The sequence below is a fragment of the Tasmannia lanceolata genome, unplaced genomic scaffold (genome assembly GCF_043159265.1).
Source record: "Tasmannia lanceolata isolate RefF3 unplaced genomic scaffold, GAP_Taslan_0.1 ptg000013l, whole genome shotgun sequence".
Taxonomy (NCBI): domain Eukaryota; kingdom Viridiplantae; phylum Streptophyta; class Magnoliopsida; order Canellales; family Winteraceae; genus Tasmannia; species Tasmannia lanceolata.
This window is the reverse complement of record NW_027518690.1, coordinates 12,551,359-12,678,638: the sequence shown is the minus strand read 5'-3', so window position 1 is coordinate 12,678,638 and position 127,280 is coordinate 12,551,359. Positions and strand designations below refer to the sequence as shown.

The 127,280-nt window shown below is 37.6% G+C and overlaps 6 protein-coding genes and 1 non-coding gene across 11 annotated transcripts; 2 read left to right on the top strand and 5 right to left on the bottom strand.

Moving 5' to 3' along the window:
* The first annotated feature begins 12,376 nt into the window (after positions 1-12,376).
* LOC143889819 (uncharacterized) lies at positions 12,377-23,654 on the top strand. 2 transcript variants are annotated; one of them, XM_077394181.1, is made up of 5 exons: positions 12,377-12,423; positions 13,217-13,533; positions 14,167-14,245; positions 20,909-21,039; positions 23,242-23,654. In XM_077394181.1, the coding sequence occupies exons 2-5, from the start codon at positions 13,258-13,260 to the stop codon at positions 23,476-23,478; spliced, it is 723 nt and encodes a 240-aa protein (XP_077250296.1). In that variant the 5' UTR covers positions 12,377-12,423; positions 13,217-13,257; the 3' UTR covers positions 23,479-23,654. The 2 variants fall into 2 exon arrangements, with proteins under 2 accessions (XP_077250296.1, XP_077250295.1); XM_077394180.1 differs by having other exon boundaries at positions 12,379-12,521.
* A 12,024-nt stretch (positions 23,655-35,678) lies between these two features.
* LOC143889818 (RAN GTPase-activating protein 2-like) lies at positions 35,679-39,103 on the bottom strand. Its single transcript, XM_077394179.1, has 2 exons — positions 38,952-39,103; positions 35,679-37,532 (listed from the first exon to the last, which is right to left on the bottom strand). Exon 2 carries the CDS (start codon positions 37,516-37,518, stop codon positions 35,902-35,904), a length of 1,617 nt encoding a protein of 538 aa, XP_077250294.1. The 5' UTR covers positions 37,519-37,532; positions 38,952-39,103; the 3' UTR covers positions 35,679-35,901.
* Positions 39,104-45,666: 6,563 nt separating this feature from the next.
* Positions 45,667-51,222, top strand: LOC143889817 (violaxanthin de-epoxidase, chloroplastic-like). 2 transcript variants are annotated; one of them, XM_077394177.1, is made up of 6 exons: positions 45,667-45,822; positions 46,900-47,195; positions 47,284-47,456; positions 48,659-48,755; positions 48,978-49,369; positions 50,568-51,222. In XM_077394177.1, exons 2-6 carry the CDS (start codon positions 46,929-46,931, stop codon positions 51,058-51,060), a joined length of 1,422 nt encoding a protein of 473 aa, XP_077250292.1. In that variant the 5' UTR covers positions 45,667-45,822; positions 46,900-46,928; the 3' UTR covers positions 51,061-51,222. The 2 variants fall into 2 exon arrangements, with proteins under 2 accessions (XP_077250292.1, XP_077250293.1); XM_077394178.1 differs by having other exon boundaries at positions 45,673-45,826.
* On the bottom strand, positions 48,810-48,916 carry LOC143891502 (U6 spliceosomal RNA). Its single transcript, XR_013255380.1, has one exon. It is a non-coding gene; the product is annotated as a U6 spliceosomal RNA (small nuclear RNA).
* A 1,113-nt stretch (positions 51,223-52,335) lies between the features above and the next one.
* Positions 52,336-59,188, bottom strand: LOC143889816 (RPM1-interacting protein 4-like). The gene is made up of 4 exons (XM_077394176.1): positions 58,983-59,188; positions 53,676-54,269; positions 52,774-52,971; positions 52,336-52,696 (listed from the first exon to the last, which is right to left on the bottom strand). The coding sequence occupies exons 1-4, from the start codon at positions 58,986-58,988 to the stop codon at positions 52,664-52,666; spliced, it is 831 nt and encodes a 276-aa protein (XP_077250291.1). The 5' UTR covers positions 58,989-59,188; the 3' UTR covers positions 52,336-52,663.
* Positions 59,189-63,982: 4,794 nt separating this feature from the next.
* On the bottom strand, positions 63,983-102,218 carry LOC143889815 (S-adenosyl-L-methionine-dependent methyltransferases superfamily protein). 2 transcript variants are annotated; one of them, XM_077394174.1, is made up of 16 exons: positions 101,788-102,217; positions 98,959-99,060; positions 98,753-98,819; positions 98,324-98,505; positions 97,629-97,889; positions 97,468-97,551; positions 96,694-96,741; positions 96,526-96,590; positions 89,662-89,710; positions 84,109-84,385; positions 69,515-69,636; positions 66,530-66,610; positions 66,374-66,448; positions 64,913-65,118; positions 64,668-64,818; positions 63,983-64,418 (listed from the first exon to the last, which is right to left on the bottom strand). In XM_077394174.1, the coding sequence occupies exons 1-16, from the start codon at positions 102,151-102,153 to the stop codon at positions 64,221-64,223; spliced, it is 2,334 nt and encodes a 777-aa protein (XP_077250289.1). In that variant the 5' UTR covers positions 102,154-102,217; the 3' UTR covers positions 63,983-64,220. The 2 variants fall into 2 exon arrangements, with proteins under 2 accessions (XP_077250289.1, XP_077250290.1); XM_077394175.1 differs by lacking the exon at positions 98,959-99,060 and having other exon boundaries at positions 101,788-102,218.
* A 4,377-nt stretch (positions 102,219-106,595) lies between these two features.
* Positions 106,596-126,756, bottom strand: LOC143889814 (GPI transamidase component PIG-S-like protein). 2 transcript variants are annotated; one of them, XM_077394173.1, is made up of 12 exons: positions 125,796-126,748; positions 123,193-123,277; positions 122,958-123,047; positions 120,763-120,836; positions 114,671-114,755; positions 114,488-114,577; positions 112,481-112,611; positions 110,551-110,632; positions 110,400-110,447; positions 108,290-108,362; positions 108,106-108,209; positions 106,596-107,043 (listed from the first exon to the last, which is right to left on the bottom strand). In XM_077394173.1, exons 1-12 carry the CDS (start codon positions 126,695-126,697, stop codon positions 106,930-106,932), a joined length of 1,878 nt encoding a protein of 625 aa, XP_077250288.1. In that variant the 5' UTR covers positions 126,698-126,748; the 3' UTR covers positions 106,596-106,929. The 2 variants fall into 2 exon arrangements, 1 of the variants encoding a protein (XP_077250288.1); XR_013254947.1 differs by lacking the exons at positions 106,596-107,043; positions 108,106-108,209 and having other exon boundaries at positions 110,551-110,660; positions 125,796-126,756.
* Between the last annotated feature and the right edge of the window lie 524 nt (positions 126,757-127,280).

Below are 127,280 nucleotides of genomic sequence, written 5' to 3'. Positions count from 1 at the left end.
GATCCAAACCGTTCATTAGTTTGCCGTACTCTAAAAATCATTTCGATAGGATGATCCTGACCTCCTATTCATGGAATGATCCAAACCGTTTGTTTTACCTAGCAAAATCATTCAATGATGTGCAGTGGTTAGGCTCTGAAATGATTTACAAGGTACAGATCATACTGTGAAGGGAGCCCACTGTACTTTTTGAAAAATACTGGACTGCACGGGCATGCACCATATGATATCTCTCGATAGTATGGTGTGGGGACCACTTGATAGGATGATCCAAACCATTGATTTGTTTTGAAAGCTCTACCTCAAAAATCATTTCAGATGGATGATCCTAACCATCTCTAGAGATCGGAGGTTTAGATCATGCTGTGAAGATGATTTATGGGGCACAACCTATTTGCATTGGGTCCAAACAAATTAACGGTTTGGATCATTGAATGTAGTGGCTCCATACTTTTTTAAATATAGGTGTGAACACTCTATCTATAATCCTAACCATCTCTACAGATTGGAGGTTTAGATCAACCGAGTTTTTATATGGTGTAAGCCCTTATAGTCCCGTATTATTCAAAAAGTACTATACGAACCCCACTATAGGATGATCCAAACCGTCCATGTGATGGGCCATAACGTAAATAGGTTGTGCCAAAAAAATCATTTCTATAGGATGATACCAACCCTCCGATCTATAGAGAACTGCATATTATGGAAACCTCTATCATTCGAGTGGCTAGGATCTTCCTATAGAAAAGATCAAAAACAAAACAAAACAAAAAAAAGGGGGAAAGAATACAGTGAGAGAGGAAGAAAGAGAGAGGCTGGGGCACAACATCCTTGTTCTTGGCCGGGAACCCATCTTGCTACTTTGTCTTCAACCACAGCCGAGAGGTATGCTTATTTTGGATTTTCTTGAAATTCCTTGATCAATAACTACCCTCAATTCCATGGCAACTTCTTCATCAAACCTTTTTGGAAGCCATGGAATTGCATCCCCAACCTTGTATACAATGGAACCCTCTTTGTTTATTTCTTTAAAACCCATTCCATTTCCAAGATTTCTTCCATGCCCAATCTCACGTTCCAACACCTGCAAAACCCTCACCTGTGTTAAAAGAAATATAGGGATTCTGTAATCATAAGAAGCAAGATACAAAAAGGGGAAAATAAATAAAGTAATATATATATATATATATATATATATATACTTATGCACTCGTTTTACCCTTGAGACACCCCTTCTACTTTATTCGTCTTTTCTAAAGACATGCGTCTGAGGTTGTTCCAGCATATTTTCTTATATTTTATAGTCACAAATGAAACATATATAAGGAACTTTTAAATTTCCCAAAAAATTATTATAAGAGACTAACAGTTAGAAGCCTATTTGAGAGGTAAACTGTAAATATGATTTTTTTTCTCTATAGCTACTAATAAGAGATAGCAGCATTTGAGTACGTAGTAGTAATTTGATTAGTTCCTAAATAGATGACTTTAATAGTTAGACATTTGAACAATTAAAGTTTTTCCCAAAGGTTGTAATGCACGATTTTATCAGTTCCTAATAGATCCTACAAAATGATTTTTCTTTTATAATTTTCAATCTATCAGTTCTATGCTATTAGCCCTTTTAGTACAATTTTGTGTACGGTTAGTATCTCATCAGTGATGCATATAGTATTTTTTTAAATAATTGACCTACATGCCTTGCTTATATAATCTACAAAAATCAAAACAGTAAGTTTCCAAATAAATCCTATTTTGAGTGTATCATCTAATTTTGTGAGTGCCCCAATTATTTTTTTACCAAGTAGTTATACTCATTAAGATAAGATTAAATGACTTCCGTACAGATTTCCACATAAATGTCTTCGTACACATTATTTTATTTCGTCAGTGTTCCAAAGAGATGCTCTCATATATTCCACGTCCTTGGTACTAAAGATCAAATAAATTTTATGACAATCTTCTTGAACAATAAAAAAATTCACCTATTAGCATATACACTTAAGGTTCTAAAGTAATGGTAAGGTCTAATTCACCTTAATCAAAATTTTAAGCTTATGACAAACTTAGCGTATGATTCTTTGCTTTCATGCCTACTACTTCATTCTCCCACTTAAGGAGGTCCATTTTAATCTCTCACCCATCTCCAGGTTTAAAACGGCAGGTGACAGCTAGACCTTGCTTTGTAATGGTTTCCAATATAGCTTGTCATATGCAATGTAGTTCTATTTATAAAATTTTGTCTTATTGATACCTGCTTAGCTTAATTATACTTGCTTACCTGGAATGAAATGAAATGAAAAATAAATTGTTCTAAACCTTATGCGAAAGAATGCAGGAAAGAAGACAAAGGTAATGTACTTTAAAATCCCTAATTGCATATCATACATGGGGGAAAGTGAAGGGGAAATTAAGGGTGTGGTGGTATCATCCTGGGACCTAAGGTTCAAAGGCCAACGCGAGAAGTGTGTACAGCCTTTCGTTGGCAAACCATCCAAAGGGATAGTATCCCCGAAACGGCTCGGCATTAAATGCGAGACCGAAATCCGAGTTCATAACGCCACTACCTTTGGACAGGGGTAGTGGGTAGTCGTGCGGCAAGGACACCGGCAAAAAGGAGAAAATCAGAAAAGAACTGATAGCAAAGTAAACTGGGGAAAAGCCGGATGTACCTGGGGAATGTGCTGTCTCAATTTACATAATCGTTGCATACATAGTATAAACTTGAATCATTGTCACTCATTTTTATTATATTGCCATGGATAGTGTAATTCATTTTCAGTCGTTATTATTGTTTCTAGATATTGCTAAGGATTTGGATTATATTGTATGCACTTTTTATATTGTCTCTCTTACTCTGCTCGGTCTCTGGAGGACCCTGCTCTAACGTTGTTTTCTCCACCACAGGGGTTGAGGCGTTAGATGGCGGAGCGTTTGCAAACAAAGAAACCATGGGATAAGGGATCGTGTGATCGGAGAGTTCGCTTCATGGATTATTGTGCTATGACGTCTTGCGTCATTTTCTATTTTTATTTTGTCGGGACTTTCTTTAGTTTGAACTTTAGTGCTTAAAACTTTACTTTTCATTTGGAGTATGAGTATTGAAAGAACCTATTGTTATGGTAGACTTATTTAATTTGGAATAAGATTTTTGTCGTGGTTGTTGATTATCAAAAAAATAAAAAATATTTCCTTGATTTTTGCATTGTTCTTTTGCTCGTAGCGACTTGAGGGAATCGGGTCGTTACAGTTGTGGTATCAAAGCTCTGGATTTTTGTGAAAGACCTGGACTACGTGAGTGTGGGTAGGTTATAGGATTGGGGTAGACAATTAAGACTTGACGACCAAAATATATGCACTCTGATTTCTATACCTTAAAGGGAAGACACAGTACTAAATTTTAATACTACTCAATCAATGGCAAACAAAGTCTTCTAGTAGTATGATACTTCCTAGCAATAAAAAGATTATGTTATTGATATATATACATATGACTATGTATTGTTCATTTTGCAGATGTATCAGAGGAGGGGAGCTGCTAACTAAGCTAATGTCCCTAATAATGATGGACATGAAGCAGCTCAGCCAAGTGCGCATGGCCAGGATGGATCTGACCCAGCTCAACCCCAAAATCAAGATGGTCTGCAAATGCTGGCAGAGATTCTTAGACAAAATCAGGTAGCTAATCAGACCGCCCTTCAGGCCATCGCATCCAATCTCGGGGCTTGTCAGGAGTCGAGGCCTCGTGAGGATGCCCCTCAGGTACACCGTCAGTTCCGAGACTACCATCCATCTGAGTTTACTGGTTCAGGTGACCCCTTAGCGGCAGATCATTGGCTTACAGAGGTAGAGGGGATCTTTGCCGTGATGGAGTGCACTAGCGTTCAGAAGATTCGTCTTGCTTCCTTCCTACTGTAGGGAGAGGCGGGTGTCTGGTGGTGGACTGTGGTTCAGAACTATCCCGCAATCTTGTCTGGAACTTGGGGACAGTTCAAGTCCCGCTTCAATGAGCAGTTCTTTCCGGAGCGCATAAAAGATCAGTTCGCGGGTCAGTTCGCAGAACTAAAGCAGGGGGCATTGACTGTGGCTCAGTATGGAGCCAAGTTCAGAGAGCTGTCACGTTTTGCACCTGGATATGCAGCTACGGAGGCAGATCGGGTTCGAAAATTTGTTAGCGGTCTTTGCCCTTCCATTAAGGTGAGTCTCGTTAACCTTGGTACTAGGACCTTGGCAGAGGCCTGTGAGAAGGCCGAAGTGGCAGAAGACTGCGAGAAATCAATGCAAGCAGCTAGATCTCAATCAATTGTTAGCAAGAATCAGGGACCTCCACTCAAAAAGCAGAGAACAGAGGTGGTTCGCAATCCAAGACCTTGTGCCCTCTTTGCGGAAAATTCCATTCAGGCCAGTGCTGGAAATCAATGAATGTCTGTTTCAATTGTGGGGATCCGAACCATAAGCAGAGGGATTGCCCTAAGAAGAAGCGTCAGCAGTATGCCAGGCAGCCATATCAGCAGCAGGCTCCTCCTAGACCTCCATCCCAGCCGCAGCAGCAAAATCAGTGGAGGGGAAACCCAAATCACATACCGGTTCAAGGAAGAAAGGCACCCCCAGCTCCTATCAATCGGGTCTTTGCCTTGAGTCAGAGCGACGCTGAAGCATCTGATGCAGTTATCGAAGGTCAGCTTCTCGTTAATGGTATATATGTTCATGTCTTATTTGATTCTGGCTCTACATTATCATTTATATCACCTGATTTTGTTCGAGAACTAGCTTTATCTCCTGTACCATTACTACATCCGTTGAGAGTGGTCACACCAGTAGGCGATGTGGTAGTTACTGACATGATATGTAAGGGCTGTATAATTAAAATTGGGGACCGTGCGCTTTTGGGAGACCTTGTATTGTTGAATATGAATGACTTCAAGGTCATCTTAGGCATGGACTGGTTGGTGTCTTACCATGCCAGTGTGGATTGTTTACATAAGGTGGTGGTGTTCGGAATACCCGGAGAGGAAGAGTTCATGTTTGAAGGTGTGAAGCGCCCTGGCAAAATCAAAATTTTTGCTGCATTAAGGGCCCAGAAAATGCTAAGTAGAGGTCGTGAAGGTTTCTTGGCGTATGTGAAGAAAGAGGATGATGGTGTAGGGTTACCAGCAGCTGATATTTCCGTGGTGAGTGAATTTCTTGATGTTTTTCCAGAGGATCTCACGGAGTTGCCTCCCCACAGGGAGATCGACTTTACCATTGACCTCGAGCCAGGGACCTTACCAATTTCCAAAGCACCTTATCGGATGGCCCCTGCCGAGTTGAAAGAATTGAATGAGCAGTTGTCTGACTTGCTTGAGAAAGGATTCATCAGGCCAAGTTCTTCGCCGTGGGGTGCTCCTGCTTTATTTGTTTAAAAGAAGGATGGCAACCTCCTTTTGTGCATCGATTGTCGGCGACTGAATAAGGTTACTGTAAAAAATCGTTATCCTTTGCCTAGGATCGACGATCTTTTTCGATCAGTTGCAGGGAGCTTGTCACTTTTCTATGATTGACCTCAGATCAGGGTATCATCAGCTGCGTGTCAGAGATGAGGACATATCCAAGACATCTTTCAAGACCCGATACGGTCATTTTGAATTCGTGGTGATGCCATTTGGGCTGACTAATGCTCCAGCCATCTTTATGGATGTAATGAACAGGATCTTCAAACCCTTCTCAGATCAGTTCATTGTAGTATTTATTGATGATATACTTATTTATTCTAAGTCCAAGGAAGATCATGCAGAGCATCTGAGGACAGCACTTGAAACTTTGAGGCAGAATCATTTGGTTGCCAAGTTTTCCAAGTGCGAGTTTTGGTTAGAGAGCATGACATTCTTAGGTCACGTGGTCTCTAGGGAGGACATCTCAGTTGACCCAGTTAAAGTAGAGGCAGTGTTGCAATGGAAACAACCTTCTAACGTAACCGAGGTCAGGAGTTTCTTGGGGCTAGCCGGTTATTACCAAAAATTTGTTGAGGGGTTTTCTACATTGGCTGGTCCTCTGACCAAGTTGACTAGAAAGAATGTCAAGTTTATTTGGGCGGAGGAGTGTGAGCTCAGTTTCCAGGAATTGAAGAAGAGGTTGACTTTCTTCGCCTGTACTTGTCCTCCCTTCTGAAGGAGGGGATTTTGTTATTTATAGCGATGCTTCCATAAATGGGTTAGGTTGTGTACTTATGCAGGATGGGAAGGTGGTTGCATATGGCTCACGGCAGTTAAAGCGGCATGAGGTGAACTACCCCACCCATGACTTAGAATTGGCAGCTGTGGTTTTTGCGCTCAGGATCTGGCGTCATTATTTGTATGGTGTGAAGTTTGAGGTTTTTACGGACCACAAAAGCCTCAAATACCTGTTTGATCAGAAAGAATTAAATATGCGCCAGAGGAGGTGGCTTGAGTTCTTAAAGGACTACGATTTTACATTGAGCTACCATCCGGGTAAAGCCAATGTGGTTGCCGATGCTCCCAGTAGGCAAGGAGGTGCTAGACTTGCATGCTTGATGAGGGAAGAGTGGAAACTCCTTGAGCAGTTTAGAGATTTGACTTTGGATGTTTGTAAAGTGGGTGAAAAATCAGTCTTAGCAAATTTTTGAGTTCAGTCGGACTTTTTGGAGTCGATAAAGGCGGCTCAAGCAGATGATGTAGAGTTGGTCGGGTTGAAGAAAGAGGTAGATTCCAGACCAGACTTTTCAATTGGGGCAGACGGTTACTTGTACTTTAAAGGCAGGATATGTGTACCAGCTAAAGAAGATCTCAGAAGGAGTATCTTGGATGAGGCCCATAAGTCTCGCTATACCATTCACCAGGGTAGCACCAAGATGTATCATGATTTGAAAAGAAACTTCTGGTGGAGCGGAATGAAAAGAGAAGTGGCTAGCTATGTTTCGAAATGCTTGACTTGTCAGAAAATAAAGATTGAGCATCAGAAACCTGGAGGCACTCTAGAACCTTTAGAGATACCCATGTGGAAGTGGGATAGCATTTCTATGGACTTCATCATGGGTTTGCCCAAAACCAAGAACGGTTGTGATAGCATCTGGGTGATTGTTGATCGTCTCACCAAGTTTGCACATTTTATTGCCATGAAAAAGACTTGGACTTTGAACAAGTTGGCTGAGGTGTATGTGGCACTAATTATCAGATTGCATGAAGTACCTGCTTCTATAGTATCAGACAGGGACATCAGGTTCACTTATGGGTTTTGGCGTGGGTTGCAAGAGGCTTTGGGATCGAAGCTAAATTTTAGTACCGCCTATCATCCTCAGACGGATGGTCAGACCGAGAGGGTTAACCAGATTGTGGAGGACCTATTGAGAGCCTGTATTCTCGATTTTGGGGGAGACTGGGAGCGACACTTGCCCCTAGTCGAATTTGCATATAATAACAGCTATCAGCAGAGTATTCAGATGGCTCCCTTCGAGGCTCTTTATGGTCGTGCTTGCAGATCCCCGTTGTGCTGGGTTGAAGTAGGTGAGAGGCAGTTGCTTGGGCCGAAATTAGTGGAAGAAACTTCTGAGAAAGTAACCTTGATCAGAGAGAGGTTAAAGGCAGCTTAGAGTAGGCAGAAGAGCTATGCCAATCAACGGCGTAGAGAGCTCGAGTTCACTGAGGGAGATAAGGTGTTTGTTAAAATCTCGCCTTTCAAAGAGGTTATGCAGTTCGGCAGGAAGGGTAAGTTGAGCCCTCGTTACATCGGGCCTTATCTCATCTCTAAGCGAGTTGGATCTCGAGCTTATGAGTTGGAATTACCTCCAAACCTTGATCGGATGCATAACGTATTTCATGTATCCATGCTCCGTCTATATCATCCCGACTCTTCGCATGTGCTAGAGGAGGACGAGGTGGAGCTTCAGGGTGATTGATCCGTTTCGGAAGGGCCCGTGCGCATTCTTGAGCGCAAGGAAAGAGTTTTGCGGAACAAGTTGATTCCCCTTGTCAGAGTACTTTGGCGTCACCATGGCGTCGAGGAGGCTACTTGGGAGCGAGAATCCGATATCCAGAAAATTTTTCCAGAGTTATTTGGAGGTACGCCTTTAGTTATTTAGTGATACCGTTTATGTTTGAAATCATTGCTAGGCAGTACCATATCAAGATTTGTTGTGTAACCCTTGATGTAATTACCCTTATCGAAGAATTGAGAGAGGAATTTTGGGGACGAAATTCTTTTAAGGGGGGTAGAATGCAACGACTACCCTCGTTCACCTATAAAGTTATTTTTTTAAAACTGTAAATTCTAGACTATTGAATCAAAATTTAGGGTCGAGATTATCGATCTGCCTTGGATCGATTCTCGAGAGTGATTGTTTCGTCCTTCCTTGATTATCTTGGATCAAACGATTTGAGAATCAAGGGCCCTAATTTAATTCAATAAATACATGAAATGGCTAGTAATTATAGGATTTTCCTTGAAAATTATTTTACATGGGAAAACAACTTAGAAGTGGAGAATAAATAGCAAGTGGAGAGTCCCACGTTTTCCCTCTTGTGGGAAAATGTGTGCACTTTCCTTAAGGAGTGTGGACTCACTTGAAGATCCTTTTTAAAATCCAATGTTTTAGTATGTCTTGCTGTTAAATTGACCTAACATTCAAAAGCCATTCAATATGCATAATTAGGGTAAGTGATTAGGGTCATATGATGGCTAAGTTATGAAGGTTAGTAAGGTTGAAAAGGAAAAACAGTTGGAAATTTTGGGGAGGGAAATCACGATCCTTAAAATTGAGAGAAGAGTGGGCAAAACTCAAGATTTCTATGTGGAACGTATATTTTGTGGGACTCCTTGCTTTGAAACCTAAAAATCCCACCAAATTAACTACACTACCTTATTGTTAAGATAAAAAACAAAACAAAACAAAAAAAAGGGGGAAAGAATACAGTGAGAGAGGAAGAAAGAGAGAGGCTCGGGCACAACATCCTTGTTCTTGGCCGGGAACCCATCTTGCTACTTTGTCTTCAACCACAGCCGAGAGGTATGCTTATTTTGGATTTTCTTGAAATTCCTTGATCAATAACTACCCTCAATTCCATGGCAACTTCTTCATCAAACCTTTTTGGAAGCCATGGAATTGCATCCCCAACCTTGTATACAATGGAACCCTCTTTGTTTATTTCTTTAAAACCCATTCCATTTCCAAGATTTCTTCCATGCCCAATCTCACGTTCCAACACCTGCAAAACCCTCACCTGTGTTAAAAGAAATATAGGGATTCTGTAATCATAAGAAGCAAGATACAAAAAGGGAAAAATAAATAAAGTAATATATATATATATATATATATATATATATACTTATGCACTCGTTTTACCCTTGAGACACCCCTTCTACTTTATTCGTCTTTTCTAAAGACATGTGTCTGAGGTTGTTCCAGCATATTTTCTTATATTTTATAGTCACAAATGAAACATATATAAGGAACTTTTAAATTTCCCAAAAAATTATTATAAGGAACTTTTAAATTTCCTAAAAAATTATTATAAGAGACTTTAACAGTTAGAAGCCTATTTGAGAGGTAAACTGTAAATATGATTTTTTTCCCTATAGCTACTAATAAGGGATAGCAGCATTTGAGTACGTAGTAGTAATTGAATTAGTTCCTAATTAGATAACTTTAACAGTTAGATATTTGAACAATTAAAGTTTTTCCCAAAGGTTGTAATGCACGATTTTATCAGTTCCTAATAGATCCTACAAAATGATTTTTCTTTTATAATTTTCAATCTATCAGTTCTATGCTATTAGCCCTTTTAGTACAATTTTGTGTATGGCTAGTATCTCATCAATGATGCATATAGTATTTTTTTAAATAATTGACCTACATGCCTTGCTTCTAATCTACAAAAATCAAAACAGTAAGTTTCCAAATAAATCCTATTTTGAGTGTATCATCTAATTTTGTGAGTGCCCCAATTATTTTTTTACCAAGTAGTTATACTCATTAAGATAAGATTAAATGGCTTCCGTACAGATTTCCACATAAATGTCTTCGTACACATTATTTTATTTCGTCAGTGTTCCAAAGAGATGCTCTCATATATTCCACGTCCTTGGTACTAAAGATCAAATAAATTTTATGACAAAATCTTCTTGAACAATAAAAAAATTCACCTATTAGCATATACACTTAAGGTTCTAAAGTAATGGTAATGTCTAATTCACCTTAATCAAAATTTTAAGCTTATGACAAACTTAGCGTATGATTCTTTGCTTTCATGTTTACTACTTCCTTCTCCCACTTAAAGAAGTCCATTTTAATCTCTCACCCATCTCCAGGTTTAAAACGGCAGGTGACAGCTAGACCTTGCTTTGTAATGGTTTCCAATATAACTTGTCATATGCAATGTAGTTCTATTTATAAAATTTTGTCTTAATGATAGCTGCTTAGCTTAATTGCACTTGCTTACTTGGAATGAAATGAAATGAAAAATAAATTGTTCTAAACCTTATGCGAAAGAATGCAGGAAAGAAGACAAAGGTAATGTAATTTAAAATCCCTAATTGCATATCATACATGGGGGAGAGTAAAGGGGAAATTAAGGGTGTGGTGGTATCATCCTGGGACCTAAGGTCCAAAGGCCAACGCGAGAAGCGTGTACAACCTTACGTTGGCAAACCATCCAAAGGGATAGTATCCCCGAAACGGCTCGGCGTTAAATGCGAGACCGAAATCCGATTCCATAACGCCACTACCTTTGGACAGGGGCAGTGGGTAGTCGTGCGGCAAGGACACCGGCAAAAAGGAGAAAGTCAGAAAAGAACTGACAGCAAAGTAAACTGGGAAAAAGCCGGATGTACCTGGGGAATGTGCTGTCTCAATTTACATAATCGTTGCATACATAGTATAAACTTGAATAATTGTCACTCATTTTTATTATATTGCCATAGATAGTGTAATTCATTTTCAGTCGTTATTAATTTTTCTAGATATTGCTAAGGATTTGGATTATATTGTATGCACTTTTTATATTGTCTCTCTTACTCTGCTCGATCTCTGGAGGACCCTGCTCTAACGTTGTTTTCTCAACCACAGGGGTTGAGGCGTTAGATGGCGGAGCGTTTGCAAATGAAGAAACCATGGGATAAGAGATCGTGTGATCGGAGAGTTCGCTTTATGTATTATTGCGCTATGACGTCTTGCGTCATTTTCTATTTTTATTTTGTCAGGACTTTCTTTAGTTTGAACTTTAGTGATTAAAACTTTACTTTTCACTTGGAGTATGAGTGTTGAAAGAACCTATTGTTATGGTAGACTTATTTAATTTGGAATAAGATTTTTGTCGTGGTTGTTGATTATAAAAAATAAAAAATAAAAAAATTCCATGATTTTTACGTTGTTCTTTTGCTCGTAGCGACTTGACGGAATCGGGTCGTTACACTAACTTTTAGGATTGAGTTCTACCCGGGTCCATACACAAATGGCCCAATGGACCATCTGCATCCAAACTTTAACCGTAGGGGTGCAACTTGGGTCGGGCTCCAACGGGCTCAACCTGATTTTTGCTCGGGTTAGGTGCAACTTGGGGTCGCCATAGTTTCTTCTTCAAGTTTCTCTTTTGGGAATTGATATATCCGCCCCCTTTTTTTACTTGGGACAGCCAGCTCCAATGTATCAATGACTGCAATTGGTACTTCACGTGGGAAGGATCCAACGGGCCTGATTGCCACACCCACTAGAGCTGGCTGTCCCACGTAAAGAGAAGGGGCGAATTTATCACTTCCCTTGTCTTTTCTTTTCTTCTCTTTTCTTTTCACCCAGTGTGGAATGCAACTAAATGGAAGGTTGGGAAAGATACTTAAGCTAAGATCTATCTACGTCATAGACCAATAAAATGAACGGTTTAGATATCCTAAACAGATGTGTCCCAGTGTGTCCCTCGTTATCATGTTTTATTAGCCCCTTTCTGCCATGTCCACCCCCTCGAGTGTAGTTATGACTTATTAATCATCTGACACTACAAGGTGGTGGATCGGGGAAGAAAGGGGGCCGAATATATCACCTTTTAATAGAGCCCCACGTATCTATAAAATATCTCCGTAGTCCGTGCTCCTATGTCCTAACCTCAAAAAAAGAGAAATGATAGAATGAAAGTCACCTTTTCAAAAATCAGCTTCAAGAGCGCCACTACTAAGCTGATTTCTTAAAAGCAACTCAGTTTCCACTTTTTTAGACGCCATCCCAATGCACTTTTCAGAAATCAGCCAATAGAGGCGCCCTTCATTCTATCATTCCTCCAAAAAAAATAAAAAATTCCAGGCCCTAACGCAAAGCGAACACGTAAGCCCTTCCCCACGTGTGCCACACACGTACACAATTAGAACAAAAACACAACCCAACCCCCGCCCCTCTCTCTCTCTCTGTCTATTTAAATCCGAGTTCAGATGGAAAAGGACGGGAAAGTATTATCTTTCCTTACTCATCACCTTTCTCTCATTTTCCATTTCCTCTTTTCTCCACAGAAACCTTTCTCTCCAAAACCCTAACCCTCTTTTATCACGTACGATTTTTATCCCTTTCTATTTATATCTTTTTTATTCAATTTTTTCAAAAAACTTTCTTTTTTGTTGATTGTAAAACTTATTTCCAAATCGCATTCATATCTCTTCCTAGTCGATCGAAGACCTAATTCTAGGGTTTCTTTTCTTCTTATTTTCCTTTGATATGATCATTTTATTTGAAATTTTTCTTTCTTTTACTTTTGATCAGGTTTTTTTTTTTTTTTTTTTTTCCCAATTTCTATAATTTTTTCCTAATCTCGGTTGAGGAATACTAAGTACATATTGTAAATAAATCTTTTCTCCTTGTTTGGATTGTAGGAAAAACCTTTCTGATGGAAAAGTTTTTTATGAGATTTTTTTTTCTTTTCTTTTCATGATTTAGAGGGAAATTATTTTTATTATGGTTAATTTAGAAGGATACTATGATAAATTGAAGGTCTCTCCTGCTCAAAATTGAATTGGACTGGTTCAAGTTATCTCCTTTAATGTGTTAAAAAAAGTAGTAAATTTTAGAAATATTTTCCTTTCTAAACTTTTCCAGAAAAATCTCTGTTATGGCTTATTAAGATTTTTTTGGATTTCTGTATATTACTGTATGAATTTTGAAGTTGTTTCATAGCATTGCATATGGATTAGGTTTAGAAACCTAGATCAATTTGTTGTTTACTAGAGTTTGTTTACATTTAATGTTTAGGGCTTTGGGGCTTCAAAATCAAGAACAACAACTTGTAAAAGATGAGCACACGAGGTTCGAAGCGACCTCTGAAAGCTTATGTGAGAGATCATAGGCGGAGGAAGATGGTACTTGATTTGGACCTCAATGACACTCCTCCAGGTGAAAATAGGGCTGAGGAGGTTGCCACAATCTTTGGTGGTGATTCTCCGGTCGAACAAGTTAGCGGACTGGGAGGGGCTTTACCCGTTGTTGATGGCAGGATTCCTACCGTGCCAATTGATGTTGAGGCCATAGATGATGAGGTTGTGATCTCCTCCCCGACACGCTTCTTAGAGGTGCGTGTGAGACTAGGCTTTCTCTTATCTGTTATGTTTATTTATTTATGCTTCTTTTTATGTTTGTTATTATGTCTTTACTCATGTTGTGATTAATCATCCCATATGGGTGATTTGGCTTTTTGTTATTATGTCTTTACTCATGCTTTGATCAATCATCCCATATGGGTGATATGGGTTTTACCTTTATTGGATGACTATTGATTAATCTAGAGTTCACTGTTAGACTTGGCTATCTCTCATCTTTATTTATTTACTCCTTTTTTATGTTTGTTATTATGTCTTTACTCATCATGTGATCAATCATCCCATAGGTGATATGGGTTTCACCTTTATTGGAGGAGTCTTGATTAATCTAGAGTTCACTGTCCTTAGTGGTACACCAGAATGGGCTTTCTCTTATTTTTATTTATTAACTCATTTTTTATGTTTGTTATTATGTCGTTACTCATGTCGTGGTCAATCATCTCATATGGGTGATATGGCTTCTACCTTTATTGGATGAGTTTTGATTAATCTTGAGTTCATTGTTCCTTTTTTTTTTATATTATCTTTATGGTGGTATTTAGTATTTACTTAATTTTATCCATCCCTATGTTCACTTTTCTTCGGGTGCCCTTTGTTATTATACAGGCTAGGAATCTGTCCAGAAGGAACCCTGTGGTGACTGTAGTACTTGACGACGATTTTGATGTTCATCACGATCAATCAGGTTTTTGTTTTTCTGATCTGTTGGCGCTGATAAACTTTCTACAATGTTTTACAACTTTCAACTTTATATACCTTTTGATTTTTTTTTATGTTACTTTGATCTCCAAATTCAAGATGTGCTATATTTGGTTTACTTTATCAATTTTCCTTGTTCTTTTATTTTAGCATCGTGTTGTGCTGTATTGATGCAGTTTTTTGTTGTTGTTTTTTTAATATTTGTATTGATGCCGTATTGTTGGTGTTTTCCAATGGTTGATGCTTTAGAAAACATGTTTAATCTGGTTTATTCAAAAGTGTTGGATGTATCTCACTGGAAACCGTGCAATTTGTTTTGATGTGCTCTGACTGACTTTTTTATATTGTCATTTTACATATTAGATATTGAGGACCTCATTTAGAATTCTGTATAGTCTGCAATATTAGACTCTTGTATACCACTTTGTTACCTATTACTATTGATGCCAGACTTTTCTTAAGGTCTGCAAAGAAAAACGAAATGGCCCTCTAATACGTGTATGAATCATGGATATTTGCACGAGTATTGTTTAGTTATGTATGACATGTGGCGTGTTCTGATACTCTCTGATTCATTTATCTGTTTTTTATCGTACTTTTTGGATATTCCAGAACTTGAAATTCTGAAGCTCATGCTCCTACATGAATTTTTGTTATTGTTTCACTGACATGTCAATTTCAACCGACATGTGTTGACTTCTATAAGGACCAAAATTTGAAGTAAGTCTGGACCAAAGTTTGAAGTAAGTCCGGACCAAAGTCCAATGTTTGATTCTTTGCATTCATCCACATAATAAAAAAGTCTCATTTATCTCGAAAATATTAATGTCCATTCTTTTTTTTTCTTCAAATGAATTAATGCCCATTCCATTAATAAGATAAGCTGATAAGTGAAAGAATGGCACAGTCATCAGCTTTGAAAACATATGAAATATCTATGCTTATAATAAATCTTACTGTTCTAGATGTGCGAAAACACATGTAACTAGTTTTTCGATCTTTTTAAATCATTTTGGATAATTGCCCTGCTTATTATGTGACGGTTAAGATCTATATGCAACCACTTCTCTGTCTAAATATGCTACGATTTAAAAGATTTTTGCTTTGATTGGTCAAAGGTTAAGCTGATCAAACAAATAGCTGATTGTAGGGGAAATCGGCATCCACCATGCCTTTGAGCAAGATATTTTACTCCAATTGTTTGCTGGCTGTTTAATCTTTTTTTTATTACAGGACACTTTTTTTAGTGCTATAAGTTATAAGTTCAAGATTTTATCTTGTGTTTCTTATTGAGATTAGATGATGTAGGAAGTTTCTATGGATGGACAGGCTTCTATGAGGGTTGGAAGGGCTAGAGGTTTCCATGAAAAACAAACTAATTCTCAGAATTGGGGAAACTTGTAAATTTAGCGACTGGCCCAAAGAATCGGAGAATCATCTTGGTGATAGTTAATTGTTTCAAAATGCGAATAAAGCAAATCATAATCGACTCGGCACGATGCGGTCAAGTACTCAGTCGATTCGGGGCAAAAATGCAGACTCATACTAGAACACGGCCAAGTTAAAAAGGAGTTGACTCGGGGGAGTCCATGACGCCGGGAATGAGTTTTGAAACTATGCTTTGACCTTGCCAAACTTGTCACAATTGACAAAATATTCCCTAATGGTCCATGCCGGCTCCACCATGGATTTAAATTTCTCCGAAATTTTCCCGAAACGATCGAATTGTTTTTATTTCCATCACCACCGAAACGAAATTTACATGAATTTCTTCCTTGCCTTTATTTCCCCGAAATTTCTCCCGAAATTCTTGAAATTTCCAAAATACGACCGAAATTCTGAAAATTCGATTGAAATGGTCAGAACGACAAAAAACATAGAAAGATGTTATGATTTGCATTGCATGTCATTTCATTAGCGTAGAGAATGTTATTTGGTAGGTAACATCATTGAACTGCACAACAAAGTAACTGTATCCTATGCATGGGATGTCAGATTGGCATGGGACCGATAATACCTTGTTACTCTATGTGGTATTGACATGGAGTTGGGGTCATTGTACTTTCTTACACTTCATTACATTGTACTTCTTTATACTTTAATGTCGAGACATGTGCGACAACGCATGTCACTAGGTGTTCGATGTTTTTTTTTTATTGCCTGATGTTTGACTAATCCCTATTTTTTAGTGCTTATTATGTTATATATTGGGCTACTTGCAGTTATTGTAGTTTTTTGGCCAATTAAGAAGAAATATTCTCTACAAAAGAGACTGTCTTCTCTATTTTGTTACTTTCATGGTGGAGTTTTCATTCTGATTCAAAGTTGTGTGTTGTGTTGATTATATTAGTAATGTTTTACATTGTCATTACTTGCTTTAGATCTACATTTTGTGTTTCAAAAATGTGTGCAAGGCATGATTTCTGGTCATAGCAATTAGTGGCTAGTAAATCAAGATTCTGTTGATTGTCCTCCTTCCATAATTGTTGGTGCTTTTGACACTGGACACTTTGGAGCACAAATATTTGTCATGATGAGATAAATATTTGGTTCTATAGCAGAGGCAAAATCTTGGCATTCAAATAATCCTAATACATTTGAATAGACGTAATGACAAAAACTTGGCATTCTAATAATCCTAGTACATTTGAATAGACATAACTTATTCCCATGGCCACAACGTAAAATTCATTGGTGAAAACAGGTATCTGGGGTACGTACGTCAGTTGGATGATCTAAGAAGCTTTCCTCTGATGTGGTGTAGGCTTGGGAAGAGAAGAAGAGGGGAAGAGAAGAAAAAGAGGGGAAGAGAAGAAAAAGAGGGGAAGAAGAAGGAAGAGGGGAAGAAGAAGGAAGAAATTAGAGGGGAGAAATTTGTATTCACTCAATTAATCATCAAAAACTAAAATCTCTAAGACATGAGGCCTATATATAGACAATGGAAATAAAATTTCATGGAAATATACGAAAGTCCTAACTCTTAGTATCATGGAAAAGAAAAGCTCTAGAGAACTGAAAACATTTTTCTATTTTGGGGTGATATGTCGGTGCAAATCTTGTAAAATCACGGAAACGTATGGAAACACATGCAAATGATAGAATTTAGAGATGAAACTTCATGAAATACTAGAATAAGCACAAATGCACACTTAGAAACCATCACATAAGTAAGACACCCATCAAGAATGGTTTAATAACATTGAACAGTTTGTGACATGTGCTTGTCATGCATGTCTAATAATTCAGTACATACCACAGTTCACTTGGAATTTGTATCAATATTTATATAACACATACACCAGATTTCATATTCAATCCATATCATTGTTTAAAAATGCGGATGTGACACGGAACGCGGCCAAGGAAAATCCTTGTCGACTCGACCGGACGCGGCCAAGAATGTGGTTGACGCTCGGGAGAGTAAGAGGAGTTTTTATTGACTTTGTAGGGCAAAACGCGGAATTCAGATGTGGTGTAATGCGGGATGCGGCTAAGAAAAATCCTTGTCGACTCGGGCGAGTTCCTTGTCGTGTCAACAAGTTTTTAAACACTGATACATATAAATATAATTAATTAAAACATACTGGGATTTTGGTTTCAATACGCGTTTCGATTTTGATATTGGTTCGGTGGAGATGGAAACGGAAGCATTTCAGTCGTTTCGTGTCAGTTTTGGTGGAAATTTAAAACCATGGATATTACTTCCTCTCCCTCAATGATCATAAATTTCTCACAACATGCAACAACTGAGACCCAACCCTCCAAGTTGGGTATATATGCTTGGGTTCTAGTTTATTGTTGATTTCAGAATTGCACTTGATTATCCAACACGTCTTATTACCATATGTGATGGGAACCATCCTAGGACTTCAAGTGTTTTTAGTTGTTTCCATTAAGTTATAGGAGCGGCGTACGATGGTCTTTTTCCATCAAAATCATTTATGTTCTTTAAGTTATGAGTGTTTTAAATATCCATTTTTAAAAAAATTGAGTGTTTTAAATAACCCCCACACGTGTATTACGAAAATTTTAAGTATTTTAAGTTATTAAAGGGTATTTTAGGCCAAAGTGAGGTTTTTTGTTTAGGGTTTTATAACTTTCTAGTTCTCTTTCTTTTCTTATATATATGTAGTCTCATGACATTTTTCTTGGATGTTATGCAATGATGGAATGGATACAGATTTGAAGCTATATATATATATATATATATATATATATATATATATAGAGAGAGAGAGAGAGAGAGAGAGAGAGAGAGAGAGAGAGAGAGAAGTCTATAACGCCTCCAATTGGTTCGCTTAAGCGGGACCCAAACACTTAAACGAATGGGAGGCGTTATAACCACTTAAGCGCACCAAAAAAATGGTGGACCAACATATTCCTCATATATATATATATATATATATATATATGAAAAGTGATTGTGGAGGGTCAGATAAGTTATCTGCTCGGTTGGCCAAAAAACAGTGGGGGTTCACATTGTTTGGGTGATGTAAATCATTCATTTGATGGACCCTGACATAAATAGGGTGTGCCAAAAAAATCAGCTCCATATGATCATCCCAATCCTTGATTTGTGGAGGTTAAAATGGATGGATTTAAATCTCCACAAATCTGTCAATTTTTAACATCCACAAATCGAAGGGTTAGGATGATCCTATGGAACTGATTTTTTGAGATCACCCTATCTATGTCAGAGCTCATCAAATGAATGCTTTGGATCATCGAAATAATGTGGGCCCACTGTGTTTTTCGCCGACCGAGCAGATAACGTTATTTGCTAGGGACCATCGCAGATGGCATTTCTCACCTGAGCTGTTGCATGTGAGAGCAGTCGTGATGCAAATGCATCCTTACCTAAATTTTAGCATAAAAATTAGAAACCTATCTATCTTAGGATTTTGCTTCTTCATTTATTTGCCTTATCTTCAATTAGCAATTAGATAGTTTTAAGAGATTTTAGAGTTGTACTTTTATTATGATAAGTTTCTACTTAGTGGTTCCTATAATTTAGTAGTTGCATATTGGTGGAGTCTTTTACTAAGGATTCTTTCCTCTTGTAAATAAAAGGTGTGGACGTTTGAGAGGGGGAAAGCTTTTGACGTTTTTTTAACAATTTGATAATTTATCTTTGTATTACGGTTTTTATGAAAACCGTGGATCATAGTGGAAATTTTATTTGAGTTTTGGCTATTGCAATATCTTCTTATTCCGCTCGCATTAAGCCAAACAGGCGCAGATTTTGTCTTATTCATTTAATTCATCTGAAGTGGCTTCTCTCACATGCAACAGCCCAGGGGCAAAATGCCTTCCGCGATGGTCCCTTGCAAATCCATATATATATATAAATGAATTCTTTGGATCACCAAAACAATGTGGGCCCATTGTATTTTAAGCCGGCGGTGTAGCTTCACTTTCCTCATATATATATATATATATATATATATATATATATATATATATATATATATATATATCGTATGGATGTGAGGCCTTTTTTTAAGTGTGATGCTTCACATTAGGTTAGTTTTTCATCTTTGAACTTATTATTATTATTATTTTTTAAAGGAACTTATTTTTCTCTCTTTCTTTATCTTCTCCGCTTTTCTCCCATCACTTTTCTCACCCTTTCTGATTGGGTTTATAAACCACTCTCCTTTCTACCTTTATCTTTCTCCCTTTTCTTGATCTTGACCTTTCATCTCGATCTTGATTCTCTATTTCCTTTCTTTCTCTTTCTCTTGGTTGTTATGGATTCACATCAATATGCTTGGTTTCTAATTTATTGTTGATTTCAGTCGATTATCTAGTACTTCTCATTACCAAATGCATTTAGATTTATATTGTGTTATTTGGATATGGGAGATATGTATCTCTAAGGCAGGGTTCTAGTGAACCCGGCATGCCTTAATTGTTCAGCTTATGTAGCGGACATGGCTTAAAACACTGTAAGGATGTTTGCAGTTGGGCATTCCTAGGAATTTTGAAAATCATAGTGTATTTGCAAGACGACATCTGTTGTCTATTTTATGCATGCAACTTTGCAATTTTTGGATGTTATTTGTATGCACCACATTGGTGGTTTGGTGTTTAAACTTTAATGGACCCTTTATTATGTTAACCTTCAGAGCACGCTTATCACTGATACTTGTATTAGGGAAATCAGATATCTTTTTCTCTGATGTCACATAACATTCTTTTACCATGTGTGCTATATTTATAACTATTGAGCATTGTTCTCAATTATTGCTGATTGGTTAGTTATTATTTGCTACAGAGTTTGATGTTGATCCATTATAATATGACTAATATTTGAACATGGATTTCTTAGCTGTCTATGTAACATCAACCTAGATTTCTTATCTGTTTATGAAGAAGCTATGATTGCAACAAATTCTAGAGGCTAGAGGTAACTGAGAGCATTTTGGTTTCTATTTTAATATTGATGGAGCGGATTCTTGGCACGGGTTGTTGGTCTTAAACTTATTAGACAAATTATAGCACAATGTTCTAACGTGAGACATTCTATCTTGATCTGGTCACTTCTTTTAGTTTATATCTTTTCTTTTTTTAATTGTTTATACATTTTCCTAATTTAGATTCGTGCATTTTTATGGCCCCAGCTGACAACACCTCTTGGTTTCCACAGGTGCCATTGCAGAGGAACCAATGACAAGACTGACTCTCAATAGCTATAATAATCACAGAAGAAATTCATCAGTCGAAACGATTCTCAATTGTGAGCTTTATATAAATGCGGAAGGCAATCACAGTACTGAGGTAATGATTATTTTATAATCCATTGCAGCTATGGATGTTGTTATACTAATATAGTTTGGATTATCTCAATCTAGACAATAATGACAACTGCCAATTAAAATGAAAACAGTTTCTAGAACCTATAAATAGTGGAATGAATGCAAAAGAACAATATGTGCCCAACAGGAGGATTCATTTAGTTTGCTCGGCATGCGTTCGTTATATGGTTTTTTTTACTCCTAAACTAGAAGCTTGATTGTGAGACTGCTCTATTGAAATTGTTATATGAAAGTTTTTTCCAGAATGATTTTTTTTAATGATAAAAAGAAGAAGAATAGATCTGTGCCTGGGTGTGTTGGTGATTGATGGTTGGAACTTGGAACCTGTTTCCTCTTGGTTATGAGTGTGAAAAGGGTGTTAGGAAAAACCAATGATGGTAAGTACGTGAATGAAACCAAAAAAGTTTATTGTTGAGAGATGCATGATATTCACAACCATTTGAGTGTGATTTTTCATTGGTAGTTCAAACAATCAGGAAATTTTGTGGGGTTCTTCCACTAATTGGAAAACTGGGACTGAAGGTTAATTGATTTAGGCACTCTCTGGATACCTGTAAACAATATTTGCACGTCATATTTTTATAGTATCTTTTATTAAAATAATGGTTACATTATTTTTATATCGGTTTTGGTTATTAGCATCCGAAGTAGCCTCGATGTCCTATTCCCAAATTATATTGAGTAAAGATTAACAGTATTTGTGCGTGAGGAGGAGGGAGTTTGCACTGGCAGTGCTCTCTGCAAGTTACACTTATCTAACTAGTTAGGCTATCAACAAGGGAGTGCAGAATCTGCAGATTTCAATGGCCTATATAATATGTGTATTTAGTCAATTGGTTTTGAATTTTAACACGGATTGACATTTTTTATTGAATCTTTTTTTTTGAAAGGTCACAAATTTTATCAATAGCAGCAATTGAATTAAGCATCCTCCTGCCCAAAGCCTGAAGGAGGGGTTCCTTCAACCAACCACCCTCCTGCCCTACTTTGCTATAGGACCTGAAAAAATGATCTCCTAGTCTACTTCCTCCCGCCAATCTGTCCACGAGGGTGTTTGCTGACCTCTTTATATGACTGAATGCCGAGCAAATAATCACACACAAATCATCTACCTCCGATATGACATATAGCCTTCACTATAGAGCATTAGACGGAGAGTATCCTTCAACCATGAGAGGGGCCAACATGGAAGCATGCCATCTCAATCCCCACAAAGGAGCTCGCACTTCCCCTTCATTTGACTCACTAAACCTGGCTGGTCCAGAATAGGATTGAACAATGTGTCCATTGTGATATATTTAAATAGGCCGGCAATCCCCACTCGTCCTGGATTACCTTTAGAGCTCCCATCGAAGTTGGGTTTCAGTCAACCCAATGGAGGTGGGTTCCATTTTGGAGCTATAATATTTTTAGTTTCTTTTTCAAAGACCATTCTCCAATTCATCAGTATTTCCCCCATGCTATAGGAAGGTAAAGAGGTGTCATTCTTTGCCCAAGAAATGTGATCAACTTTGATTTGCTGACCTTCATTATATCCGTTTGTCTTATTTAATTTGCTATACAATTTTCCTACACAAAACAATATGAGATTACATGTCTTCATGTTTATACCAGCCCCAATGTTTGTAACTATGTTTATACATACATGTGATGTGCCTGCGTTCGTGCTCATGTAAGATTTATGAAGGGGTTACGCTTGTGGGGAGACTCAATGGCATCATTTGTGTTGTGCAGATGTCCTGTATTATACAGGGACCCCCTCCCCCCGCCGATGGAAAATTTAATTTACGGGTTTGCGCCAAAGGGTATTTCGTTAATATTCTCCATGCAGTGCCATTGATATATAAACTACATGTTAGGGTTAATATTCTCCATGCAGTGCCATTGATATATAAACTACATGTTAGGGTTACGAGTTTTAATTTTTTTCCTTTGGGTTTTCTTCGCCAAGAAGAAGAGAGTTTGTAACTCTAGACCAAAATAATGAAAATCTTCCCTTGTGGACGTAGGCACACTTCCTAACCATGTAAATCTTGTGATTCTTGTATGATTGTATTCTTTGCATCCTTTCTTATGGTTTTTTTTTTGGCATCCTTATTGGAGTAGGAATTTCTCGTTTTTTCTACAATTTGTGTTCTATCTGACAAAAGTCATGCAATGGCAGGGAGAAAATGTTACGAAGCTGATTTCAGAAGCTGAATGCTCAGCGCCCAAGGAACCGATCTTCAGTTGTGCGATTTGCATGGGCCCGTTAGTGGAGGAGATGTCAACGACTTGTGGGCACATCTTCTGTAAAGAGTGCATCAAAGCTGCCATTTCAGCTCATAAGAAATGCCCTACCTGCAGGCAGAAGCTTACAAAGAACAGCATCCACAGGGTTTATCTTCCTACCACCAGTTGAGCTGTGAGTTTGGTGTTTTATCATTTCTATTGTTGTTGTTTTTTTACTTCATAACTAGTTCATTCTATAGTGTATTCAAGATGAGATGGTCCTTAAAAAATGCTACCAACTTGTACCTTTTTCTGAGTCCCCAACTTTTCACTGAAATTAGGATAGCACACCATTTGGTTCCTCTATTTTATTTTTCTCTTTGGCTGATGCAACCTAACAAACGGAGGGGAGTTGGTATTACACTCCCCTTTTTCAATAATGGGAGGCTAACATGGCTGAGCTTGGAGATTTTTCGTTGTTGCATCTTTGACCAACTTGGTCTGAGGGTCTTTCCCCTCTCTTTTTTCTTTTATTAATAGATGCCCCATTTCAAAAAAAATCAAAAAGAAACAAATGGGAATACTCCTTTACACTGTTTTTATTTGGCTTTAAAAATGAAAATTGATACTCCCATCTTTTAAGAATGACTTCAATCTTGGTTCTTTTTTTTTTTAGCTGCAAAAGGCAAAAGGTTGTTACAATTCTGAAAGTGTTCTTTATGGCCTATTAGAAAATTGGTTAGTAATGTGGAGTGCAATTATAAAAAAAGATTTTTTCTTTTAGAAAGTGTTTCTGCGCACGTCCTCCCTGCGCATGAGTGGCTTAAAAAGCCACTGATTGGTCGCTTTTTGTGGACCCTGCAGAGGTGGACACGCCGTACGAACCAATCGGTGGCTACTGATTGGTTGCTTTTTGTGGACCCTGCAGAGGTGGACCCGCCGTACGAACCAATCGGTGGCTTTTTAAGCCACTTATGCGTACGTGCACGTGCGCAGAAACGCTCTTCTCTTCCTTTTTTTTTTTTTTTGTTTTTGCAAAAAGAGTCTCCTAGAAGTAGGAGACTCTTGTTGCAAAAAATCCCTAATAAAAAACATGGAGCTGCGTAACACTGTATGGTGCCACAATAAAAGAGTGGGGGGCCTATGAATACCTTCTGTAGTAAATTAAAAAAAGATTTTAAAGTGAGTAAAATAAGCAATTTTTTTACCATGTTGATGCCTACCAAGTCTACGAGGCATCCTAGAAAGTGATGTTGATCAAAAGCCTATGAATATAAGCAACGGTTGAGATGATTGAAGGGCCAATTATTTTCTTTATTTGGCTGAAAATGGCTGTAAAATTTGTTTTATGTTAAAAAAATGAACATAAAACAAATTTTACATCCATTTTTTACTTCGAAAGAAGCCTTAGGATCCATTTATTGTGATGTAAAATGGGTTCAAAACTTTTTGCCCATTTTTAAGTGGGCAATTAAGCATAAAATAAAAATGGGTTTTCAGTTAGAATGATCTCAGCCATTCAAGGAAAGATGAATGAGCTGATATTAGAAAAAAAAAAAAGGTTTTCCAATTGGAATAATCTCAGTCATTCATGGAAAGGTGAATGGGGTGATTAAAGGCTACACAAGTCAGGTGGAGGTGAAATATCCTCTCTTCTAAAAGACCACCTCAGATTTCAAAATTTATAAATGACCACCTGACCGTTGGGCTCATTGTGCAAAAAAGCTGCTGCCTCCTACCCGAAAAAAAGAAAAGAATACTGATCCAACTTAATTTGGTTGAGAAAAACGGATGAGAATATCCCAAAATACAGTTACTTCACACTCTTCACGTTTTAAGCACATAATCTATTATAATATAGCAGGATGGGGTTAATAATACTCACCCTTTCTCTGCCTAAATCTCTCCTAAAATCTATCATCCAAGCTAATACTCACAACTGAATTTGTGGTAGTGTTTGGATTCGGGTATGGGGTTGGGCTCACTACCAAAAACACAGTGGGCCCACATTGTTTGGATGATCCAAAGCGTTCATTTGATGGGCCCTGACATAGATAGGGTGTGCCCAAAATATCAGCTCCATAAGATCATCCTAACCCTTGAATCTGTGGACGAACCGTCAACTGAGGGGGTCTACCTTACACAAATTGAAACCACAGGGGGTCTACTCGCAACTTTTTAAACATTAGGGGTTAAGTTGAATGTGTCAGAAACCAGAGGGGGTCTAACTGTCTAAGTGTATTTTTCCCTAAAAAAAAAAAACAGAAACAACCAAGATTAAATCTTGGGCGATATATTTTCACCCCCACTGTAGTACGCATGCGCCCCCCTTATAAGGTGATTTGACATCAAAAAGCTTAAGGGGGGTGCATGCGTACTGCAGTGGGGGTGAAAATATCATCGCCCTAAATCTTTGGCCATTTACAAATTGTGATGCATCTACGATCTTATAAGCTGCTCCTCTAAATTGTTACGATGTTTATAATTTTAGCCTTTAAAATTTATCTTCTTAGTGTATTATGTATGCACATGTTTAAATACCATCCACCCCAAAACAAAATGCCTTATTAAAAGCCGGATGGACTAGGTTTTAAATAACAAAATGCCTTATTAAAAGCCGTATGGACTTGGTTTTAAATATTATTCCCTTTTTAAGTTCTAATTTATAACTTGAATCGATTTCATCTTGGCAGCCAAAATCAGCCTCACCCAAGATCAGCCCATTCACCTTTTCTTGAATGTCTAACATTAACAAAATGCTTTTTCAGTTAGAATAATCTCTGCCATTTTACAGGAAAGTGGATGGGCTGATTTGGGGAATGTAAATTGTTAATCCATCCATCGTCGGATCAATCAACCTAAACGTCTCAACTCAAGAACTATATCAATCCAATGTTAGTATGTTATGAACCCGAATCGATTCGCAACTGATTTGATCTTCTTATAGGGAAGATCAACCTCTTGACCCACTTCGAGGGAAGCGTCGTTCCTCCTTTACTGTGCAAAAACACAATTTGGGGATAAATTTTGTTCATTCCTCAAGAAAGACTAGGTACAAGTTATTTGTAGAAAATACATAATCTTGATAATCCTTATCTTTAAAACTCCTACTACAAACAACTACAAAGCAAATCCAACCAACTAAAAAATCTAAACTAATTTATTCCAGCCCAAGTGGGACCATAGAGGCACGTAACATTCCTCCCCTCTTGGAATTAACCTTGTCCCCAAGGTTATCAATGGATGAAAAATTAGATCTTGCACATTTTCCGAAAGTCTATTTTTGTCTCCCTCCTTTTCTTGTTCTCATTATCTTGCGATTCGTCATCATTTTGCATGTCATCACCAATAGTCTCGGCAGCTCCATCTTCAAACGGTTATTACCGTATTGTTCATCAAAGCCCATTCGTTGTGTCTTTTTGGCATTTTTGGAACGTTGATGTATGGATGGTTGGGGGTGAAGATCTTTTCGATGGTGTTCGATAGTGTGACATGAACGGCGTCGAGGCTTTTTTGCCTTTTCTTCTAGCTGAATTTTTCTCTCTTTCTTCTTTTGTCCTTTTTTTTGTTTCGTCGTGCATTTTCGATCGTTGTCCCGATTTTGTTCAAGCCTTCCATAAACCGTCGATGTCCTTCCATCATTTCCAAAACGAGTGCTCTAATCTTCTTAAGATCTCCATGTATGAATTTCCAAAACTCCGAAGGTGCTGCCATGGCACAAGATCGACGGCTCTGATAACACTTGTTACAAACCCGAATCAGTTCGCAGCTGATTTGATCTTCTTAGAGGGATGATCAGCCTCTTGACCCACTTCGAGGGAAGGGTCGTTCCTCCTTTACTGTGCAAAATACAATTTGGGGATAAATGTCTTCATTCCTCAAGAAAGGCTAGGTACAAGTTATTTGTAGAAAATACATAATCTAGATAATCCTCATCTTTAAGACTCCTACACATCACAAACAACTACAAAGCAAATCCAACCAACTAAAAAATCTAAACTAATTTATTCCAGCCCAAGTGGGACCCATAGAGGCACGTAACATAGTACTAATTAATTCAGCTAAAATTGTTGCATATTCTTGCTAACATGTGCTTGATGCACTTAGCATAAAAAATGGATGAATAATCTCAAGACTCAGGCCAGAGTTTATATCAAGCCAAATTGGATGAATGGTCTCAAACACATGCCAGGGTTTATATCAAGATACTTAGCTGGATGAGGAGGCACTTCATTGATTAACCATTAATTTGTTTTTCGCCCTGAGCATGGGATAGCAAGACAGGCTTTATTTTATCATTGGATAGCCTTATTATATCTGTTCACCTCGAGAACATTCCCAACTTATAGGTATACTATACAAACAAGGTGGTCAATCCCAGGGTTTATTCAAGATAAAAATTATCCGAGGAGGGTAGCCTATCCCAGGAACAGGTTAACCAAGAAGCTCTATCCCTGTGGACGAATATCTATCCCATTAACAACTTACCAAAGAATTTCAATCCCCATGGATATTTTCTAAATGGAGAACATCTCTTGCATTTTGTTGTAATGCAACTTCTCATCTATCCTTTACTGTTTCAGTTAATTTTTCTATAACGCACCGTGCATCGCACGGGTTCTCTCACCTGTAAGGAATTAAACTCTAATAACTAAGAATATATTTATCACCTTTTGCAAAACCCATTAAAGCCCTTTTACAGATCTCCAAGTTTTTTCGCTCTCTCCTCCGTTCATCTTCCCCAACGAGAGGTGCAATTTGATTGGGTTGGGTAGAGCTTTTGCTAAAATTGAATTGGAATCAATCTAAACCCAACTCGATTTTATGGTAAAAGCTGAACCCGAATTCCCAAAAAACAACCCGAGTTGTACCCCATGTTTGGCTACCATGAATTTTCTTTTCTTTTTTCATGATAAACTGGTGTCTCCAAGTGGGGAGAGGAGGGGTTCTGGGGGTGAAGTGGCTAAAAATCAAGAAACAAAATGCACAGAACTAGTGTCTTCAAGTGGTCTAAGTGGCTAAAAATCAGGAAACAAAAAACTCTACTCAAAATGTGATCGACTTTTTCCTGAATTTTAGCGATTTCTCACCCTCATCTCCATCAGCCCTCTCAATTCTCTCTCCTCCTCCTACCCGCCCTACCCCTCTTTCACTACTTGAAAAATCTAATTTACATTGAAAAAAAATTCCTGGCTGCCGCACATGGCCTTGTATGCAACTCTAGGTGCGATTATTTGCTTTCTCTCTTCTTTTTTTTTATTTTTTTATTTTAAATATAGCTCTATCACCATTTCAAAATTGAGGACATACTCCCAGGAGACGTAAGTTACAAAGATCAATGATGAGAAATATTAACTGGAATGTGAATGTTGTTTTAGGAATCATACTACAACAATTTATAAGCAGAAGGCAAAGGCATTTCGCAGATGGTCTGTTGCATGTGAGAGGAGCCACCTCGAGAATGAAGACAAAATCTGCTGAAAAGTGAGCCTGTGTAGCTGCTCTCACATGCAACAGACCACCTGCGAAATGCCTTTTGTGATGGACACTAGCAAATCCCTAAAAACCAAGGCGAGTTTGTGCAATTATCAAAACATCGTAGCACAAATATCAGTAGCCTTTTAAAAAATATCATGATATTTTTAGCATTTAACACAAAAATATCACAATATTTGGACTACATATCTCATATGAAAAATGATATTGAGACGGAGAGAACAAGTGTACAACCTATGGAAGAGAGCCCAACAATGACAATGTGCCATATGTGAGAAAAAACTACTTTTTGTTTATTTTCCCAATCCTAAGGCCTGCCTTCCATCACTTGTGATGTTGTGGGGAGAACCCATTTGTTCAGTGGTCCCTTGCTCAATCCTACTCTGGTCACGCTAGCATTACTAATTTTATATTTTTAATTAGTTTATTTTTCCATATAAATCCAAATGTAACAAAAAAAAAAAAATTAAATCTCCCGAGATATATACACTGCCAAATTTCCGACACAAGTATTTGTGACCACAGTTTAAAATTTCGGTTTCGGTAACCGTTTCGGACCCTGCAGAAAACCGAAATTTTGGTCCGAAATTGACCGAAAATCAGAAATTTCTGCCGAAAATTTGTAGCAATTTTTTTTTATTAAAAAAATGGCAGTAAAACAAAATTCCGAAATTTGGTAATTGGCGAAATTCGGAATTTCAGTTTTGGTGCCCATCGAAATCCGAAATTTAAAACCATGTTTGTGACTATGATTCCCAGAACAATGGTGCAAATATTTGGCAGTCCAACATGATAGGCTAGCCTGTATTCTAGAAAGCCATTGATTTCGGTCACATATTTCTTGATTATTATAGAAGGGTCACAAAACTCTAGATTATATACAGCATATAAATATGCAAATACACTTTATATGATATTGAATTAAGTTCATAAGAATCAATCCATTAAATATTGGTAATGTAAGACAGTATCTTTGGAAAAAAGTTTTCCTGTTTTCTAGGAAAATTTCAATCTTATTGGAGCATGGAATTCCTTTTTTTTTTTTTTTTTCAATGGGATTCTTCTATGAAAAAGGAATTGATTGTGATTTTGGGCGGATTTGGAATGTTTGGCCAAGCATCTTTGATTTTCATTGATTCTTGGCATTTGAAGAAGTTTTTTAGGGGAACAAAATGGGATTTAAGGCTTTTTTGAGTATAAAAAATAAATATGGAAAGAGAAGTCCATGGTCTCATAAATTTAAGGGTATTACCATACCTAAAAGAAGAGTGGCAGGGTGGTAAATAAAAAGAGAAACAAGGGTTTTCTATTTTTAATTTTTCAAATGAAAAATAAAACAAGCATGCTTACACTGATTTTTTACTTTTCCATAAGATTTCCTCTAATTAAAATTATTCCATTAAAAGAAAGAAAGATTTTATGCATGTCTCCAAATTCATGCCATCCCAAATTTAGAACCAACAAGATAAGCTTGTAGATTTTTTTTAACAAAGTATAGCCATACTGACTTATATATAGGGCACACAGAGATATTGCCGGGCCCAAGCTTAGGAGAATGGGGTCTTTTAAATTCTTCTTTGTAGCACTCCTTGTGACAGCCATTGCAACAAAAGAGGTTGCTGAAGCAACTAATCGTCATCTATCAGTCGACGAACTCAACGGCGTCACGCCTATCCTATCCCTTACAAACCAGATCGTTGTAAACATCCTATTCCAATTTCGTTTTCTATTGTCATCTCTACCTTTGACAAGAAAAAATAGCCTTAAAAAGAGCTTTTCAGTATTGGTTTTAATATGTATTTTGTGAAAGGATAAGGACAACTTATGGTTGGATTTGTTGTTTTCAGGGTTACCATGTAATCTAAATTGCGATTCGGGCAAGTGCTGCAAATGCTACATCGCATTAGTATGCATGCACTGCTGTAAGCTTGACGAAGGACTCCAATATCCCTAAGTATTTTTAGGACATGTAAATGGTGGTTGTGGACAAGCAGTACCACTGTTTTTGTCCCTTAGCCTTTCCTTACTTTCCATTGAAATGGGTTTATGATGTAATAAGAATGACCGTTTTTGCTTACATTTGTTTTTCTTTCTTTCATTGTTTTTGTTGTTCGTCTTTCAATTTAATATTCTTTTCATTTGTCTTTTGTGTGTTTTGGATAGCATTGAATTTTGAAGATATATATGCATTGCAGAATTTTGTGTGTGTATATAAACCCAATCAGAAAGGGTGAGAAAAGTGATGGGAGCAGAGAAAATAAAGAGAGAGAGAAAAATAAGTTCAGAGATGGAAAACTAACCAAACGTAAAGCATCACACATAAAAAAAATGCATCACGTATTATTTTTCTCTCTCTCTTTATTTTCTCCCATCACTTTTCTCACCCTTTCTGATTGGGTTTATATACACATACAAAATTCTGCAATGCATATATATCTTCAAAATTCAATGCTATCCAAAACACACAAAAGACAAATGAAAAGAAAATTAAATTGAAAAACAAACAACAAAAACAATGAAAGAAAAAAAAAAAAACAAATGTAAGCGGAAACGGTCATTCTTTATTACATTTTATTATATCATAAACCCATTTCAATGGTAAGTAAGGAAAGGCTAAGGGACAAAAATAGTGGTACTGCTTGTCCACAACCACCATTTTTGTCTTATTCATTTAATTCATCTCTAATCTCACATGCAACGACCCAGGCGCAAAATGCCTTCTAGGTCGTTGCATGTGAGATTAGAGATGAATTAAATGAATAAGACAAAATCTGAGCCTGTGCGGATTAATGCGAGCGGAATAAGAAGAAATTGCAATAGACAAAACTCAAATAAAATTTCCACTATGATCCACGGTTTTCATAAAAACCGTAATACAAAGATAAATGATCAAATTGTTAAAAATACAAAGATAAATGATAAAATTGTTAAAAAAACGTCAAAAGTTTTCCCCCTCTCAAACGTCCACTTCTTTTATGTACAAGAGGAAAGAATCTTTAGTAAAAGACTCCACTAAGTAGAAACTTATCATAATCAAAGTACAACTCTAAAATCTCTTAAAACTAACTAATTGCTAATTGAAGATAAGGCAAATAAATGAAGAAGCAATATCCTAAGATAGCTAGGTTTCTAATTTTTATGCTAAAATTTAGGTAAGGATGCATTTGCATCACGGCTGGCTATCACATGCAACAGCTCAGGTGAGAAATGCCTTCTGCGATGGTCCCTAGCTCACAAACCATATATATATAGAGAGAGAGTGAGTTAAGTGAAGCTACACATACGTGTAGCTAACTTAGCTACACCGACGGCTTAAAATACAGTGGGCCCACATTGTTTGGGTGATCCAAACCATTCATTTGATAGGCCCTCACATTGATAGGGTGTGCCCAAAAAATCAGCTCCATCGGATGATCCCAACCCTTCAAACTGTGGAGGCAAAAATGGACAGATTTGTGAAGACTTTTACACGTCCATTTTTGCCTCCACAAGTCGTAGGGTTGGGATGATCCTATGGAGCTGATTTTTTGGGCACACCCTATCTATGTGATGGTCCATCAAATGAATGGTTTGCATCACCGAAACAATGTGGGGCCCATTGTATTTTAAGGCGTCGGTGTAGCTAAGTTAGCTACACGTATGTGTAGCTACACTTTTCTCATATATATATATATATATATATATATATATATATATATAGAGAGAGAGAGAGAGAGAGAGAGAGAGAGAGAGAGAGAGAGAACGGTTCCTACACATGTGTAGATAACTTATCTGCACACTAGCTTAAAATACAGTGGGGGCCACATTATTTGGGTGATCCAAACCATTCATTTTTAAGGCCCTCACATAGATAGGGTGTCCCCAAAAAATCAGATCCATAGGATCATCCTAACCATTCGAATTGTGGAGGCAAAAAATGGACTAATTTGTAAAGGTTTAAAGACATCCATTTTACCTCCACAAATTGTAGGGTTGGGATGATCCTATGAATCTGATTTTTTGTAGACACCCTATCTATGTGAGGGCCTTTAAAATAGATGGCTTGGATCACCCAAACAATGTGGGCCCCCACTGTATTTTAAGCTAGTGTGTAGAGAACTCTCTACACATATGTGTAGAAAACGGGATAACTTGTCTACACATATGTGTAGGAACCGTTTTCTCTCTCTCTCTCTCTCTCTCTCTATATATATATATATATATATATATATATATATATATATATATATATATATGAGAAAACGGTTTCTACACACAAGTGTAGATAAGTTATCTACACACTATCTTAAAATACAGTGGAGGGCATATTGTTTGGGTGATCCAAACCATTCATTTGATTGGCCCTCACATAGATAGGGTGTCCACAAAAAATCAGCTCCATAGGATCATCCCAACCCTATGATTTGTGGAGGTAAAATGGACGTGTATAAACCTTCACAAATCTGTCCATTTTTTGCCTTCACGGTTCGAAGGGTTAGGATGATCCTATGAAGCTGATTTTTTGGGCACACCCTATCTATGTGAGGGCCCATCAAATGAATGCTTTGGATCACCCAAACAATGTGGGCCCCCACTGTATTTTAAGCTAGTGTGTAGATAACTTATCTACACTAGGGTGTAGCAAATGTTTTCTCATATATATGTGTATATGCATTGCATTTTGAAGAAGTCGCGACAAAACTTAAGGGGCCGTTTGGATACGCAGATTTCAGAATCTCGCATTTCCTCAAAATCTTGGATGGAAGATGAGAGAAGGAGACCATCCGTCATTTCTGATTTCTCGCCCTTCTTTCCGTCGAGCAAGAGAGTAGGAGATTGTCCCATGTTTCCAGGTTTTAGAAATCTCAGAATGGAGGAGAGATTTCTAAAGCCTGGATTTCTTACTTAAAATCTAGGACAATGGATTGTAAAATCCAGAATTTTGCACCACTTTCAAACTAAAACCTCTGGATTCTAAGATCCATGTCTCCAAACGGCCCCTTAGGGAATTAGAAAATATAAATTCAAACAATAATAGATAAGAATAAATAACAAAAACTAAAGCAACACATAAGTATATAGCTTATTATACTTCTCATCTATCAAGATAAAATTAAAATAAATCTAAAATCAATATAATGTAAATATCATCTATGTAAATTCACATTTAAAAAAAAAATCATCTATATAAATTCATATGAAGAGAGGTTTTTGTCATAATCAAACCACCAAAGTTGATGGGAGATGCTTTATCAACTGAACAGGCCCTCAAAGGCTTTCTATTCTAACCTACTAGGAAAAATAGTTCAAAACTATAAAAATTATAAGAAAAGGTACCGGTTAGAATACGGAGATGACCAGGACAACAGATTCCGATCAGAATTTCTGGAATTTTCCAGAATCCACGTCTCGAAACAGCCCTTAGGGAATTAGAAAATATAAATTCAAACAATAATAAATAAGAACAAATAACAAAAACTAAAGCAACACGTAAATATAGAGCTTATTATACTTCTCGTCTATTAAGATCAAATCAAAATAAATCTAAAAACAATATAATGTAAATATCATCTATGTAAATTCACATTTCAAAAAAAATCATCTATATAAATTCATATAAAGATATAAAGAGAGGTTTTTGTCATAATCAAACCACCAAAGTTGATGGGGGATGCTTTCTCAACTGAACAGGCCCTCAAAGACTTTCTATTCTAACCTTCTAGGAAAAATGGTTCAAAACTATAAAAATCATAAGAAAAGGTACAGTTTAGAACACGGAGATGACCAGGACAACAGATTCCAATCAGAATTTCTGGAATTTTCCAGAATTCCATCTGGAAAGTTTAATGCACATTTATGTTCTGGGCCGGAATGTAATATTCCAGAAATTTCATCCCAAAAAAATAAACAGAATTAACAGCTATTGTATAAAATGACGTGCCTACGGATGCAGGGAATATTCCAGAAATTTCATCCCAAAAAAATAAACAGAATTAACAGCTATTGTATAAAATGACGTGTCTACGGATGCAGGTCAGGGCACATGCATAAGGATGAAAGGTAACAGCCAGTTGCAAATTCAACAGAAAGAACACATGAGGCAGCTTTGAATCACAGCAAGCCGCCCCTATAAAAAAAATTGCGGTAATTTATTTTGCTATGATTGGAGAGAAAGAAAGAAAAAGATTTGGTTTCAATCACAGCTTAAAAGGAGAGTCTGCTATAAACAAAAGGTATGGTCATAAGATTCCATAAGCAATATGCTACAATCATAAACATAAAATATGTTCATCAAGCAAAGCTGCATATATATAGCATATCCTCATTGTTGAGAAATCATTCAAGGAAACAATTTAAATAGCAACTGAAGAAAATAGTATGCTATCCACCAGAAAAACAATATATCGAGACAACTACCACCGAGAAGAAATAGAAAGATCAGTGATAGTTACAACCATAAAATATTCACAAAAATGGATCTTAACCAAAGAGAAGGGATTTTATGTTGCCTACTCTGCAGTCTGATTTGCACAAGATCTTCATCCAGGTAAAAATTAAAGTACTTGAGTTAGAATGGAATCTATGCCGGAACACAGCATGTTTTAGACTCTGATTTGTTCTAAAATTAATACCAGATACGAATATGGATGAGGACATAGACTTGAGAGTCGACAATGAATCCACTTTTTTAAAAGATCCAGTATACAGAAAAGGATACAGTATTGCATACCCATGAGATACAGCACTAGGTATGCAACACAAACAAAGAAAAATGATATGTTATCAATGAAAGTGCCATACATTTGATCTAAACTACAAGCACATTTCTAATCAATATAACTTGTTGAATCCAATCAAGAACTTTTGCAAATCTAAAGCATACCTAAAATAACTCATACCCATGGTCATAAAAACTATTGAACAAAAGCACAGGTTGCCCCATTTCTACTTCAAGCTACAGCAGCTGGTTTCTAACATTAAAAAACCAGTCAATGAAATTCTGTTAAATAAACTTCGGTCCAATGAAGTGCTACATATAATTTTCCAACAGAATTAGAGCCTACAACAGAATCACAAATGGTCCAGACATAGCCTCATAATCGACAATGAAAAATACCTGACGTAGCCTCTAACAGTTCTACTCCTCCTGGTCAACTTTGAGGTGCTCAAGCTTCAAATCCAATTCGCCATCATCTTCATCTGCTTCTGATTTATCATCGTCATCTTCTCCTTCGGGATCATTATCATCCAACAGTCCAAGCACGTCAAGTGAGTTCTTTCCACCTTTCAATATCTCCTTCACTTCATCAATTCCTTCATCGGATATGTAATTCCCATTGATGTTCAAGAGCGCAAAACTAGGCTTGTCCACAACAGCCAGTGCCAACAGTCTCGCACCAACCCTCCTTATGGAGTTTGAGCTCATATCGACTTCCTTTAGCTGCGCATGACCCTCTTGCAATGCCTTGCTAATCAGAATAGTACCCTCATCCTTTAGTTCATTTTCGGACAAGTTCAACTTGACAAGAAACTGTTTTGTTGCTATACACTCGGACAATGCGGAAGCAGCTCCAACTGTGATATCATTTCCGGCCATATCTAACACTTCAAGTGACGGCGCAAATTCCTTTAGGGCATTGGCAAGTGCAATTGTACCCTCGTCTTCCAAATTCAAATAGCTCAAGTACACTTCTGTAAGACTCGCATGTCTTGACAAAGATTTGCTAAGAGCTATGCCAGAAAGCACGCCAAACATGTTGTCACGGAGATCGAGCTTTTTCAAAATAGAACAAGTACCCAATGCCTGAGCCAATGCAACTCCTCCCTTAGAGCCTACCCTTGTAGAGGAGCATCTGAAGTCCTCCAATGAGGCCGAGAGTTTTACAACCTCGGAAATAGCAATTGCACCCTCATCTCCTGTCATGTTATTATGGAAATGAAGGACCCTAAGCTTCTCAGTGGAGGGAAGGAATTCACATACAGCTCGGGCAGCTTCCTCCGAGATGCCATTATTGATCAAGTAAAGCTCCTCCAAGCTTCTCTGGGATTTCAAAAGCGCCCCAAATGCCCTGACACCCTTCTCGCCCAAGGCATTGTCTGAGAGGTTCAGATACTTCAACACACAGCCTTCTAAAGCCAAAGAGAATATCTCCATGACTTCAAGAGCCTCTGCCTCGGGTCTACCAGCAATAAAATCAGACAGATCAACGTCTGTCAACTGATCCCTAACTGATACCAAGATAGGTTCTGCAACACGGGCGGCATCGACACTAAAGCTTCTATTGCTAAAACATATCTTTGTGTACAAGTTCCCTCCCTCTTTTAACGGCCTTAGAAGTTCTTCGGCCTCCTCTGCCTCAATAAAGGCCCGACGGCCTCCTGAAATATCAAAAACAGTTGAGCGAGGAACGGGATCCACTACTTCTCCATCTTCCTTCGGCATTGGGCCTTTCTTAAGAACTTCAAGTAGGAGCTTACTGGACTCCTTGGCATAAAGCTGCACTGCAGAACTTCCATCACCATCAGGCTCCTTCTCGTAGTGGTCAGATGCAGCAGCAAAAGCCGCATCTTCTATTCGTTTTGCATTCTCCTCGGCCTCTTCCTTGCTCAGGAGACCATATTTCCTGGAGAAGAGGGAGGGAGTGGAGAGGTTCTTAGTCATTCGCTCCACAAGCATAAGCCGAGTGCGCTGGCTTGGGGGAAACAGCTTGATTGAAAATGGTCGTTCTTGAAATGTCTGTGTAGCCTTCTCCATGTTGGGATGATCCCCTGAAACACCATTAGTGTCGGGAACATTAAACACTCATCTTACATAAAGAGCGATGATCTAGTGCCAATGATCCTCATTATGATAAGGCATGCCTGTATTGCATAGCTAGGGTCCTCATTTGTGGATCACAATGACCAAATAGATAGAGACCCCAAACATCCAATCAAAAGCCCGCAAAAAAAGAGTTCAAGAGTATAAAAATGCAGGTAAAGGTCCACATTCAACAGCCAAATATTAATGCAGTTTTGGGGGCCATGGAAGGATCTAAGGTGGGGCTCACCTACGCAAAACGGGCAAGCATGTTATGTTATAATCATGGTTTTAAATTTCGACCGAAATCCGAAATTTCGGATTTCGGTGGAGACCGACACCGAAATCGATAAAAACCAAAACGGTATTTTATTTCGGCCGAAATTTCGGTTTTTTTTTTCGGTGGAGACCGACACCGAAATTTGACCGAAAAAATCTTGTTTTTTTTTAAATATTAATTTAATATTTCACCGAAATTTAATATTGAATAAAATATTGGTTTCGGGTTTTGTACCAGATTTCGACCGTTTGAAATTTCAGGGTCCGAAACCGGTACCGAAACTGAAATTTTAAACCTTGGTTATAACAAGAACCAAGAATGGATTTCTATTCACCATATACAAATACTCTCAATCTGTTGAACATTTCTATCAACAATCCAACTAGTAGAGACAAACACAGTTTAAACAGGCTACACTACATTATTAGCTCTACGCGAAAACTCACACAAAGCACACAAAAATAAATAAAAAATGCAGAATTGGCATATTTATTGATTTTGCGATCAACTCGTCAGGGAAAAATACAAATATATACTTGAAAAAGAAAAAAAAAGATATAAAAAAAATCATAAAAAAGAACAAGTTTGGATACTAAAATAATGCCAGTGAAAAAATGGGGAAAAGAAATGAAAAAATCGAACCCATTTCAATCAGAACCTTAATCAAGGGTAAGTACACATAAAACTGGGAAGAAGAGATCGTTGAAAGATAACTACAAAGAAGAAATGATAGAACACCGTTCTATCAGAAAAGAAAATAGGGAAATAAGGAAATAAGGAAACCTAATATAAGATAGCAATAACATAAATAAGGAAAGCATCTAAATAAGAAAATTTATTCCTAACAAGAAAACCATAAATCATTTAAAATAAAAAGAATAAAACCCTAAGTTCGATTGTGGAGTTTTTCGATCTCTGATCTCAGACGTCCATTTAAACGTAGTGCGTTTTTTTAATCTGATTCAAATAATGACGGTGAGAGAGGTAGGGTTTAGAAAATGGAGACCAAACCCTAACCCTAACCCTAACCCTACTTCTTCTGAGAATAATGGAAGAAAATGTGAGAATGACAAAGGGTTGAAGAAAATGAAAAATAAAATAATAATACCTGTAAGAATTCCTTCTTCTTCTTTCTTCACACTTTTGATTTTTCTGGGGACGGAGGGAACAAAGTGAAAATGAAATGTGGAAGATAGTGGTAGGACAAAGAAATACTCTTTATTATTTTTCTTGGATTTTTTGGTTTTGAGGAATGCTAGTATCCTTCGCTCAAGTATCCTTCTCGGCTTTCTCTGGCGCCCATTGTACACATTCTTTAGGGCTGCACACGGTTCGGTTCGGTTCGGTTCGGTTTAGGGGGATTTCTGGAACCGAACCGATGTTCTTCCAAACCATAACCGAACCGTTTGGGGGGTAGAACCGAACCGAACCAAACCGGTTTTGACCGGATCGGTTCGGTTCGGTTCACGGTTTATCCGAATCCAAAACACAAGGCAAAAAGGGCTGCAAATGTGAGAAATACAAATCAAAATCTTCTTGGAAACCAAACAATTTCTGAACAGTGTAAATGTAAAGGGCTGCAATGCATAGTTTTCAGCGTGAAATTCATGATATTTTATATTTTTCGCCCCTTTATTTAGTTGGGACACCCATTTGGTCCTCTTTCCAGTCAAAGATACACTAGATTTGGGTGTGCCAAGTAAAGAAAAGGGGCTGATATATGTGTATTTTTCGCCCCTTTACTTACTTGGACACCCATTTGGTCCTCTTTCCAGTCATAGATATTAGATATACTAGATTTGGGTGTGCCAAGTAAAGAAAAGGGGCTGATATATATGATTAAATAAATAAAACAAAAATGCCATCGGTTCGGTTCGGTTTTTCCGGTTCAAAAATTTTCTAAACCGTGACCGAACCGATCCAATCGGTTTATGAATAACGGAAACCGCGACCGAACCAATGGCACTAAAAACCGAACCGAAATGCCCGGTTCGGTTCGGTTTATCGGTTTAGACGGTTAAATGTGCAGCCCTAACATTCTTACATGGGTTTGTGACATTAGCCTAAAAATAATCTCCATAGGTGATCTAAACTTTTACAGATTGGAGGGTTAGGATCATCCGATCGATATGATTTTCAGGCACTGCCTATTTGCATTGGCACCCAACAAAGGAATGGTTTAGATTATCCAATAGTGGGGGCCCCACGATATTTTTAGAAAAATATGTGAATGTACGCACAGACAACAAATAAAAACTCTACTTCTTGCTATAGTTTTAAGTGGACACTCATGCACAAAGTCCAACCAACTCATCCAGTGGGCCCTTAGTTCGCCAAAACCACTCTAATGACAACCATGGTTTTAAATTTCGGCCGAAATCTGGATTTCGGTCAACACCGAAACAGAAATCACCAATACCCGAACGGCCGAAATTTTGAAATTTCGTTCTTTAATATTTTGTCCGATATTTCGAGAAATTCAACTCAAAAATCTCAAATTTTTTAACCAAATAGCATTTTTCAAATAAAATATTATTTTTTAATGGTGTATCCCATTTCGGCCGGTATTTCGGTTTCGGTGAGGGCCGAAATGCATTCCGAAACCGAAATTTAAAACCATGATGACAACCTCCTCATTTCAATCTTTAAAAATCTTTTCAACTAGATTATGACGACCATTGTGACTTGAACGAACAAGGCCTAAGCTTCAAAAAGCTTCCATTTATAGGCCACATGTGAGGGTTAGGATCACCCGATTAGTGTACTGTTTGAGACACGAGCAGTAGCAAAGCTCTCCTTTATGACCTTTGGGTTTTCCCTCCTAGAGTTTAGTCCCACATCATAAACTCGACAAAAGTTTATGGGAAATGATTTCAGCCCTACCATGTTTTGATAAGATGAGCGAACCATCTTATCGTTTAGTAATTAAAGGGCTGTGAGAAGAATATTTCGGTTCTCAAAAAGCTCTTACCACCCTTTAAATACTAAACGACAAGATGTGTCGCGCATCTTTATCAAATCAGAGTAGCGCTGAAATCATTTCCCAAGTTTATTGGGGATTTAAAGAATATATTTCTCATATCTATACAAAGCCCAATCAAAGTATTAGCAATAATTTATTGGCTTATGGGTTGTGCTTGGCATTTGAGTGTCATGTTAACAAATCCCCTTGTTTGGTTGCCAATATAGCATTAAAATCTTTAGAGACTACTAGGGATGTCTCCTGCTTTATCCTTACATGTCTGCTGATGTGTTACCCTTGTCTTCTCCCAAAGAAATCTAAGTCAAAAGCCACAAAAAAGTAGAATTTTGCTTGGATTTTTTTGGGAATGATGTTTTTTTTCAACTTATCCCTCCTCCTCTATACTGGTAATGACACTCCTTACCACTACTCTATGATACCGACAACCGAATACTACTTCTATACTACTAGGCAAGTTCTAGGGAAATCCAAGGCTAGCCTCCTCCGTGCTGACTACTTACACCACGACTCTACAAGGTATTTACCTGCATCCAAAGAGCACAGTCAACAACCTCCAACCATATTTTAGAGCTTTATGATTGTACAAGGGCTTAGGCAACAATATCTCCAAGATTCAACAATGCCGCTTGGATGGGCTTCATAAAGATAAGAGAAAATACTTATTTAAACACATAGACCTTTTGTAGAGTTTTCACTGTAAGACTGAACTGTATGTAAGCCCCAAACACCCAAACCTCCTACAGAGTAGTTTTATAAAGAAAAAGGCCACAATTGAATTTTCAAAATCTAAAAAAATAAAGAGGAAAGTGTTCCTGAGCTAGAGCTCAGATAAGCTTATCTGAGCTCTAGCTCAAAAACACATATGGCCCTACATTTTTTGGGGGACCCAAAGCATTTATTTGGAAGGCCCTTCCATGGATAGGGTGTGTCATCCTAACCCAATCAAAGGTGAAGGGGGAAATGTTCAGTCACTGTGTATCCATGTTTCTGCCCATTTTTTCCCTCAACAACTCTCCGGGTTAGGATGATCACGTAGGGCTAATTTTTGGTACACCGTACACACCCTATCTATGGAAGGGCCTTCCAAATGAATGCTTTGGATCACCCCAAAAATGTGGGGCCACATGTGTTTTTGAGCTCTAGCTCAGATAAGTTTATCTGAGCTAGAGCTCAGGAACACTTTTCTCAAATATAAAAGATAAAATAGAAAATATAAAGGAGGGCTTTCCTTCTAAAGTTTAACGTTTCCCAAACAAAGAAAGGTATTATGACCATTTTTTAAAAAAATGCATGACATTCTTAGCATTGAAACTCATTTTGCATAAGCATAAAAACGTTGTCATGACCATTTTGCAAGTGCAAAAAAGAAGACATTTAAAGATGAGGGCATTCTTTTAGATTAAATAAAAACAGGGGGTCTAGTTATAATTTTAAGGTACAAGAGATGTTAGTTGAAATATACGGAATTATATTGAATTAGGATTTTTTATTTTTATTTTTGAATTTTTCCGCAGGGAAATCAATTTCCAATGTTTGAAAAACTTATTTTTTTCATGATTTTTTTTCCTAAAATCGAAAAATTTCCTTGTTTTTAAAGAATTTGTGAACCTTCTAGACCCTGGAAATGTATTCTTATGGAATATTTTAATTTGAAAAGTATTATTTTTCATAATTTCTTTTCCCTAGATCCAAACACTCCTGCACTTTCTTATAAAAAATCTAGAATAAATGTATTTCACCAGATTTTTGTTAGGAGAAAAGTGATGCTCCAAATACTTCTTTTGCTTTCTGTAGGATGATCCAAACCATTGAATTTTTTCTCTACATCCAAATAGCTTATATTTGGACAAAACCCTCTTATACCTTTAACCACGCCCTGTCTTTTATATAATCTAGAAAGTGCCTTCATCTTTAAGAATCTTCATTTTTGCACATGCAAAATGGACATGACAAATTTATTTATTTTCAAAAATGAATACCAATGCTAAGAGCAAGGAGATGATATTTTCACCCCCTGCAATACGCATGTGCCCCCCTTATAACGTGATTTGACGTGAATAGTGGGCAACTTTAACGCTTTTTTATGTCAAATCACGTTAAAAGGGGGCGCATGCGTACTGCAGGGGTGAAAATATCATCGCCCTAAGAGTTTCGTGCAAAGTTTTTTCTTAAAATGGTCACAATATGCTTCTCTGTGTTGGAAATGTTTTTAACTTTAATAGGAAAGCCCTGCTATTAGCTTCTATTTTTTATTTTCACCCTTTATTTATTTTTGGATTTTGAAAATTCAAATCAGGCCCTTTTGTTTTTTTAATAAAAGTATTTGCTTATTTAAAGTTCAGTTACACATTGGAAACTCTACAAAAGGTCTTGTGTGCATTTAAAAAATTCTTTTCTCTTAACTATAAAAAGTCCATTCAAAGCAGTATGGTTGAATCTCAGAGATGTTATTGCCTCAAGGCCATTTACAGTCATAAAGCTCCAACAATCTCCAAGAAGATGCTCTTTCTAGAAGATAGTTAGACCTTGTTGACTGTGCATGGACCTTGAGGCTTTACTATCTCTGGGTTTCTACCAAGATACTTCGACTGGGCTTTGTAAAGATATCAAAAATGTGTTCTTTAAATCCTTAAGAACTTTATGTTGAATTTCCGATGTGGGACTATAGGTGAGAAAAACCCAAAGGTGATAAAGAAGAGTGTTGCAACTGCTTATATCCCAAATAGTACATTGATCGGGCGATCCTAGCCACGACATATGTAACCTATATATGGTAGTTTTTCTAAGATTAAAAAAATTGCATTGATTCTGCAATCCTAATGTCTAGTTGAGAGATTTTTGAAGATTAAAAGCATAAGATTAAAGGTCTGAAGTTAGCAGGTAAATGTCCTCCAATCGAATGATTATGGCTGTGCTAGAAAAACTAGTAAGAGTGAAGTTTTTCTAAAAATATAGTAGATCCACTAAGTTTGATGATCTAAGCCATTGATTTGTTGGCCCCAAGGGAATTAGGTTTTGAGTATCAGAATGTACTTCCACCACGAGCGGACCCGATGCTATGCAACTGCTTTTTAGTATGGAATTGTACTTTAAGTGGCAATGCCTAAACCAACATCAGATCATAATCAAACTACTTTGGAGTGGAAGATGTCAGCTAATGGTGGAACATAGGTGAAAACAGAGGAAGTTCTTACTTTGATTGGAGGCTAAAAAAGGTTTTAGGAGACAAGGTCATTAGGGGAGGAGGAATTAATGGTAAGAGGGGGTCAAAGAATGGCTATGTGAATATTAAGGGTTGTACAGAATTGTTAGAGAAAAAAAATAAATCAAGAGTCACATGGCTCAAAAAGAGACAAAAAAGGAAGGTAAACTCAATCCATTGCCATTAACAAGTGAGACAGCTTTAGAAGATAAATAAGTTGCTGGTGACAATAGCTTATTTCTTTAAGAATACATATTCCAAAGTGGAAAATTGGCATCCAAAGTTGGATGGTTTTGACTTGAAGATATTGGACAATTAAAGAAAGAGTGGTTAGAGCAAAAGTCTGAAGAAGAATAGATTTTACCAAGTAGTGTTTAGCACGAGGGAATGACGGATAAGGCCAGCGGCCAAATGGTTTCCTAGTGGCATTGTATCAAGAGTGGAGATCAATACACTTTGATCACAAGGAGTTTTTACACAGATCAACTTTTAGAAGCATCACTCTTGCGAAGGTAATAGGATCCCCCACTTTGATGATATTTGTGACTTTTTTTGGAGTAGATTGGGAATTTCCGGGTTGATTTGTTGCATGGTTTTAAATTTCTATCGAAACTGACATGAAATAGCCAAAGTGTTTCCATTTCCATCTCCATCGAAAGCACACCAAAATGTCAGATAGCTTATCTGAGGTAGCCACTATAAATACACCATCTCCCATGTTGTTTGACTCATCAAACCCATTCATTCCATAGAACCTGATATAGATATGGTGCTCCTAATAAACAATCTCCATAGGATCATTGAGGTACAAAATGACCCATTTTCTAGACGTCCATTTTAAACCTCCACAAATCAACGGTTACCATAATCTTATAGATATGATTTCTTAAGGACACCCTATCTATTTAGGTCCTATATAATCAATATCTAACATAACCCAAACAACATAGGCACCCACCCTATTTAGAGTCTCTACCTTAGATAATCTATCTGAGCTCGAGCTCAGAAACCATTTACCTTTTTATGAATTGCATGCGAAGTGTGATGTCTGTATTATATATGAATATTTATATGAATTACAAGCGAAATGTGGTATGCGCTAAATTATCAAACATAAACAACAACGCATGCCGGTGTTCGATATTGTAAAACTATTTTGAGTAGTTTTTTCTTTTTAATTTATGTGATGATTTTTTAGTATGTATTTGGGCTTATTATAACAATTTCTCATGCAAGCATCTTGCTAGCACTCATGTTTTGAACTATATGACACTCCAAGCATCACTAGTTGGGACAAAACATCCAAAAATCACTTAAAACTCCTGTAACATGAACTAAAAAATTAAGAGCTTTTCTGGACAATGACTCAAAACAATTTTCATACGGTGTTTACTCGGGCAAATGACAAGTCAGCTTGAAGTGGTGGTAACATGGTGGCCCACAAGATCTACGATCCTGATCAGCACCACCACGCTCAAGTGCCACGTGTACGGTGGGATTGTAGTACTTCCAACTTTACTACCAAAAAAAGAGTACGGAATGGGTGGAAATACAAAAACAAGGGCGTGCGACATTAAGCATCTTTGACACACATCCCTTGGACAGAGCAACTACGTTGCATGCATTGTTTCCACACGATTTCTTATCAAGTCCCCTCATTTTCCTTTCCACACGTTATTTCATTTTCCCTCTATTTTCCTCTGAAACTCCTGCCATGAAAATCAGAGTCTCCAGCATTGAACCCACTTTCGTCTTTCTTGAATCAAAGCTTCTTTGGAGTTTGTATTGATCAATGTATGTGAGTATTTGCCACACCCACCCCCCCTCTGTTTTTTATATTGGCACCCTTTCTTTGTTGGTAATTCTCAACAAAATTATACAACTTGTTGGGAATTGTAACAAATAGTGGGGGAAAGCTTGAAATAAAGAGAAAGGTGCCAATAACAAACAAGGGGAGGGGATTGCTTGTATCAATTCCATTGCAATGACAAGGTTTTAATGCAAATTTCCATTTTCTTTTCTATTTATTGTGATTTTATGGTTACATAACATTGTTTAAGAGTTAAATGTCATATATAATTGCAACAATTTCGACATCGGCTCTTAGATTCCAAGTTCAGTACTCTGTTTAACTGTTTTAAAGCAATAGTTCATTTTCAGTTACAGGTTTGTGTGAAACAACCAATTACTCCAAAAGCTTAAGCTGTTAGAGTTGGTGTCATTAAATCATTTATACTTAAACACTCCCCCTCATGTGTGACCCCTCGTTTTTTGGGTTGGTCGTACATGTGGATTTTTAATATTAAGGAGTTGTTGGATTTAGAACCCAGGACCTACCATGAGGCAATAGCTCATGAGGAAATAGCTCTAATACCATGTGAAAAAACCAATTACTCAAAAGCTTAAGCTGTTAGAGTTGGTGTTATTTATTTATTTATACTTTAACACTCCCCCTCACGGGTGGCCCTTCTTTTTCTTTTTTTTGGGTTGGCGTAATACGTGGCACATGTGGCCCCTCTTTGGGGTTGGCTAAAAATGTGGATTTTTAATATCAAGGAGTTGTTGGGTTTTGAACCCAGGACACCTGCTGTGATGCAATAGCTCTGCTACCGTGTGAAACAACCAATTACTCCAAAAGCTTAAGCAGTCAGACTTGGGGTTATTTAATCATTAATACTTCAACAGTTTGCTAGGGACAAGCAGCTAAACTCGAAATTTTCAGTCCAATTGAGACCAATACTCTGTTTAGCTGTTTTAAAGCAATAGGTCATTTTCAGTTATGAATCCAACTCGAAATTTTCAGTCCAACTGAGACACCAAACTGGAATCATACAGTTCTAAGTGCCATTAACAAGTTTCTACAATGATCAGGTTATGTTTGGAATCCAATCCATTATAATATGGCGTCCAGTTTTGAAAGTATGGTTGCATGTCTAGAATCGCTGCCTACAAGGGGCGAAAGGTCGCTCAGAATTATTTCCCAACATCATTTGCACCTAGTTAAGGTGAAATCTCAGCTCAGTAGCAGTGTCTCAAGGGTCACTCTACAGACAAAATCTCATAGATATTGTCATCGATTGGAGTGTAGAGCAGCATGTCTCACTGCAAGAAGGAAAAGAAAGATCTCTCGAGCGAGTAGCACTGATGTTGGCAAAAGCAATTCTGAGGTATCTCCTTCATGAGATCCTAAAATATAATTGATCTTGACGATTTCCATCATTTTGATTTTGATTTTTTTTTTTGAATTCTTTGTAGGTAGAGGAGGAAATGGGATTACTAACAGCTATTTTATTGAAGCTTATAAAGCAATTGAGGCAAGTGCAAGTTATAGTAGTAGCGGGTTTACTGGCGTGCGCATTTTTGGCCATTCCATCTGCAGAAGCAGTTGATGCACTCAAGACATGTACCTGTCTTTTGAAGGAATGCAGGTATTTGGTTTCAAATTTAAAGCTAAAGAGCTATTGATTCACACTGGCTCAAGTGTAAATGCCAATTTATCTTAAATTTGGTTTGTGGCAGTGGGACTTTCAATTTACTAGATTTATGTCCTGAAATTGGTTGAAATAATGAAATGGCTATTTAGTTGAGATAAACTTGAAAGAATCAGCTAATTCCAAATATTCCATTTGGTGTCAACTCAATGCGTGAAAAAAGCTTCCCTCTTTAGTACAAATACTCAGGGTCATAGTTGCTAAAGTGAGAAGTAATGCGGGAAGCGAGGGTTCTAAAAAGAAAAAAAAATGCAGGAAGTGAAAAGTTCTACGAAAAGCAAAGAAGAAACATGTGAAAAGAATCATCGAAAATCAATATGAAACATGCATTAAGCATCAGTAGAAGAGAACAAAGAGATAGGGCTATAGTAGGTTAGGGAGGAGGGGTAATTCAGGTTAAGGTTACAAGTAGTAAAGAGTACTTAGCAAGTTATTTGAATTAGAGGTTATAAGGATTTATGGTTTTAGATGATTTATTCCTGTAGATGTAATGTGTTTTAGAAAAAGATCTATATAAGTTCTATTTGAAACTTAAGACGAGTTTCTTAAGTTTTCAACAGTCCTTTTTTAAATACTCTTTCGGCATTATCAAAATGGGAAAAGGGTCAAGTATTAGTCCTTTAAATTTCGACGCTCTACCCAATTCCTGTTGTGTGTTTTGTTTTTCATCGTTATCTTATGATTTTCTGTTGTTGCTCCTTTATCTTATAACCCTTTTGCTCTCCCACAACAATGTTTCCATGGTTTAGGCTGCTCCCATTTTGCTTGCCACTATGATGGGAATTGGTTTTGCTTCCTTTTCCTCGGGCTACTTAGATGTTTCAGTTTACCAATTTGTCTCTTGCCTGCCCATGGATTCAACCTCTCTATTTTTCCCATGGAATCTTTAGATTATTACTTCTTAGCTTTCAGTTCACCTCTGACCATCAAATGAAATGTGAATAACCCGTCTTGAACTATCCAAGGTTAAGTTTAGAAACCATGGCTATGTGCAGCCCTTGCATTTCTTTGTGCAAACAAAATGGAAAACCTGTTTTAGTGGTGTAGAAAACTGTATACTTTCTTTATAATTATGCCCCTATATCCAGTAACAATATATGCTTTATTGTAGATTAATGGTACATTGGTTTTTTGTTCAGGTTGGAACTGGCCAAGTGCATAGCAAACCCATCTTGTGCAGCAAATGTTGCATGTCTGCAGACATGTAACAATCGACCTGATGAAACCGAATGCCAGGTTGGCTACACATTCATGGGACCTCCTTTTCTTTTGTTTTTCTTTTTGAAAGAAAAAAATTTGGGCCATTCCTCGATTTGTGTGTGTCATCCTTGCACAGGGGTCATGCTAATCTTCTCTTAATCGTTCCAATTTCTCTGATGTCTCCAAGAGAATGTGACTTTCTTGTCAATATAGACTGATTGTGATTTGATCCATATCCTAGTCCTTTCATTCTTGCAGATCAAATGTGGTGATCTGTTTGAGAACAGCATCGTGGATGAATTCAATGAGTGCGCTGTCTCGCGCAAGAAATGTGTTCCACAGAAGTCAGATGTTGGCGAATTCTTTGTTCCTGATCCCTCTGCACTTGTTAAAAGCTTCAATATGGCAGATTTTAATGGGAAGTGGTACATAACAAGTGGCTTGAATCCAACTTTTGATGCTTTCGATTGCCAATTGCACGAGTTTCATTTGGAGTCCAACAAACTCGTGGGAAATTTGACATGGCGGATACGAACTCCTGACAGCGGGTTTTTCACTCGAACCGCTGCTCAGAAATTTGTGCAGGATCCAGCACAGCCCGGGATACTCTACAATCATGACAATGAGTACCTCCATTACCAAGATGACTGGTTTCTCTCTCCCCCCTACCTTCATTTGAGTGCATGTCAATATTATATGTTACAATTTAGTATGTGTGTGGTTCTACGTTGCATTAGTACGGATACGATTTTGGCATGGATGAGTGCTGGATTCAGCAAACCTCGAAAAGAAAGATTCATGGATTCATCAAAAAATTTAATCAAATCTCTAATAATATGGTTATAACAAGAAATATATTGAAATTTAAATAGGTTAAGTAAATAGAATGTTTTATTTTCATATACAAACTTACTATTAGGACGGTTAAGACTCAAAACATGTGGTAATTGTAAAGTTGTGACAGTATTATTCAGAAAAAAAATAGATAAAAGAGGTCTAGAGGTGTTGCAAAGAACATTTGCAAAGAATATTGAAGTATTAGAATCCGACATGTGTCTGACACAGGTACTTCGCCCATTCAGAAGAATCCGTGTAACATATGGTTGCATGTTTATAGTGTTACAATTGTTTCTATCGACAATATTAGTGCGATTTACGATTCAATTCTGATTTTCAGAACCTCGAGTATATAAACTCCTATATTTGATAATGGCACTTCTTTCTTCGATCTCCACTTTTTAACTAGCTGTTAAAGGCTTATATACAAAGTTACCAGCATAAGATCATAGAAGTGTTTAACAAAGAGAGGAGTGCCATTATCAAAATATGGGAGTGCAGATATCATTCCTTGTCTTGAAACCATAGTCACAAGTCACAAATATCTCTGATATTTTCGAAAATATCGATCATAAAAATATCCCGATAAATTCACGATATAATTTGTTATACTAATTTTATTCTTAAAATTTATATTTTATATATTTTACATATTTTCGGATTTATAGGAAGAAAATGATCCATGGAGACAAACCCAACTAGTGTCAGGATTAGACTTAGTCAATTTGAGCCAGGTAGATTCTTTCACCTTCTTCATGAAAATTTTCTAAAGGATTCATAGCCGACCCCACTTAGTTTGGGACAAAGGCTTAGTTGAGTTGAGTATATATTTTACATAGTTTTCCAAATGTTCCCAATATAAATCCGAAAATAACAAAAAAAAATCCCAAGATACATCCTTCCTGAGAAATTCCCAAGACAAATATCTGTGACTGTTTGAAACTACCACAAACCATGTCTATATTTTTCATTTCTAGAGGCCTCACATATCATTTTACATGACTTCAACAGGTACATTCTGTCATCAAGGATAGAGAACAAGCCAGATGATTATGTATTTGTATATTATCGGGGAAGGAATGATGCGTGGGATGGATATGGAGGTGCATTTGTTTACACGAAAAGTGCAGTTTTACCCGAAAGTATAGTTCCGGAACTAGAACGAGCCGCAAAGAGTGTCGGGCGTGACTTTGGCATGTTCATCAGGACAGATAATACTTGTGGGCCTGAACCTCCGCTCGTCGAAAGACTTGAGAAGACGGTGGAAGTAGGCGAAAGGACAATCATTCAAGAGGTTGAACAGATAGAAGGAGAGGTTGAGAAGAGTGAAGCAACATTGTTTGAAAGACTAGCAGAGGGATTCAAGGAACTTATAGATGATGAACAGAACTTTGTTAAAGGACTGAGTAATGAAGAGATGGAAATTTTGAATGGATTGGAGATGGAAGCAAAGGAGGTTGAGAAACTCTTTGGAAGAGCTCTGCCTCTGAGGAAGCTAAGATAGCCTTACAAGTCTCTGCCATGACCCTTTGTTGCTAAAATGTAACTATTCAATCCATCCCAGGCTTGGGTGCATATCTTTAATGGTGTTTTTGGTGATGATACCAAGATCTTTGTATTGAACATTCATTGGGGAAAGACAAGTTATATGTCTCATTGAGAATCATTTGTTTTTTTTTTAATGTCGTACCACCAGTATTTCAAGCTTTAAAAACTCTCCTAGTCAATCATCAACTTGCTCGGGTTGACTCAGTTTTACCTTGGCAAAGTTCTTGCTCGAGTCCGAGTTAGTCAATCGAAAGTCCTCTGAACTCTTATCTTGCCTGAGTTCCCATCCGAGTCAAAGTTTTTTAAACACTGTACTTCAAATACACAGATATCAGTTCCCATCAAAGTCAAAGTCCCAGTTAGTCAATTTGCTGAACCACAAGCCCTTTCAACTATGCTGCATCAATACCAGAATGAGTGTCCAAATCCAACACAGGTAGAGGGGGGTGGATTCGACAAACCTCAAAAAGGAGGATTCGTAGATTCACTAAAATATTTTAATCAGGCAAATGAAATCAGCACAACCACATTTTTGATATTTTTACAAACCATCTCATCTTTTAGTATTTAAAGAGCCATCAAAAGGTTATTACATTTCCCAAAAAGCTCTCACAAGCCGATTAAAGAGGATAAGATAGCTGGGTTTGTGCAAATATCAAAATATGGTTATGCTGATAACATTTTCCTTCAATCAATTCTCAAATTTTAAGTAATATATTAAAAATGAAAAAAGTGTCTCTAGTCAGTTGACAAGAGAAGCTTCTCTAGTCTGCCGACCAAAAACACAATAGCCAACGTTGTTTGGATGATCCAAAGCATTCATTTGATGGGCCCTGACATAGATAGGGTGTGCCTAAAGAATAAGCTCCATAGGATCATCCTAACCCTCAATTTGTGGAGGTAAAAAATGGATAGATTTTCCATTTCATAAAAAAAAGGTGGAGATGATTTTTGGGCACAACCTATCCATGTCAGGGCCCATCTAATGAATGCTTTGGATCATCCAAAGAATGTGGGCCCACTGTGTTATTGGTCGGCGGACTAGAGAAATTTCTCCAGTCAACCGACTAGAGACATTTTTCTCATTAAAAGTTTTAATATGTTATAAGTAAATATAATATTTTATTTTCGTATTAAAAAAACTTACTACTAGGATGGATAAAACTCAAAACATGTTTTGGTAATAGTATCTAGAAAAAACAAATAAACGAAACCAAGAAGTGTTGCCGTGAATCATGAAGTAGACTAAATCTTGAAGTATTAGAATAAGAGACGTGTCCTATATACAAATACATCGCCCATTTAGAAGAATCCATGTAACATAGCCTTAGCCTTACACGGACAATAAACGTTACAATGATAACTTGAAGTGTATAAGCATTACTGTATACAATAAAAGGCAAATAAAAGGTTTTCCCCTCAAGGCCTCATATTTTCTTATAACAAATGGCACACAAGATGAGTAACATAATGCAATTCTAATGGGTTTCTTTGATATAAAGAGCCATCAGAGCAATTTACATGCCCACGCCTTATATATTCTCCCAGAAACACAAACATCAGCTTCTTCTCCAGGAAAAACAGCCACACATCTGAAAATAAGTAAATTTCAGAAATTGCAAATCATAAGGCCAATAGAAACAAGAAGAAGGGGGAGAGATGAACACACCATTGGTCCAGAATCCTGAGTGTTTTCTTGCTTATCGCCATTGGGGTATGATGAATTAGTTGGCATGACAGGAACCTTAGCTGCTCCTATTTGCTTCTCCTCCCTCACCTTGTTAAAGAGTTGGGTGTAACCATCAGCTGATGAAGGGTTATTCTCATCCCATTCACCGAATTTCGGTACGGCCGCACCTTTCTCTGGCTGGAATTCAGAAATTTACATCATGTTTACAGAAGTTTTAGAATGTGGGTATGTGCTTATAAATGTATATCTGTATGTACATGCATTACAAAAATGAAAAATCAAGAAAAGATTTACAGAAATTTACATCATGTTTATACAAGTTTGACAGAGTGGGTATGTAGTACAAAGCATTTAATACTATGTACTTATGTTAAAGTATAAAGCATTTAATAATGCCTTCTCCAAAGCTTAAGCTTTTGGAGTAATTGGTTGTTTCACATGGTATCAGAGCAATTGCCCTCGGTTCAAAACTCCTTGATATTAAAAATCCACATGTGATGGCCAACCAAAAAAGAGGGAACACATGTGCCACGTGTAGGCCAACCCTAAAAAGAGGGGCCACACGTGAGGGGGAGTGTTAAAGTATAAAAGATTAAACAACGCCTTCTCCAACAGCTTAAGCTTTTGGAATAATTGGTTGTTTCCCAACTTATATGTGTGTATGAATATGCATTACAAAATGAAAAATCAAGAAAAGACTTACAGAATTTTAAATCATGAATGCACAAGTTTGACTGATCAGGTAATGAATATGCTTCAAGAAAAGACTTGCAGACATTTAAATCATGTTTACACAAGTTTGACAGATTAGGTATTTACTTATATATGTGTAGTTGTATGAATATGCATTACAAAAAATGAAAAATCAAGAAAAGACTTACAGTTTCATCGCCTCGAGTAGTGGGTCTCAGTCTGGATCTTACAGGGGTGTTGGGAGCTAAACCATGGCTACCTTCAGATGAGCCCTTTCTTTCCCATGCGGGAGAGGACACTCCACCTTTGCTTGCAGCCCTTGCCTGATGATTGGGGTGAAGGGGTGACTGCTCAGTGCTGCGATCGTATCCACCACTCACCCTGTTAGCCCTTCTTGGGGGATCCCCAGAATTTACTCCACGGTCCCCGTGCCGTTGATGAGGATACTCAGGAATAGCCCTCCGGCCCACAATATCAGGGCGTGCCGGAGAATCAGATGTATGTATGGACTCACTATCATCTTTGCTTGTGCTCCGCTCATGCTTGGGCTTTAATGCTGCCACCTCAGCTGGTGTTGGGACCTCTGGTTCAGAGGCAGTTATGATTGGAGGAGCATGAACTGGGGGTACATCATCAGAAAATGCATCTGGGTTTTCTTGGGGATTGCTTGGATTGACCGACTTTTCCCCAGTTTTACCCTTCCGTGCCTTTTCAAAATATTCGGTGTAAGGGACATTCTCTTCGGCTTCCCAGTTGCCAAATTTAGGAACTTTCGAACGTTGCTGCCAGAAAAAATAAACACAAAAATATTATTTCTAACAAGAGGAGTGAACAAAGATCGAATATTCAAAACTGTGGGGGAGATAAGGGTTAAAGTCTGTAGAGACAGGACTTAACCTACATCCATGTTATTTTGAATCTTCGAATCTCCCTTTTGGCCAAGATAGGCACTTGATATGTTTCGATGATGTTTACAGTTGTTGTGTGTCATTCCACATTTGATGACATGGTAATGTCCCATTTTCAGGCAACAGAACCGTGCCATGGTTTTGGCTCAGGTTTCCAAAAGTGCTTACAATCCATGGTCTTTGGTCAGGGTCATTATCATGGCAGATTACAGTGTACTTGTCCACTACAAAATATTTGTTTTCACTGACCAAACTTTCTCGAGGAATGCAGGTCAGTGGCCAACATGGCTCAAGCCAAGAAGCACCATGACTATATTATCACTGTTAGTGGACTCTATTATCATTGTTCGGTTTCAATATGCATTTTGGTCCTGATGGAAATGGAAACATGTCGGTTTCGGACAGAAATTTCAGTGAAAGTCCAATAAAATTACGAAAACACATGAAAACATATGCAAATGATTAACACTTAAGATGGAACTTCAGGAAGTTCTAGAATAAGTACAATTGCGCACTAAAAAACCAACACATAAGCAAAATAACACCCATAATGATATAACAACATCGAACACCCAGTGACATGCACGACAACACATTTGATAATACCGTACATACCAAAATCAATATGTAATTCATATAAATATTTATATATAATTATATATAATAGACACAGAACATTTCACATGCAATTCATATAAATATAATTGTGTAACACATCCTGGTATGATATACCACTAACACTTATAATTTTAGTGTCTATATGCATTTCGGTAGGGATGAAAACAGAAACATTTCGGTTGCTTCATGTTGATTTTGGTAGAAATATAAAACCATGCTCTATGTGGCATTACATGCTTTTCAAAATTATATTTCGAAGTTTAGAACAAGGGGAAGAAGGTTGGGTTGATTCGGCCATCCAGTCTCCAATCACAAGATTGTGAATTCAGTCACAAAGGCTGCAACTTGCAGCATCTTCCGCCCATGTAGGAAATGATATCGAAGCCTTAGAGGTCTCATGATCAACAAAACTATCCGAAGAATGGTCACCTGGAATATCTTGCCAGTGCAACATCAAGTTGCAATACCGTTCAAAAAAAAAAAAAACATCAAGTTGCAACAGAGAGTAGCACGGGATGGTGTTTAAAGAGTACTGGGACATGGTATGTATAGATTAAGCCCCCTTATAATTTAAACTAAACCTTGTTAGAATAAAATACTAAAAGACCCTATTAATATATAGTTATATACTAATCCATGCAAAATATGTGAGGCAATTTTTGTACGTTGTCAGACCCTAATCGGACACATCCACGGATCTTGAATATGGATCCATAAATTTTTGAACCCAAATCAAATCCTGAAATATGGATCTGTAAAGGATCCGACGGGCTATCTGATATTGTTTCCACTTTTCACCCCAGCTTGTAGACCCAACTACGTGAAACATGTTATGTGGATAATGTGGATAAGTGCATAATGTATAGCGCAGTCGAACAGCTCTGCCGAGATCAGATCAGATTGCTATTCCAACTGAAGCAGTTTTTTACTTTTATTTTTTGTTTTTTATTTTTTTAATGGTTTCACACTGAAGCTGTAATACAGATATACTCAAAATATTCAAGGGGCAGCTTCATATCGTTGCTATTCACACTGGTTGCATTGGGTGTTGGATTCTCAAACATGCTGGTCCTTAGGTATTACAAGCTCTAATCTGGCAGGGTTGGTTTGTGGTGGTGGTCGTGGGTGGGGGGGGGGGGGGAACTAGTTTACACCAGGAATTTACATCCTTTAATAGAGTTTTTCTTTTCCCTATAAAAGGGATTTTGCAAGTCATTGGGGGGCCATGGCCACCCCCATGCTATATGAGCCTCCGCCCCTGCTTGATGATAACTGATACCAATGGATGGTGGATTTAGAAAAATGCGTGCACAGTGTATTGCCTTAGTTTTTTTCTAACTATTTTATGCTTTTTTATCTTTAGCATTTCTTTTGATTCTGTTTCATCTTTTCCTAAATCAAACACCAAAATGTGTGAAATGCAGAAACACTGTTTTAAAAGAAAACAGAAACACCCACTGAAATGGAATTGACAGCTATGCTTCTTACCCATTTAATAAAAATTCCTGTTAAATCTTAATCCTCCTAGGAATTATGCCCACAATCAACATACTAAAATACCTTTGACCCACCACTTCCCACCCACCCATATGGAAGACTGCAGTATCATTATCAGAATTCACCAGTTTTTCCATCATATCTAGACAAACCTTCCACTCTTCTACCCTGCTGAATTTTATTAAGGGAAAAGTGATTCTGCTCGGTCGAGCAGATAGTAATCTAGTCAACTCAACTCCCTTTGTCCCAAACTAGTTGGGGTCGGCAAAAAATTACAGTGGGGGCCCATATTGTTTGGCTGATGCAAACCATTCATTTGATGGGCCCTGACATAGATTGAGTGTGCCCCAAAACTCAGCTCAAGAGGATCATCCCAACCCTTTGATTTGGGATGGTTAAAATGGACGGGTATAAACCTCCATAAATCTGTCCATTTTTAACCCCCACAAATCGAAGGGTTAGGATGAATTAATACTTTTGGCAACAGAAACATAAACCCTAAAGAGCCACATGTCGTATATATACAAAGGAATAGCAAAAGAGATTTATACATTAGTTATCGTACCAGAGAACTAAAGATCTCTCATTTCCACATAGCAAGACGACACTCGTAGTCCTCTGCTGCCAAACTCCAATCTGAAGTTTAGAACCTCCCACACTTCAATGACATCCAAATTCCAAACTATCCCATAGGAAAAGAGCCCAAAACATGCCTGAAACCTCTGACATCTCATTAAGCAAAATAGGTACCAGGATAACACTACAACTAACACTTTTGACGGTGTAAATTCTTCATCCAAAATTGAACCTCACCACAAATAAATATAACTCATAACTAAAGCCTAGAGAAAAGTAGCTTCAGCAAAAAGCCCATCATGCCTGTGATGTACTGAAGATGGGCGACCAGCCCATTCATGCGTGCATGGTGCCAGGGATGACAAATCCCAATGTAAAGCATGGCCTTTGGCTACCCCCACCATAAGGCTGATAATTTATGCCATTAAGGTGAAAAGAAAGTTGAAAGTAGGTCCCTCTTACCTATGTCTTACAGAGGAATGAAAAACAAAACATTTTTCATTAAAATCGACACACTCATAGTGGAGAAACTTGCTATTTAACATAGGTCCACTCACATGTTGCGAAATTCCCCAAGCAGGCCACCAACTTTGTCTCTTTGAAGTTTGAACATCAAGCTAATCACTCGGGCTATCAAGGTCAACAAAAGAGGTGAAAGTGACTCCAAGTTCCCGAAGAATAGAAAAGGCCATTGTCTGAGGTTGTTGGCTAACTTCAACTAAGATTTGGGAAGAATCTTTTGACTTTCTGATCCTTGGAATTTCTACAAGCTCGGCCACCAAACCTGCACCTTCATTACCAAAGAGCGATAAACTCTGGGCACTCACAATATGAACTCTACTTTGGTCTTTTTTGAAATCCTTTTGCAACTAAATGGCTTATTTTCAAGCTAATACATATCCGCAATATGTAACTATAAAATTGAATGGCCCCCACCAGCAATAAATGACCTTTATCCATGGAAATTTAGTCCGTGGCAACAGTCCACCCAACGGGGTTGGGACTTGCCTAACTGATATGTATGGAAGAAGGAACTTACTAGTTTTGTTCTGAAAAAAAAAAGTATGAAGCCTCAAACATTTTATAGAAGAAACTTATGGAGCCTCATCCCTTTGCTAGAATTACATGATTTTAGTCACTTATTTAGCTTTTAAAAAAAAACAAACAAACTACATAACCAGAACAATCATATTGATTAATTATGTTGAAACAACAGGTCCACTCTTTGTTTTGAAACCAGTGCATCAGTCAATCACGCAATCCGGCACGGTTCGACCAGGTCCAACCAGGGCCAGAACCTCTATCACCTAAATAAAATTCAACAAACAAGAGGCCCCAGTTTTTCAGGCCCAATCCTAGTAAAGAACCCTAGGCTGAAGAAACATATTTTACAACACCAGAAGAAAACCTATTTGTAAGAAGAAGAAAAAACAATTAAATCCCCACCCATAGACAAAGCAAAGAACCAAGATTCCAAATAAGTAATTTCTTAACAATAGTAGAAGAAAATCCAAACCTAACCACAAAACCAAGCAAGAAAACAAAATTAAATGCCTAGAACTCATAGTATTCTCACCTTTCAGATAGATTATTGCTTAGCAAAAATATAAAAGGAGATCTACAAAATCCAACCCACACCCCATAACACTTCATATCTCCTTCAAACACCAAAAACAAAAAAAGAACAATCCAAAAAGCATCATTTCTTAGCCAAAAAAAGAAGGAACCTAAAAAAATCATACCTCAAAAACAAAACCCAGTAACAATTAGCTCAGAAAATCCCTCCCCCCCCCCCCCCCCCCCCCCATTCATTAATTAGCTCAGAAAAACAAAACCCAAGTCTAAATTCATCAGCTCTTACCAAAAAAGAAAAAGAAAAAGAAAAAGCAAACTCACCGCCATTTAGATGCACCCAACTCAGGATTCAGAAAACCCAAATCCACAAATCCCTCAAAAGGTTATTCCTCTACCGTTCTCCAACAGAAAAATTCCCCCAAATTAGAAAATTCAGAGCTCCTTCACAAACCCATTGAAGATCCAAGAAGAAAAACACCAACCCATTCTCCATTGACTAGCTGTATTGTTTGACTTTTCACTATGTACTTATCTGGAAGCACTGTTGGGAGATTTTATATTATGTGTGGCCGTTTAGTCCATTATTTTTCAAAAGTACCGTACGGCCCCTCCATGGGATGATCCAAACCGTCCATTTGTTGATCCACAACTTAAATAGGCTGTGCCCAAGAAATCACTTCCAAAGGGTGATCCTAACCCTCCGATCTACAGAGGGATTGCACATTCTGGAAAACCTCTATATATTGTAGGGTTAGGATCATCCTACGGAAATGATTTCTCGTGCACAAGCTATTTAAGTTGTGGCCCCACAATTGGACGGTTTGGATCATCTTATTAAGTATGCCGTAGAGTACTTTGAGAAAAGGTATTTGCTACTGAGGATCTCAGAAAGGCATTTTGCGGCTGGCTGTTGCATGAGATGGAAGCCACCTCATATGAATTAAATGAATATGACAAAATCTGCTGAAAAGTGAGCCTTTGTGGCCACTCTTTCATGCAACAGCCAGCTGCGAAATGCCTTTCTGCGATGGTCCCTAGCAAATCCCTTCGGAAAAATATTAGACAATACCACCACACACCTTATAAAACTTCGTATTGTTGCCTTGTTTGGTACACGGAGGGATTGCGGCTAATTGTTTTTTTTAATGGTACTCATAGAACAGTTCTAGGGCGAGCCTTGGCACAACGGTAAGGTGGCTCCATTGTGACCTGGTGGTCACGGATTCGAGTCATGGAAACAGCCTCTCTACAAAGCAGAGGCATAAGACTGCGTACATCTAGCCCTCCCCATACCTCACAATGGCGGGAGTCCTTTTTTTAACTCATAGAACCGGTTCCCACTATAGATCGGATGGTTAGATCATCCTATGGAAGTGATTTCTGGGGGCACACAACCTATTTACGTTGTCGATAAGCAAATGGACGGTTTTGATAATCCCATGCAGTGGGCCGTACCGTACTTTCTGAAGAATATTAGACTAGACGGCCAGACACCATATAAAAAACTCAGACTGTTAGATATATTGGCGTAATGGAGGCTGATTGTTTTTTTTATTATGGTTCTCGTAGAACCTGTTTTCCATTTTCTTGGTCTTTTTTCAGTCAAATTTCTTCAGACATAGTATTAAATTATGATAATTACTCAACCAATCTATAGCAGAAGATAAAATACATTTTTTTTGGGAATTTAATGGTGGGTCACATTCATCTAGTTGGCATTAAGAACCATTAATACCATCGATTAGACAGAGATTAGAACATTTAGAAAAAGAAAGAAAAAAAGAACCATTAACGTATATGTCACACTCTCTCTCTCTCTCTCTCTCTCTCTCTCTCTCTCTCTCTCTCTCAACAGGAACAGTTGGTGGGCCCATCTTTGAACAACGCAGGCCCCGTCCATACCACACCATAGGATAAACCAAACCGTCCATTTGATGGGCCATAAACGTAAATAGGTTGTGTCCCAAAATATCATTTCCATAGGCTGATCCTAGCCCCCCAATCTAAATAGAAACTACATCTTATGCAACCTCTATAGATTGTAGGGTTGTGATCATCCTATGGAAATGATTTTTGGGGCACAACCTATTTACATTGTGGCCCATCAAATGAATGGTTTGGATCATTCTATGGAGTTGGTCGTAAAGTAACATTAAGGCCCGTCCACAACATAGGATGATCCAAGCCGTCCATGGTAGGCCCAATCGTAGGCCCCACCGATATTTTTCAAATTGAAGCGTACCGTCCACAACATAGGATGATCCAAGCCGTCCATGGTTTGGATCATCCTATGGTGTGGTTCGTACCAATTTAGGCCCCACCCATATTTTTGAAAATGAAGTGTACCGTCCAGACCATAGGATGATCCGACCCGTCCATTTGATGGGCCACAATGTAAATAGGTTATGCCCCAAAAATCATTTCTGTACGATGATCACAACCCTACAATCTATAGATGTTGCATAAGATGTAGTTTCTATTTAGATCGGAGGGCTAGGATCAGCCTACGGAAATCATATTTTGGGACACAGCCTATTTACGCTTATGGCCCATCAAACGGACGGTTTGGATTATCCCATTGATGGTGAGTATCAATTTTAATTTATTGTTATGCTTTTCTGGTAGCACACAATTTTCGTTTTGATTAGGAATATATATTAGGCATTGATTGAAGAAGTTTGATGTAAGCAGGTTGAGTTCAAGCTTGCGTAAGAAAATCTCAAGTGTCCACTAGGTACTACTTGTTTTGGATCTACTATGGACCAAAAATCCCATTTTGGAAGTGTTTTCCTTTATAAAACTATAGTACAAACATATAGTCCAAGATTAGTTTTGAGGAAATGATATATTCACCCCCTTTTCCTCCCTGGGCCACCCCTTGTAGTGTAAAAAGAGTAACCATAAATACACTAAAGACTAGAGAGCTGGGGGTGCTGGTAAGAAAATGGTGAGAATATTTGTTAGTAATTTTGCATTTTCAAAATCATGTATATTACATGTTTTAGTGTTTTGGAAAATGTTTTATCAAAAGCGTTTGGGAAAAAGAAAATGTTTTCTTGGAAATATTTGCTTTTACAAAAGGATGTATAAGTGTAGTTGAAAAGATAGTCCCGTACCGGATGAGAGAAAAGAAAGAGAAGGGCTTATAAAGCACTACCTTTTCTAACTCTTGTTGATTGCACATTGGGTTGAACCCATGGTTGGACCCGCGGGACGGTGCAACGCACCGTTTGCACACGCGCGCGCGGCGTGGGCAATGGGCTATAGGGCGCTTTATTGGCGCTTTTTTAGGCGCACTTTGCACGTCGCGAGGAGCGATTGGAGCCTTTAATTTTTTCCAGATTTGATCTGCACCGTTGGATCAAGATGAAGGTGGACCGGTCGGATGGGTGGGTCAAATGGTTCGCAGGCCCATCAAGCCGAATGGTTCAGTTGGGTTGGGCTTCGGTTCGGGCCTAACGGTCGGCCCAACGGGCCCATGACTCCAACGGTCAAAGGGTGTGATCAAATGGGTTGTGTCCCTTCCCCCCAACGGTCATGTGCCAAGGGGGTGCGATCCACACCATAGATGGTTGATCTAACGATGACTGGGTTGGAGAGAGGTTTTTACTCAAACCAACAGTCACCTCTAGAATCGATCAGGACCATTCAATATCAATGGGTGCGATCTAATGGTCAGATTTCAAACATTCTGGAAAGATGCCCTGTAGAGGTGTTTTTCACACTGAAAAGACACCAGATGGTCTATAAAAAAATGTGCAAACTTCAGTCATTTCATATAGAAATCGAATTGGCAATTCTGACTGACTTTACACTCTCTTCTACACTCCTACAAAAATCCCTAAGTATTTCTACATACTGTTTTTCTTTTGTTTACTGTTCTAGATACTGTTTTTCTGCAGAAACAGAATCTAGAGATTTCTCTAAGGCTTGAAATTTCGGAAGGGCATTTCGGGTTTGATTCCGCTAGTGCTACGCGTCATCAAACATTAGTAGGGCTTCCCTACTAGGCTTCATTGTATCTTGGAGGCAATTCGCGGATCCCCTTTGCACACTACTAGTGGGGGCGAATCTTGTCTTAAGGAAAGTGATATCACGCCTTGAAGCAACAAGTTTCTGTTTTCCATCATCAACAGTACCCTCAACAAGTTTTCCAACAATATTCACCCCCTTTTACTCCCAAGATAAGGCTATCAGAAGGATAATTCAGATCAATCAAAGGTGAGACCCAACACCACCGTAGGTTGGTGTCTGGGTTTTCCCACCTCTACAAACACAATTCTTTCCCCTAACTACAGAAAAAAATACAAGAAATAGCTTCAAATCAATACTAATAACAGTATAGGAGGTAAATAGAAGTCTGAAATCTCAGAGTCATCCACTTAGCAACTCCCTTCTCAGGATCTGTTACACTTTGGATAATCTTAAAAGCTAAAAACAATGGATGAACCCACAAGTAGATCCAAGCAAGAAGGTCAACCTTGTCTCTAATGCTTGGGGTAGGACAAAGAAAAAGGGAACAGTCTCCCCTTTCTCTCTGGGCCATAGCAGTGGGACTGGCATGGCCCACATCTGACCCCACTTTAAATAGGTGGCATTACACACTTGATTATAACATATTTAATGTATTAATGGCCCTTTTAAGTTCTAACCTCGTAGTTGTGCAGATGTCTTGTATTCTGGCATTATACAGGATCCTGACGGACTAATGTGCTCGACGCACACAGGTCGAGCTACGTGGTTAGCTCACTAGGTGCTGAGAGCAGCGTGCCTCGGCCGGGTTGCGGGTAAGCGCCCCGTTAGAAAAAAAAAAATTATTTCCTGTTTTTTTTTTACTGAAGGGTATTTCGGTAAATTTCTCCATGTAGTGGCATTGATATATATAAGCAATATGTTAGGGTTGCGGTATTAGGTTTTTGTTTGTGTTTCTTGGCCAAGAAGAAGAGAGTTTGTAACCTTAGACCGAAACAGTGAAAATCTTCCCCCAGCGGACATAGGCAGTGCCGAACCACGTAAAATCTTGTGTTTCTTGTGTGATTGTTTTCTATGCATCTTTTCTTAACATTTTTGCTGCACATTGTGTTTGATCTGTGTTGAGAAGGTATTTCTCGGTTTTTTTCTACACTCGTCATGGATGTAAGTTGTAACATGGCATAATTCGCGCTCTTCCACTTAATAGACAAGCACCTGAGACCTCTAAAAGTTTCATAATCAGATCTACCATGATAGTTGTTGTGTTCTCTCATGGTGTAACAGAAAATCACGCAATGCAAAACACGAGACCAAATATATAGAGTTACATTATCCTATAAAGACAATACTAGTAGCATGCACACATTTTATATAAAAAAGAATGAAAATCAAGTCAGAAATGTTCTTGGCAACATATAGAACAATAAGATGGAATAACATGATACATAATACATCTGTTACCCTTCTAAAAAAAAAACATGATATATCATACAGTCCACTCTAGGACGATTAAGCAATTCAATTTTGATAACCTCACCGGCTTGAAAAGCAAGTTCCATGTATGGTACACCTCAATGTGGCTGAATCCTATTTCAAACATTTGAGTTTGTTCGCAGTCTCAATGATATTCAGGCCTCTCTCTGGGTGTTCAAACTTTAACAACTTCTGAAGTTGAACCGCCGAATCAAAAAGACAATCCTGCTTGACAGACAATTCTGTATGAAGAGCAAATAGAACCTTATTGACATCTTCCACGAGCTCAAGACAGAAGAGGTGGTTAAAGACCTGAAATCAATTACACATCACGGATTATGATAGATTGTTATTGCTTTCCAATATCCTCTCATCTCATGAACATGGTTTTAAATTTCGGCCGAAATCTGAAATTTCAGATTTCGATTGGGACTGAAATCTATGAATTTCGAATTTGGGTTTGATTTCGAGCGAAATGGCCAAAAATTATAAAAAAATAAAAATAAAATCAGTTTTGGTAATTTAAAACCTTGCTCATGAATATATGCCCTTGCCTCTTACCACTTTCATTCTTGAAACAACCATCTCCCTGATGGCTGCGGATCTTGAAACCAAATTAATGATGAAGAGGCCACCTTCTGAGAGGGATTCCTTCACAGTTAAAAGAAAAGACTCTTCCATAAAATCTGCTGGAGGGCATGTCAATCCGGAGCTACAAGAAAAGAATATAACAAATAGCATCACTAATACCCACTTTTCTTGACACAGAACGCTGTGGAGAATAAACACGTAATGATTTTGTTTACCTCAAATCAGCCGAATCAGCATCAATGATGAGTATTTCGAATCCAGTACTTTTCTTGCCTTGGGAAAGAGAGTTGGTGCCACTTGTGTTAGGAGAAGATGAACTTTCTTTGGAGATAACATCATTTTCATTCTTAGAAGTCAGCCTAGAAGAAGTCATGTCGGCCGTGGCCTCTCTCACAAACTGGATTCCATCAGCAATATGTACCTATAACGTCACAGTAAAAATATAATTGTCAGCAATGCGGAACTTCTGAACCCGGGAAAACCCTCAAAAACCTGTAAGGCCATATTTTGATATGTTTTGCATGTTCATCCCACTATTGTTCTTTGAGAAAGATATCAACACCCTAGCAATATAGCATGTGTTTTCCTTACATGAAATGTGAGATATTCCCAGAGGCTAACATGAAATTATCCTGATGATTAAAAGTTTCATTTGAGTACCAATTATTTGTACAAGCTGGTGTAAACAATTATCAGTCAACCTTTTGACCAACTCAAGATCGAGGCCTTTGGGCATCAGAAATTGAATTGGTGACGCCCCTCATAAAAATATTGATTCAAGAAGAAAAACAAACCCCTGCAAGGGAATAATACCTTGTGAAATGATAAATGCAACAATTACAATCACCCCTTTTGAGCAATGTAAAAATCATAAATAGAATGGAAAAAAACTAGGGGTGCAACTCGGGTCAGGTTGAGGCCAACCCAAGGAACCATTCACTCAACCCGACTTCGAACCCGATGAGGTTCAACCCGACCCAACCCGAGTTTTTAGGCTTACTGAAAACTTTAAAAAAATGATAAAAAAATGTCAGGTTTCACTCGGATCAGGTTGCCCAAGCCCTCAACCCGAACCTGACCCGAACTCAATCAGGGTTAGGAAAACCCAACCCGAACCTGAACCCGACCTGTCCAGACTTTTTTTTGGGTTGAACCCGACCCGAGTTGCACCCCTAGAAAAAACCTCAAAAATAGAAATTTAAATCTGTAAACACTTAACACCATTGCGCTCATATAAGAGGTGAAGTATGATTCAAAAGTAATTAATGAGCACAATTCTAAGTGTCAATTCCATTCAAAAGAATCCTAAAAATAAACTCCATACATATGCCTGTCACTGGAGATGCAAATCCTGCTGTAAGATTCTAAAGCATACAATAGTAGACCAACTGTTTTGTGTTTCTTCTGACCATTGTAAGTGAAACCCAATTTTGCGTCATCAGATTTCTTTCTCCCAGATTTTCTCTCATCTCTATTGGAAGCTTCATTGTCAGAATACATTTTCATTGGAGCACATCTCAAAGGATCACACATCGCCACATTATCTCGTGTATTTGGAATCTATTTACCATTTAATTAAGACCACATATATTTGTATCAGGTAAATATGGAATATAAAGCACAGAAGAAAAACTATAGTAAGATATTACCATTAACTATGAGAACGAGTAAATCACCTTCAACTGGTTATCCTCTACAAATCCAAAATAGTCCTTTGCCAAATCTAACACTATAGGGTCTAACTCCACCACCTGCATGAATAGATATGATAAGGCATAGCCATTCTTGCATATGGAAACACTAAATGAAGGTTTACGCATCATGGAAACTACCTCAATGTCCAAAAAAGGCATGCATCCATGGATGAACATGGGAAGAAGACCGGCTCCAAGACCTATTACAGCTGTCTTAACCTGAGAAACACACAACTATTACACAGAGCAACACATAAAGCAGCCTTGAAAATTATAATTGAAACTAAAAAGATAAAAGTAGACAGGGCTTTTCATATGTCAAATTAATTGAGAAATTATATTCTTATCATATGTAAAGACCCGGCCCCACACGGGCCTAGAAAGTTAATAACCTTAATTAAATCTAGACCGTAGATCCCTAGACCAAAAATCACAGTGTATTTTCGCTTTTTTAGTATAACCAATTTTTGGGGCATCAAATCTTGTTCGTTCGACATGATTTTGGTCCGGTAGATGGGTATTTCGAATGCCTATCTAACGGACTCAAGATTTAGCGGTTCGGACATGATTTGAGTAAGTTATGACCTTTTTCTATTAGGGTTAGACATAATTACGAGTTTTGTTTTATTAGGCAATTTTTTAGGAGTGCCAATATTAAAATTTAGTATTTTCCTTTTTAATTAAGTTAAGTAATAAGATAAAAAGTAAAGAGACCTAGAGAGACTAGGAAACTTACTAACTATTAGTAGTTAATTAGGAAACAACTCTAAACAAAAAGGAAAGCTAGGATTTATAAAAGACCCTTCATGTGGTTCTCCCCTCTCACGCACACCCAAACCGTAGAGAGAGAGAGAGAGTGAGAAAAGAGGGGAAGAGAAAAAAGAGATCCTTAAGAGCTTTTCAAACACTTTGATCCATGTAAGTTTTTGTGATTTTAATGATCTAGGGTTTGTTTTCTTTTAAAGATTAAAACCTAATGAGAAAGGATCTTAAAGATTGATAGAGATAAATCATAAATGAAACATTAATCCCTTTCTTTCAAATAAACCATAGAAATAACTGTTTTCTTTCGAATCTAAATCTAGAGTACGATATATGTTACGAACGTAATTTTTCCTTTCGAATTGAAATTCCTAGATGATCTTTATAATAAAGAGGATGGTTTTCTTTTAGATAATTTATTGAGTGATGTGTAATAGGGATAATATCATTTTTTTTTAAAACCAGCCCATGTGTCTGGAATCTAAAAGCCCTAAGTAGCTGACTTTTTGCATGTTTATACTAGTATCAATTTTATATCTTCCTTGTAAAAAAATAAAATCAGATTTATATGTTTATGATAAGTATTATCAAAGGCCTTAATTTTTTTCAAGAAATTCCTTACGTGTGCTTACTATATATATATATATATATATATATATATATATATATATAAGATCTATATTCTTAGATAAACAACCATATGTGTAAAACATATGAGAAATATCAATTGTTTTGATAAAATATCCCACATGTGTAACTTTCTCCAATGCTTTAAGTACGTGGTTTCGAAAAAAACAGCCCTCACGGGTAAACATTATAAAACTCCAGCCCTCAAAGAAAATGATTAAAGAGTTATTGATGGATTTTTTTTAAGAAAACAGCCCCTAAACTATTGATATCACCCAAAGGTAATTATAAACAAAGATAATTAAGAATAATAAAAGGATATGGTCTTACATAAGCCTTAGGTGTATGTGTGTTTGTCACTTGGAAATATGGATTGAGGAAACTTAGAATTTGGTATATCATTGTGTTTCAGATTCGGTAGCAATCCCTACTCAGACATAGAGGATTTCTTACTCTTTCACGTCACAAATAACTAAGGTAGGTGACGGTACCCTAAATTTGTACTCTTGAGCAATGATTGATTTATATGCATGCAATGAAATTCTTAGTAGACATAGAATTGTTCATGATAATGATGTAGTTAAGATGATTGTTTCTTATTAATATGCATCGTGCTCTCATGTTTTATTATACTAGTAGCACGCAAATGTTGAAAAATGATGCTATGCCAGTAGCTTGCAAAAGATGAAGTGTTATGATTCCTTGTTAAAGTAAAAAGGAAAATGTGGGAAGCAATAAAACTGCTAAAATTTTTTTTAAGATATTGGAAAGAAGAAAAAAAGCATATGGATGATATGCCAGTAGAACTAATAAGAGACAAAGACATTGGAAAATTAATTTGGTGGATTGGGCGGAGGTATGAGTTGTCCAGGAATAATAAAATTCCGAGCCGGCCTTCCTTGGCGGTAATTGCATCCTCTTGGACCATAATGTCAAGAGGCGGAGTGGCTATTAAGCACGTCGTAAAATGTCCTTCATGCCCACTACTTGTAGACGAGGGTAGTGGAACGTATTGAAGGCAAGGTAACAACCTATGACGAGTTGGATTGCCTTGGGGAGTCGTCTCATGCATTAAATTAATAATAAACATAAACCTCTTAAATGTAAAATGTTGTATGTTTTATGAGATCAGTGGATTCACATTCAATGGATATTATGACGTGTTCTTTTATTAATATTGCATGTTTCAATTTGAAGTAATTGTTATCACATGTTCACTATTGAATTAATTTGTATGCTTTTAAATTCAAGAGTTGTTTAATTGTACATAGTTCTTTGAACTAACACAAAAAATCCCCCACAGGTTTTGCTATAATTGATGACATTGAGACAAATGCTAATGAGGAAATCGAGAATAAAAAGGGGTGTGCAAGAGCGAGGATAGAGTAACTAGTGTGGCAGTGTAGCCTTGGCGGCTATCCGTCTTATTCTTAGTTTGTTTCTGTTTTTGGTAGTTATGTCAAATCCTCTTATTAGACTCTTTAGTAAGCTTTTAATTGAGTATTCAAATTTGAAAAAAAAAAAATTTGCTGTTTTTTGTAACGGTCCGGGTTTATAGTTATCAAAAAATCCTGGTCGTTACATCATATGACCCACTAACATCACAGATATTAAATCATTTCCTTATCACAAACCCACCACTCTCTAGAGCTGTTTCCACAGCCAACAAAACCTTATATTAGAATTTAGAAGCACAATTTATGGAAAGCACTAATCTGCAATAGCATTTCTTACTGTTTTTCCAGCCGAAGCTGCCATTTCCAGCTTAGTAGCTATCAATGCAAACCCAGAAACGATCCCACAATGATAAGAACTGGCCAGGTAACTGTGATCAACCTTCAAATTGTTTCTGGATCCTAAAATTGAAAAAAAAAAAAAAAAAATCAAATCAACAGTCCATGAATTATAATAGCACATCTTAGCTTCGAAATTGAACAAAATCAGTTACTGAATGAGAAACAAACAATACACACTCAAACTTGAGACTGATGAACTTCAAAAGCAAGCCCATCACAAAATTAGATAGAAAAGAATATGTTCAATGGGTACAAAAAGTAAGCTTATATTTTACTAAGAAGAGGAAAGCAAGAGACAGGAAGGAAATTTTACCCTCTAAAAGTGACACATTTTTTTTTTTGAACAATAGAAGTGACACATATTGAAATTAAACTTCACCATTGGAGTCATTCCAAGCAAAGGCAGAGTTAAGAATCGATATTAGAGCAAGGTTCACTTCGATCGGACTCTATGCCTCTTAACTGGAGATAAGCGTCATTTTTATCAAGTACTTCCAATTGAAACCTAAGTTCTTTTCTTCCTCTATTCAGAAACACCAACTTCCTTTACTCTAATTCACTAATTCTTTAATTACGAAAGTTAATCCATTCACAAACCCTTTCTATCTCTGTCCAGTCCCCCAATCATCAAAACTCCATTCCTATCATACGCAAAAATCCAAAAACCAAACTCTCATCCTTTGTCAATTACAAAAACCCAAAACCCAAATCCCCTTCCCTTTGTGAAGCTCAAAATTCAAAATCCCCTTTTCGTGAGTCTCAAAACTCACCATGAACCCTTTGTGGATCTCACCCCCTCCATTCCTTCATTTACTAATTCACAATTCTATACCCATCTCTTTGTCACTCTCAAAACCCAAATCCTTATATCACCCATCTCTCTCGTTCCAAGAAAGAAAATGATGTTTTCATCCAAATAGTTTTCCTTTCCACCCCAGCTAGATTCGTAAATTTTTCATTTACTTTTCCTATCCCAGATTCTGCAACTACAAATGGACCTCTCACACATTTTCTAACATTTGACTCTCTGCATCTATATTTTTCATCTGTTATTACTTAACATCTCTCTGTTTTCTGTCCATCTTTTTCTATCATGACATACTTTCCCAACCCTTCATCATCTCCCTTTATATTCTCCCTCAACTAGTTAACATAAAGCTCATTGATGACAACTACCTTATCTAGAAGGTTCAAATTCTATCTATTGCTTGTGAAAAGGGTATCCTTCCACATATTATGGGCAAATTACACCTCCATATAAGTTTGTATGTGTGTGAAGAAACAGGGATCTGATAACAAGGATCCTAAGGAAGTAGAGTGGCAGATGAATCGGGAATATGGGGCATGGCATCCAATGTTTAGGTAACCACTGACTAGATCAACTCCACACTTGCTTCAAAGCTTCTTGAACAGGTTTTTGACGTTTCTACTCCATGGGAACTCTAGAGGGCTCTCCCAAGTTCTTACTCCCAATAGTCTGAAGCTCAGATTCTAAGATTTCAGAATTGTAAGGTAATCTTTCTAGAGAATTCCGCTTGAAGATGAAGAATCTTTTTATTAGTTTGCAGATTTAAGACAACCAGCCAATGAACACGATAAAGTCCGCTATCCTCTTAATGGAAAGGAAGATGATTATAAAATATTTACTGCATCTCTCCTCAACAGCAAGGAGTTTCCTAGAATCACTGAGTTCAAGATCTTGCGTCCACCATATAACAGACTTAACGACATCCACCTCAACGCCATCAAAGCCACTTGCACCACCATCTTCATCCTAAGAAAATGCTGAGGTTCTTTATTTGGATGGATCATCTAACTTATGTTGGCATGTCGAGGTCATGGTTATGGTCAAGATAGAGGCCGTGGAGGCTTCCCTTATATTTCGAGAGGATTTCAAAATCCTCGACCTAGGACCTAGTATCCATGACCTGCTCAGGGACCATCTCAGCGTGGTTTGCGACCAGCACCATCATCCATTGGATATTCTTCATAGATGGCTTCGTATTTGTGTGCTTTAAGGTCAACTGCTTCCTTTCATCCACGAACACCAGTTACCATGGGTTGTTAGATTTGCGGTCATAACAGTCGCAATGGGCCCACATGTTACTATCACTAGAGTTCAAAGTATCATAGTTCCCTCTGAAAGCACTCACGTAACAATGGGAACTGTTCAATTTCGACTCCGTCTAAAGCTTCTTGGGTAGTTGACTCGAGTGCCCCACAGGACTGTAACGACCCGAATTTGGGGCAAATTTTTTAGACAAGATTTTTTTTTCTTCAAAATCCCAAAATCCGAATCGCTACCCCAGTAAACTTCGGCGGATGATAATCTATAAACTGCCTATGCAACTGGGAAGGGTCTCTGGTGTAGCCCTCGGCTCCTGACGAACTGCTAGAGCCGTTGCAATGTTCTGAAGTGTTGCTTGATTAGCTGATTGGTTTTCAGCATGGGCCTGAGCTAGTGCAGTTAGATTTGTAGCTTGGGACTGTTGTTGTGCTGCCAGAAGCTGTGCGATCATGTGCAAGGGGTCCTGACCCTGACCTTGATCCTGACCTAATTCCTGACCTGATTCCTGACCTTGACCTTGACCTTGGGCATTGCCCCTATTTCCTCTCCTCTGATATTGCTGCATCTGCAAAATGAGCAAACAGGGTTAGCTACATATTTTATTGGATTTGCTTTTTCTTTATCATGGATCATTTGTTAGGGTGGGTTGGTTAGTTTTATTTATTTATTTTTAGATCTATGTCGGTGTATGCTTTTCCTTTAGGTTATATTTTGGGTGTATCATGGAGGTGTATGATTTTTATTTATTATCTGCCCACTAACTTTTCCTAAGACGTACCCAAGACTCGTAACGAACTATGCATTTAGAAAATCAAAAACAATTCCCTTTCTGATGTGGGGTCTAAAATCCACTCCCCTTGGAGTCCGACATCCTCGTCGGCACATCGTACTGCGGGAGCAAAGCTTTGATACCAACTGTAACGACCCCGATTTCTGAAGCGGGTCGCCAAGGAAAAACACAATAAATTTTTATTTTTTTTATACTACATACAAAAGACTAATTTTAAGATAATATTAAAGATGAGCATTCTTATTCCAAAACATAAGAATCCTATTACATACTTTCAAAAACCAATTAAAATTATAACAACCAAAATCCATAACTACTAACTATCTGCGGAAGCTCAACAAAAGAAATAAAAATGAAACTCTAACTCTTTGGGATAACATCATTCCCAAACTACGATCGCTCAATCCCATCCTATGTTATTAAATTTTCTCGTTTGCGAAAGCTCTCTCGTCAATCTCCTCAAAACCTGTGGGTGGAAAAATAGGTCAAGCAAGTTGTACAACTGGAGAAGACTTCATGTAATAAAAGTATTATAATGAAATTTGCATTACAAAATTGTTCCATATACATCAGTTCCAGGAGATAACGAAATATAGATAGACTAAGGAAAACGACAACAAAGTATATGATGGGTAGTAAGATCACTAATAAGAACGAATTATGGTGAATCAACAGATTATGGCACGCAGGGAAATAAAACATGCCAACACGACAAAGAGATAAATGTAATTTAAGTAAAAACAACATCATGGGTTCAATAAATCTAGGGCAGTGATAAATCGACTCCCCTAATGGATAAATCGACTCCCCATGTGTCTATCTCTCTCCTCTTTCTCTCTCTAACCTAGAGGAGAGAGAAAGACACATGGGGAGTCGATTCATCAATTTGGGGAGTCGATTTATCACTCCCCTAAATCTATCCTCGATCCATTTTACTAAAAACATCTTATGTATATATCCAGGTCATCATCACCTGGCAGAAGCGGGTGGAAGCATAGGTCTTTCTATATATATATGCCACGCATATATACATAGTTCAATAACGTTACCGTACATCGACAAGGAATATATGCATAAGATCATATGTTTTTCCAAATCAAATCCTTTTAAAATTCTCTTTTCATTGGAATTCTAAGGTACAGAAATATGACGTATTTGAAACTTGGTAATAAAGAACTAAATTCATAATACAAGCTATTACCAGAACCGTTATTATATAAGTCAACTGCAACTTGCCTTGATTATCGAGTGTAAGACGATGCCAATAAGTCTCTACGAATCAATCAGGTGGGTGGGTGTCCTGTACCAATTATATACCAAGAGTGTCAAAATTTATTTGCAACTAACCTCGAGTCATCTTTAAATTAATTTGTTAACTTTCGTTTCACCCTGGCGTCGGAAATTTTCTGCTTCATTGAGTTATATGTGAATTTTGTATGATTATGTTACTTGAATAGATTTTGTGTTATTAGTGTTGTTTGCAAGGATTTATGAGTAATTAATATTATTTGAGTAGATTTTTGTCTTACTATATTATTAAATTTTCATCTCATTATGGCGTATGACGTCGTTTGTGAATTCCACCCCATTATAGAGTTTTTGGAAAAGTGATATCCACACAACCATACTTATTACATACACTACCCAACCTCATCTTTTAGTAAATCATTTACAGAAAGAAAAGACAAAGCGAGAAAGTGTCATTATAATAAAATGGTAGTGCTGATAACATCTCCGCTTTTTATATAAACTTGATTGTGAAATTATCGAAATTGAACTGTACTGTTCTCATTTCACATGGAAAGAGACATAGTAGTCATTATCAACTTCTTTTCTTATAGGCCATTCATTGTATTCTTTTTACTGTATTCTTCCACTTGAATTTTTTTTCTTCCTGCAGCTGCATGAGCCTGGGTATGGAGATGAAGGGCTTCGAGCTTGTTGTGGTTTACCACGGGTCAAGAAGGGCATGGGCGTGGATAATGGCCTAAAGCTGGGCATGGGTTTCGGCATAAGTGAAGTGGGTTTTTGGAGTTTCAGCTATTTAATATGAGCATGGGTTTTGGGCACAAAATTAATGTGTTTGAATGATGTGAAGTAAGGCTACTGTTAGCCGTGGGTTTCATAGTTTTAGGTCATCCGGGCTATGTTTGACATCAAAGCTATTGATGGGTCTTAAGATTGAAGTTTGAAGTTGCAGTCATAGAAATTTTAAGTTGCAAACAGGGATTTGGAAAAAAAAAAAAAACTATACGATATGAGACTTTGAAAAAGGGGTACCAATTGATGCAAACAATAATATAATTTTGAAACCCACAATGTAAATTTCACATCAATGGTGTACAGCCATGTCTCCAAATTCTTTTTATCCAAAAGCCACATGCACAACTCCCTTAATCCCCACAATAAAATACCTGATTTGACTCAGGACAAGAAAACCCAATTTGCTTAACATGGCTGCACTTTCCAAGTTGATATTGGCACCCCTTTTTGAGAGTTTCATATTCTATAGTTCATTTTTTTTCCAAACCCCTGTTTGCAACTTAAAATTTCTATGGCTGCAACTTCAAACTTCAATCTTAAGACCCATCAATAGCCTTGATGTCAAACATAGCCCGGATGACCTAAAACTACGAAACCCACTGCTAACAGTAGCCTTACTCCACATCATTCAAACACATTAATTTTGTGCCCAAAACCTATGCTCATAATAAATAGCTGAAACTCCAAAAACCCACTTCACTTATGCCGAAACCCATGCCCAGCTTTAGGACATTATCCACGCCCATGCCCTTCTTGACCCGTGCTAAACCACGGCAAGCTCGAAGGCCTTCATCTCCATACCCAGACTCATGCAGCTACAAGAAGAAGAAAAAAAATCAAGTGGAAGAATACAGTAAAAAGAATACAATGAATGGGCTATAAGAAAAGAAGTTGATAATGACTATTATGTCTCTTTCCATGTGAAATGAGAACAGTACAGTTCAATTTCGATAATTTCACTATCAAGTTTATATAAAAAACGGAGATGTTATAAGCACTACCATTTTATTATAATGACACTTTCTCGCTGTCTTTTCTTTAACTCTATAATGGGGTGGAATTCACAAACGACGTCATACGCCATAATGAAACGAAAATTTAATAATATAATAAGACAAAACTCTACTCAAATAATATTAATTACTCATAAATCCTTGCAAACAACACTAATAACACAAAATTTATTCAAGTAACATAATCATACAAAATTCACATATAACTCAATGAAGCGGAAAATTTCCAACGCCAGGGTGAAACGGAAGTTAACAAATTAATTTAAAGATGATCGAGGTTAGTTGCAAATAAATTTTGACACTCTTGGTATATAATTGGTACAGGACACCCACTCACCTGATTGATTCGTAGAAACTTATTGGCATCATCTTACACTCGATAATTAAGGCAAGTTGTAGTTGACTTATGTAATAACGGTTCTGATAATGGCTTGTATTATGAATTTAGTTCTTTATTACCATGTTTCAAATACGTCATATTTTTGTACCTTAGAATTCCAATGAAAAGAGAATTTTGAAAGGATTTGATTTGGAAAAAAATATGATGTTATACATATATTCCTTGTCGCTGTATGGTAACGCTATTGACCTATGTATATATGCGTGGCACACACACACACACACACACACACACACACACACACACACATATATATATATATATATATATATATATATATATATATAAAGACCTATGCTTCCACCCGCTTCGGCCAGGTGGTGATGACCTGGGATATATACATAAGATGTGGTAAAATGGATCGAGGATAGATTTATTGGGCCCATGATGTTGTTTTTACTTTAGTTACTTACATTTATCTCTTTGTCGTGTTGGCATGTTTTATTTCCCCGCGTGCCATAATCTGTTGATTCACCATAATTCGTTCTTATTAGTGATCTTACTACCCATCATATGCTTTGTTGTCGTTCTCCTTAGTCTATCTATATTTCGTTATCTCCTGGAACTGATGCATATGGAACAATTTTGTAATGCAAATTTCATTATAGTACTTTTATTACATGAAGTCTTCTCCAGTTGTACAACTTGTTTGACCTATTTTTCCACCCACAGGTTTTGAGGAGATTGACGAGGGAGCTTTCGCAAACGAGAAAATTTAACAAAATAGGATGGGGATTGAGCGATCGTAGTTTGGGAATGATGTTATCCCAAAGAGTTAAAGTTTCATTTTTATCTCTTTTGTTGAGTTTCTGCAGATAGTTAGTTTTTATGGATTTTGGTTGTTATAATTTTAATTGGTTTTTGAAAGTATGTAATATGATTCTTATGTTTTGGAATAAGATTGTTCATCTTTAATATTATCTTAAAATTAGTCTTTTGTATGTAGTATAAAAATAAATAAAAATTATTGTGTTTTTCCTTAGTGACCCATTTCGGAAATCATGGTCGTTACAAGGACTTATCCGAAGACTCAAGTAACATGTCTTCCCTAGTTTGTTATTTGGGGTCATCTCGCATAGTATGGGATTATGGATGTTTCATTCCAATCCCCATGTTGGTTCAGCTTCGATTTCTTCCTCATTTAGCTTTTTTTTTTGTTCCTGATGCATTTGTTCCCTGCCACTTTATTATTTGTTTCTAAGCCTTCTGCTTAAATTATTAGCTATTTCAAAGTTCACTTCTCAATTTTCTAGCTATTTTATTTTGTACATTGTATTTTGTTGCAGTGGAGGACCTATGCTTTGGGATGCTCCTGTCCAGAGATTCACGTAATGGTGATTTATATTTTCGAATTGATATTTGTGTTAGATAGTCACATTTGGAATGTGTAGTTATTGCCCGTCTTTTGGTCATATTCATCTCACTAACTTGCTCATACAAACCATCATGTCTTCATTTGTTAGTTTGCAGCATAGTTTTAAAACTCCCCTGTGTCATCGTGGACTCCCCCAAGTCGACTCCCTTTTACCTTGGCCGTGTTCCACGTTTTGCCTTACAGAGTCAGTAAAAACTCCATTGACTCTCCCGAATTATGGCCACGTCAACCGAGTACTCGACCGCGTCGTGCCGAGTCGACTAGGATTTTCTTCAGCCGTGTTCCACGCCGCATCCGCATTTATAAACACTGGTTTTCAAGGCTTCCATTATAGTTGCTTGTCATAAAACTTTTAAGCAATAAAAATGAAAATAATAAAACTTCTAAGCAACATATTTGCCCTAGTTGTAAGCACGAAAAGTGTTCACATATACCGTTTAGTTCATATATTAGTATTTTTTATTTCTTTCCCATGTGAAATTGTGTTCTAATGTTTCAGCCCTAACCCTATTTCTTCATTATCTAGCTCTCCTTCCTGCGATATTTCTGTGGATGATTTCACTCGATACAGTTGGATATATTTCTAAAAAATAAATTAGATGTTTCGTCCATTTTATCATCCTCCTATTTTTTACAACCATGTAAAATATATACATATAAAAAAGGTAACAACAATAAATCTAGAAAGCCGCACATGCCGCAAAAGGCTACATCAGCCAAGGACCACAAACACGCATGCAATGCCATACAACTAGATTTGTAAAATTGACTTTGAAATTTGCAATCTGCCTTGGTGTTTCCTTCATGATGTACATGTGAGTAGGACCACTCAAAAGTGGCGACCAAGTCAATCATCTCTCTAAAGAATCATTAGAATCTCCAAGGGAGATGCATCTCCTCCCTAAGCCATCAAATGGTGTTGAAAGAATCATCTTCCATCCAAATCATGGAGCGGCTTAAACAGGTTGAGTTTAATCCCACTCCAAACCACATTAACCTCTGCCTTTGTTGTGTCACTCTCTATACAAGGTCTTGTGAATGCCAATACAACCCAACCAACAGTGCAAATAATAGTACCATCTTCATAGAAACGCTATTCAGGCACCTGGACGGGGGCACGCCAAGCACCTGACAAGTGAGATAAGGGCGAGTAATCACTACCAATAGAAATCCGACCATAATTGATGTTCTATTAATTACGTGTTGGCAAAAACAAGGCATTTAGATGCCCTCTCAAAAATGGCAACATTGATCTAACTAATGACACGACCTAAGCCATTCCTTTTATTATTTAAAAGGCGATCATTTCTTCCCTTAAAACCAAAGAAAGAAGGCAAATGTAATCCTCCACAAGCATGTCAACATCTTGTTGATAGGCGTACACCATTAGGACCAAAATCAGGTAATAGATAATAAATCTGACAATGGCAAAAGGGCTTTGCACAAACCAAAAAAGTAGCACCATACTTAAGTTGACCACAGACAACAGACGGAAATGTAGTTAGGAGGTTCACCAAGGTCGCCAAGGAATTCGGGAGTGGAAGGACACTCAGCAACATATCTTACATGACTAATCAGATAAAATCCCATTTTGTGTGGTGTGTGTGTGTGTGTGTGGGGGGGGGGGGGGGGGGGATTCCGACATCAGAGTCAATGACTGAAAGTAATGATCAGTTATCATGCTAGACAACGCAAAGAATTCCTCAAAAGATGCCCTTAAAAGAGAAGAGTTCCTCAAAAGACCTAAAGGATGCACAATGTCGGGCCACCGGGGTAATCACTGGAAAAGGAACTATCCCGATAGTCAACCACATTGCTCAAGAGTTGATAGCTCTAACAAATAGAATTGGAACATCATGAGTGAGAATGCAATCCCCACACCAATCTAAGCAAAAAAAAGAAAAATGGGTCCACTCCATCTACCAAACAAAGAGATATGTAATCCTTAACAGTATTGAATTCTTGTTTCCAAAGTTACAGGATGCGGAGCTAACTATCCCACATTCGCAAAGTATGAGATATCTCTTCTCCTTATGGTACTTTAAGTTAATTATCTTTAATCATAGCACATCCTTGTTGTTAAATAATCTCTACCACCACTTGGTAACAAAGACCGCCTTTTAGTGTCTACTGTTTTTTCCACCCATCATGCCATAATCTTTGGCCAACACACTTGATCCTTGTTTATGAGGTACACCTTTTGGATGATGGGATCATCATCCAAAAAAAAAATTATGTTGGATGTATTCTATTTGACTGAAGCAGTCTTGAAGTTTAGTTGAGCAATAATTGTACCACTCATTCAATCCTCGACATTGGTGGCAGAAACATAAGATTTTTGCCTATTGATTTTTTTTACTGGTATTTTCTCAATAATAATGATTAGGGTTCATCAAAGAGGCTAAACAATTTGAATTAATATACATTTGGATTGTGAAAAGGTCGCTAGCAAATTGATATATACTCCTTGTGTGAGGTCAAAAGACCAGCTGACAGATATGTTGATGAAGGTGCTTGGTCATAATCAGCTTGACATTGTTTGTTCCAAGTTGGGCAAGGATGAGTGGATGATATATATACTCAAGCTTGACGGCGGGTGTGAAGAGTTAGGATATTATAAGTAGTTTTCAGTTTTATATTTTTTTATATGTTTCTTTTTAGTACATGACTTATCAGGATAGGGAACATCATAATGGGTGCCCTAATAGAATCTTTGTAATTCAATGTAAGAGAATTATACACATATTCTAGTGAGTCATGACGTTATAATTCAAAACTCATGAACTCCTTTCCCCATATTTATTTTCTCTCCTCTTTCTCCTCTTTACTCCTCATCACCAAATCGTACAACTTGGATGGTCACCCCCCAAGATTTCTTGGTTACCTTTAACAATTACACAAGACTTAAACTCCAAGTCTTCGAGTATTTTAAATTTTCGCAGCACAAAGTAGCCCTGGATCACAACAATCCTCCTCATTATCTTCATCATCTCTAGTTGGACCAGCTTTGATGCCCCCATCTTCATTATCCACCTACTCTCCTTCTTCTAGTTTGGCAATTGAACTTGGTCACTAGTAGGTTTCAATACACAGGCGAACAGTGGGATCGCACAGCACTTATATAATACGCAATTCGCGCGTGAATGTAGGGGATTGAGTGTCCTTCATAGCCCCCCCCCCACACACACACTTCAGTCTGATCTCTCCCAAGAGGGCTTCGTCGTAGGTGTCCGTCCTCTTTCTACGAAGTGCAACTGGATTGACTGCCCAGATCCTCAGCTACCCATTGCAGCATAGAATTGATGACTGCCCAGATGAGACTCCCTTGAGACGCCTGATGCATGAGGCATACCTACACACTCATTTGATAGTTTCATCTACCTAGGTGAGACCCTCTTGAAATACCTGGGGCGCTCACTCATGGGATAGAGTAGACATGCCTTTGAGTACATGAGCAGATGAGCTACATTTATTTACTTATATATATATATATATATATATATATATATATATAGAGAGAGAGAGAGAGAGAGAGAGAGAGAGAGAGAGAAAGTTGTCAAGAGTATATAATGGCTCATCTATCACTTTATATTAAGTATGCATATTAAAAATATATACCATTCAAAAAAATATAGTTACTGCTTTCCCTTACATTAAGTGTAAATTAAAATGTTTACATTAACATAAACTAACAACAACTAGCAAAAGAAAAGGTACAGATGTCAGCCTGCCAATAATGTGAAAGCATAGGGTGTGGAGTTGAACATATTATCAATTTTATATAACGTTAAAGTATATACAAAAATATTTTAGAAAGAGCAAAGGTTATATTTATAAGAGCAAGAGCAAGTTAATTAGCCATATCCTTTTTGACATTTTTGAGGAGTCCAAAGAGACTCATTTGACTAGTCTGAGACTATGAGTCAATCGTTGACATGATCATCGGAGTCCAAGAAACAATGTGATCTACAGAGGCATATAAACATTTTGTAGAATACAGCATTTATAGAGGGAGACTGTGAAACAACCAATTCTCCAAAAGCTTAAGACGTTGGAGAAGGTGTTATTTAATCTTTTATACTTTAACACTCCCACTCTCATGTGGCCTCTCTTTTAGGGTTGGCCTCATAGTTGTAAATTCCGTTTCGTTTCGTTCCGGTGAAAATTTCGTTCCATTCCGGACGAAATTTTCCGAAATCCGGAATTTCGTCCGGAATGGATGAAATTCTCCATTCCGGCCGGAATCGTGCATAACGGCTAGTTTGACTGGATTTTGCAGATTTTACAACAATGCCCCTGGAACCTGGTGCGCACCACGCGTACCCGACACGTCCTGCTTCTTCCTGCTGCTTCTCTTTCCTCTCCTGTACTTCTCTCTACTTTCCTGTACTCGGTATTTACATGTAAACCATTTAAGTAAATGTCATTTACTTAAATGGTTTACATGTAAATAACGGAATACCCACCTTTTGGATTTATTAAAAATAGTTTCAACACCCAAATCTAAAAGGAAAAAAAGTCAACTCTCCAGTTCTAGTACAAAATTCAAAGAAAAATGGTCGGGTCAAAATTTTAACTTTCTTAACTTCCAAACGGTGGGGTATTTTTCAAATTTTAAAAATTCATAAAATCTATTTTGTCCAAACATTATTAAATCCCAAAAGTCCGGTAAAAAAAATCTCATAATTTGGTCTCTAAAAATTATTCATCTTGTCAGGCACTGGTCAACACACTGGTGACAGACTTTTTTTTCTAATGAATGATGTATTAATCACTTAATATATTTCTTGTGTGAACGAAAAGTTTTGACCGAAATGCACCGAAATGACTGAAATCCCACCGAAATTTCGTTTCGGTGGCCAAAACGAAATGGCGACCGAAACAGAATTTACAACTAAGGTTGGCCTACATGTGGCACATGTGGCCCCTCTTTTGGGTTTGGCCATTGTATGTGGATTTGTACTATCAAGGAGGTTTGAACTCAGGACCTTTGGCTCTAATACCATGTGAAATAACCAATTACTCGAAAAACTTAAGACGTTAGAGAAGGTGTTATTTACTTATTTAATCTTTTATACTTTAACAGAGACAAACACAGACAATATCAAACTGCATGGAAATTTTGTATGGAGAACTACCCCATCTGGTGTGCAAGCATCCATCCTCCCATTTAACAATATTGTACGGATAACTACCCGCGTTTGGTGTGCATATTGTTCACCATTCCATCTCACAATCTCAAAATGTCCTCATTTCCATGCAAGCCAAGTCCATCCCCACAAACACCAATGATTTTAAAGAATTTCTTCAATATAAGTAGGCCATTTTATGAATATTTGCCATTTAAAAAGCAATCAAAAGCAATTAGTCCATGTCTTTAGCACGATAGCACCTAAGTAATTTCGCAAAATCAAATCTTAGTCGAGGATCATTTTCTACTCAGCAGAGATTATATTAAAAACAGAAAAAGAAAAAGTATTTACATTGGGGTAAAGATTGCCCCTTAAAATAAAACTCCCTCGTTTTAAATTTCGGTTTGGGTCATCAGCGAAACGGAAATTTTGGTTTCGGTACGAAATTTTGGCCGAAATGTTGTAGAATTACGGAAACATTTCAGTATGAAATCACAGCAAAAATCTAGTTAAGATTTTCCGCCTGGGTCTTCTTTTTATTTTTTGTCATTTTTTTAGAAATATCATGAAGGAATCTCATTGTTCAACACTTTTCTGTGAGTGGAGTTGATTTTTGTTGGATTTCTGTCGAAATGGCAGAAACTCTGCTTTTTTTATATATTAAAAGTTGCATATCTTGACTGGAACTTTCCGGCGAAATCTTGGCATTTTTCAATTCTAAGTGGATTTCGCTTCGGTGACAACCGAAATCTTAATATTTTGTCCATTTCGTTTAGTTTTGGCCGAAATTTAAAACCATGCTCCCAACAACCCTCCTTGGCTCCATTTTTTTATTTTTTACATAACCACCCCGCTGAAGTTTCAGGCGAAATATTGTCTTTCTGTATCTTAGTGGATTTCACTTCGGTGACAGCCGAAATCGAAATATTTCGGCTAGTTCATTTCATTCCGGCCAAAATTTAAAACCATGCTCCCAATAACCTCCCTGGCTCTCTTTTTGTTTTTTTTTTTTTTTTGAAAAAACAAAAACCCTCTTTGGCAAGCATATCACAATAGGACTTTGGGGTGCAATCTTAGTCGAGGGTCTCTTCTCAAGTTACCATTCTAGGTCATTTTGTTGGATTCTTCGTATATATAGAAATTTACAAAGTTTGAGTTTACATTATCAGCTTATACAGGTTTGCTAAATCTGTCACTTTCTAACATTTACACTATCTTGTAAATGATAGTCACCGATTGCATAGACTGTCAGACGCATCCTAACGGTTTCGAGTGGGAGGAGCAATGCCAAATCAAAGTTAACCTCTGCCTAAGCTAAATCATGTCGAAAATAATTGCTAATCTATAGCCGCTTGCATATAAATATTCAAAAAAATAAAGCAAGGAACTGGCATCAGAATACATAGACAGTACGGAAACTAGTAGGTAGAGAAAAGTTTATCCTCATTCATGGAAGTTGTATGGGAATCAAATATCAACTGTATACATTGGAGCTATAATTATACTAGAACAACCTGTAGGTAAATCAGATAAAATAGCATACATAAAATATTAGAATTTCTCTCCAATTTCTCCACAATTTGAAATAAAGCATACTTTTTTTGTTCTGCGTAAGGTGCAAATAAACCACTAAAAGGAGATATCAAGCTCATATGCTAACAATATTAGAACAAATAGAGACTAAAATACACTAAGAGAAAACAATGTATACCATCAATTGGAGATGAACGTGAATCATTTCCCCGCCGGTTTCCATTTCTTCTAGATTTAGAAGAGGAGCTGGTTTTCTTCCTCTCTGTTTCAAGATTATTTTGGGAATATTCTTTTCTTGCCAACACGGCTTCTGATTGCAATAAGCCCAAGCTTCTCTCAAAAATAAGGCAACGAAGCACAAAATCCTCTGCTGGTACGTGACCACCACCATGATCATCAACATTTTCATAGATCACATCGTTAACAATTATATTCCCAGTCGTGGTTGATGTAACCTAATAATAACATAATAGATAAGTGATGAAGACTCAAGATACGAAGAAGAGCTGATTTAGATATAGAGACAGTTCAAATTAGGCAATCCATGGTCTAAAAGAGATGGCGGAACTAATCAAAACCAATAATGCATTGAGAATCCTAAACAAGTAATAGAATATATGCATTGGTATGTATGTATGTAAGTATGGACATATAAAAATATGCAAACTTCAATGTTAATGCCCACATTGGAATGCACCCACATGCAAATGCACAATTAACGGTAGGATATTAACAAAAGGATTATGGGGCCCTGTGACGACATTAACTGACCACTACATGTCCCTGATCTACGATATCCCTCAAAAAGTGATACATGCTTGGATTTTCTTAGAGTATTTTCCTATCTCTTTTTTTTCTGAATGATGCTTAAGTTATTTTGTTATGGAGATTTGATGCAGTTCCGGGAAGGATTCATACTCTCAACTGTTCAAATAGTGTTTGAACTACCCAAAAATTAGAGATATATTGTAACGGTTTTAGAGCATAAAGTGATTTATTTACATTGCAAACCAAAGGGGATGACGTAGGAACATACAGTCTGGGGGTGAGGCTATGCAAATTATTTCAATGAGATCACCATCTAAAAAACGAATTAGAAACATGAGAGAATGCTTTTTTTTCATAATTAATGTAGAGTGCAAAATAGAGTGTAGTCTTTCTTTGTGTGGATGAGCTAAACATTTGTGACACAAATACCACAAATTATTACATAAAGTTGATAAAAATAAACTAACGGGTGAGGAATTAATCCCCTATGAGCATCATTGAAAAAAGAAATCCACACCTATTTCCCTGTCCCTATCATCCTTCCCGTGTTCAAATCCTGTATGACACAACCAAATGAAGAAAACATGAAAGTGCAGTTTTGCTTTGTTAAATGCCCTGCAGTGATTAAGTTTGCAGAGTTTGAGAACAAACAAACAACATTCAATGAGGGGAGCAATCACTAGAAGGATTAAGAGAAGTCCCTAATCTAGAAATACGGAGGACATCAACAATAGTTGTGACAACACAATGATTACCAATATATTTTAAAACAGTAGACAGGTTTTACAGCACACCGGTCATATGGTTAGAGGTCCCTGAGTCTAAGTATCTTGTGGAATTATTTGACCTTAATTGACTTCTATGATTAGTTGATTACCTAAAAAATTTGTAGCAGCAAGGCTGTGGAAATAGCACTAGGAAGAGCACGTATGATTGTCTCCTGATCATATTTTGAACTGTATCAATAGACTACAGGATTGTCGTTGCTCCCTGATTGGAGCCCATGTAAGTTTGAACCTGGTAGGAATGCTGGGCTCCAACTCGACCACCTCATACAGGTCCCCGAGGGCTCCCTTGGCCATATTGTCGGCCACCCCCTCAAGGACCGTCAAAGCATTCAGAAATTATGTGAATGACACAGAGACAATATGAACATGTATTCTGTCTCTTGCAATTAGAAGTCAGGTATCCAAATTCCTAACACGTAGTATTGCACCCTACTTAATCACGAAGATGAGAGCAACCCTTGTCACCTTGAGTAAGGAAGACCGTGTCTTGTGTGGATAGTGGTCTCACGTTGATAAATTTCTGTGTTATGGTCCAGTTTTCAACCTCAAGAAGTTAAGATAGATACCCAAAACCTGGAAGTTGGCCATGACTAATAATGCTAACACAAGCAGTCTTAAATTCAGGACGGAGTCACATCAAGAATTGCATGGCTCGACTTCTCCTTAAGCTATAAGTACCCGTACTTCGTATTAGTTTCAGCAAAGAATTGTTGAGCAAGCATATATTGTGCAGTTCATACTCCATAAAGACATAAAACCATAGTAATGGGTCTGAATGTCCTTGCTCCCTTGTGAATATTGAGATAAATCGCATTCAATCCTATACGGTCTGCCTAATTGGCTAGCTGATATATCTTCTACAAATAAAGCCACGCCTCAATACATGTCTTGTATGGCTAGAGATTCAAGACAATCGATGGTTCTAGACTTCTAACGAGTTGAGAAGCTACGTATAATGCGAGTATTGTTCATTCTCCATTGATTCAGGTATTTCTCGATAGTAGGTTTAACATCATTCACATCAAGATTTTTTAAGAGCCCTTTGTCTTCAACAAAGAATGAAAAGGAAACTCCCATAGAGAGTAATTTGACCCATGAAAAGGAAACTCCCATAGAGAGTAATCTGGAAAGGAATTCTATGGGAGTTTCCTCATCAGTCATAATAGTGATCTGAATGAATTCTTAAGAGCCTGTTATAGTTACACAGAACCACTTCCCAGCCAAGATACAAAATGGTTGAATCTCAACTCAACTCAACAAAGCTTTTGTCCCAAACTAGTTGGGGTCGGCTAAATGAATCCTTTAGAAAAATTTCATGAAGAAGGTGAAAGGAATCTACCCGGCTCTAATCCTGCTCTAGTTGGGTTTGTCAACGTGAATCATTTTCTTCCATTCTATTTCATCCAAGGTCATGTTCGTGTTCCTAGCTATCAAGTCTTTCCTCACTGTTTCTACCCAAGTTGTTTTCGGTCTGCCCCTACCTCTTTTTACTCCATCAACTTAGCACGAGTTGCCTCTTCTCACTGGAGCATCCAAAGGCCTACGTGGGATACGTCCAAACCATCTTAAGCGGTGCTCTCTCATCTTCTCCTCAATTGGTGACACCCCCACCTTTTTTACGAATGTCTTCATTTTTAATTCTATCTAACCTTGTGTGGCCGCACATCCATCTAAGCATTCACATCTCCGCTACACTCATCTTATGCACATGCTGCTTCTTGGTGGCCCAACATTCTGAGCCGTACAGCATAGCTGGCCTCACATCTATCTTATAAAACTTTCCCTTCAACTTGGTAGGGATTTTACGGTCACACAGAACTCCTGAGGCAAGTTCTTAATGCCTTAAGTTATTAATCCTAAAATTCCCTCAAAATCAAAAACAGTTTTATCAAATGTATTCGGGCTGCTGAAATGACCGAAAGCAAATGAGAACCAAGTTATCAAACGAAAGAAAGATAAAGAAATCATGGAGACGAAGAGAGTCTAAATCAATTGATGCAGACAGCCATGGAGATGGTTGAAAGCAATGTAAATGTAGATAACCACGACTGGCTAAAACCAATGATTATGTGATCCACTATGGAGTGGTTGGAAGCACTTAAATGAGAATGAGAATGAGAATGAGAATGAGATTGAGAATGAGAACGAGAATGGAAAAGAAGAGAGGAATGTGATCAGATCTTTGATAGAGAGAATTTGATCAGAAGGAAAAAGACAAAAGAGATTGAAATACAGATCTGATGAATTTTGTAGTAAATCTAAAGGTCATATTAATAGATATAAGGGTTTAGGCCTCAGATCTAGGAGGTGAGTTTGTAGATTTAGAGCTTGTGGACTTTGTTCTAGGATTTTGGGAAAATGATCTAGGATGTAAGGTTGTAGATCTAGGGTTGAGGGATGAAGATCTAGCCATTGGGGACTTAGATCGAAGATTTTAGGAATTAGATCTAGGGTTAGTGGACGTGCGCATGGTTTTAAATTCGGTTTCGGCCGCGACAGAAACGAAATTTACATTAAGTCCTTTCTTTACAAGATTTCGGCTGAAATTTCATTTTTAACCTTTTTTACAAAATTTCCACCAAAATTTTAGATAGATCCACCGAAATGTTATAATTCCCACCAAAATTTATGAAATATTCACCAAAATAGCCAAAATTTCCACTGAAATTGCCGAAATTTCGGTCAAAATTAAAAATAAAAATGAAATCAAAATCATATTTTACATGATTTCGGCCGAAATTTCGGCCCGAAACCGAAGCGTTTCGGTTTCGGTGGTGACCGAAACCGACATCGAAACCGAAATTTAAAACCTTGGACGTGCGTCACTGGATAATGAGGGGCGTAGGTCCTAGATCTAGATACTTCAATTTTGGATCTAGGATCTAGGGTGTTACATCTATGTGATTATATTTCAGATCTGGGAATATGTCTTAGATCTAGAGGCTTAGGGTTCAGATCTCGAGGGTAGGGTTGTAGATCTAGGTGGTTGGGTTGTAGTTCTAGACTTCTAGTATTGTGGGACCCAGATCTAGAGTAGAGGGTTGTAGATCTAGGGGTGTAGAACTTTAGATCTAGAGAGTTGGAATTTAGATCTAGGGTCTAGGGTTGTAGATCTTCTGAGAACTTATACCATAACAACTTCGGCAGCAATGCTTAGAGAAGTAGAAGGGAGAGAACAAAACCTCATGAACTTGATGAGTAAAAGAGTGATTCAATTCCACATCCTTCTCTTGGTGTATTACATAATGTGTGATGTGTTACACTTATAAAAGTACCAATGTTACGATATATGAGATGAAGGGTATAAATGAGAGTAGAAAAGTAAACTCATATTCCATTGTCTACTCTAAAGAATCTTATAATCTGATGCACACCATGCAACTTGTCTACATCATGCTATGATTATATGAGGGGCCTCTGTTCCACATTCATGTTTTCCAAGACAAGCCTCTCTTCTATGAACCTTCTCTCTAGATATCTTCTCATCCCTGACAATCCCCTCGCCCTTAACCCAAAACCTCACATTGACTCCTCATTGCAAACTTCTTCCCTAGAATAAGAAAAAGAGCTCCTGCTGTCATCTCCAGGCACCAAAACCCAATGATATAAATCAGCCATAATAACCTGACCATTGACCATAATAATGTTGTATTGCTGGTTTTCTAGGAGCATAAACAGAGCTGCTTATCAGCTTATTGCTAGAATGAAAATTTTCAAATTCAACAATCATATGCAAATAGCAGACTATAAATAGGTCCTTGCTCATGAAAAGAAGCTCACAGAAATTTACAGGCCACTTTTACTGTTCCATTCATTAACAATTCAGTTTTTATATTGATGCGGCAGCACCATGTAATAATTTGATGATATAGAGCTTCCCGTAGAAAACAGCATGCAAAGAAGTTTAGAAAAATGAAGTCCTATCTGAGAAAACCTAACGAAGAAAAGAAAGTAATAGAACATGGCATTTATTATGTGTGTTGACCCCGAAATTTTATTAAATAAAAAAAAGTTTGAGCGGCTGGTATGTGTGATTTCCCTTTCATGCATGTGAAATTTGTTGCGAACAATGTAGCACAGTTGTTCCATCTCAAAAATTATAGCTCCAGGAGGGAAAGAAGACATTCACGGGCAAATAGTGAAGATCGACGAAGCAAGTTCTAGGAAGTGTTAACCTGCTTAACAACGGTTTGTTCCTTCTCCCCATTGTTGGCCATCATGAACCTGCAATTAAAACCCAACCCAACAATTAAAAAACTAGTGACACCGTGAGTGGTTTAGTAACGAAGAGAGCTAGAAACAAGAATAGATGACCACTTAACATACTATTTTTTGGTTAAGATGACTTCTTTATTGTGAATGATTGAGTAACGAAGAGAGCCAGAAACATGAATAGATGATTGCCATTGGTTCTGAACTTCTGATTATCCTCCCCAAAGGTGCCCTCCGGATATTTAGTGTGCCCTCCCATGGGATTGATACATCTTAATTTTAAATATAGTAGCAAAGGTTTGCACAGGGATGGCACCAAGGTCCTGGCCTTGTGGTAGATTTTCTAATTCTAATGGAAAGTTCAGTCTATGCAGCTCTTTCTCTGGTGGGAAATAATGCTGCAGAATCAGAAGTCAGTGTGAAGTGGGATTAAACTAATGTCTCACAAGCCCCTCCAAGATATGGATCAAAAGTGACGCTCAATACCCCGGTGGCTAAAAGAGGAATCTTCTCCTTGGATTTTTTAAAATTTTTTTGACATGAGGGACATTTTTTTTTTAACGGTAACAACTTTATTGACGAAGAAAACTATATATTTACGTCATTGATGTATGCAAATCTCATATGGGATGAGACGTACAAAGGGAGATCCTTACAAAAACAGCATAACCCACCCAAACAATCCTTATATCCCACCCTCACTTCAACCTATGAACTGAATGTGATGACCACCATCTCCTCCACTCCTTTTGCAAGCTTATCCGCTTGCTCATTAGCTGACCTCAATGTGCTGCAGAGATAGGCATATTTTTTGCCACAAATCTCTAAATTCCTCTATGCTATCCCCCAATTTCAAAGGACCAGACAATTCTTTGATGTCCATGCAATAACATTTGAAGAATCGTAAAAATTGGGGTGGGGATACCCTATGTCATCAAAATGAAAAAACATTTGAAGAATCACCTTCGACAACTAGAGGGCCATTCATTGATTTTGCAAACCATCTCAACCCCCACACTAGGGCTCTTACTTCGGCCTCACTGGAATCACACACACGCATCGGGCCAGAAAAGGATAACAATTTGCTTCCATCTGGGTTTGGTGAAATACCTCCAACACCCGCTGGTCCTAGATTACCTTTTGAGCCACCGTCAAAATTTAGTTTTATCCAGCCAATGGGGGTGGGTGCCACCTTGGAGAATCTTCATTCCTTTTTCTTCTTTTTTTTGAATGGTTCATCTTCATTCCTTTTACTTGCATAATAATCCTCCACTTTCTAGTGATGTCTCCCGCACTATAGTTTTAAAAGTTCTTGGCATTCCTACACAAAGAATCAGGTTTATTTTGATGTCTAAAATTATCCTTTCCAAATGCCTCTTTTTTACTTGAAAATACAATTGTTTCTCTCCTTCCAAAAATGCTAAATTAATGCATAAGGTACCAAGCCCCAAAGAAATTGTCCCGCCTTACCAAACTGTCGACCACCCAGTGAAGGAGTATGATCTTTATTGATCTTTGAAACAACTAAGTTAATCCAAAGCTTATGATGATGGAATGACCATAATCTCTGAGCAAAGGGAGATGGAATCACGAGATGGTCAGAACTCAAAAAGACTCCTTTTGCACACTATACACCAGCTGGCAATGTGAAATTTCCTATTTTGAGACGTACGCTTGTGTTAATTTTTTTCCCTCGCCACCGTCCAAGCAAATGCCATCACCCGTGGAGGATCACCAACTTTCCAAAGCTTTGTGAAATTGGTATTTATCGTTTCTTCCTTAATCAGGCTGTTGAAAAAAGAACGAACAAAGGAAGATATTTGTGAATCATGGATCCACACTCGATGGTCTGGTACATTGGGTGAACAATAACCATAACTCATAACTAAGGACACCCAATAATGAGGCAAAACTCTCAATTTTGCTATCCTAAACCTTACACCCAAGGTTGATATCACAAACCAGTCCCCATCCCCGCTCCTCAATATGTAATCACACCCTGGCCCCTCTATCGATCACTAAAATGCATAGGTTTGGAAATTCATGGAACAACAATGACTCACCCAACCAAAGATATACCCAAAATCTAGTCTCCTCTCCCCTCTCCACTATAAACCTAACAAAGGACTTATATAAGCACCTAGGACCACATATAGATTACCATGCACCTAAACCTTTTCCTATAGATGGGTTCTGACTCTCCCAATCCCCCCAACCCCTCTCATATTTATCCCTAATTATTTTGTGCCATAATGCCTCTTTATCTTCTCCATATATACATAGCCACTTAACCAGTAACGCCTTGTTTTGCATCCTTAATCTTCCAATACCAATGCCTCCATGTTTCTTTAATCTGCATGCCTTCTTCCAGTTCAATTGGTCCTTCAACTTCTTATTAGATTCCCCTACTCTCTATAAAAAAAAATCTCATTGTAATTTTTCTATGTGCTTTGCCACCTTCGCAAGGATCTTAACCTTCCCCCCAAGTGAAAAGTGCTTTTTCCTTCCAAGAAGCTAACTTTATTTCAATTCTTTTCACTACGGGCTCCCAGAGTGATTTGCGAGGTACTCCATACCCCAATGGTAGGCCCAGGCATGTGATGGATTCTTCTTCCCTACATCCTAGTACCAAAGCATGTTCCAAGACCTCCTCTTCCTGCATATTTACACCCACTACCATACTTTTGGAACAATTAATCTTTAGACCCGATGTCATCTCAAATCATCTAGAGATCCTTTTGATGTTTCTGATTTCCTCAACATACCGATTAAGGAACATCAATATTTCATCTGCAAACTAAAGGTGGGATGCAGGCCACGCATTTCTACTTGGCTCCAAATCATTGATAAAAACCTCCTTCTTCTGCTTTGGTAAATAAACCTGGTCTGGGCTTCTACTACCAAAATGAAGAGGTAGGGAGAAAGGGGTCGCCCGTCTGATCCCTCTCCTCTCGTAGTTCTAACCAGGGCTCCATTCACGGTGATTCAGAACATTGGTAAAGATATACAAGCTTTTATTCCCCTCCTCCATCGTTCCCTGAAACCCATCTTTTCCGATTGAGGTAGAGGGCTGTGTGCGAGTTTTGTATTAAGAGAGTCGAAGAGGAAGGGGGCCGATGTTCGAGGGTCGAGGCACTAGGGTTTTTATTAAAAGAGTAAGGGTTGTGCTTTCATATAAAAAAAAGTTAAGAAAACACATTTAAAGGGAAAATATACAGGACTCGCATTTTAAAAGAGACAACGATGAATTGGATTTACCCGAAAAAAACAAGATTCGTGCGGAAAAGAGACATCAATGAATCGGATTCGTCCGAAAAAAACAGGATTCGTGTGGGACATGGCTATGACAAGAATCCGGGTGTGTCCCACGTGAATCCATGTCTGATTCGCATGTGGAGACGTGTCGACACGGATTCGGCATAGGGTGGCAAAGAATCCATGCAACATAGGCTAAAGTCCTTCAACTCAATTGTCCCTTCTTTCTTTGTGCTGAGAATAATTAAGGTGGTATTGGATTCCTTCCCGAGCTTGCCTCTAGTATGAAATTTTGCTACAAATGCCATTACTTCTTCTTTGATTACCTCCCAATATCTTTGATAGAAGGAAACCCGTGAAACCAGTCAAGTCCCCGGGCTTTGTCTTTCTTCGTGCTAAATATAGAGGATCTTATTACCTCTTCTTCAAAATCTATTTCCAACACCTACTCTGATCCTTCCCAAGCTACTTAAATTCTATCCCTCCCAGTTTAGGTCTCCAACCATGTTCCATAGAATATAGTTTTATAAAGTACTAAACAATCAAGTTCTTAATGTGATATCTTCCACCAATTCCACGTCTACTAAGCACTTAATAGCGTTGGTTCACCTTCTTGCATTCGTCATTCAATGGAAGAATTTTGAATTCTTGACCCCTTCCTTAAGCCATATAGTCCTCGACTTTTCCTTCAAGTTGTTTTTTTTTTTTTTTTGAATGGTTTATCCTTCAACTTGTTAGTGTGAGAAATCTCACCATTGGATTATGTGCTAGATGAGGTAGTTTAGATAGATTAAGAAACTAATTTAGATTAGGATGATTTGATTTCATGCTTATCTTTATCTTCTTTGCTTATCTCCAAAGTGTTGTATAAAAGCACTATTTATGATTTGAAAGCAATCAACAGAGATTAGTAGAAATCTCTGATTTTACATGCTATCAGAGCGGGTTCAATCAGACTACGCATTGAACACAACAATAGAGAGCTGTTCTCCGGTGGATGGCCAATCTACCAGTCCGCTGGGCAACCATGGTTTCAAATTTCAGTTTTAGAATGCGTTTAGGTCCTCACCGAAACAAAATTTTCAAAATTTCGGCCGAAATCCTACAAAATCAAATAAACGGCTATTTTATCTCGTACAAAATTTCGGAAAAATATTAAATAATTATCAAAAATCTCCCTTATCAGGATAAAGTAAACGAAATTTTGACCGAAAATTTGAAATTTCGACCGAAATAAACGACCGTTTCGCATATTACTGATTTCGGTTTCGGTCTCAACCGAAACCTGAAATTTGGACCGACAATTCGAATTTCGGTCGAAATTTAAAACAATGTGGGCAACCATTGATCGCACCACCGCTGCAAACCCCGAACACCCATCTCACGAAATAGAAATGCCTACTTTGCAGTCCCCTCAAAAGCCAATCATCCCTATCTCCCACAATCCCATCATCACCATGCCTCGCCCTCAATCTCAATCCTGCCATCGCGTTCCACAGTTCCACATCATCATCTGCTACTCCAGGGTGAAGAACTAGTCCCGCAAGAACTCGAACCCCATCACCCAGCCCCGCTGCAAACCCAGAAGAACATCCATAAATGCAGAAAACCTAGAAAAACCCTTGCTCGAAAACCCCACCTACTACGTCGCTGTCATGGGTGAGGTCGCCAGTGGGAAATGGAAGCAGGCACGTCAGAAGCACATGTCCGCAAGCATCAGCCACCTTTTCAGATCCACGTCGTGTTGGAGACCACCAGCGGTCTCTTCCTCCCACTCGCCTATGTCCCCGGTGGCTTCACCCTCTACAACACCATGCTGTCCCAAAATTGCAGCACTCAGTAAATGCAAGACGGTTTAATGGAAGCCGTCCAGGAAACTTTCCAGAAGATGATGCAGATTGTTCTTTTCCTTTCTATATGATACTTGAAGGAAGAAATCAAGTAAAGGTGAGATTTTTCCAGTGGTGGTGAGACCAAGGTGATAAGAATGAAGAGAAAGGGGTAGGAAATTTCACCCCACCATTTTCCTCATACCACCCTGCCTTTGTCCATACAATTTCTACCCCTAACCTTGATTAATACACCTCATTCCATTTCAATTTTCTAACTATCCATAGAGGTATTTCGATACCATTATTTTAATCCAAGCACTCCTTCCTTGTATTTGAGTTTCTCACCCTTTTCCCTTGCATGTTTGTGCTCTCATTTTTCTGAACACACCCTCTCACCTTATCTTATTTGAAATACCCCATATTTGATATCTCCATTTCTTTAAAAAAAAATATTTGCACCATCTAAATATCGTAAGTTCATGCACCGTTGTCCCTTTCCCATGCCATTGGTATTGTTGTCATTATCCTATGTCATTCGTTGTCGTTCATTTTTCCACTCCAAATTTCTCTCTTCTTTTCCAAACCCAAAGTTTTTTTTGGTCTATTTCAGTTGAGGTGCCTCACTTAAGGCGTACCTGCAATAGTTGCTCTGGTGCGTGCCTGAGATAGTAGGTCCAAATTCCATGAGGATCGGTACCAACCCATGATGTCTTGCCCATTGAGGACCATACCCAAAACCGGCCCATGAAGACTCGCCCATCAAGGCTTGAGTTACATCCAGCCCACTGAGGCAAATGATCTGTTATGATCTAGTGGCTTTCAGAATCCCTCTTCATGGCACATCTTGCAAGCGGCACTTTCTAGGGAAATCAGCATCAATCCTCGTCATCAGCTGATATTCGGCAACATGAATCAGGGGCTTTGTATCTCAACCTTGAGGTTGCAGGTTTGATCTCAGCTTACCTACCAAAATAAGTGCATTGACAGATTTTAATTTTATTTTTATTGGATATTCTATTGTAATCAAAGTTATGGAGATTTTCAATCCACATTCTTTTGATGGGGCATGTTAGAGTGTGAGATATCTCACCAAAAAAAGAGATCCAAACCAATGATTCTACAAGAGCTCACAATATTCCCCAAGAATCTACAGTTAAAAAAATATGTATGAGCTTCCTCATTTTAGCCCAAGGCAGACAAAATCATTGTAAATTGTCGACATTCGACACAACATAGATTGTTGTGCTAAAAAAAACTTGTCAAAGATGCAACATTGAAACAACATGCCACTCTAACAATATCATCATAACAGTGTGTCAGAATACATAAAAGTTAAAACAGTTGGCCGAGATGAAGTTAAATATACATTTTTGTATCTCCTGCGAACAAGTTCACTATCAACAAGGCTCCAACTACCGTACCTACCCGAAAAGCAAGTTACTCCCATTAATGTCTTAAGTGGTGTCTTATGCTTCACCTCAGCTAGAGATAACCTCATATGAGTACATAGAAGTATATTTTCTGGTACAGTAAAATGACCTCCAAGAAAGTAAATCTTTAGACATACAGTAGTAGCTGCAACAAAACATTTCGTGCAGTAAATTGTGTCCCTAATTACAAATTTTACAAGTGTTTTTTCTCTAGTTCCCTTTAAAGTCCCCAATAATGGACATTTAACATAAAAGCAAAAAAATTAAGCAAAAGCAATCCCAGAGAGAGAGATAGAGAGAGGAAACATACGGGATTTGAGCTCTATCGTCAGATTTTCCAGGTGCCAAACTTCTAATATGTGGAGATAGATCCTTCTGAAAGAGAATAAAATTCGAAAAAAAAGATAAACCTACCAGCACCACAATGCCATGACACAAGGGTCTGATTCATGACTATGTGACAAAAAGAAATTATTACCTGGATCTCCTCCATGCTGGCATCGGTGTGTATGGCATCTAAAAAAACCTACATTACAAGCAACTGCAATTCTCTTAGATATATGTGTAATACATATGTCTCTCTCTCTCTCTCTCTCTCTCTCTCTCTCTCTCTCTCTCTCTCTCTATATATATATATATATATATATATATATATATATATATATATATATAGATATATATACTAGTAAAAAACCCCGTGCGATGCACGGGCCGACAAAGAACTGTACGGACCACATCATCGGTTGATCCAAACCGTCCATGTGATGAAACACAAAATAAATAGGTTTTGCCCCAAAAATCATTTCCATAGGCTGATCCTAGCCCTCCAATCTATAGAGGTTTCCATAATTCCTCTTAAATCGGATGGTTAAGATCACCCTATAGATTTTTTTATTAAAAAACCATAAAGGAGGGGGCTAAGATTGAAATTATGTGGCTTTAATGGGTGCCTTTGTTAAAAAGCATAAAGGAAGGGGTAGGATTGAAAATATGTGGGTTGAATGGGTGCATTTGTTAAAAAAAGTCAAAAAAAGTGATGTGTAATTCTCATAGAATTTTCAAAAAATTCTCTTCTTTTCTCTTCTGCTATATAGTATATATATATATATATATATATATACACACACACACACACATGTGCTTGTATATGTATATATAGATATATGTGTATGAGTATGCATATGCACATAGGAAAGAGAGAAATATAGATTATATACAAAAAGAAATCTAACCCCAGCTATGCACAAGTTACCATAATTAGACGAGCTGCTTTTGACATTTCAACTACGAGCCATTGTCCTTCTTCCGAAGAGAAGAGCCATTCATGAGCGCGGATCTGAAACCTAACAATGGGTTTAAAACATGAATGAAAAACAGACAACACGCATTACCAATTTAAGCAAATCTACTCACCTTGGGCACAAGGAAAACTCCACAATGATATACAAATTGCTGGGACTGTTTTTGAGCATCCAAAAGTACGGCTTTGTAGCTGAAACAGGACATCCCTTGTTCACCTAGTGTGAGCCGAACCCTGCGACCTGGGATGAGCTCCTTCAAATCTCCCTTAGCTCCAAGTTGTAGATCTTCGAAAGAGTAAATAATATCAGCATCGGAGGAGTATTCAGTGCGTAATTTGTTCTCAGCTTCGAGCACTTTCAATACACCGTGACCCTGAGGATATAAATATTGTTTTCTCACATGACGGCTTTTGATATATTAGTGATTCATGGTACATGTAATGTTGATGTGTAAATGATTAAATAACACCAATTGCAACAGCTTAAGCTTTTGGAGTAATTGGTTGTTTCACAAGGTATCAGAGCTATTGCCTCACGGCAGAACCTGGGTTCAAAACCCAACTACTCCTTGATATTAAAAATCCACATGTATGGCTAACCCAAAAGAGGGGCCACACGTGAGGGGGTGTTGAAGTATAAATGATTAAATAACACCAACTCTAACAGCTTAAGCTTTTAGAGAAATTGGTTGTTTCACAAACAATTATCATCATTTGAGGTTCATAAAGAACTAAGTTAAAGCCAGATAGGACAGAAAATTCAAAAAAAAGCTAGATAAGACGGTAGCAAGGAGAACATTCTAATTACCTGATTTCCATTACAATCTAGAGAAGATTGATCAAATGATGAGATGATTGGATGCAACAAACAAGAACTCTCTTTTGCAACCACTGCCATAAAGGTCTGAAAGGAAGGGATATTACTCGGGTTGTGTGGTATAGCATGGAGAGTCATTTTCCAGCCAAACCTGAATTTAGAGAAAAGTAACCCTGCAAAGAAGATGAAAAGTCTCAATCGTTAGTATCACAGACAAATCGAATGACTGTTCAAAAGTCCCATTACATGAGTAACCAACCAACCAAACCATCGTTATTCAATTGTTACATAATGTTCCTAAAACCCAAAATTACTGAACTAGATACCTATAGGAACTGTGGGCAGATCTAGAAAATATACATTCCTTGCAAAAGAAAGTTTCATCTTCTATCCCGCTAATTCAAGTGGGATAGCACTTACCTAAAACATGGGATTCTGCCAGGGTGAGACACACAAATTTCCCACCAAATTTCAGCACTCTTTTTACCTGAGAAAAATGCAATTGAACCCATATGATTCCAAAAAGTAGAAATGAATACACAATTCCCTAAAGAATGACATTCTAAGCACATATGCGTAAGCATGACAAACTATGATCAAAATTTAAGTCCAAAGGTCCAATGAACCTCGGAAAGATACTGATTTCCCAGCTTTGGACCAAGTTCTGGTTCCATCAAAGCATCCAATCCCCCCTTGTCAAGGACAACATCAAACAACCCATCTGCAAACTGGTAAAGAAAATGGGAACAGAGAACAATAACAGAAACATTAGAATTGAAGATCCATGGATAGGTCCAATGGGAAAAAGTTGCAGAAGTTATGAAAGAAAAAAAAAAAGGTATCAGCAGCATAGCTATTTTGTGGCTTACAAGTTAGAGCAAACAATTTCGAATAATTATAACAGCTTATTAAAAATTCCCTGTACTCAATCTAGGGAAAAAATGCCATTAAGAAAATGGGGAATTTTTAATGAGCTGTTTTCTAAGTATTATCCAGAGTAAGTGAATAAAGTGAGAAATCCCATTATCAAAACAAGGGATTGTGATACCATTTGCCTACAAAATATGAACATAATCTAATCCGAGGAAGCCATTTCCCTGAAAACTATTCGTGCCATCTAAACTGAGGACGCCCACTTGCATTCCATAGGTTTCACTTCTTCATAGTTTAAATCACCACGCAAATTGCTATAGCAATACCAGGCACAGTTTGCTATCCTTGTTTTCAAGTCAGATATGTCTGATCATATGATTCGTGGGGTCTCAGAGTCAACAGATACTATGGATTAGAATTTCACGGATTAACATTTTTATAGGAACATACCCGTCTTAACCAATTGAGCTACAGGCTCAGCCCCTAAACAACATAGGTGAAAGTAGAAGTTGATGAAGAAGAGTGGTTGTATCTGTCAAGACAAATTTGGGTTCCTTTTTATTTCTCTAATTCTTTATGTCGTTCTTTTTTACTATGGATTAGAATTTCCCGATTCAACTTTTTTACAGGTACGTATCCTCCTCTTCATCATACAATTCGTGGGGGTCAAAGTACACAGATATTATGGATTAGAAATTTTAATATTAAAAAAATATGAAAATTGAGAGTATAAAGGAAAATTCCATCCAATAAAAAATAAAAAATTTGGGGGAAAAAATACAAAGAATAAAAGAAAGAAAAGGCAATCCCAATTTGTCTGGATAGATACAAACCCTCTTGTTCATCAACTTCTACTTTCACCTATGTTGTTAGGGGTTGAGCCTCCAGCTCAATTGGCTAAGGTTTTGTTCTGAAACGTTGGTGAAATTTTTGTTTTGAAACCTTGAGGTCAGAGTGTTACATGCCTAGATGGGTCCTACATAGAGTGGAATAAAGTAGTTTAGTTTTTTATAATAGTTGTTTGGTATGAGTTAGAGAATAAGATTGGATCTCACAAGATCCGATAGATTTGGTAGTTAAGATAGATTAGGATAATCTTGATTTATCAATTTTTATTTTTATCTCAATCTCTTTCTACATTAGTCCAAATGAGTATTCTATATAAACACTCATTAGGTTCCACCGTAAAGGAATCTAGAAGAATTTTATCCCATAAATTGTGTTTTGAGCACAAAGGAGGACCTCGAAGTGGGTCCGGACTAAAGAGGCTGATCTTTCCTCTAGGAAGATCAATCTTGTTGCGAACCGACTTGGCTTTGTAACAAGACCGACCCTTGCCTCGAAGTGGTTCAAGAGGCTGATCTTCCCTCTAAGAAGATCAATCCTGTTGCGAACCTATTTGGATTCGTAACAATTGGTATCAGAGTAAAACAAAAAGGACAGCCCAGTGCACGAGGCTCCCCGCCATTGCGGGGTCTGGGGAGGGATAGGTGTTTGCAGCCTTACACCTGCTTTGCAGAGAGGCTGTTTCCAGGACTCGAACCCGTGACCACCAGGTCACAATGGAGCAACCTTACCGTTCCGCCAAGGCTCCATTAATGAATTATTGAAGACAGAGAAATTTTCTTCAGAAAAATAAATGTTAAGAAAACCTAATTTAATCACCCTAGATAATCTATTAGATTCGAAACTCACAAATCTATTCAAATGTCAAACTAATCTAACTTTAAACGACACCGAGATTCATGCATACAACACATTTAACAAAAAAATTGATATACAAAGACATAATCAATCGTACTTCAGTATCTTAGCTATCCTCCTTTGAAATATGAGCTTTAATCTTGTCTTTTCCTTCTTAAAACAAAAATAAGAATAGATCTTTAATTTCTGGAAATAAGAGATAACAGATCTAAAGTTATCTAGGTTATAAACCAGTAGAATTGATGGAATAGGTTTTGAGTTTAGGAGTTTAATGAAAAAAGAAAGGGAGTAAATGAGTAGAAGATGATCTACACAAAGTGATGTTGCATCACCAGATTCTGGCCAAATCCCGAGTGGCTGTCCAATTTCACGTACGTTCTGTGTTAGAGTCAAAAACCCTAACACAGAGATTAGAGAGAGAGAGAGAGAAGAAAGGGATTTTGAGTCTCCTTTGGCAAAATCATTCTCTCCGGCAACATTATACCGGCTCCGGTCACCTTTTCTGGCGGATTTGGCCAGAATCTGGTGATGCAACATCACTTTGTGTAGATCATGATAATCTTCATTATCAAATTCTATACTTATCTCGATCTGTTATGATGTTAATCCATTTGAATGTTCTATATAATCACTCATTAGGTTCCATTGTAAAGGAATCGAGAAGAATTTTATCCCATAAATTGTGATTTGACCACAAATGAGGACCGACCCTTCCCTCAAAGTGGGTCAAGAGGCTGATTTTGGTTCGTAACACGGAGGTTCAATCACAGCTTACCTACCAAAAAAATAAATCAAATAAATTTGAAAAAAAAAAAAAAATTCTACTTTCATTTATGGGATTAGATGAGAGTCATCTATTCTAGGGTTAGGGTTGAGACCTGCATATTGGTCATGTCCATAACTCGCCAACGCATTTCGGGCCTGGACCGGATGTGGCGTCGTAGCATATCGGAAACAACAACCTTCGAGAAATCGATGTTTGTAACGTTTCGGAATCCGGCATCGTAGAGGCTCTCCGATATCTGGGAATTGCCACAACCTGGCACCAGTATCTGTAACGTATCGGTTTGGATTTCGGAGAGTTGGGAGAGGAGTGGGTCCCGGAGATTGGACCACTCCACGTACCATTCGAATGGTTCTTCGCTTCCTCTTAGAGTGAAAAATTTGTCCCAATTGTCTTTGCTCGTGAAATCGCCTAGGGTTAGGAGGAGCTCTAAGTCTTTGTTGTTTTTCTTCTTCGCCATGATCTCTCTCTTTCGAGAGAAGGGTTTTTTTCTGAGAGAGAGAAGGGTTTAAAGGGTTTTCTTGGGGATTCGGACAATTTTTGTATTTTCCATTGAATACCCTTTTGCTGCTTTTGGATTGCCGGAATCAGAAATTGGAATTACCGAATAACATTCCGATTCCTATTCGAATAGTATGAAAAAAAAATTAAGGCCACTGATATTGGCACTACAATGTTTTGATGGTTGCACAAAAACAGCTTGTCTTTTCATTTTAAATTTGCTTCTCACCGCTTTTTGGGAGCTGTAGTTACCCTTTGAGAGCTGTATTGATTATAAGAGACAACATGACTTAGAGCCATGGTTTTAAATTTCGGTTTAGGCATAAATTTCGGACCTAGCCGAAACCAAAATTTCAGCCGAAATTTGGTAAGGACGCATGAAATGTCAAAACTTTTGGCCAAATTTCGGCCATTTCGGCTGAAATTTGGGTAAGGAATTAAAAAATTAATATTTGTTTTCAAATCTCGCCGAGATTGACGAAATTTCAGAGATTTCGGCCGAAATTTGGTACGTTTCGCCAATTTCGGTTTCGAGACGTTTTGGTTTCGGTCTTGACAGAAATCAGAAATTTCGATCCGAAATTTAGGATTTTTGACGAAATTTTAAAATCATGCTTAGAACAACTATCAAAACATGGTAGCGCCAATATCAATGGTCAAAAATAAATTTAAAATTTTAACTTTTTAAAGGGTAGGTATATATCCGCCCCTTTTGAGTACTTGGGGCACCCAAATCATTCTCATTGAATACTTCTGACGTGAAGTACATCAGCCCCTCTGCAGTCATAGATACACTGTTGCCGGGTATCCCAAGTAATCAAAAGGGGTGGGTTTATCACAAATTTAAAATTTGAATTCAAAAAGGAAATCTAATGAAAATTCCATTTGGATATGGGTAGAATCCGAATACCAGGGGAGGGTAACAGATTCCCAACATTTTTTACCCTCTAATTCCACCACGTTACGATTCCACCCTTTTGATTCCATTTTTTTTTAAACAAAAGACGAGATTGGGCGGGATTAGAATCAGTTCCCCATTCCAACATCTCCCTATCATTTGGATACAAGGATTTTATAATCCAATATTTTAAAATCTTGGTTTAATAAGCTAAAACCTGGATTGTACATTTTCAGGATTGTAAAAAACTACATTTTGGCTTGTAAAATCCAAGTTCTATCTTGTAAATTCTACTAATAAAATGTTATGTGCATTTTCTATTTTCTTATGATATATATGGGGTGGGTTAGAGTGTAGTTTTTATTTAGTTATGGTTTATGGGTTTTAGCGTAGTGGGTGTTAGTTGTTGGCTATGTGTCTTTTAAGTGGGAAATGGGTAGCACATGTGGAACTACCTTTTGTGTTTGTATTTTTGTTATTTATTTCAATGAAATGGAAGGGGAAGAAGATAATTTACAGCAAAGGAAACTTTGTTTTGGAGAGTCATGGCTCATCTCGAATTGAGCCGTTAGGAGGTCATTTTGCCTCGAATCAACCTCTCTTTTTCTATTTTCCGTTTATTTGCTTGTGTTACGGCCAATTAAGCACATAACAAGTGGTATCAGAGCCGTCGATCTTGCGCCATGGCTGCACCTTCAGAGATCTGGGAATCGATACGTGAAGATCTGCAAGAAATTAAAGCATTGGTTTTGAAAATGATGGAAGGAGAACAACGATTTGCGGAGGGCTTGGAAGAAATCTGCAAAGTGATTAAGGAAATGCGAAAAGAAGATCCAATGTTGAAACGTGAGAAAGCTACTGTTCATGTAGAGAAAAGTTAGAGATTTGATGGCAACAAAGATATTATTGTTGAACGTTCTGCCAAGAATCCTAATGATGTTTTCCAGCAATTCGTTCACTCCGTTATTTCGATGAGGCATCATGAAATATCATATTTCTGTTTGAGTTTGATTGCAGTGGATTTTGAAGGCGAGGTTAAATTGATCGTGACCATTAAGATTTGGGATCCGAGTGGAATAAAGATTTTCTCCAACAAATTCAACCTTGAGGACAAGGTTGTTTAAAGGGGGAAGGAATTTTATGTGCATTTTCTAAATTGAACCGTTAGGAGGTCCGGTTGCCTCGAATCAACCTCTCTCCCCCTCTTGTTCTATTTTCCGTTTGTTTGCCTGTGTTACAGCCGATTAGGCACGTAACATAAAATCCTTGTTTTCTTAATGAATTCTTCTTGACATGGTACACACCAGTGAGGCTAGAAGAATAAAATGATAAACTTTCCACCTTTTCCCCTCTGCCCTCCCCCTCACCATAGTGAACATCACAAACAATAACTCTGCTCCCTTGTCCTGACATCGATCTAAATGACTTTATTTTTTCGCAACTGGATCATAATATTTATAACTAGAACATAGGTGTTGCTATTGTTAGAGCATTTTCAAATTGAAAGTGGCTGTGAGAAGGTTTTAAAATAAAAGTGTATTTTGTTTGTATGGTAGGTTGCTTTAGAGGGATGGGTAATTTATCTTCCGGGTATATTATGTTCCATGAGAACCTTTATGAAGCCTGTTCTGGTTTTCTTGGGTGGTGGTTGCAGGGTCCTAGGAAGATGATACTTTTGGCTTTGGATTCTAGATCCTAGGAATTGAAGTGCATAATGGTTCTCTTTTCCATTTTTGCACTGAGCCAAATTGTGTTGCTTGGGCAACTCACATTACAGTCTCAATCACCCATGATCGAGCTGGCATGAGCCCATGAGGTAATCCCTTCTGTTTTTTTCTCCAATCGTCCATTCAGTAGGAACAGCTCATGTGTTCTGATATTGGAACTGTATGAATGGTTACAATATTTAATCCCATTTTTATTCTGAATTATCCCATTTCTACTCTTTTTTCTTCCAGATGCTCTGAGACCTGTTTCAGAAATTTCCTAAATTTTCTTATTTTTGAACTTTGTATCATTTTTTTAAACTATATATCATCCTTTCCTCATTTGCCTTTCAACAGTCATCTTTGTTTAGAGTCTCCTTCCCAAATGACACTACTACCTGGAGTTGTTGAGTAATGGTAAATAAGGATCTTTCTGTAACTCGAAGTTGATCAAGTGGTGAAACATTTAGATTTCAACCTTTGGTTTATCCTGTTGAGGCCCATCAAGTGTTTCCGCCGGCAACAGTGGCGAAAAATATCGGCCAAATATATTTGCTAGCTGAGTGAAAATGGCCCATTTCAGTTCGCAACTTTGCGATGCTGAGAGACCTATAACACAATGGTTGCTTGAGTTTATTTATTTATTTACTTATTTTAGAGTTCATTTCTTCACAATGCACACTGGTTGCTTGAGTTAGGATAATGTTTAAGGGTTGCTTATAAGATTGCCGAAGCATTATTGCTCTCCGACGGCTGCTTGTCGATTTGCAAGCGAATGGTTCGCAGCGATGACAAACCCGAAACGCCCCAATGTTAAATGGAATATAGAAATATGTCTATGTATATTCTTCCAATGAAATATTTTATAAAATATCGTGATTTACGTATTAATCAGGCACCTTTTTTCTAACTCTAACAAATATGTTTGTAATTCTGATCTTTTAACATAAAAAATTGTGAATGAAACTAATGCAGGAGACTCCATTGAATGGTGTAGGATTATCAAAGTAAAGTAGGTTGTCTGCTCCAATGTCTATTGTGAAAGATACTTGAGTTGAAAGGCCTCTCTAGATACACCTCTACAACTTATATGCAATTGTGTTTTACTTGTGAATATAACTAGAGATGAAATGCCTCCTTGGATTCCTCGAGAAATTATTTACAAATTAGGGACCAGATTTGGTGGCATCCAAAGAGGACCAAAATTTTCACTGATTCTATGATCCTAACCATCTTCATTTTGGCCTTGTAAACACAGGTTCGTAGCAGAAATGGCTGGTGGGTCATATGTATATGTATTGAGCCCACAGGTGTGGTATTCAATATATTGAATTTATCTAGGCCGTCGATATTGTCGACCACCACACCACGAACCGGAGAATATTTCAACTCCTGTGTACATCTACTTGGCCCCATGATGATAACCAACGCATTTGAACAACCAGATTAACGGTTTGGATCGCACAGCAACCATGATAACCCACACGATGAATGGCTTAGATCATTGAACAAATGATCTCCACATGTACTGCTTATCTTATTTTTCATTAAGAAAAATATAAAGGGTGGTGGGGGTGTTATAGTCATCCAATCCATAATGAAAACTCGCCTGTTCAACACTGAGTCGGGTAACTCGTCCTAGTTTTGGCCCCATCCCCCTCCTCCATAGGAAAGCTCAGGCTACCGGTGAGTCACTGAATGAGTCTGCTTTCTTGAAGATTAAGGTACAACATCAAACAACTGAATTTTCTCAAGGACCAAAAGACATGCCCAAGTGAACCATAAGCAACCCATTCATAAGAGCTAATGTACATCTGTTAAAGATTTATCGTTCGACAAGTTCACATTGGCATTTTCACTAATTCACGTAATTTACGATTTTCTAGGGACATTCTAGAAAATTTGGGTAAGTTAATTTGCCTGTTTGACATGTAATTTTTTCTAAACACAACACTAATAAACAGAAGAGACACCTCACTTACCCTTCATATACTGATATACTTGTGATGAAACCACCTTCACCTTGTAAATGAAATGCCACATTTGCCTCAGTTCATCAACAAGCTCCAGCGCCAACTACTGAAGAATTGCATGTGTAATGCATCTCGCATCACATTTGAAAGCAGGATAGCTAGGTCTTTGCTGAGGCATTCCACGCAAAATACTTTGCTCGCTCTCGCTTATATCGTCGCAACTCTTTGATGGCTGCAAGCAGAACGTGCAACAAAACTGGCGCAAAGAAGGGCTGTCGTGTGCCAAAAAGAAATATGATTAGTTTCAGTCCATAAAAAGTATGAGTTCGGAAGAGTATATGTAGGCAGACAATTTGGCGAGAACTGTGGCGAGAATGGTGTTGAGCAACTGGCTCAATGGGGTTCTCACCGACCTCCATTGCTCACCTCTCTGAACCAGAGAGAATCAAAAGCCCAAACATCCTATGTAATTTCTGAAATATTTCCACTGACCAAACAAACCATAATTAAAGTACAATCCCACGGAATTAGTTGTTAACGGGCATCCATTGTACATATTAATTGCTTATCTAATTGCTGCTTCCTTTGAATAATATATGAAAAGAATTTACCATCATATTCAAGCAATCTCTCATGATGTTCCTTCGCCAGAAATCAATCCCATAATCACAAATGTCGTTCTCTGGAATTTCTCGGCAAGGGAAATTCTCGGGATATATTAAATTGTATTTTTTCGGGTTTATGTAGGAAAAAACAGTAAAAATAAAATTATTTAAAAAATATATATAAATATTAAATTTAATAAAAAATATAAAACAAAAATATCGGGATAATATCGCGATATTATGAGGATATTTTATGATCAAAACGAAAATATCTCTATATATTTAAGATCTAGGGATTAGTTCAGGATTTTGTCGTTTTATCAAAATGTCGAGATAAAAACGCAATATTTTGAAAATATCGGAGATATTTGTAACATAGTTAAGGCATTAAAAAAAACAGTAGCTGTATTAATGAATTAGGAGCCTAATTTCATGGGCGATATCCATTTGCTAAGATCAGCCATTGTAGCATCAAAGCATTCTGATCATCCTCAAATTAAACTGATAATATACTAGAACTTTTGTTTTTGATCGGTAAGCTGAGATCGAACATGAGACCTCAAGGTTGAGAAACAAAGTCTCAACCGATGAGTGATAATATCATGATACTAGAACTACTATACAATTTGGTAAAAAGACAAAAATCATGATACATATTGACTTTGAACATGTAATTCAATGCACATGCTTAATCATGGGCATGAGCATAAAAAAATGCATGATACTAACCATATATATGGCGAAGTAGTGCTCGATGGAGGAGTAGCTGAGCGACATGATAGATGGATGAAAAAATGCATCCTCTGCTAAAGCCCTTGCTTGCCTAGAGGACACTGAACCAAGACCAATATTAGCTTTCTTTTTACCTCACTATCAAATTTGGTCCAAATATGGAGTAAAATGACAGAAATACCTGCTGAAGCTTCATACATTCCAAGAGAGGCATTCTTTTGGGCTAAAGTTGCAGCCTCAAGTGAAAATTTCACCTGGAAACGCATAGACCAAGAGAATCAAACTGGAGAACAACAAATGTTAAACTATCATGTCATCCTGTTCACCAAGATAAAATTTCCGTATGATAGCACTGACAACATGTAGATTTCAATATTCTTACCTTTGGAAGGTTAGGTGACTTTAACATTTACATGAGACTTTTGAAGCCCAACTTAAATAATCTAGTCGAGAATGAAGGAAATATGTTCCGGTAGAGGGATGTATGGGATCTAAGGTTACATTCTTTAACCTTTTTCAGCAGCGCTTCAGCACTTTTTTCATTGCTGAGAACAAAAGAAAATTGAGAATGGTGTTCTTCAACCCTGAGCTGTTCCCACCCATTTCTTTTATTTCCGATCCTCAAGCAGAAAATTGTGGTGATTTGAGACGAATTTTGGGTGCGAGAAACGGATTTTAGATTCTCTTCTGCCTGTTTCTTCATTTTCTTTTTCTTTTTTTTTTGAAAGTTGACATATCTATTGATAATAAGTTTCTTCCTGTTCTTCATTTTGCAGTATTAATGTTTTTTGACAATTGGTTAAGATCTAAATAACTTTGATCTTGACCCAAGTATCAATGAGTATATGTGCCCATTTTATGATATTTTCATATTTCTATAAATTTACCTTGGATATGTTCCTTATTTAGTTGTTTGTTTATGTACATTTATATTAATCGTTTCATTAGTTGTTTGTTTTCACAATTTGTAGTTATTAGTACATAAAAAATTGACAAATAATTGGACATGCCTAATAGGCTTGCCAGCATAATAGAATCGATCACATTAAATTCATCAACTTAAAGATATTTGTTAAAAAAACTATGCCAAAAAAATAATAAAAAAGCAAAAGGAATATGTGGTGTAAATATAGCATACTAAGTTATGTGGATTCTTTTAAATCGGTAAAGTACTTGTGTTGGACATGTGTCAAATTCCAATACTTTACTAAGTAATGTGGATTCTTTAATCTATTTTTTTTTCTCTAAATACTACAGATTTACAATCATCACATGTTTTGAGTTTTATCTATCCTAGTGAATATTTATATGGAAATAAGACACTATATTCACTTAAACCTAACAAAATTCTTAATATATAACCATATTATATTGTAAAAGAATTTTAATTAGCCGAATCAACGAATCATTTTTTAAAGATTTACCATCTGACACCTGATGGATGTGTCGGATTCCACCACATGTATCCGTACCCATGCAATATTAATCGCATATTTGACCTTGAGCAAAAAAAAATAAAAAATCTTAAGCATGTTAGCCTTAGGCCCTAGACCGATACATATGATCTGTTTGATACATATTGGTTCGGCTCATGCTGATATTACCGTTGGTGTAGATATTTTGAGCATATCAGCCTATAGGCCCTATACAAATACATATGGTCCAATTGATACGTATTGGTTCGGCTTCGGCTCATGCTGATATTCCTGTTGATATGGATATTTTGATCCTTCATTACAAATGACAGAAAAAAAGGGGGAGTGATAAATCGACTCCCCAAATTGATAAATCAACTCCCCATGTGTCTTTCTCTCTCCTCTTGGTTAGAGAGAGAAAGAGGAGAGAGATAGACACATGGGGAGTCGATTTATCACTGCCCAAAAAAAGCCATATCTGTCAAACCGAACAAGCTGGGCTTGACTAGGCATGAGTCATATAGTTTCAGATGATATTAGTCTCAAGGACACTTTTGGCAAGATAACAGAATCCTTCTCATTATGTCTAGGTACCCTCGTAAAATATTATTCAGATGACTTTGGTTAGGTATTAAAAGGAAATCAATTTTAAGTTTTTAACCTTTGGGCTTGGCAATTCATGTTGATCTATTCGAATGTGAACTAGGAATTTCTATAGGCTGATAATAACCCTTTGCCTTTAACAGATATATGTAATAGTGATACAAATAATGATGTTTCAAATAAATGGTATGTGTTAAAAAACCACTGTGGCAGAAAGAATAGTTTCAGTATGAACAGCAAAGATGCAAAATCTATACAATGCCAACAGCTAACCTGTTTTCCTATCTCATCCATTATAATCATCCTTGGCAGTGATTGAACCTGCACACTCAGCTATGTCACAAGAAAGAAATGGACCGAAAAAAATGTAGAAACAATGGATGCCAGCAACTACACACGACTCAAAGACACGATGGAATCATACCAATCGGGAAAGAGATCCAAGGGTTGTTGCACATGAACGAAGATTAAAACATGTATGATGACGAAATAATACATCCAGTTCCCTTCAAAAGATGAAACATCAAGCAGTACCTGTCAGTGACCCCCCAATGTACATGACTTGAAAGATCATGAAAGTCATAAAGCTCTAGTCTTATATATACATATATATATATATATATATATATATAGAGAGAGAGAGAGAGAGAGAGAAAGAAATGATTTATGGAATCTTCTACAGATCGGAGGGTTAGGATCATCCTATGGAAATGATTTTTGGGGCACAACCTATTTAAGTTATGGCCTAACAGATGGACAGTTTGGATCATCATATGGAGTGGGCCGTACCATACTTTCTAGACTTCACGTGTTTTCACGGCCACCCATCATATAAATTCTCTCTCTCTCTCTCTCTCTCTCTCTCTCTCTCTCTCTATATATATATATATATATATGAGGAATATGTTCGTGCGCTCAAGCTCTAATAAGGAATGGTGCGCTTGAGTGCACCAATCACATGGGTCCCACAATTTCTGTGAGGATCCAAACCATTCATTTGCAAGGGCCTATCATAGATAGGGTGTGTACCAAAAATCAGCTCCATTGAATCATCCTAACCCCTCCAAAAGTGGAGGGCAAAAATGGGCAGATTTGTGGTCTGTCCATTTTGACCTCCACAAATGGATGGGTTAGGATGATCCTATGGAGCTGATTTTTTGTACACACCCTATCTATGTAAGGCCCTTTCTAGTGAATGCTTTGGATCATCCTAACAATGTGGGCCTCAATGGTTTTTGAGCTCAAGCTCACGAATATGTTCCAACGCTCAAGCTCACAATCCTTTTCCTATATATATATATATATATATATATATATATATATAGAGAGAGAGAGAGAGAGAGAGAGGGGAATGCTAGATTCAAAGGTGCCTTTGCAAAAAAGGGGGCAAAGGGCGCCCCTATTGGTCAAATTCCACTAAGACATTCATGATCTTAATTTTATGTGCCATCATAAATGGGATTTGACAAATAGGGGCGCCCTTTGCCGCCTTTTTTGCAAGGGCGCCTGTGAGTCTAGACTCTCTGATATATATACACACACACACGCACGTGTGTGTGTGTGTGTGAGAAAAGTGTTTATGCGCACGTGCGCAGGGAGCTCCCTGCGCACAAGTGGCTTAAAAAGCTAGCGATTGGTCGCTTTTTGTGGACCCCGCAAAGGTGGACCCGCCATATGAACCAATCGGTGGCTTTTTAAGCCACTTGTGAGCATGGATCTCCCTGCGCACGTGCGCAGAAACACTTTTCTCATATACATATATATCTCTGAAAAGTGTTGCTACTCGGTCTTGTAGCTAAGCTTATCTACTCGGTCGGGTTAAATACAATGGGGGCCCACATTGTTTGGGTGCTACAAACCATTCATTTGAAAGGCCTTTACCTAGATAGGGTGTACACAAAAAATCAGATGCATAGGATCATCCAACCACATCCAAAAATGGACAGACACTGTTTGTCACAAATCTGCCCATTTTTTCCCTCCATCTTTGGATGGGTTAGGATGATCCTATGGATCTGATTTTTTGTCGACAACCTATCTAGGTTAGGGCCTTTCAAATGAATGGTTTGGATCACCCAAACAATGTGGGCCCACAGTTTTTAACCCGACTGAGTAGATAAGCTTATCTACTCGACCGACTAGCAACACTTTTCCGTATATATATATATATATATATATATTCATGTGGGTGTAAAAGATTTATCAATTAAGATATTCCAAATTCCTTAGATGATGAAGAAAAAACTAGGAACCTCCATGCAAAAAACTGAAAAAGTAAAATCATTGTTGACAGTTTCTTTAAATGTGCAATTAAAGTTTAATTTACCTGTTCAAGGGAACAGTTTTCCTCTTACCATTCTGCAAAGCCTCTTTCACTCGTCAAGAAGCTAGTGATGCCAGACTCAACAACACGAATATTATCAGATTTAAGACCAAAAAGTAGCCGAAGTTGTCCCATGAAAACTTGGAAAACCTTTTGAAGATCCTGTTTCAAACAATGCTTGCATTACTCTTCAGAAAATTAATTAGTAACCATCTGCAAAAGAATGAGCAGACGAAAAGGTACGCAATGCAGCATATTGCATTGGGTATTAATTTAGACGACCATCTATAAGTATAGAAATTAGGACTCCTTGACATGAGCTGCATATTTCTGGTTTAGAGAACTAGGTGATGAAACTACATAGTTTTTCTTTTTATCTTGGATAAAGCAAATAAAACGAAAATAGGCATGAGCAGAGAATTTAGATCCAAATAACATTTTGGCAAATTGTACTGATGTGCAAGGTTTTAAATTTCAGCTGAGACGTGTCGTTCCGGCCAAAAAATTTCGGTCAAACTAGGTCTACAGAAAATCAGATTTTTACAAGATTTCAGCAAAATTTCACCCCTTTTACCTTTTTACAAAATTTTGGAAAATATCCATTGAAATTTTAAAAATTTCCACCGAAGTCGATGAAATTTCCACTGATATTTAACATTTCATGAATCTTTTAATTTTCTTCATCCCCTACGATTGTTAATCCCTCTCCTCCAGAAGGGATTCTTGAAACTACTTTTGTCTCACAATTATCAATAATATTGACGATTCTACCACTTCCAGCCACGATTTAACATCACCAATGGTGGAAATGAGTTGAAAATTTACACACGAAAGAATGGTAGGATAAGCCTGTTGAGCCCTCAGATGATTGATGCAGAAAATAATTATCAGAAACCACCAGAAACAGGTTTAGCATGCATTTTACTTTGAAATTTTTTATGAACGAACTGATAATATATCAAACAAATGAGATTGACTAAGTAATCTATTTGAATAGCGGTATACATAACTGCATAATCATATGCATGATAACTAGTGGTGTGATCATTTCATCATGTTCTGAGAGAAGCCAACAACATTTTTGTTTTGTTGGCAAAAAGAGTGTGCATGGGAGCAATCTTTGCCCCTTTTGCATCTTTTTTCTGATGTTCTTTTAGTAAAAATTTCTGTTGACTTTCAGGGAAAAAAAGATAGTTTGCGATTTAGCACTTTATTTTTATTATTTTAGATTTCTTTTAGTTTTTGGAAAATGATATGGAGACTTAGAGTACCACCTAGCAGGGGACCTGCAATGAGAATGTGCCATGTGTTAAAAAAAATTTACTTTTTTATGATCTCCCTAAACTTAAGGGAAATCTCACGTCACTAGTGATGTTGTGGCATGAATCACCCATTTTGCTCCTACTCTCGGTTTCCCTAGCATTACTCTTAGTTTTATATTTTCCTCTCTGTTAAAAACTTTTAACAAAATTTCAAAAAACGAGACAGTTTCAATCCGAGTAAATTGAGCCAAGATTTGTTGAACTGGACTTTGTCTCTCATTGTGTCCAAGTCGCAACTTCAGTCGGTATACCTTTATTTACAGGAAGTTTAAAATAGAAATTAGAAATGAAAGCTGGCTACCAATCGCTAATCTTCTCTGCTTTTTTTATGAGTACTAATCTTCTGCGTTAACGGGAACTCACACATTATTTGAACATTCTGGAGAAGAAACCATACTCATGCTTATAGTCTAGTTTATTTTTGGTCACAATTCTATGAAAATTTTCTTCAGCCATGCAGAATATGTTAATGATCTCTTAAACAACTAAAATAATTGCAAGCATACATCTGCACACCTCTATATATGAACTGCTTCGAATTTCACTGGGATTCAATAAAACTTCTCAGATTGTTGTTGATAGTGGAAACTATGATGAAATATCACTAGGAAATAAATAAATTGGACAAAGCTGACACATGTGACAGAACAGATGCTATGGAACAATCCCAAAATTGGATACACCAAAAAAGTTCTTAAAACAACTTTATTCCTGACCTGAGGTGAAAAAGAATTTCTGGCAGGTTGAGTTGTTTGATAATCCCTCACGCAACTTGGTGGGTTCCAAACAGTAATGCCTCCCCACATCTAGAAAATGCCATCATTAAATTTAGTGATACCAGACCATTTCATTAGAATAATGTTAATAAGGAACCATATGCAAAGAGAGAAATTACTCACTGGAGACATAAATCCGTTGGTCGTGGAAACATCACCATTTGGAAGTTTTAATAGAAGAGGGCACTCCTTGGCAGATGGTATATATCTAATGACACAAAATAAAAAATCCAAGTTGAATGCCTCTGCTAAAAAGGGGTTCTTGTAAACATTAGTTATATCAGAACTCAGAAGCTCGGGTTGGCAGACTCCTGTTAATAAGAAAAGTTTGAACCACAAAATGATTGGAACCAAAACTACAATCTGATGGAAGAATGGCGACTGGACTAAATTCATGTGCACATTCAATATTTTATTATAATTTTTTTTAACGGCAGCAGATTTCATTAATAAAACGGCAACAGAGTAAGTACACCCCAAGAAAACAAACAAGAAAGACAAAAAATACTAAGCAAAAAAGAGAAAAAATAGAACAAAATACACCCCACTTAAGGGGGAAGGAAATAGAAATTCTCTAGACTCTGCTTGTCTACTCCCTCCCTGGCTAATCTATCCGCAATCCCATTTGCCGATCTTCTTTCATGCATAAAAGATAAGGAAACACAGATCAATCTATCTCGGATCTCATCAAAGTATAGAGTGAATCTCCCAGGGGGACCGAAGAACCTCTAAGCCATCTAATGACATTGAGAGAATCTCCTTCTATTATTACTCTATCCAAGTAATCCCTTTGCCGAAGAATAATCCCCTAGTGAGCAGCTCTAACTTCCGCTTCGCTCACGTCTGAAACTCCAATAGGCCCAGAAAAAGCCCAAATGACTTCGCCTCTGGAATCCCTTAGAACATCACCTATACCTGCCGGTAAGGTTTTAACTCTCGGTTTCGGTCATCAGCGAAACCGAAACGTTTCGGTTTCGATACGAAATTTCGGACGAAATCTTGTAAAATTAGAGAAGCAATTTCACCGAAATTTTGGGCGAAATTTCGTACTTTTCCGACTCTCTGTGAAATGAAATTTCACCAAAACGAAACCGAAATTTCGGCTGAAATTTTGTACTTTTCCAAAACTCTATGCATTTCGTTTCGTTTTCTGCCGAAACCGAAATATTTAGGCCAAAACGAAACGTTTCGGCCGAAATTTAAAACCATGCCTGCCGGACCCGGATTTCCCATACTAGACCCATTAAAATTAGCTTCAGCAACCCTTGAGATGGGGCCTACCACTGTTGTACGATAGAAGGTCTATGCTATTCACAGAAACAAATCTCCTTCCACCCCTCCCATAAAGAATAAGCTGGAACAAAACGCAATAAGGGAAGGTATTTAGCCCAAGCTATAGTTAAAGCAATGACTTTAATGAAGAGAAAGTGTGGCAATTTGGATACCCCTTCAAAAACTCTAGTATTCCTTTCTTTCCATAGAACCCACATTGTAGCTAGAAGAGATAGGGGCCAAAGAACTTTCCCTTTTTTCTCCAAAGAACCACCGACCAATTCTCAAATGGCGCTTGTATAGTGGATGGGAAGACCCATGAGATTCCGAATCTGGAAAGTATGCCACTCCACCCCTCTCTGGCCACACTACAATGAATAAAAATATGATCCACAGATTCCCCTGCCGCTATGCATAATGCACAATGATCAACTATCATCATTCTTCGGCGTCTAAGAAAGTCCACCATCTGGATCCGGTTACGAAGGGCCGCCGAACTAAATGTATATGCTCTAGGCGGAGCTTGGATCTTCCATACCTTAGCTTCAATAGGGAGCACAGGACTAGACATCAGATGATTGTAGAAGGATTTAACTGAAAAGACCCCGGTAGAATCCCAAATCCACACTCTCTTATCCACCCCTGAGAAACTGATATAGCAACCCTCAAGCATCTCCAATAATCTTCCCATTGAGTTCAATTCCTTGTCAGAAAACTTGCACAGATTTGGGAGCACGAGTAGGCATAATATGCAGACTAAGACTTGCACAGTCCCAAAATACTTCTCAAAGAGGGTCAGTCACAAACTCACAAAAACTGAAGAAGGCCACATAAAGGCAGACCTTATGGTGTCATCATGAAATCACCATGGCATCACAATGACAGCTGTGTGAGGCCACAGTGCTTGGTTGGGGCTGAGATCAGTTTTCATTTTCATGGGGGATCTTTTTGTCAAAATATCATTTTAAGTAAGGAAAACTATGGGACTGTTTTTTGAGTTCCTGACTTTCTCCCTGTTTAGGATGGCGTACGAGAAGTAGGAGAGTTTAACTAATTGATATAGAGGCTAAAATTGGACCTAAACCAAGGGTTGAGATTGCAAAAAATTAGGATTGCTTTAGGAAGTATGTATAGTCTCTCTCTCTCTCTCTCTCTCTCTCTCTCTCTCTCTCTCTCTCTCTCACACACACACACACACACACACACACAAATATATATATAGGTTAGGATGATCCTATGGAGCTGATTTTTGGTACATCCCCCATCTATGTAAGGGACTTTCAAATGAATGGTTTGGATCATCCTAACAAAGTGGGCCCCCATGTGATTGGGCAAGCTAGCTCACCATAAGTTTGGTGAGCTTAAGCTCACCAACAGTTTCCTCATATATATATATATATATATATATATATACATATATACTAGTAAAACAACCCGTGCGATGCACGGGGCAGCGAAGAAAAATTAAATGAATAATAAAAAGATGCCCTAAGATGATTTAAAAAGTATAGCATAAATTGCTGATATATTTGATTACCCAGGTGTAAAGTGTAGTCGTAGTTTCAAAGTATTGGATATGAGGGTTCAAAAGGCAAGAGAGAAATGAAATGATAAGTTTGATTAATTTAATCTGTCAGAAACTACATTGGAATAACCTATATTGAAGTACTGTATCTCAACACTAAAGAAGAATTGGTGAAACTAATGCAAAAAGAATTTAGTCAAACACAAAGAAATAAAAAAACTGAAAATCAATGGAAAGAAACGGTATTTTACAAAACGAAAGCATTTTAAGGTTTAAAATAGAAGAAAAGAAATTAAAAAAAAACTGAAAAGCAATGGAAAAGCAGAAATTCTAATCTAATCAGAAGCAATAGTCCATAATCAAATATAAAATATATTTCCTACTGAGATCAAAGCTCAAGTGAGAAGGAATGAAAAGAAATGGTAAGCTTAAATAAATTTCTACCTTGGATTTTTAAATACAGATATACATGCAAACTATGTGGTATTCACATAACCAAAAGACCCATATTCTATGATTTTCCAATAACTAAATGACAACTATCTCAAGCCGAAAAGAAAAAAGAAAAATTAAAACACAACTAATTCGGTAAACTTTATACCCTCTGTTTTGGATTTTGATAACCAATTGTGGGTCTAAAATTGATTATTGGACTTAAAATTTAACGTATATTTGAAGTCAAAAAATCAGCTTTGCACTTGCAATCGGTTCTCAAAATTCAAAACAAACAGGGCTTTAATGAACATAAAAGTTATGGCAGTTCAATTCATAGGAGTTGTAGAAGTTGATCAATGCCTTTCCTCGTTTGCAATAGATCAACACCGGATGATTCCTGTTATTTGGAGACATAAAAAAGAGATGCATGGAACACCACCGGGATTCTAAGATTGGCATAGCAGGTAAAGAGTGTGTAATTGGTAAAAAATTCACACAAATCGCCACTGAATGAGAACCTAACATCATGTAAACATCACATTTCATTTCCAACCAAACATTGCATAAAGAAATTGCACAGGATATAAAACCAAATGATTAAGAAACAATTCTATTATAAGGTCATGTGTAATGGATCTATGCTCTCACACTCTACTGTTGGGCATTTTTTCGAACAGGTGGCAACTGTCGACAGAAGTTGCATCCTAAATAAAACCCTATGAAACTAAAACATAAGAGACACAATAAAAATATAACCCGGCAACTCGGAGATTTTAGAGTAAATTTCTTCACATCTAATCAACTATGACCAAGCAAATAAATCAGAGAATCCAGAGTCTATTGCATGTTTCTAACGCACTGGTCAGAAAAGAGCTACAAACAGAATCAGCACAAAAAACTAATCCCAAACCCTAATGAAGAGAAATAAACACAAATGCAAATGGGAAAAAAAGAAATAGAGATAAGCCTGATCTTGATTATTGCTAAGAACCTCTTTTAGCCTGAGAACCTTCGGTTGTTCTTCTATCCACTTTGCCCTATCAAAGCTTGCCTGAAGGTAACAACTAAACAACCTGAAGAAAGCAAACCCAAAAAAAACCCTCTATTGTTCCACGGCTCATCACAATGTAGGAGAAGAGATTGGCCTCGTCCCAACAGCCAAGTCCTTGCAAAAAATATGGATCATAGATGGAAGAGAGAGAAGGATACGTGTTTGGTTAAGCAGAGTAGTTGCTGAGAGAGGAGAAAATATCTTGACGAGAGAGAGACTCGGAGATAACTAAACAGGGAGGCCCTATTTTGCCCTTCCATATATTTATTGATGGATGTAGCAGCAAAGTGGTAAATAAGGAAGTATAAATTTTTTGAGGGGTGGAAATGTAATAGATGGATAGAGGGAATGGCCTGACGTGTTAAATTCACAGAATTTAGGAAGAAATTCAAAAAATTCCCCATTTTCTCTTCTGCTATATATATATATATGTGTGTGTGTGTGTGTGTGTGTGTGTGTGTGAGAAAACTGTTGGTGCGCTTAAGCTCACCATTTTTTTGGTGCGCTTAAGTTGTTATAACGCCTCCCATTCGTTTAAATGTTTGGGTCCCGCTTAAGTGCACCAATGGGAGGCGTTATAACAACTTAAGCGCACCAAAAAAATGGTGCGCTTAAGCTCACCAACAGTTTTTTCTCTCTCTCTCTCTCTCTCTCTCTCTCTCTCTCTATATATATATATATATATATATATATATATATATATATATATATATATATATATATATATATATATATGAGGAATGATAGATACAAGGGAGCCCTTGCATAAAGAGCCAAAAAAGGGCTCTTGATTGGATCCACGTCATCAAATGTAACTGATTTTACTTTTTCAATCGATTTTAAAATGTAACTGAAAACGATGTGGATCCAATGAAGAGCCCTTTTGGGGCTCTTTATGCAAGGGAGCCCTTGTATCTATCATTGCTCACATATATATATATATATATATATATATATATATATATAAAATATGATATGTTTTGTTCAGTGGATATTAGTTTATGCTGACTTTTTCCATTGAAGCAGCGACAAACATAATCTGCTGTTCTCTCTTGTCCTTACTAATTATTGTGGGAATTGCTTAATCCTTTTGTCATTGAGTCATTCTGACGCATAACCACAACACGCCATTAAAAAAAAGTTCACTAGCCACTCAAATGCCTCTATGACAATCGCTTGAATCAATCCTACAAATTTTTTTTCTTTAATATGACCAGATTAATGGCAAAAGGCCAATGAGCTAATGATCTCATCTCTCATCAATGTAGACGTCTCCAAGTCATCCATAAATATAACAAAGGGTCTGAAAAAACAAACACAAACTGGTATCTTCAAAGAGAAAGAAGGAACTCAGCATGCGAGAAGAAACTTAGGAATTTGAGGTATAGATGGCAGTCTTATGCTCCACCCCATAAAGGTATTCACACAACAGTTAAGAGCCCTCCTTCCCAGGTGTTCTGTTGTAATTATCCTATCATGAAAAAGAAGAGTTGAGAAGGGGAGCTCAGATTATGATAGATAAAATGCCAAGTACCGATAATTAGTATGGGAGCAAATGGAGGGTCTCATAGGCTTCATAGCTTGCACAATCATGGCCTCTACTGCCAATTCATACAGTATGTTTCGATTAAGACAGTTGCTTAAAGCATACAAATATGCACATTAGTTACGTAGAAATATCTGGTAACGTAGAAATGTCTGGTAACCATTTGGGAATACAGGCTTCAAGTTCCCACCAATTCCAAAAGATATATTATCAAATGATGGTGAACATTGTAGAAAATATGAGTAACCAAAGTAGACAAATTTTGCTCCAGAACAAGTGATAAATTTGGTTACGACTTGCAAAAGGAGTTTACCTTAGAAACAACAACCATGCCTTCATAATAAATTAAAATAAATAAATTACAAGATAATGGAGGAAGAATATACACCACAAAATGCAGCACTTTTGACCGCCCAGCAGCTGCGACAGAAGTATCCAAATGCCATTCATTTGAATTCACCTATTAAATTACGCAGAAGAGTTAGTTAGAACATATTTCAAATGTGTATCCATGCATGCAAACATCCCCAAAAAGTTCTATCTCCAAGTAGTTTCAAAAACTCAAAATTTCTTCAAGTCTTCATTGAGAATTGTTTGAGTTCTATCAAAAGCATCAAAAAATAGGATAAAAACACCATGAAACCTACAAATTTAGATCCATCAACTGAAAGAACAAGTGTTGATCTAAAAGGACTCATCACATAATCATCGGTGGCCATCTGACACCAAAAGAGGGTTTCAAACCCTTACCCAATAGGTCTTGATGTGCTAAAACGAGCTGGGGTGCCCAACTGCAGAGATATGGCTCAGTAAACCCTATATATGGTTCATTGGCTTCATAGCAAAAGACAATTAGTAGAGAAGTGTATGGGAATTCAAAAGGATTTAGTAGCCCAATACTCAGCTCAACTCAACAAAGCCTTTGTCCCAAACTAGTTGGGGTTGGCTAAATGAATCCTTTAGAAAAAATTAATGCACAAGGTAAAAGGAATCTACCCGGCTCTAATCCTGGTTCTAGTTGAGTTCTTCTATGTGGATCATTTTCTTCCATTCTATCCTATCCAAGGTCATGTTCTCTGTTATGTTCCTAGCTACCAAGTCTTTCCTCACTGTTTCTACCCAAGTTGTTTTCGGTCTACCCCTACCTCTTTTTACACCACCAATTTGGCACGAGTCGCCTCTTCTCACCGGAGCATCCAAAGGCCTACGTTGGATATGTCCAAACCATCTTAAGCGGTGCTCTCTCATCTTCTCCTCAATTGGTGCCACCCCCACCTTTTTACGAATGTCTTCATTTTTAATTCTATCTAACCTTGTGTGGCCACACATTCATCTAAGCATTCGCATCTCCGCTACACTCATCTTATGCACATGCCGCTTCTTGGTGGCCCAACATTCTAAACCGTACAACATGTTCTAAGCCGTACAGCATGGCTGGCCTCATAGCTGTCTTATAAAACTTTCCCTTCAACTTGGTAGGGATTTTACGGTCGCACAGAACTCCTGAGGCAAGCTTCCACTTCAACCAACCTGCTCTTATTCTATGGTTAACATCCTCTTCAATCTCTCATTCCTTATGTAGAATTAAACCAAAATAGCGAAAGATATCCCTCTTAGGTACCTCATGTCCAGTCATATTTACTATGTCCTCGTCCCGCCTCCTTACATTACTAAAGTTGCATTCCATATATTCTGTCTTAGTCCTACTCAGTCTAAAACCTTTAGATTCCAAAGTAGTTCTCCATAACTCTAATTTAGCATTTACTCCTGCTTTGGTTTCGTCGATTAACACTATGTCATCTGCAAATAACATACACCACCGCACCTCATCCTGGATACCCTCCGTAAGCCCATCTATAACTAGCACAAAAAAGATAAGGGCTTAGAGCTGATCCTTGGTGCAGTCCTATTGTAATTGGAAACTCACTACACGTGACACCCGTGGTTCTGACACTAGTCACTGCTCCATCGTACATATCCTTAATCACATCAACATATTTAGTAGGCACTTTTTTCCTTTCAAGGACCCGCCACATAACACTCCTGGGAACCCTATCATATGCCCAATCATACACATTTTTTAATGGTACCAATCATACTCTTTTTATTAATTTAATAATGAAAGTAAAAATTACAAAAATATCCTCACTGTTTTTACTAAAATGACACAAAAGCACTAAAAAATTGGTGAAATGACATCTCTCAAGAATATGTTATTAAAAGAATTTTGTGTATATTCATGTTGTTGCTGTTGTCATCTACATCATTAAGGCCTATAAAGATATTGTAAGAAACTTCAACACTCAACATCAAGGTTCAAAAAATCGGTATGAGTCGGACATCATACAAGAATCTGAGGAAAGTCTGGGAAGATCAAAACAGAAGAAAACAAGCATAAAGGTGGTAAAGAAAAGTAGAAAACTAGAAAAGTGATAAGTACTCCAAACTCATTAAAGTAGGTCTATTGTTCTATTTAAACAGCAACTTCATTGCATAACAAAAAATAAAAGAAGAATTCATTGCACAATTATATGAACAACTTAAGCATAAGAGTGCAATCTAAAGAAGTCGAGAAGCATACAAAGAAAGGAAGATCTTTAGTACTAAAGACGTAGCTAGCCAACTTCTCATCCCAATAAGAAAATGATGACTTCGGAGTATGGTATAAAACCTGCGACATTAGTAAATCGCTATTCACTGAGAATATAAGAAAATTTTAAGTAGCAGAACCAAAGATCAAATAGTTAGCAGACCATTACCTGGCTTTCCACACTTATGTGTAAGAACCAAAGATCAAATACTTAGCAGACCATTACCTGGCTTTCCACATTTATGTTTGCTATAGGTGACAGAGCCTCGACAACAGGGGCCAACAAACTCTCCTCTATTTTTCTGAAATCCCTGAAGATGCAAGAAAGAGATTATTAGCACAAGATAAATAGCTATTTTGACAACAGGAAATATAAAGTAACATTCACATCTTCTACTATACATCCCAATATCTTGATTAAGGATGGATTTTGATCTATACACAAGTCTAGATTGCCAAAAGATTTTTCATATGGAATTACCAGTCAAAATTGGAAGATGTAATTGATCTTATTCTTTTGTGTGTGTGTGTGTGTGTGTGTGTGTCTGTGGTTTTTATTCTTGTTTTGTTTACGCGTGCTGGGGAGGGGGTCCCTTCTCCAGCATTGGTGGAGCATAGCGCTCAGGTTTCTTTGGGTTTTTTTTTTGGGAATGGGAGACTCAGGTTTCTTACTCTCTTTCTTTCCTCCTTTTTGTTGGGTTATTTTTATCCCCATGTAAACTCTTTTTGTCTACCCAGTTCAAAATTGTAACTCTTGGTGTAGCACAATGGCAAGGGAAAACTACTCTATGCTGGAGAGAAGTGTGGACTAATATATTCATGGCCTAAGATTCTGGGAAGATTACCAAGAAGGGTTTATATGAGTACATAAATATAGAATGAGGACCTTGGATGTCCAAAGTTCCAAACTGCAACAAGGAGGCTGAAACATAAACGTTAACAGTTAATATAGTTTATTTTAATTTACATTGTAGTAATTTTCTTTCTTATATTTAATATTTATTTGCATTAGTAGAAATTTACATTGTAGTAATTATTTTTCTTATATTTTATATTTATTTACATTAGTACGATAGGCCCATCATGGATGGCCCTAGTCACAACTTATGTAATTAAGTGTACCTGTCTCTGTATAAAGAACGTTAATCATGGGGTTGGATTTCAACCTCCACGAAAATATTCATCCTCTACTTTCTTCTTCTTTTATCTTTCTCCCTTTCTTCTTACTCGTTGTTCTTCTTGCATATGAATCTGGTTTGGTTGCTTCACTAAGCAATCAACAAAAAGCATTTATTATTCTTATACCCATTCACTCAGCCAGTTTGAACTCTGATTGGAACCGATGGAAAGTCAGGTATGAATTTAAGGAGGGCAACCTATCTAACATTCTCCGGTGGTTTAGTATGAAAGGAAAGCGAGGTAAGCTAGCTGGCATTCTGTTCGCCACGCTTATATTTTATGGAGCTTGTGGAAAGATTGTAATGTGCGGCCGCATGAGTAAAGGGGGATAGATACTACTAAAAAAAAATGAATAATCAGAGATATTGAAGAGTGTTGCCAACACAGATGTGATAACAGATATCGCGATCAGAACAGGCTTAATATGCTAAAGCGTTGATGCGAGCCACGTCTTCATAAATGGCAGACTACTTGTAGGAGTTTCCTCATGGGGTAACATCTTCCTTTGGGTTGGTGTAAGTTAAGACTTCCTGTAGTAGTTTCCTCAGGGGCAACATCTTCCTTAGGGTCGGTGGTGTAAATCTAATTTGGATGCGGCTTTTGTGGCATCCGGAAAATTGGCAGCTGAACTATGTAATAAAGATGATAAAACTCAACTTGTTGCTGGCTTGGTGCCTATCACTTCCCAATCCAGCACACGGAGGAAGTATGGCTTTATTGAGAGGACTAAAAGCTGCAGCTTGGAGCTGGATTTGTGCCATTTGAATCGAAGGGGACTCTTTAAGTAAACCCCTACGGCAGTTTGCTCTTTCTGTTTGTTTTTGTTTTCAGTTCACAAAAAAAGAGTAAAAAAAGGTACGAGAAAAGACAATCATATTTTCCCTTTCATGACCCCATACAGTTTTCTCTTCTTACAATTTTGCTAAAAGCAACCTAGTTCAAATAGGCAGCTTCTCCATTTGAGAGAGTAGAATACGAAAACATCCAGAATACAGAAAGATTATCAGTAACATTTATCTGACCCAAGTCGCAGAAGATTAAAAGGAAAAAAAACATGGAAGAAGACAGTGAAAAAGAAGAAACAGCAATCCTTTTTGAATTTATCTCTTTACCATTTGCAGAAACCACCTGGTACTACAGGACAGTATTTAAAATAAGGAAAGAAAAGCAGCAAGTTCATCCCCTCTTTGCTGTCTATTCACCCTAACTTTCCATCTATCGGTGACCATTTTTTAATGGCAAATGAGAGATTTATTAAGCAAAGAGAATCTATCATCACCCATCATCTTCCACGATATGCGCATATTATTGTGGTGTGTATGGGGTAGTTAGAGTATAGTTTATTACGAGGTTATGTTTATGTAGTTTACGCTTGTGGGGGTTAGTTATTGGTGATGTAACTTGTAAGTGGGTAGATGGGCTCGTGATGTGGCACTACCTTTTGCTTGTATTTAAGTATAAGTATTTCAATAAAAAAGAGGAAGAGAGTCATGGTTTCTCTCGAATTGAACCATTAGGAGGTCTGATTGCCTCGAATCAACCTCTTTCCCCCTCTTCTTCTATCTTTTCCTTCGTTTATTTGTGTTACAAACAAATAAGCACCAACATTCCATCAATCAAAAGAACAATCAATTGGGTTAGAATTCATACCAGTCGTAAACCCAATCATTTGGATTAGAATTCAAAAGGCTGAACGAAATCACAACGCTCCCATCCGCACCAACAGGCATGAATTCCCCTTTCCCCTGAACCATCCCTTCTTCATTCCCACCATTCATATACAACTTAACAAAAATCTTCGAAATCAAAGAAACCGCATCCGCCTCCGAAACACTTCCCAAAACCCAAGAATGCCTATGCTTCCCAACCACAACCCTAATATCCTCCCCTCCCTTATTCATCACAACAACACTATAAACCCTAGAAGCCAAACAAGCCCCATTTCCACGCAAAATCTTCGCTAAAATCCCATCAAATTCCTCATCATTTTCCACATCAAACCCAGAAAAATCAATCTCCCCACAATTCCACAAACACAAATTCTCATAATTCCCAAAAATTTTAACATTTTGATTCCGAATACAGCCTGAATCAGAATCGATTGTCACTGAAACAGTGTAATCATTCCCACATCCACCACAAAACGGATCATTCCCAGTCATTTCACGCATTTTATGAGAGATCAAAAACCCTAGCTCCTGGGCACGTGATTCATCGGATCGCACGTGATTGAATCCGATAAATACGGCTTGGAAGTGGCAAGGGAGAGATAAGGGGTTTGATTCGAGACCGTTGGATAATAAATCGATGGCGCGGAAAGGGAGAGGGGATCGAAAGATTTCTGTGGATTTGAGTAGGAAAGGAAACCCTAGAATGAAAGATGAGAGAACGGTTAGGGTTAGAAGAAGACGTTTGGATCCGGGTTTCGTTTTTCGGATCTTGTTCAGATCGTCTTCTTGAACGGGTTTTTCACCCGGAGATTTTGATTTTTCGGTATTATTATTGGGGGGAGCTTCGGTTGCAGTATCGGTAATTTTGGAGATCTCTGCCATGGCTGCAGAGAGAGAGAGAGAGAGAGAGAGAGAGAGAGAGAGTGTTTTAGGGAGACAGGCCTAATACTAAATACTAGGATCAATTACTGTTGTCGCTGGAGAGTTGAAAAAATGACGAGAAAATGTTGAGTTTTGAAAAAACACTAACAAATGCTACTTTATTAAAAGAAATGTTGCTAGGGATAAAAATAAGAGTAAAGAGTTCCTGCGGTTACCCGCAGAAACCTTACCTGCGGTGTTGTGTTATAAGCATTCTCAATGGCTGATAGATGTGGGGCATAGGCGATGAAAAGAGTCAAAAGAAACCAACAAAAAGATATTCGAGTCCCCCTCTTTTATGATATGATATTTAGGGACCATTACGACTGGTCTCATGATGTCCTCAAAAAGAAGAAAGCAGTGACAGTGCTCCCCATGAGGCGATGAAAAGAGGGGACAAATTCAGACCCCACAGTCGAGTCCCCCTCTTTTACACTTACAAAAACAAAGGACTTTCGTAAGTGTCATATTTTACTACATCATTTTGGTATTTTTTAGGTAATTTTTCTACTTGTGGGAATCTTGCAAAAATCTGTAATGATTA

Excerpts from the sequence above, each read along its gene's own strand:
- LOC143889819 (XM_077394181.1), top strand. The coding sequence starts at position 13,258 with ATGAGCACACGAGGTTCGAAGCGACCTCTGAAAGCTTATGTGAGAGAT. Across the intron at positions 13,534-14,166 it reads CCCCGACACGCTTCTTAGAG|GCTAGGAATCTGTCCAGAAG; the intron begins GTGCGTGTGAGA and ends GTTATTATACAG. Across the intron at positions 21,040-23,241 it reads AAGGCAATCACAGTACTGAG|GGAGAAAATGTTACGAAGCT; the intron begins GTAATGATTATT and ends ATGCAATGGCAG.
- LOC143889818 (XM_077394179.1), bottom strand. The coding sequence starts at position 37,518 with ATGGAGAAGGCTACACAGACATTTCAAGAACGACCATTTTCAATCAAG.
- LOC143889817 (XM_077394177.1), top strand. The coding sequence starts at position 46,929 with ATGGCGTCCAGTTTTGAAAGTATGGTTGCATGTCTAGAATCGCTGCCT. Across the intron at positions 48,756-48,977 it reads CTGATGAAACCGAATGCCAG|ATCAAATGTGGTGATCTGTT; the intron begins GTTGGCTACACA and ends TCATTCTTGCAG. Across the intron at positions 49,370-50,567 it reads CTCCATTACCAAGATGACTG|GTACATTCTGTCATCAAGGA; the intron begins GTTTCTCTCTCC and ends TGACTTCAACAG.
- LOC143889816 (XM_077394176.1), bottom strand. Across the intron at positions 52,972-53,675 it reads CTACTCGAGGCGATGAAACT|CCAGAGAAAGGTGCGGCCGT; the intron begins GTAAGTCTTTTC and ends TCTGAATTCCAG. Across the intron at positions 52,697-52,773 it reads CTCAGGATTCTGGACCAATG|ATGTGTGGCTGTTTTTCCTG; the intron begins GTGTGTTCATCT and ends ACTTATTTTCAG.
- LOC143889815 (XM_077394174.1), bottom strand. The coding sequence starts at position 102,153 with ATGGCGAAGAAGAAAAACAACAAAGACTTAGAGCTCCTCCTAACCCTA. Across the intron at positions 96,591-96,693 it reads CCAGCATGGAGGAGATCCAG|AAGGATCTATCTCCACATAT; the intron begins GTAATAATTTCT and ends ATTCTCTTTCAG. Across the intron at positions 64,819-64,912 it reads GCTGATTCGGCTGATTTGAG|CTCCGGATTGACATGCCCTC; the intron begins GTAAACAAAATC and ends CTTTTCTTGTAG.
- LOC143889814 (XM_077394173.1), bottom strand. The coding sequence starts at position 126,697 with ATGGCAGAGATCTCCAAAATTACCGATACTGCAACCGAAGCTCCCCCC. Across the intron at positions 120,837-122,957 it reads CTAAAGATCTTCCTTTCTTT|GTGAATTCAAATGAATGGCA; the intron begins GTATGCTTCTCG and ends GTAATTTAATAG. Across the intron at positions 108,210-108,289 it reads AATGTATGAAGCTTCAGCAG|TGTCCTCTAGGCAAGCAAGG; the intron begins GTATTTCTGTCA and ends GTCTTGGTTCAG.